Below are 144,179 nucleotides of genomic sequence, written 5' to 3'. Positions count from 1 at the left end.
TCATCTTCTTGTGGCCGAGCAAAATAATGATTTATTATTGAAAAATCATGAGAATCGACCTACTGGATCTGAACCACTTCCAGAAGTGAATGAGGCATACGCCCACCATGCTAGGCGTGAAAAAGGTCGCGATCCACGTGGTCGTGGACGTGATCGTGATTATGGTCAAGAACGTAATTCTAATCTTGGCATTAATCATTCATCAAATAAAAAGGAAAAAGGAAAGGATGAGAAACGTGAAGCAACTAGGGAAGGTTGTTTTCGATGTGGTGGAAGAGGTCATTATGCACGTGATTGTCGTACTCCCAAACACTTGGTTGAGCTTTATCAAGAATCACTAAAGAAGAAAGAGAAAAATCCCGAGACAAATTTTATCTCTGAAAATCAAGTTGACATCATGCACTTGGATGTAGCAGATTTCTTCGCACATCCTGAAGGAAAAATAGATCACTTAATTGGTGATTGTTCTGTGAACATGGAAGAGTGATTTTTTTTTGTAGTATTTATTAATAAATTTCATGTAATGATAGTTGTTTGCATGAATATTAGTATTTTAAATTAGTTTAGTCGTTCATTAGCTTGTTCCTTAATTCTTAATAAAATAATATATATTCTTCAATTTATTTATTTATATGATTCTAATATGATAGAGTTAGTCAAATACTAAACTTTATCACGTGTTTGTATTATATTAGGTCTTTAACTTGATCTAATGTTAAAAACATGCAGTCTGTTATTAACTAGGATTAAATAATGATTTTATTTTATTTTCCTAACAACTCGTTTTTGACTTAGAGGAAACAATAAATTAAGGCTCAATTTCTAATATTTAATCATTAATTTATTCCTTTGAATATATTGTACCCTTTTAACAACACTAATATTTAATATATATTTATTTTGTGTATGTCATTTCATGTGAAGATATGGATAATTCTAAGAACATATTATCGAAATATGAAGATCTTTGTTTGATTGATTCTGGTACAACACATACGATATTCAAAAATAAGAAATATTTTTCCCATTTAAGTATGGGTAAAATAAATGTTACTATAATTTTTGGTAGTACTAATATGATTGAAGGCTTTGGAAGAGCCATTGTAATTTTGCCCAAGGGAACTAAACTCATCATTAATAATGCTATGTTTTCTCTAAAATCTAAGAGAAACTTGTTGAGCTTTAAAGATATCCGTGAAAATGGTTATCATATCCAATCAATGGATGAAATAAATCTTGAATATCTTGGTATCACCAAGTATGTCTCTGGGCAAACATGTGTTATAGAAAAGTTCCATGCTTTATCTTCTGGCTTGTATTGGACAAAAATTAGTGCAATTGAAGCACATTTTATAGTAAATAAGAAGTTTACTGATTCCAATACATTTGTACTTTGGCATGATCGTCTAGGACATCCTGGGTCAATAATGATGAGACGAATTATAGAAAATTCGAATGGACAACAACTAAAAGACCTAAAAGTTCTTTTAAATGGTGAATTTTCTTGTACTGCTTGTTATCAAGGCAAGTTAATTGTGAGACCATCACCAATGAAATTTAAGCTTGAGTCCCCTGCGTTCTTGGAACGTATACATGGGGATATTTGTGGACCTATTCACCCACCTAGTGGGTCATTTAGATATTTTATGGTTCTAATAGATGCGTCTTCTAGATGGTCTCATGTGTGCCTATTGTCATCTCGTAACTTGGCATTTGCAAAATTATTGGCACAAATAATAAGGTTAAGGGCACACTTTCCTGATAATCATATTAAGTCCATTCATCTTGATAATGCTGCAGAGTTTTCATCCCAATCATTTAATGATTATTGCTTAGCGATTGGGATAAGAGTTGAACACTCCGTTGCTCATGTTCATACTCAGAATGGTCTCACTAAATCATTGATTAAACGTTTACAATTAATAGCAAGACCATTGCTTATGAAAACTAAGTTGCCCACTTCTGTGTGGGGACATGCAATTTTACATGCTGCAACACTTATTCGTCTCAGACCGACAAGTTATCATAAGGTTTCTCCATTGCAATTGGTTATGGGTCAAGGACCTAATATATCCCATCTAAGAATTTTTGGAAGTACTGTATATGTGCCTGTGGCACCACCAAACCACACTAAGATGGGCTCTCAAAGAAGGTTAGGAATATATGTTGGGTTTGAGTCACCCTCCATTATTCGCTATCTTGAACCATTGACTGGAGACATGCTTACTGCTAGATTTGTAGATTGTCGGTTTGATGAGACAATTTTCCCAAAATTAGGGGGAGAGAATAGTGAAATAAAATCAGAAATTTTGTGAAAAAATTTATCATTGTCTCATCTTGATCCATATTCTTCTACTTGCGAACAAGAAGTACAAAAGATTATTCATCTGCAGAAAATTTCAAATCAAATGCCAGACGCATTTACATATTTGAAAAGGATTACTAAATCACATATTCCTGCAGAGAATGTCCCAATTCGAATTGATGTCCCTAAAGGACCATCCACTAGTGTCATAGCTAATGAGTCAAAAACACACCTACAGCGTGGTAGACCATTGGGGTCTAAGGATCAAAATCCTAGAAAAAGAAAGATTAAATGTCAAGATGACACTATGAAAGAATCTCATATGGAAGTTCAAAATTTGAATAAGTCTAATATTCATGAAAGAATCAATGAACTTGAAACTCAAAGAAATAATGAACTATCCATAAATTTAAGAGATGTTGAAACTAATATGAATCGATCAGAAATAGTGGTTGATTATGTCTTTGCATATAATGTTGCAACAAATATCATGCAAGATAATGAGGATCATGAACCTCAATCTGTTATAGAATGTCGACAACGAAATGATTGGCCAAAATGGCAAGAAGCAATTCAATCAGAGTTGAATTCACTTGCCAAGCGTGAAGTTTTTGGACCTATAGTTCAAACACCTAATGGTATTAAACATGTTGGTTACAAATGGATTTTTGTGCGAAAAAGAATTGAGAAAAATGAAATACAAAGGTATAAAGCACTCCTTGTGGCACAAGGATTTTCTCAAAGGCCTGGCGTCGACTATGAAAAGACATACTCACCCGTTATGGATGCAATAACATTGTATTATCTCATTAGTTTCACAGTCCATGAGCAACTTGAAATGCATTTGATGGATGTGGTTACAGCCTACCTTTATGGATCAGTTGATAATGAGATATACATGAAAATTTCTGAAGGATTTGCGATGCCTAAATCATGTAATTTAAAATCTCGAGAAATGTATTCAATTAAATTGCAAAGATCATTATATGGTTTGAAGCAATCTGGGCGCATGTGGTATAACCGTCTTAGTGAGTATTTAATTAAGGTAGGTTATACAAATGATGCAATTTGTCCATGTGTTTTTATAAAGAAAACAATATCGGAATTTGTTGTACTTGCTATTTATGTTGATGACATAAATCTTATTGGAACTTCAATAGAGCTTCAAAAGGCAATTGATTATTTAAAGAATGAATTTGAGATGAAAGATCTGGGAAGAACAAAATTATGTCTTGGTTTGCAAATTGAGCATTTGACAAATGGTATTTTTGTTCATCAATCTGCCTACACAGAAAAAGTGTTGAAAAGATTATGTATGGATTAAGCGCATCCATTAAGTACTCCGATGGTTGTTCGTTCACTTGATGTGAATAAGGATCCATTCCGACCTCAAGAAAAGGATGAAGAAATTCTTGGTTCTGAAGTACCATATCTTAGTGCTATTGGTGCACTAATGTATCTTGCTAACACTACAAGGCCTGATATAGCTTTTGTTGTTAACTTGTTAGCAAGGTATAGTTCTGCTCTTACTAGGAGACACTGGAATGGGATCAAACACATTTTGCGATATCTTAAAGGGATAACTGATATGGGCTTATTTTATTCTGTTAATTGTAGCCCAAATCTAGTTGGTTATGCTGATGCAGGATATTTATCTGATCCACACAAAGCTCGATCCCAAACAGGCTATGTGTTTATATATGGGGGGACTGTCATATCTTGGAGATCTAGAAAGCAGTCCATCGTAGCCACTTCATCTAATCATGCTGAAATAATAGTTATTCATGAAACAAGTAGAGAATGTGTGTGGTTAAGGTTTATGATACATCTCATTCGAGAGAAATGTGGTTTGAAATGTGATAAAGTACCCACCACTTTATATGAAGATAATGCAACATGCATAGCACAACTTAAGGGAGGATTCATAAAAGGAGATAGAACAAAGCACATTTCACCGAAGCTTTTCTATACACATGAACTTCAAAAGAATGGTGATATAAATGTGTAACAGATTCGTTCAAGTGACAATGTGGCTGATCTATTTACCAAGTCTCTACCAACTGCAACTTTCAAGAAGATGGTGCACAAGCTTGGAATGCGAAGATTCAAGTCTCTGGATTAATGTTCTCATTAGGGGGAGTGAATACACGCTGTACTCTTTTTCCTTTACGAGGTTTTGTCCCACTGGATTTTCCTTGTAAGGTTTTTAATGAGGCAGTCTAGATGCGTATTAATAGATATGTGTACTCTTTTCCTTTACTAGAGTTTTTCTTTTCTTAAAGTTTTTTTAGTAAGGTTTTTGACGATGCACATCATCTATGAATTAGACATTCAGGGGGAGTGTTATAAAGTATTTGTATTATAGTGAATGTCTATCATGTAGAGTCTTTTTTAGGATATGATTAAAGAGTCCTCCTACTTGGAGACCAAGTTAGATTTCTCCTATAAATAGTGTGCTCCTCTTCATTGTAAATTCATTCATCAAGAGATATAACAAGTCTTCTCTTCTTTTCTCTCTAGCTTCTTCTTCTTATTCTATAGTTTTATAACAAAATGTTATTTGTTAAATTTATTTTTTCTATTTTCATTAAAAAAAAATATTTTCTTCATTTTGTTTTTTAAAAATTCTATATAAAAAATATCTTCCAAAATTTTGACCAAGTGAATATACAAAAACATTTTTGAAAAAAAAAAATTTACGTACCAAACACCCGCCCTTAGTAAAGTGTAAACACAACTAAAAAACTAAAAGGAGAGCAATTAATACAACGCTTATTCTCAAAGCGTTGGTATTCAATGCCGTTGTTGATAAAGCACAAACAGTTTTACTTTGTGCATTATGCTAATGACATTTATGCTTCACTTATTTACATTCAATATTCAGTGTATAGATCAAAAGGTGGTGCTTTACTTTGATAAAAGAGAAATTAATTTGAAATTAAAGAAAAGGAAGCTACTAATTCTTGCTTCTCCATATGAAGACAAAAATAAAATAATTATTAAAAAAAATTGAGAGGACTAATTGTGCTTTAAAGATAACAAGATAAGTAAATTTATCATTCCATTAATTGTTGTTCGTAGAAAATCATTGCCGTAATTGCTGACCTTCCATCTAATTCTTTTGACCATTTAGGATTAAACCTCATTTTTATTTATTTACTTTTAAAAGGAATTATAAATTATCTCGCCTTAGTTTTCTTTTTGTATTTTTGAAGACTCGATTGAGGCTTAAATACGTTTTATGCAAAGATATAATATTTAGTTATTATTTATTACGTATACTATTTCTATAGGACAAAATTAAAAGAGAAAATTATGTGAAGCAGAAGACTTCCAGAGTATATATGATGTAATATAATCATAGTTTTGGTTATTTTTAAATCTTTGGTTACATTTCACACAAATATGTTATTCGATTTTTTGATTATATGAATTTAAATTTGTATAATTTGATTTTTGATTATATATGTATAGTGTATAATTCAGTTTCTAATTGTATAATCTAAAATATATATATGCTTATCATAATTATTTGTATACGATTAATGAAAAAATCATAATAAATTACAATGTTTATATATTGGCTAGTGAAATATACAAACAGAGTTCTCAAAAAATTCTAAATATATAAATACAAAAATTTGTATATATTTATGTTGTTTGTATATTCGTAACTCGTAAATGAAATATACAAACTGCAACCTCCATAACAAACGAAACTATAGCTATGAGGTAGAATTAATAACTATAGAGTCTTATCATGTCTATTATCTTTGATATTTTTTTCTATAACTATAGAATCTTATCATGTCTATTGTCTTTGATATTTTTTTTTTCATATTAAAATCCAACACATTCTAACTTTTTCATAAACCATACAAATTTATTTTATTTATCAGCACAAAAATTAACAAAAATAAAAATATATTTTTAGTTATTCATTCAACTTATGATAAAACATAGAAAATAGTTTTTTTTTTCACCATAAAAGCAGTAAAAGTAAAAAAAACAAAAAATAAATTAGTAATGGACAAAAAGAACAACTGATAAATTTATGGTTAATTGATTGGTTCATCAAATTAGATTTGTTATGAACTAAAAATTATACCTGAGTATAAAATAAATTTGTCTCAATTGTTAGGAAAATATAAGAATACTAAACTATATAAGGAGACAAATGGTGATAGCTAGAAAGTATAAATCTTTTCAAGTGTGTTTCACAAATCACAAGGATGAAAATACTTTTTTTTTTAATAGAATTTTGAAAATATCTATTTACACTCTTTAATCAAATACGACAATTTAACTTGAATGCATATATACATTACATTATGGATAAAGTAAGAGATACATCCACAATTACATGAATTTGTAATAAAATTGAGGTATGTTATAGCTATAACGGTAGAAGTAAACTAAGAGATGCGCGTGGTACTTTTAGCAAATTAGGTGAATGAGGATATATTAGACCTTTTGAGGTAGTTTAAATGTGTTTTGAATTTTTTCTATTTATATATTTGAAAAACGATTTAAAATAATGTCTTTACAAATTAGAAAATGATTAAAAAATATTCTTCTTTCACCAATTATATTTTTTTTTTAAAAAAATATTCTAGAATATATTATCTTATTTATTTGTTTTTTCTTTACCAGCCTTGAATCATTGACATGATGGTTAGGAGTAAACTCCTCAACCAGTCAACCACTTAGACCAAGAAGGCCGGTTCACCTATTATATTGAATTTGCTTTTCATTCACTTATTTGATTTAAAAAAATTATTTTTAATGTATCAGAAATAACTCAAACACGTTCTTATTCCACTTATTGAATCAAATATATCACAAACGCTTGTTTTAATTTAGACTTAAAACTATCACTGAACTAACATCACAATTATAAGACATTTAATTGAATATGTGTTTTTTATTTATTAGTCCGTATATAAGTTAATCTCATAACTCAAACCAATACAAACATCATTTTAAATTAACACAATAAATTGAGAATATCAATTTTATTTTCATGATATTATTTTTCTCTTTTGGAACAAGAAATAATCTATGAGGGTTTAAATTTAATTTCCTATGATGAACGTGTGGAAGAGTGAGTCATATTTCAATATTTGTTGCACCTCAATTTAGTGATGCAACTAATATTTGGTGTCACATATGGTCTTTAAGTCGATCCTAATAATGCTACTGTCGTAATAATATGAATCACAAAATCAGATAAAAAATATATATATTTATGACTTAAAAGTATGTCCTTACTTTTGCTTTAAGTTTTTATCTGGTATATCCCTACAAGGACACCGTAAACCTATGCCAAAGCCAGACTCAGATGCAAGATATTCGATCGTGCACTTGGATATAAATTTAGCTGCACCATTTTGTATGGCTAAATATATTATTTTATTTTTTAAAATGGTACACAAGACGGTGAATTTATACCGTATGAAACTCTCTATGAAATTAGATTTAAGTAATATGCAAACCCCTAAAAATATGAGAAGCTTCCAATGTGAATTCACAATGAAATGATTATATTCTTGTGTTTGAGAGTAACGATTTTTGGAACTTTAAACCTTGCGCAAACGAAGAAGGTAGGTATAACTTCAATATCATGCTAATTTCTCCAACTTTTGGTAAAAGCAACGAATTATAAGTCAAACTTCACTTTAAGAAAAGTAACCAATAAGTCAAAGTTAACGTATAAGGATATTAATTAGACATAATTTTCAATATGTATACAATTTTTCAAAAGCAAACTTCACTTTAAGCTTTGTTGGACTCGAAACAAAGCTTAAAATTGGGGGAAAACTTAGAATATATTTTGACAATAACAAAATAATAACAAATTTGAAGTTAATCTTTTGTTCATTTTCAATTTATTGTGTACAATTTCTGATAACCAACACAGCAGAACAATACAAGAAAGAGATTCATGGAGTACAACCACAATGAAAATTTATAACCCTTCGTGAAGTTATTAGAAAAACATAAATTACTTTATTGAAAAGTCAATGTGCTTAGATGGATAATATAATATATGGATAAAAATAGGATTTATACAATAACATGGTATTGAAAATTATTTTCCCTAAAATCAATAAGTATCATATACCATCATTATATGTGAAAGATGTGATGAATACATTATTGTTTGGAATAACATGTAAGGCAAGTTCCTAGTGTGTGCATGCCTCACGACTAATCCACACAACTGTATAAGTGAAAATAAATTAAAATTATCTACGTAATCTTCCTTCACAAGTCTATGAATTCATTTTACATTTTGGTTATGTTAAGAAAGTCCTCATGTCTCCTCTTCATCACCAAATAATCATAAGATAATTGGTTTCTTTGGGTCCCCTTTTCTTGACTAATAAGATGATAACAAGCCCAAAAAATGTCCTACTTTTATAACTACCTTTATTTTAATAAAAATCAAAATGATTCTATATTTTATTGATGTTATTGGTTTTAATTTGTTTGCTTTTTCTTCCTCTTTGTCAAACGTAAAAAGACATGCAATGGAGTCTTTGTGTTAGGTAACCTGCCTAGAACAATAACCTTGATAAAGCATTCTCAAGTCTCCACAATTTCCCTATAAATACCTCATTTTTCTCATCATCTTGTGTACGCCACGCTTGTTTCTATTTTCAAAGTAATAGGTTCTAATTAAGAAAATTTCTTCCAATAATATGGCTTGTTTTAAGAGTGCCATAGTTTTGTTTTTCCTAGTGACTTTAGTGGGAAGTTCCTCAGCTCAACTCACCACTGGATTTTACTCAAAATCATGTCCTAAGCTCTATCAAACTGTGAAATCTGTGGTGAACTCTGCTATTCAGAAGGAAACCCGAATGGGTGCTTCCCTCCTTCGCCTATTCTTCCACGATTGCTTCGTTAATGTAATCTAATCTATCTTCTTCATTTTCACTCCTTTTTGTTTTTGTTAATATTGTTGTTTTAGAACACAGTATTTTATTATATACGGAAAAAAAAGCTTAATATACTCATCAATTTTATGACTTAAAGTTGATATATCCCTCGGGGAAAACGACATTTTTAGTCCTTGTGTTAAGACTATATTCTTATTTTAGTCCTCATGTTATTTTACTCAGCACTATTAACCTTCAATTATATCAAGTAAGTGATTTTAATCCTTCAACTTACAGATTCATAAAAAATTAACAGAGAGTTCACTGTTAAAAGGGATAGTTTGAGTATTTCCTTTTTAATTCTATCTCTCTTTGAAGAACAAGCTAAGTTTTCCCTGCCTCTATCTAGAAGAACAAACCAATCGATTTGAGCTATAATGCCAACAAAACCAACTTTATAAGCATTAACCCTCCCTCTCACGCCCACGAACGATATTGATCTTTGAAAAAAAAATTCATTTTCTGAAGCAGTAACATTAAAATACCCAAATTACCCCTTTTAGCAGTGCTATAAATGAAGGTTAATAGTGCTAAATTAAATAACACAAGAACTAAAACAAGAAATTAGCCTTAACACAGGGACTAAAAATATCGTTTCCCAATCCCTCATTATAAAAGTTACGTAGTAGAAAAGTTTATCTATCAAAAACAAGATGAGTGTTATATTGTGCACTTTGCATAATTCCAAAATCGTTGGTATTTTATGTTGCCAAGTGTCTTGGGACGACTGATAATGATATTTTTTTTTGTGAGACAGTTCGACAACTTTGTTGGTGAGTTCGTTTACTAGGCATTCAAAGGTTTCCCTGCCCTTTATATATATATAATTAATTTTTTGACTTTTGACAGGGATGCGATGGATCATTGTTCCTGGACGATACATCAACCTTCACAGGAGAAAAGAGGGCACAACCCAATTTCAATTCCGCCAGAGGATTTGAAGTTATTGACAACATCAAATCTGCTGTTGAAAAAGTTTGTCTTGGTGTGGTCTCTTGTGCTGATATTTTAGCTGTTACCGCTCGAGACTCTGTTGTAATTGTAAGTTGTTCATCGACATATTTATTTATGCATTTAATATGAAATATAAACAAAAATTTATTGGATGTTATATTATATAGCTTGGAGGACCTAATTGGGATGTAAAACTGGGAAGAAGAGATGCGAGGACAGCAAGCCAAGGTGCTGCAAATAACAGCATTCCTACCCCAACTTCTAACCTTAACCGTCTCATCTCTAGCTTCACTGCTGTTGGCCTTTCTACAAAGGATATGGTTGCTTTATCTGGTTTGTTTCAATCCTACTCCTACTCTTTCTTTTCTAATTTAATTTGACTGGACACGAAATTAACATTTTGTAATGTAGGAGCTCATACTATTGGACAAGCAAGGTGCACAAGTTTCAGGGGACGCATATACAACGAGACCAAAAACATGGACGCATCACTAGCGAGAACCAGGCAAAATAATTGCCCCAGAGCCTCAGGATCAGGGGATAACAATTTGGCACCTCTTGATTTACAGACCCCTACGCGCTTCGACAATCACTACTTCATAAACCTTGTTAACAAAAAGGGACTGCTCCATTCTGATCAGCAGCTTTTCAATGGAGGATCCGTTGATTCAATTGTGAAATCATACAGTAACAATCCCAGCAGTTTCATCTCTGATTTTGTGACTGCCATGATTAAGATGGGTGATATCCGTCCCCTCACTGGTTCTAATGGAGAGATCAGGAAGAACTGCAGGAGAATCAACTAATTTAATTGTGTTAATTTCAAGTGTGTTTGGAGATTGCTATTTTGAATTTTCAATTTCTACTTGTTTTGTGTCACAGCTTCAAGTGTCACTAAATTGTATCGTATTTGAGTTTTATATATAATAGTATATGAAAATAACTTTCTTTGTTAAAACAAAACGGGGATACTCTTAGTGCCTATGATTATGAAAGAGGTGACATGTTCGATAAATGAATATACCTTATATATACTATCTAATTTTTTGCCGAGAGAGTTTGAATGAAAGACCATGTGAGTTCGCCTGATTGAAAATGGATTAAGCTAACCAATATAAATATGGATAAATAATGAATTGGGCAAAACAATCATAAGTCACTTTAATCTCCTAAAACCAAAAAGCTTAAAACAGTTAACTGAGTTAATTGAAATCTAGTTTTTAAACAATGACTTCTACATAAACTTTGAAACGTATTCCACGACCCCATTCTTGTTAGTTTTCTTTGGGAGAAAATAATGACTATCAAAAGATATTTTATATATATATATATATATATATATATAACTTTCAATTAATAGTAGACAAACACAAATCGGGAATAGAATATTAATTCCAAGTAAACGACTCAACATATTTAACCTTTCATTAATTTAAAAGTATGTTTGAGAAAATGTATCAACTATAGTGTGAATCAACATAAAGATGCTATTAAATGCTAAGTGAAATTTTATGACCGACTCCATGTCAAAAATTTTGAGCGTACAGAACACGGGCCTGAACTCTAGACAATCATTATAAGAGGTATCATATTGGGCTCTACACAACATGAAGATGGCATGGGCTAATTGGCAATGGCACCGAAAAATTTGGAAAAAATTATACAAACTGCTATTCGGGGGTTAATTACGTAACTATAGAAGCAATAAAAAAAATTCAACTGAGAAATGGTCATATATGTAATGTATCAAATATATATATAGAGTCGTCATGGGATAGGCATGTTGGTCGGCCTGGCCTAATCCGGGATTTAGTAGGGTTAAACTAAGATTTTTGGAGCTCATTTAAGAAAAGAGTTTTTTAAGCCAGCCTGCATAAACCTATTGATTTGAGGGGCTTGAGAAATATTGGTAGGGCCGGCCCGTGGGCAGATAAAATTTAAGTAAAAAAATAATATTAAAATTTAAAATTAAAGAGAGTCCAAACGCAAAACAATTAGGTTAATATTTCTATTTAATTATTTATACTTTTACTTGAGAAAACTTAATAATTTTTTTTTGTTTTTTGAAAATGGTAACTTAACATAATAAATATTTTATAAATATAATTTTATTTGTGAATTTGATTAACAAGTAGTAACATTAATATCATGTAATATTGTTTCGTCGATATGTATGATAATATTTTAAAATTAAAATTTATAATTTAAATTAATGATTAAAAATATATATAATTTTTTAAAAAGTGGGCTGGCCCGGCAAGCCTGTAGCCCACGTATTTGTGGGTTGGGCCAATCATTTTGCATCCCACTCAAAAAAGGGCTAGCCCAGCCTGACTGGTAAAATATCAAAGTCTGTATAAGTTAGTCCGGATGGGATAAGCTAACCCATATTGACAGCTCTCTCTTTATTTATATAATGTAAAAATCAAGTGTGTGTATATATATACACACACATATATATGATGTATAACTATGTTTCAGAGATGTGTATTGTATACATTGTTTTGTATAATATTTATACTTTACAATTTGATTTATTTATTTTTCAATACCAATCAATTCAAATCTTCTCTAAACATTCTAATCAGGGTCATTTTGATACTTTCCACTCTTTTGAGCTTCATATTATGTAATTATATTTTAGTCTATGCTTATTGTGATTAAGAAGAATTTAATCGACATAACCCTCCTCATTCACACTTAACACCCACAAATTAAAGTCAATGCGGTCAAACTCCTCTAAAGAAAGAATTTAGGTTTCTTTATATTTAAGTCTTAGTTCAAGAAATTCAAGCGAAGCTAATATCTTCTTTTTAGGTATATGGAATTTCATCAATGGATATTCTTTCACTTATTGAGTCCCCAAGAAAATCTAGTTTTTTAGTTAATGATCTCTACAAAATTAGGGTTCTCAAGTATGACATAATTTTTCATCATGTTTCTGTCATCTTCATGATTAGTTTAATCATCTTCATGATTAGTTTAATCATGTATTTTTATACTACAATTCAACAGTTTTATATTGTATTCTTATGAACTCTCATAGCACAAATATCTTCATGCATTAGAACTATGTAATTTTAGATACATGTTTCAGATTATCTGTTTCCATTTAGATAAATTTTCTACTCATATTTATCAGATTATCAATATTTTTGAGCTACTCAGAATTATCAATTTATCAACATGATTCAGTGCATTCATATTACTATTATTTTCAATTTATCAATGTGTTTTTTATTGAAAGTTTTAATTAGTACCGAACGGGTCTAGGAATGAAGGTTTACCGTCTATTAAGTCTGAGATCTTTAGTAGCTATTACTAAGTCTCAGAAATACGTGTTATCGTAGGCTTATAGGGATCACCCATTAGACTAAGACTTACTCCTTAGTCATTTATGAATATTATCTTAGTGGTACCACATTAGCTCAGAACAATATTTTAACTAATGGGCTATTTCGATGAGGATTATACATGAAATCCATATCTAGATCACATGATTACATGTTATTGATTTATCGGGTTAATAATTTTTTAAAGTTTATCAAAAAAATCATCGAGTTATTGATTCAGTATTATTTTTACAATATTGAGTTACACAATAAATTAAAAACTCATTATGTAGTAATTACTACTTTACCTCAACATAAATATTAAATATCAATCTCAACTGCTTACTAGTTACTGTTTTTGGCCTTTAGCCTTTGTTGGGTATTATTTGTCCAAATTTCTTACCATAAAAAGATTTTCCAATCCTATAAAGACAATATTTTCTTTTTCAAAATCTATTAGGCTAAATGGTCTCCTAAACTACTAAGAATTATAATTTCCTAAAGTAAAAAGGGAAAATTCAAGACATAATTAACAGATCTTCCTCTTGGCTTGAATTCCTTTCTTTAATTGAAATAGTGCCTCTCTACTTTGCTCCCAGCCCTTCAAAGGGCTTACTGAGTACAATCAACACTAAACAAGTCTAGGCAATGCTTAAACTTATTGATCCATACTGTCTTGGTCACCATATCTATTGAATCATAATCTATAAAGACTCTTAACAACTCTTTAAGATACAATATCTCGGATAAAATAATGTTTGAGTACCATATGTTTTTTCATCTCCAAGTTTTGTACCTATATAACTTTTTTCACTGCCTCCGTAAAGAAAAACAAGATATGCCAAGTTACAATCCAACGGGCAACCCCACTGAAAAGAGTAAAAACATAACATGTCAGGAAACTTCACTTATCCATGTCACCTACATATTTCAAATTCATATTTGTTGATTCACTTAACTTTTCTTCTGAAAAAGTCAAGCCCACATCTGCATTATCCTTCAAGTATCTCAAGATCCACTTCATTGCTTGCGAATGTTATTTACTAGGACATGTCATGTATCTACTCACAATATTAACAACATGCAAAGTATCAAGACGAGTGCAAAGCATAACATACACAATGCACTACACTCAAAGATGAAATACTAGATACTTAATGATTGTAGAGACTCTTTTTCAAATATACGTTTTCTAATTCTTCCAGTCAATCTGAAATATTCTCCTAAATTGCCTTACAAAATCCTTGTAACACAAAAGGTAGTCTTATTCTAATCTTATATACATAGACTAAAATTAGAATCCCGCCGAATATATCTATTTCATACTTTGTTAAAATGATGTAGACTTATTAATCCTTGATTATGTTTAGAAATGTTACAATCTAGGGGTACCCTTAGATGTAACACGATGTACATGTCACGCGCCGAACCTACACCCTGGGCGGCATTGGCACTCGGTGACTATTGCTGGCCTCGAGCGAATCCTTGGCCTGACTTACTTAACTCCGTGGAAGACTTAACATAACTTAATATAACAATAAGGAACATTTTCAAGAGAAAATACTCCAAATGTAATAATCCATACAAAATGGCACATGAGTCTCAAAGTTAAAACATCTGAAATGTAAGATAAAAAATACATCAAACTGAACAATCCAACTGACTATCTATCTATGAAGCCTCTAAAACTACTTTGATGAATGTTGGGACAGACCCCACAACATTCTGAAATAGAAAGACTGGAAAGCATAAAAAGAATCCTCCGGAATGCAACGAGGCTCACCACTGACTGGAGCTCAAACTGGATCAACGAAGCGCTACGTGATGATCCTGGTTACCTGCGTCTGCATAATGAAACGATGCAGGCCAACTGACATCAGTACATTAAATGTATGAGTATGCGAGTTGAAAGGTTAAACAACAACTTAAGCTTGATGGGAATAGATGAACTTACCTTGACTCTGCTCAACTCAAGAATTACTCCACTCAATGAATATATATAATGCAATTTAAAACACATGCTATACATATAAGTTTGTAAGACAGTAAAACAACTCAGTTTATCCAAGAAGATATAACAACAAACTCAACTTTACTTATATATGAAAGTAATGTAGTATTGTGGGAGTTTCTCTAATCAAAAACCACCATTATGAGCCTAAGTGGTGATACAACGTTTCACCCACGCTTCCAGAACTGTCTTATACTTCGTCGTAGCATAGAAAATCCTCAACCTAGCGGATCCACTAGCTAACCTCACGTGATCATCTAAAAAGTATGACCCGTCAATACCCATGATGGCTACATGATTTACATGGAGACTTAAGTTAATCTGAACTCTCGTTCCCACATCAATGCTCAATACTACTCCCAAAATATACTTTACCTCATGCTTTTAAAATATTCTCTTTCTTCATGGGTTGAGATAATTTTCTCAACCCTTTTTAGCTTTAAAAAGACCTCTTGGAATCAATTTTTCCCTTTTTATTTCTCAAAACTAGTTTGGAAATCTTAGTTCCTCTTCAACTTAAATATGAAAACATTTATAAACTTTTAGGGAGTACATAGTTCCCTTATAACTTATAAGAAATGAACTCAATTCTTACTCTTTACTTAACTTGAATTTAACTCTTAGAGAATACTTAGAAGTTTTTAAGAAATTAACTCAACTCTTTTACTCTTTGCTCAACTCCTTGCTTGAACCTTAAAACAAAGTAAAAATGTTTGTTTAAGACTCTTGAATGCTTTAGGAACTTACTTTGACTTACTTCTTAACTTTTAGACTTGACTCTTAACTTCTTTGACTTTGATCTTAACTTCCATTGAATTTGATTATGGATTCAAGGATCATGATCTCATGTTTATGGATGATTTCATGATGTTTAGATGTACTTTAGAGTGTTGAAATCGATTAGGAATTATTTCACAAATATAGGGATAAAAGTTTATATTAACTCAAGTACCCATTTAAACCATGTAGTCATCATGGGTGTTAATGGATCATACTCTTTAGATGATCACGTAAGTTAAGCTAGTGGATCTACTAAGTTAAGGAGTTCTATGTGAACGCAAAATATAGGAAAATTTTGGCAGCGTGGCAAGACATTGTATCACCACTTAGGCTCATATTGGTGGTTGTCAGTTAGAGAATTTCCCACATAACTATATTATTTTCATATATAAGTAAAGTTGAGTTGCTATTGTATTTTCTTTAATGAACTAAGTTATTTTACTGTTTTACAAGCTTTATATTTTATATAAATCCATTTATTTTAAATGTCTTTATATACATACATTGAGTTTAGTATCTCTTGAGTTGAGCAGAGCCAATGTAAGTTCATCTTATTCTTATCAAGATTAAGTTATTGTTTATCATTCCAACTTGCATACTCATACATTCAGTGTACTGATGCTATTGACCTGCATCGTCTTATGATGTAGACGCAGGTAACCAGGATCAGTACTCAGTACCACGTTGATCCAATTTGAGCACTCAAAGTCAGTGGTGAGCCTACTTGTATTCTGGAGGATCCTTGTTATTGTTTTCCAGTCTTTTCATTTTCAGAATGTTGTAGGATTTGTCCTGACATTCATCACAGTATGGTTAGAGGCTTCATAGATGGATAGTCAGTCATTTAGTACAGTTGAGTCTCTTTATTTACATATATTTTATTTTGAGACTTCAGTGCATTTTGGCCAAGATAATTAATTTAAGACAATATTCTTGCTTTGTCATTGAAAAATTCTTCTGTTGAGTTAATTAAGACAAACATATGGTTCGCTCAGGTCCAGCAATGGTCATTAGGTGCCGCCACGTACATGGTGTAGGCTCGGAGCGTGAAAAACTTGATATTAGAGCATAGAGTTCAAGAGTCCTAGGGAGTCTATGAAGTCGTGTTTGTAGAGGCTTAGTCATCGGTGTGAAACGCACCACATCTATGATTATGAGGCTACAACATTTAGGAATTTCTCATTTCTTTCATGTTCTTTTCGTGCGTTAGAGTTAATCTCTATAAACTCTCTCTCTAATTTGTGCTTGCGCGTGTTTCAAATCATCATGCCTCCACGAATAGCAGTCAGAGGTCGTCCATCCAGAAGAAATGTAGAGGAGTCGTAGATACCTAATGCACCCGAAGTTCAACCTCAAGGGAAAGTTACCAATGTTGAGTTTCGTGAGGCTATCCAAATACTAAGCCAAACGGTGACTAAACAAGTCGGGAAACAAAGGGGAGATCGACAAGAAGGGGCTGACACTTCGAGGATTCGAGAATTCTTGGGGATAAATCCCCCTATCTTTTTTGGTTCAAGCACAACTGAGAATCCGGAAAACTTTGTGGAAGAGCTAAAGAAGGGTTTTGAGGTGATGCATCTGGTCGATACTGAAAGGGTTGAGCTAGTTGCATATAAACTGAAAAGTGTGGCTTAGACTTGGTTCGACCAGCGGAAAGAGGGTAGAGATGGGGATTCAGCACATTCGAGTTGGGATTATTTTGAAGAGGCTTTCTTGGGACGTTTCCTTACCTAAGAACTAAATAAGGCTAAGGTAAGGGAGTTCCTTACTCTGAAATATGACTCCTTGAGTGTTCATGAGTATGGGCTGAAATTCACCAAATCGTCTCGTTATGCTTCTGAGATGGTTAAAGATATCAGGAGCAGAATGAGTCTATTTTTCGCTGGTTTGGATCGTGCATCTAGTAAAGAGGACAGAGCGGCAATACTGATCGGTTTCATGGAAATATCTCGATTGATGGTTTATGTGAATCAAGTTTAAGAGGAAAAACTGAGGGACATAGAAGAGTAGAGGAACAAGAAAGCCAAGACTAGGAATGAGTCTAGGCAGCAGAAAGACGGTTCGAATCGACCACAATTCGAGAAAAAAAAGGGGGAGGGGGTTGCACCATCATCTGCTAGTGTTCCTATACCCAGAAACCAAGGTGAGCATCATGGCCAGAATTTGCAAAACTATAGAGCTAAGCCAACATAGTCCCAAGGAAACATGGCATAGAGAGGTAGTTTGGCTCCTGCATGTGCTAAGTGTGTTAGAACCCACCACGTAAATATCGTGATGGCCAGACAGTTTGCTTCAAGTATGGTTAAGAGGTTCACTTCATGAGAGAGTGTTCTAAGAACAAGCAAGGTAGTGAAAATCCGAGTAATAGAGCTCAATCTTCATCAGTTGCTCCACTAGATAGGGCTTCACCTAGAGGAGCTACTTTTGGTACTTACAAAGAGGCAAACCGTCTCTATGCAATCACTAGCTGCCAAGATAAAGAGAATTCCCTAGATGTTGTCATAGGTATGATAAAAGTATTTACTTTTGGTGTATATGCTTTGCTAGACCCAGGAGCAAGTTTATCTTCTGTAACTCCTTATGTTGCAAATCAGTTTGAGATTTATCCTGAGAAACTTTGTAAACCTTTATATGTTTCTACCCCTGTTGGAGAGTCTATTTTAGCGGAAAGAGTCTATCGTTATTGTCCTATTTTTATCAATCACAAGAACACCATGATTGATCTAGTAGAGTTAGATATCATAGATTTTCAAGTCATTCTAGGTATGAACTGACTTCATGCATGTTATGCATCAATAGACTGTAGAACTTGAGTTGTCAAGTTTCAAATTCCTGATGAGTCAGTTACAGAGTGGAGTAGTAGTTCAGTAGTGCCTAAGGTAATTTTATTTCGTACCTTAAGGCGAGGAAGTTAGTTTCAAAGGGGTGTATCTATCACTTAGTCCGAGTAAATGACTCAAGTGTTGAGTTACCTTCCCTTCAGTCAGCTTCTATAGTAAAGAGTTTCCACAAGTTTTTCCTGATGATCTACCCGGAGTCCCTCCGAGAGAGAAATAGACTTCGGCATAGATATCATCCCAGATACTCGCCCTATCTCTATTCCGACATATAGAATGGCACCAGCGAGTTAAAGAGTTGAAAAAGTAGTTGAAAAATCTGTTAAAGGTTTTATTCGACCAAGTGTCTCACCTTGGGGCACTCCGGTCTTGTTTGTAAGAAAGAAGGATGGTTCCCTTAAGATGTGTGTGGACTACCGCCAATTGAATAAGGTGACCATCAAGAATAAGTATCTTCTTACAAGGATAGATTATCTTTTTAACCAGTTTCAAGGTGCTTCATACTTTTTGATAATTGATCTCACATCAGGCTACCATCCATTGAAAGTTAGGGAATGTGATATTCCAAAGACAACTTTCAGAACCATATATGGGCATTATGAGTTTTTGGTTGTCTTTTGGGTAGACCAATGCACCAACAACATTAATGTATCTTATGAACATAGTCTTCAAGACTTACTTAGATGTGTTTGTTATCGTCTTCATTGATGACATACTAATCTATTCAGGGAACGAAGAAGATCATACTAGTCACCTAAGAATAGTACTTTAGACTTCGAAAGAAAAGGAGCTATATGTCAAGTTCTCCAAGTGTGAGTATTGGCTTAAATCTATGACATTCTTGGGCCACATAGTTTCTGGTGATGGAAATAGAGTTGATACCCAAAAGATAAAAGTAGTTTAGAGTTGGCCTAGACCCATATCTCCAACCAATATCAGGAGTTTCTTGGGTTTTGTAGGCTACTATAGAAGGTTTGTTGAGGGGTTTTCATCTATCTCGTCTCCCTTGACCAAGTTGACAGAAATGTTTCAATGGTCAGAAGCTTGTGAGAAAAACTTTCAAGAATTGAAAAGAGGTTGACTATTGGTCCAATTTTGACTTTAACGGAGGGTCTCAAGGTTTTGTGGTATACTGATATGCATCAAGAGTTGGTTTGGGCTGTGTATTAATGAAGAAAGGCAAGGTCATAGCCTACACCTCCAAACATTTGAAAGTTCATCAGAAGAACTACCCAACCCATGACTTAGAGTTGGTTGCTGTGGTTTTTGCCTTGAAAATATGGCATCACTATTTGTACGATGTTCATGTGGATATATTCACAAACCACAAGAGCCTAGAATATGTGTTCACCTAGAAAGAGCTTAATCTCATATAAATAAGTTGGTTAGAACTACTCAAGGATTATGAAATGAGTATTTTTTACCACCCAGGTAAGGCTAATGTGGTTGCTGATGCCATAAGCAGGTTATCCATGGGGAGTCCCGTCCATGTTGAGGAAAAAAAGAGGGAGTTAGCTAAAGATTTGCACAGAGTTGCACTCCTAGGAGTCAGACTTATGGATTCCACGGAAGGAGGGATAGTGGTAACTAATGGGGTTGAATCATCACTAGTGTCTGAGGTGAAAGAAAAGCAAAAACAAGACCTCATTTTGCTTGTTTTGAAGGCTAATGGTCATAAGCAAAAGCGTATTGGCTTTTGAACAAGGGGGAGATGGTGTGCTGAAGTAACAAGTTAGATTGTGAGTACTTGGGTGGATGGACTCCAAGAGAGGATCATGGAGGAGGCTCATAGCTCCGGGTATTACATTCGTCCGGGTTCCACTAAGATGTACCACAATTTGAGAGAGGTATATTTGTGGGAAGGTATAAAGAATGACAATGTTGAGTTTGTTGCCAAGTGCCCGAATTTCCAGCAAGTGAAAGTAGAGCACCAAAGACCTGGAGGTTTGCATTAGAAAATAGAACTTCCGATATGGAAGAGGTAGATGATTAATATGGACTTCATCACAGGCTTACCAAGATCTCATAGTCAGCATGATTTTATTCGGGTAATTGTCGATAATATGATAAAATCAACCCACATTTTACCGATAAAGACTACCCATTTGGCCGAGTATTATGCTAAGTTGTATTCAAGAAGTCGTAAGACTTCATTGGGTTTCGATCTGCATTATTTCAGATAGGGGTGCACAATTTACTACTCAGTTGTGGAAGTCTTTCCAAAAAGGTTTGGGTTCGAAGGTGAACTTAAGCACTTCTTTTCATCCTCAGACGGATGTACAAACAGAGCGTACTTATCCAGACCTTAGAAGATATGTTGAGGGATTGTTTAATTGAATTTAAAGGGAATTGGTGTTGACACAAAATTTTGGACCTCAACCGTATGAATTAATTTTCGAGCTCCTTTAATTTCAAACGGTCTAAAATAATTAGTTTTATAGATTTTGAAAAAAAGCAAAATAAAAAGAAAAATATGATACAAAGTTTGCACGATATTTTGAAAATTCTTGTCACTTTTTCTTATAATTTAAGGTAACATATATGTTACATAATTTTTTACGTAATTAGTTTATTTTATAAATGTTTGAAATCATGTCAAAAGAATTTTTAATTTTTAGTAGGTGCTTTATCTAAATAAAATTAGTTTAGTCTAAGTTGTACTTATATTTTGAGCTATTCATTTATATCTAAGTTAATTAATTTATTTTGATAAATTTAAGAAGCTCGCTAAATTAATTTACGTGAATTCGTCCTATTAATCAAATACTTTAAACATTCAATAGACCAATTTTTAGGCGTTTCCCTCACATTTTCAGCAACACCAAAAGCCCAAAACAACTCCTTGTCTTGTGTTTTTTTTTCTTCTCAAATTTGACCCATCCCAGGTTCGATCCTATTCCCTCCCAGCCCAATTCACCCTCCGACCCAACCCAATTCCAGCGATTACACAGAACAGTTCCCCAACGCGTGAGAGAACGACGACCCAAACCCAGAATTCGATCGCGCGTGACACGTCTTCTTCGCTTTCTCAGTCTGGTTGTGCGATTTTCAGAGGAAGGCAGCGTAATTGTGCAGAGAGCAAGACGAGGTGGCGAAATCCCCGTGTCTCTCTCGTCCTAGAGTCGATATTGGACGATTCCGTTGGGAATTAGTACTATGGACAGCTTTCAAACCTGTTCCTCTGAAGAGATTTTGAATTTCAATTCTTGAATTGGACCCCATCCTTTCCCGTTTTCCCACCTAAATCAACCCTAATTTCCATCAATTTAAACCTACTCTTATATTCATTATTGGGGGTCTGGAAAGAGAAAGCAAGAAAAAAAAAACTAATTCATCAATCGATCGAAATACGTAGAAATAAGCTTCAATCGATAAAACTTGGAAGGTTGGCTTGGTATTCTTCTCCTTCATAATGTTCTCTCCATCTTTTCTTCTATTCCGAAATTCTTTTTTAATGTTTGAAAAGCTTTTATTTCGTGTTTGTTGGCTATTAATTGTTGTGTAGTTTATAATACGGCGCGCCTGTTCTTAGTCGTCTCATCATGTTAGTTTCAATATCGAGTTAAAAAACTTTCGTGAATCTGTGCTCAATGGTGTGGCCTCTCTGTTTTGAATCTCTTCTCGTGTTTTGCTGGCTTTAAACCTCAAAGTTCTGTTCATTTTTGCTACTGCTAAAACTGTTTTTTTTTTTCTCTCTTAAGAAATGAGGTGAAAACTTTAAAGCTGAATGATGTGGCGTTAATGCTTTTTTGTTTATCCTCAAAGACATGCCTTAGTGTATGAAAAATGAAAAATATTTTGTTGCTTGCACCCTATCCCTTCTCTTCATGTGAAGTTGGAAAAATGTTGAACTCCCTTTCTGATTTATGCCTAAAGTTTCATAAAAAAAAGTAGCATATTTTATTAATTTTTTCCACAGCTTTGCTCTTGCTCAACAAGCATAACTTTATGCTAATACATATTCCTCTTTTTACTCTGTTTGTCATGTCTGATGTTGCATTTTAATGGCATCAATTATAATGGTCTGCTTCTTTTCTTAATTAGCATTGGCTTCTTTATTATTATATTTGTCTAAGAAAAGATGCCTAAGTCTTATTTAGTTGGATTACTGCCAACTTAATAAGCCAACTATTGCATTCATATCATATTTATTTTATCAAAATGAATTGTTTCAATTGTGCACGAGTTGTTTATTTGGTAAATGTGCAACATTCTCCCTTTACTTTTTTTTTGAGTCTAATTGTCGATGAATGGTTATGTACTTCCATAAATATAATGTGCTCATAGTTGAACATACATGAAATATAGGTTACTGTCTAAGTGTCACACTTGGATACCAACTTTGTAAGCTTTAGTTTGATTCATTTGCTTCTTCTTTAGAGTCACATGTGTCGTTTCAATTTGAACCCCTTGAAGTAGCTTTCTTTAAGTAAAATCTGCTTTCTTTCAAGATATATATCTTGTTTATTATATCATTTCATATGCCAACCCATTTCTATTTTATTGCATGTAAAAAATTCCTTTCGGGTACGGACCTCACTTCATCTATTCGCATCCTCCCATTGAGCCGTAAAGGCTCACACTACCATATACGAGGCGTCCAGCCCACTCTAAACTGGTGTACAGGTCGAAAAGCAGCAAATATATTGCTGGAAAATAATTTGCAGGTCTCCAAAAGCCTAAGAAAGGGCTAATATACTGTAGTATGCACTGATATACAGTCGAAATATGTGATGCACAGTTCTAAAAAATTATACAGGTGCAGGAAATTTGATCTGGGGCATCATACATTCGTTATACAGCCAAAGATATAGGAAACGGGGCTAATATATGAATTGTATAGACTGATATACAACGTTTGTATACAAAAACGGAAATTGATTTTGAAGTCCAAAATCAGCAGCTTAGGCCCAATGTTTCTGGGCAGCAATAGGCCCAGAAGGCCCAAACCTTCCTCTCTCTCACTTTTTTTATATGAATTTATTAATTTGTCTAACTCTCGCTTTATTTGCTAATTGATTTTTAAGGATAACTCAATTAAATTCCCCAAAAATGAACCATATTCTTTATGTTAGTGTATAAATTTTTTTTTTCAATTCTTGTTCAAATATCTTGGTCCAAACCTCTCTTCTTCTTTTCTAATTACATTAAAATGATTCCTTGGGTTTTCGACTAAATTAGTTCCAAATTATAATGAATTAAATAAATTCTAATTAATCTAGTTTGTTAGAATTCTTATCTCTTGTATTTCAAGTCAAATGTTATATTTCTTTTAATCTCTTTCTCTAAAAATAGATAAAATGAAACTAACATGTCATTTATTCAATTATTTTTCTCAAAATTAACCAAATATTATAAATTATTATTTTTATGTTACATCAATTTATTTATTTATTTTTTTCTAAAAAAAAAGAATTAGTCAAATATATTTTAGTCAAATCGTTGGTCAACTGCGAGTTAGCGGGCATTCCGAGGACCTAACACCTTCTCGTAATGTACATTTGAACTTCGAACCATTTTCAATTGATTATTATCTGTTTTAAATCTTTTGAAGAATAACTTTAAGTTTTCTTGATTTTTACTAAAAAATCAAGTGGCGGCTCTCTTAATTCGGAAAATAGATTTCTCTCAAATCATAAGAGTATTGATTTTTTTTAAATTTAATCATTTTTTCATTCAATATATATTCTCATAAAACAATTGAAATGATCACCTCCCTCTCATTGAGTTCGCTTAAACCAATAGCTACCATTTGAGCATCCAAATTGCTTCATACGAAGCCATTTATGAGAGAGATGCAGATCTCATACTGGGTGGTTCGAAGTTGGTGAAGTAAGGTTGATAGGACCAGATATAGTTCACCAAGCCATGGAGAAGGTGAAAGTGATTCAAGAGGGTTTGAAGAGGGCAGAGAGTCGTCAAAAGTCCTATACAGATGTTAGGAGGAAGCCATTGGAGTTTGAGGTGGATGATGGGGCGTATCTAAAAGTTTCACCCATGAAGGGCGTTATGAGGTTTGGTAAGAAAGGGAAACTTAGCCCCGGTATATTGGACCTTACAGAATATCCAAGAGAATTGACAATGTAGCTTATGAGTTGGAGCTACCAGAAGAGTTAGCAGCGGTTCATCCGGTATTTCATATCTCCATGTTGAAGAAGTGCATGGGTGATCCTTCATTGATAGTATCAACTGAATATATTGGAATTAGGGATAGTCTATCATATGAAGAGATCCCAATACAGATTTTAGATCGCCAAGTTGCAAGTTGAGAACAAAGAAAGTTGCTTGAGTCAAGGTCCTTTAGAGGAACCAATTTGTGGGAGAAGTGACTTGGGAAGTTGAAGAAGATATGAAGAAGAGACATCCAAATCTCTTTGAATTCGAAGAGAATGCAGATCAAGGTACTAAGTCTCTTTTAGTACTTTATGAATTATGAATAAGCATGATTGTTATTTTCTTTTGGAATATTGAGTGTTAAAGTTGAAGTTACTATCCTTAGCATAGTGAAAGAAATCTCATTCGAGGATGAATTTTTCTAAGGGGGAGATATTATAACATCTCGTAAATCGTGATAGCCAAGAATAAGCTAAGAAACTAAATATTATCATTTGTGGAAAGAATAAAAAAATCTGGAAAATTTCCTAAGTTAAAAAGTGAGTTTTTGGTCATTTTCAAATGACCATAACTTCTAGCTCAGGATGACTTAGCGTCAGTTCTTTATAGTGCATTTTCGATATCCGATGAGGGAGATATGTCTATCGAATGTTAGGCTGTCATATTGAAGAAGGTCCTAATCTGGATTTTAGTAAGGATAAAGTAGTGTTTTTACACAACTATTTCGTAATTCATTTTAAGAGTTTATTAGAGGTAAAACTAAGCCTTAAGCCAGTTTTAGAAAATATTATTCACGCTTAGGGCTTGGGAGGAAAGAGAAGAGAAGAAGGAGAAGGGGGAAAGACCAAGAATTCATTAAGAACGTCAAGATCGTTGAGTGAAATTCATCGGGGTGATCCAAATTAAGGTATGTGAGATCTATTTTTCTAAGGTTAGGTCACCCACACAACAACTTGTGTAATTTCAACAAATTTTGAGTAGTTTGAATAATGAACATTGAAGTTCTTAAAAAACAACGGTTGAAGTCTTGTTGGTTGAGTTGTGATATGCCTTTAGTTGATTTGAATTCGGATTTCGGGTTGTTTTTAGGGTCTAATCTATTGAGTATTGAGGTTATTACTGATATTAAGTGATTGTGGAAAGATCCATGCAAGTTTAGAAGGTGTAGAGATTTAAAAAGGATAAGAAAAAACAAAAATCTTATCTGATATGAGGCACCGCACCAACCAGAGCCCCTCAGGATAGATGTTGTCTGTCAGGCTCTGGTGCTCCAAGCCTCTTAGAGCGCCACCGACGCTTGGAGACCCCAATTTTGCCCCATCTTTTCGTACTAGTTCCTAAGTGATGTACTTACACATCCTAGTCAATTTCAACACTATAAGGTACATCTAAACATCATGAAATCATCCATAGACATGAAATCATGAACCTTGAATCCATAATCCAATTCAAGAAAAGTTAAGATCAAAATCTAAGATGCTAAGAGTTAAGTCTTAAGGTTGACAAGTAAGTCAAAGTAAAGTTTCTTAAAGTTTCCAAGAGTCTTATTTAAATGTTGTAACTTTATTTCAAAGCTCAAGTTTCAAGTTAAAGAAAGAGTGAAAGTTGAAGTCTTTCCTTCAAAGAAGTATAAGGAATTAAGTATTTCCTAAAGAGTTGATTAAGATAAAAAGTTTTAAGTCAAGCAAAGAGCAAATAGTTGAGTTCATTCTCAAATGATATAAGGGAACAAAGTATTCCCTAGAAAGTTTAAATGTTTTTACATTTAAATAAGAGGAAACTAAGATTTTTCAAAAGAGTTTTGAACAAGAAAATGGAACATTGATTCCAAAAGAGCTTTTAAACATAAGTGTTAAACAATTATCTCAACCCAAATAAAGGAAGTTATTTTATAAGAATGAGCTAAAGTATATTTTGAGAGTAGTATTTAGCACTGATGTAGGGATAAGAGTTCATATTAACTCAAGTACCCATGTAAACCATGTAGCCATCATGGGTGTTAACGGGTCATACTTTTAAGATGATCACGTAAGTTAAGCTAGTGGATTCACTAAGTTAAGGAGTTCTATACGATGACAAAGTACAAGACAGCTCTCGCAGCGTGGCCAAAACGCTGTATCATCACTTAGGCTCATAGTAGTGGTTGTCGGTTAGAAAATCTCCCACATAAATATATTACTTTCATATATAAGTAAAGTTGAGTTACTATTGCATTTTTTCAATAAACTAAGTTGTTTACTATTTTATAAGCTTAATATATATCGCATGTGTTTTAAATTTCTTTATATACATACATTGAGTTGAGTATCTCTTGAGTTGAGCATAGCCAAGGTAAGTTCATCTTATTCTCATCAAGATTAAGTTGTTGTTTAAAATTCCAACTCACATACTCGTACATTCAGTATACTGATGTCAGTTGGCCTACATCGTCTTATGATGCAGACGCAGGTAACCAGGTTCAACACCCAGCGCCTCATTGATCCAGTTTGAGCACTTAGAGTCAGTGGTTAGCCTACTTGTTTTCCATAGGATCCTTGTTATTTCTTTCCAGTTTTTTCATTTTTAGAAAGTTGTGTGGTTTCTCCCCACATTCATCATAGTATGTTTAGAGGCTTCATAGACGGATAGTCAGTCATTTAATTCAGTTGAGTCTCTTTATCTACATATATTTTATTTTGAGACTTTTGTGCCATTTTGGCCAAGATAATTAATTTAAGTTATTTAGGACAATATTCTTGCTTTATCATTGAGAAATTCTTTCGTCCAGACCAAGGGTTTGCTCAAGGCCAACAATGGTCATTAGGTGTCATTCACGTGTAAGGTGTAGACTCGGGGCGTGACACTAGTGTGGAAACACATTTCATAAGTATAAGGGACATCATAATAAGACATAGGCTATAACATGTTAATTAACAATCACAATTTGTGAGTATAAGAAACACCATTATAAGCATATAGATAGTCATTCCAATCTACTTTTAGTATAATAGGAGAGAAAAACCTCATGAGCCACCTGAAGAAGAACTTGTGCCTTGTATAGGTAAAACCCCATAATTTCTTTATACTAAGCAAGTCACTTTAGATCCTCATTCATGTTTACCATCTTTCTAACTCATATTTAGCCTATTTCTCATAGACAAGGAATATTTACTTTTAGTCAACTATATCAACAAAGGCAACCCATGGAAACAATGCAAGTTAACATCCAACATTACAAGTAGCCTTACAATCTAATGCAATTACCATCTAGTTACAACTACAACCACTACACGAATAATCATGATAAAAGAACTTACCATAACTACTATTAAAGCCTACTAGTGCAATGCATAGATAAAGTCTCAGACATTCACCTACACTAAGTAGTACTTCTTAAATACCTGTAGCTTATCCTAAACTTGACCTTGTGAGAATTAGATATGACCGACATAGACCTTATCATGGAATCCAGTGACTCCCACACCGAAAAGGGTTGGTCTACTTGGCTATGGTAGAATCAAACAATCTTATCTTGAGTGAAACCAATAGCTAAGTAATACATGGGGGCACATAGTTTATGGGATAAGGATATTTCTACTAAAAAACCTGGCCTCTACTAACATGGGGGCTTCCATCCCAAGAGATTGTTTCTAGAAACCCGACCTCTACTAGGGTGAGGGATTCCATATCCTATCAATATCAACTCGATACTAAGCATAATTCCCATTGAGTTTATATTAAGTCTTGACTTAACCTTATACTTGAGGAAGAATGTCTAGAAACTAAACCAAAAAAACTCATACTAAAGCTCCTAAATTCAATGGGTGAGACTAGTCTCCAAACCTCGGAATCACCAAATGTGAAAAACCTTTCACATTGTGTGGTATTCATGTCTAAGTGTGAAAGTAAGGATAATAATCCAATCAACACAACGATTAGATTATAATGTATTCACTTTACTCTCAAAGCAATCTAATTGAATGCACACAAGTTTCATACACATAACTAATTCTTGTGGTTTTACCCTTCAAGGGCTATAGATCAGAATCAATCAATCACTCTACAATTAGTACATTAAACATAGGTGGTGACATGATCTAATTAATTAGACTACTACATAAAAATCTCATACTATTCGAATCCCAGACCTCACCCACATCAGGTAGTCACAAATTGGGGACATAGGGGTTCATGGGATCTTGGAGGAAAATCAACATCAAACTATATAAATTTCTTAATTAATACATAAGTCAAGTAATCAATTCACCACATTCATAATTCGAATATAATCTACTATAAAGACTCATATTAATGCTTCAATATCCAAGTTAGGGAAACCTAAAGATCATAGATCCTTAGATAATTCCTAAGGAAAACAGTAGTAATTCGTCATATTGAACATAATATGAGAAAATAAACACATTGAAATCGTTTTGAAAGTGAATCCATGCCATAGATTTAAAATCCTAGGTATTGAAGAAATTTTTTGGAGAATCTTTCAAGGGCTTCATGGAAGTAAAATATTCATAAATCAAAACTATCATACCTTCATTGTATATCCTTCACGAAATTAAGGAGGAAAGATGAGTTCTTGAGCTAGTTCTTCTTTCTTCTTCAATGGAGTTTTTAGAGAGAAGATTGTTCGAGGGAAAGTTAGTTATGATTTGGGTGAGGCGTTGTATCATCACGTAGCTCACAGTGATGATTGTCAGTTACAGAACATCCCCAATAGAGTTAAAAGTGTATTTTTATCATATCATTTATAATGTTGAGTTTAGAGATTAGAAAGTATTTTGTAAAGCTTTAAATAATTTAACTTTTTTATTTCCTTACATTCAGTTTAGTATATATCTATATCTAATGTAATCCTTTCATTCAATTATTTGCTATTCCCTATATTACATACTCGTACATTCAATGTACTGATGACATTCGATCTACATCTTTTAATGATGCAGATACAGGTTCTTAGGATCCTAAATAAGAGTCTGTTGAGATCACTTCATCTGCTCGTCATCTTTTGAGTGAGAGTTTCTTGCTTCTGGAAGACTCCGGTTTTATGAGTTGTTAGTACTAGTTCTCTTGAAGAATCATAGGTCTTGTCCCCACACTCATCTTTATATAGTAGAGGCTTCATAGATAGACAGTTTTGAACAGTCTTTCACTTTTAGATCTTTTATTTAAAAGTTAGACAATTTTGAATAGTCTTTCAATTCAAATATTTTATTTAAAACTTATATTTCATACTTAGTATATTCACTAACTATATCTCTTTTCTAGGCTTAAGAAGACCTAGTTTTCAAAAACAAACCTTAAAGATTGGAAGTAAAGGATGCTTACCTTTCGAGCAACTCCCTCTTCGTCTTTTGAGAAGTAAAAGTCTCTTTTGCAAAAGAAAAAAAAATAAGGGATAAATAATGTAACTAATGACTTAAACTGGTGATTTATTGGTGTTTGGTAAAACGAAAGTAGTATATTTTCATGATCACAACTCACAAGCATCAATAATAAAATGTTGACGGTGACCTGCTATTTCTTAAAGGACATAACAATTATATATATTAAATTAACAAGTTCCATTTGCTCCTGAATATGAACATTTTAATGAAGTGATGTCTTGATATTGACAAGAAACTAACTTCCCTTCAACTTACCAAGCACACTTATATATTCCCATTATGCTCAATCACAATATATATGCTTGAGTAACTTTTATATATATATATATATATATATATATATATATATATAAATGTAAATATCAATCATTAAAACTATTTTGAAAATTAAAAGTAAAACGAAAAAAGTGTTATTATACTATCAACGAGCTTGATAACAATTATCTGCCCCAGTGATCATGCCCTAAGCAATTAGGGCATGATATTTGTCTTCACCTATGGTTTATAACTTGAACCATAACTATTTAAATTATATCTTTATGAAAATTTGATGGTAAGTTCTATGACGCTTTTTGTTCGGTGGTTTGTCTAATTTTCTAGGAATAAATTAAGTTCTTCTTAAACTTAATATTCAGATATTCAATTTTTTTCAAAAATAAAAAATAATCTCTCTTTCTCTCTCTCTATCTATCTATCTATCTATCTATCTATCTATCTATCTCTCTCTCTCTCTATATATATATATAATTTTTAGTATTAACGAAATAATAATTATAGCATATTTACTAATAAACACCCTACTCAATCTTAATTAGTCCTACCTTTCTAATGTGTAAATGTGTCCTTAAATTTGGATTCAGCTCGTATTTATGTTTTTCATCTTTAGGTATACACTAGTAAACACGTAAACTTGAATGAATAGACATATTTGTCTTAAATGATATCCTACATAACAATATTGTATCATATGTGGCATCCTACTTGTATTACGCCACATATGTAGAATAGAAATGTCTACTTATTTAATTTTATATAAATTTAAGTAACTATTTATGTACATCCGAAATTGAATAATATAGATCACGACTGAAGTTAAGTTAAACTGACATATTTCCTTCATATGTCATTGAGGGAGTTTTCCGTGATGATTGAATAAATCCTATATATGAAGTGAATCCTCGTACATGAGCCAGAGAGGGCCACAACTAGTTATGAACAAAAAGGAAATACTCTTGGCCACTTCATTAATTATATTAGTGGGGGTCTTATTATTAGTCAGTTTGTATATATTAAAAAGTAGTAGTATACTCTGGACCAACTTTTTATTGTATTTCTTGCCTTTTAAGCACTCTTTTGTACCCTCCCTACCCCCAAATCTCACACTAATATTTCTTTCGTTCTTCCTCCAATCCAAACACTTCCTTCTTCTCTTCTTTCCCTTTTTTCCTCTCTGCTTAAATCTACTTTAGCTTTAGCTCCGTATACAGATAGTATGCCTGAATGTCAAGAGAAAGGTATTCATCAACCAACAAACACACACAAAAATAAATAAAAAAATGTCCATTTTAATTTCTTGTGCAAGAATGGTTCTCTTTTCCTTTGTTATCATAGATCCAATATGTTTTCTATTAAACATCATTGAATTCGTTTTAACTTTTTTACAATATTTGTGTCAGGGAGCGATATGAGGAGATAGGTAAAAAAATAAAGAGGGAAGCAGATGACTACTCGCAGATGGGAAGAAGATATATGTTGGTGCCTCCAGGAAACACAACGTTAAACACTGTAACGCCTTGTGCTGCTTGTAAGCTTTTGAGACGTCGTTGTGCTCAAGAATGTCCATTTTCTCCCTATTTTTCCCCTCACGAACCTCAAAAGTTTGCTTCTGTTCACAAGGTTTTTGGTGCTAGTAATGTTTCCAAGATGCTAATGGTAAGAAGGTACCACCAATTCATTTTTTTTTTAAAAAAAAGAGATCTTATGTTTATTTAATAATTATTCAGGAAGTACCTGAGAGCCAAAGAGCCGATACAGCTAATAGCTTAGTTTATGAAGCAAATGTACGGTTAAGAGATCCGGTGTACGGGTGCATGGGAGCGATTTCTTCTCTACAACAGCAAGTTCAAGCATTACAAGCGGAGCTGAATGTTATTAGGGCGGAGATAATAAAATACAACACAACTACACTCATTCCGTCATTGCTATCTTCTGGAGCTGTATCCATTGCCACAGTACTTCCACCACCACCACAGCCACAGCCACCAGTAACAATTCTACCTTCAACGATATCTTCTACTCATGATGCAACCATGTACACTCAACCCTCAACAACCACCACTGAATTTAGCAACATATCCAGTGAGAATAATATATCCTATTTTGGCTAAATTTGTTTATTATTCTTATTGCAAAATGAAGAATCAAATTAAGTACAATAAGCAATAAATTGTTTTAATGGCACAATAAGTTTATCATACCCATGTTTATGTTACAATGAATCACTACTATAAAGAAAGAAAAAGATTAAATATATTTCTCCTCATTAATTATCTTTCATAGCATTTTTATTACACTAGGAAATGTGAAGGACAAATTTCTAGTGATAATTGAAACCCCTACCTAGCTATTGTGTGGAAACTACTATTTAATACCACTAGACGGTAAGACTTGACTTCCTCTTCAACATTCATAGAACTATAAATAATTTTCGTTTAATCCCATGATAATCACACAAAGTGAACAGTAACAATTTGTAGTTGTTATTAGAGAGAGATTCTTTTTGACCAGAAATAATTTGATTCGATTCAGATGTACAATATTTATCTGTAAGTTACAATTTTCCTTTTATATAAATCGATTTGAGGAGCAAAAAGGTAGTATCTCAAATGTGTGTAAAATTACTTGATCTTGTTATTAAATGATGTTCATTACTTTTTCTTAGTTTAGAATAATATATTTGCAAATTTAAGATATATAATCATTGATAAAAATTGTATATGTAATGGCGTAGGTACATATATTGAAATCTATTAATTAAGCTTGTTTTGACATTTTAAGGGGCTTTCTCATCTAATCTAAATTGTATGTTGAAGATTTGAAACTGATTAGCAACTGTAACAATGATCATAAGGTGTGTTAATTAATTGAGTTTTAGAAAAGTTAAAAGTAAGGAAATACGAAAATGTAGTTGAATTGTTAGCTGGTCAGTAGTCCTGCCAGCTAATTTTGTCTTTTGTATAATTTAGGTGTTCCTTGGCGTGTGGAGTTCAATATGCATTAAGAGGAAGCCAAAGGCACCCTTTAATAATAATGTAAACAATCTTATAGGGAACTTCACTCCCTTTTGATTTATTTATTAAAATTGCGGGTAGGGGAATTAGGGAGGGGAAACAAATCCTCGTTCAGGTAATCAACCAACTGATGAGTTACTAAGACTTCCGCTCTTCTCTTCAAAAAGAAAGAAAAAAAAAAGTTGTGGTGGGGGAGGCTTCTTCATGAACTAATTAACCATATTACATATGTAATACAAAGACGAAATTGAATGTCTCACTCATGTAAGTCTCTTTCAAGAGTGTATAAAACCAATGCAGAGAATTGATGGAATTTGGTCTAAGGTCATGGTTGCTTAAGATGTTGGCATCTTACTTGTCTTTACATTCATTTCCCCATTGAAAATAATTCTTAATTTATAGCTTTACTTCTCCCAAAGTCTCATCTTTAGTGACTCTTATGAGGCAAGTTGTAGAAGGAAACTGCTTTGAAACATTCCATCACCAATTTTTAAAACAACAAAAGCAAATGGTCAAGTACGCCAAGTTAATCCCCTCCCCACGTGAAGTTATATATATATAGTTTAATTTATTAAGCTACAATTTATATCTAAAATGTATGATCAACCTTAATATCTACTCAAGCTTTTGCAAAAATCTAGTCAAGCATGTTCTCTTATGCAATTTAGTGTTAAAGTAATCATTAAGGGGTTGTTTCGTAGATGAGAATAGTGTTGAATAGGGTGTATTAGTAATACTACAGCAGTACAATGTTGTATTAGTTATGCTAAAATTAAAAATTATTCCACATATAATTTTTAAAAAATACCCTCCGGAACTATGGTTGAAAGAATGTGGAGAAAATTTAAGGCTAGTTGTATATCTTTACTGTGCTAATGCATGCATTACAAGTCCTTGCATTGCTAACACCATATTTAATTTGCCATATACCAAATAGCATAGACATGTTGCTTTTAAGTATATAGAAAGCTAATGCAGATATTATTTTATCCTACCAAGTTGAAACCCTAAATCACTGTAAATATCCTGGAGGACAATAACGAGAAAGCTATGGTTTTATTTTGATAATGTATTCGGTTCATCACTAGTTCTCTTGATAGTTACTTGCAACCGTATCACTATTCTAATCAACTAGGAATAATTAGAATGTAGAATTAATTAGAAGCCTTACGTTCCAGGTAATTGGCATGAAAAAAAATGAAATGATTATTAACAAAAGTTGGACCTCCTAATTTCGACTAATAAGTTATTTATATAAAATCATGACAATTGCATCTCTGAATCTGTAGAAAAAAATAAATAAATTCATTACTCGAACATCGTCTTCTATCTCAATGCTGAAATATTGCTAAACTTTTTTTAGTCTCTTTTCCTTGTAAAATAATTTTCCATTCAGTATTCATCACACACATGCATTTTCTATAATTTGCTAGTAAATTATAATAGTGTGCCAGTATAAAAACAAGCGCAGAAATACAATTAAATTAAGGATAACTTTCACATATAGCAAACAAAAAATTTATATTTGTATGCTATAGCAAACTTTGCATAATTGCGCTCCATAGCAAACATAAAACTGTATAATTTGCTATACATATACAATTGTATAATTCGCTGGCCTAAATTGTATAATTCGTTGGCCTATTTCGCTGCAATTGTATAATTTGTTTTGCATACAGTTGAATCGAATTAAAATGTATGTATATTGCATAATTATAAGTGTATAGTAAGAAGATATATGTTTTTCTCGCTTTATACAAAAAACAGAAACACAATATATACACTTCTGTTGTATAAAGCTAGAGAAAATTGTATTTCACTGCAATTATATAATTCGCAATTGTATAATTCGTTGGCCTTTTTCTCTGCAATATTTGAAGTAAAATGTTTGTAAATTGTATAATTAAGTGTATAACACGAAGATATACATTTTTGCATGTGTATATACAATTTTCTCTCGCTTTATACAAAACAGAAATAGAATTATACACTTCTGTGTATAAAGCGAGAGAGGCGAGCGAGAATGGAGAGTGGCGAGCGAGATTTTTGGAAGAGAGACGGTGGCAAATTTTAGCTAATGTTTGCTATGGAGCACAATTAAATCAAACTCTAGCTATTCCATTTAATTTAGATTATTCGTTTGTTATCATATATAATTTTCCCATAAATTAATCTTAATGTTACAATTGAGTTATACATTATGACTCTCTCTATATATATATGTAAAAATTAAAACCCTATTTTATAAGCCAACAAAGGCCGGACGAACACAACATGAGCTGGTGGTACTAATGGCAACATAAGACACATGACATTATCTGCTTGGCTATTAAAATACATGGAAGGGAAAATTAGGCCAGGCATCTTCTTTGTTGATTTCATAGTTTTTGAGTTCATAATGTGGTTCAATTTTCTTATATGTCCTTTAACTTGGTTTCAAATCACATTTATGTTCTTCAATTTTGAATGTGCACAAATAGACACTTGAATTTGTATAAAGTTGAATAAATAGACACACATGTCCTACATGTCATTTTTTGTTGTACGTGGTGTTCTACGTGTATTGTGTCATATAGGACTCATGTGTTTATTGATTTAAAATTTGAAGTGTCTGTTTGAGCACTATGAAAATTGAAAGTCAAAGTTAAAATTTAAAGCTAAGTTTAGGGTATAATATATGTATTATGCCTTTCTTATTTGGTGAGTTCTTTCTACTTCTTCTTTCCTTAGACTTTTCACTAATATGGAGTAAGAAACACATAGATGCAATAAATTGGTTAGATTCTAGAAAATATGAAGGATGGATTTTGAATTTGACAAAAATGAATGTAATAAATTTCAATTTGCATGTATAATATTTGTATGTGAATCTTCGGCAACTTTAAACCAATTACTTTGCTTCAATTGATTTTTCATTCAATCTTGTGTTCAAAGTTCTGACTGTGCTCTGGTTTTGTAGCTTTCATCATTGCTCGAACGGAATTCTTCTTCTTTCTTTCTTGGTTTCTCAATTTGAGTTGCATGTCAGTATTTACATTATTCTCTATATACTGACTGTATTTGATAGTATTCCTAAATTGTTGTAAAACTTAAAAGAACAAAACAACAATATAATATAAAGAGAAATATAAGATAAGGGGAACAGTATAAAATGCACTTTTTTTCTATCAAGTGTCTTTAACATTATTCGCAACATCACAATTTATAGAATTACATTTAGAAATATCAAAAGGTGTCATAAATATTACATTAAACTTTTAGAAATGCTAATCATTAAGGAGGAAATAAACCTAAGAATTATGATCATCCATTTGGCCATATTATCAACATCACTATCGATAATGGATAAAATTAATCTACGAATTATGGTGATCCATTTGACCACATTATCAACAACATTATTACTCATAAAGTAGATAATTAAACAAGAATTTATGGTCATTGATTTAACCACCAAAATGATTCAACTTTTCCCCTTCTTTAATTGTACATATAGAGAAATTTCTTGAGAAAATATATAAAGTGACAAGTTGTTTCGAACATTTAAAAAGACACATTAACTATGCAGACGTCCTATTGCCCCACAAAATATCGTTGTAAAGAGACAATTTTGACCCCTTTTGTCCTTATGTTTGCATTCACTCAAATGACACGCATGAATGTAAAAAAAAAAAATCAAAAACGAATTAAAAAGTCTCACATATCATCTCCTTCTCCATTATTTTTTTTTTAATTTTTAAAAATGTTAAATTTATTTATATATAATATGCATCCATACAAGACCGGTAGCCTGAAGAATTGAACTCAAAAGAAATACTTGCTAAATTACAAACATAGTTCATATTAGTATAAATTTAAGGAATCCCATAGTGTAAATCAATAATTACATTCTGTCCCGACAAGTTTACTAATTACAAAAAATCCCTTAAAAGTGCTGAGCCGTGATACTTTAGAAAGTTGTGATACATGGTAAATGATACATAGTAACTTAAAATTGTTAAGAAAAAATAGGGGATAAAAATGGACAATTTACAGCTGTTACTAAAACAGCTTAAATTGTGGTAACAGATCATTAATCAGCATTAAATCAGCACTTAATTGGATATTAATTTCATAATTTGAAAATCAAAGATTGTATCAGTTATTTAGAAAACAATTGGAGTTGCCGAAATTTTTTTGTTGTTGCAGTGGGTTTTTGAAGATGAATACTTCGATTTTGATTAGACATTCCGGAATTTGGGTGAACGAATTGCAGTATGAAAATTACAAAATTGATGGAATCGTTGTTGGAGATTCAATTTCGTTTTCTAATCTCAAAGCAGCAATTGCGGCCGAGTTGGACATTGATGTATCAAGGAAAGAAATTGAAATTCGATACATTGTAGAAGGTAACTCCTGTCCGATAAAACTTAAGAACGATATGAGTGTTAAACTATATTTTGAACTGAAAAAAAACGAGCCTGGATTTTCAATATATCCATTATGTATTGACACAATTGAGAAGAATAGTGGTACTGTACATAACTTTGATGGAAGAAGTGGAGAAATAACGTGTGTAGAACGCACAACAAATGATACACAGGCTTTGGCAATAGTTGAAAATAGCTTATTTGAGACACATGAAAATTCAGAAGTTGGAGTTGCAAATGTTATAATAAATTCAGATATTGTTGATGTGAAGACAGGTCAGATATACAAGGATAAAGCAACACTTGTAGATGTGATGACGAAATATAAGATAAAGAACAACTTCAACTGCAAAGTGAAGAGGTCTGATCAACAAAGGTATGACAGTATTTTGATGTTTTAATGTATCATGTGTTGTTTTATAATTTAATTAGTACATGAAACATTACTGTTCTATATGAAAACCTGCAAGTTTCATATGTTATTTTATAATCTAATGTATCATCATTTCAGGAATTTGTTTTTGATACATTGAAATAAGTATTTTGATACTTGAAAGTACTACTACTGATATAGTAAGGACTGTATCATTTTAAACAGTCATATCACAAATAGTGGATAAATTTCATTAAAGTTTGATACTTTTCTTAAAAATTGGTTGATACTTTTTGTGTGATTCATTGTTTGATTAATTTAAACATTATTGTTGAATATATTATATATGATGTATTTGATATGTGTATTAATATGCTTAAAAAATGTACGCAGCTATGTGTTGGTATGCTTTTCAGACAAATGTGGTTGGACTATGAAGGCGTCGTGCAGGAAAAAATCTGATATATTCATTGTTAGAAATTTCAATAGTGAACATACGTGTCCGATGAGGGAGAGGGTATTAACCAAAGTCCAAGCAACAGTGGAATTTGTAAGTGGAGTGACAGCTCCAAAATTGGTCAATTATAAACGAATTTATACACCAAGGGATATAATTGATGATATTAGAGAATATTATGGTGTTGAAATATCTTATCAGCAAGCATGGCGTGCTAAAGAACGTGCACTCTCCATGATTAGAGGAAAATCATCTGCTGGATATAGACGGATGCCGCGATACATACACATGTTAAAAACTGTGTATCCAGATTCTTATATAAGAATGCATAAGACTGAAGAGGATGAATTTATGTATCTGTTCATCGCCTTAAGACCATTCATTAGGGGATTTAAATACTGCAGACCAGTAGTTGTTGTGGATGGTGCACATCTGAGTGGAGCTTACAAAGGGACATTTGTATCAGCAAGCACACTTGATGGCGCAGGTATTTTTTATTTATAGTAATGATGTCTTTTTATATATTAAGTATCAAATAATATAATGTGTGTGTAATCAGGTTGCATATTTCCATTGGCATATGGTGTTGTTGACACCGAAAATGATTGTTCGTGGAAATGGTTTTTTGAACAGTTCAAACATGCATTTGGCGATAGAAAAGATATGTGTGTTGTTTCAGATAGAAATGAGAGTATCATGAAGAGTGTAAGGATTGTGTTCCCCGATGTACCTCATTATGCATGCATCTGGCATCTTTGGAAGAATGTATGTGGAAACTTCAAAAGGAGCAGAAAGGCCATAAGTGATCTATTCTACTCTATGGCCAAGGCATATAGAAAGGAAGATTTTGATAAGTTGATGGCTAAGGTTGATAGAATTGATCACAGGGTTAAGGAGTACCTTGAATATGCAGGTTACGAAAAGTGGTCAAGAGTTCATGCAACAGTAAACAGAGGTAGAATGATGACTTCAAACATTGCAGAATGTATCAATGGTTGTCTTGTTGAAGCACGCCAATTAACTATATTAGAATTCTTGGAAGAGGTTAGAATTCTTTTTGGATCTTGGCATTGCAAAAACAGAGAAGTAGCCTCATACACAAAGGACACATTAGGTAGAAAATTTGAGGAATTGTTGATTATAAACGCAGCTAAAAGTTCAAAAATGGAGGTATGTATCATTATATGATACTTTATATTATATATATCTAATTCTGTGTATCATTATGCTTTTTTTAACATGATTTGGTTTTTAAAAGTTATATATTTAAAATTTTTGATGTACACAGGTTGTTCCATCATCTGAGTTTATTTTCTCGGTTTATGAAAATGGAAGAAGATATATTGTTTGTTTTGAGCGGAAAGTATGTTGTTGTGGTAGATTTCAACTAGATGAGATACCTTGTTCACATGCAATAGCTGTATTGAAAAAAAAGAATGTCACCGATATGAATCCGTATTGCTCTGATTATTACAAGCCTGATGCGTTGACAAAAACATATGAAATTCCAATGGTGCCAATGCCAGATAAGAAAGATTGGTCAGATCCTAAACACGTGGTAGCTGAAACTGTGTATCCACCTAGATACAGAAGATCATCTGGACGACCAAGAAAAAGAAGAAGAAAGAATGCAGATGAAAAGATTTCGGTGAACACAAATTGTTGTGGACAATGTGGACAAGAAGGGCACAACAGAAGAACTTGTACTTTCTACCCAAAAGAGAAGTGAATTTGTCGTAATGTTTCTATGATATAAAGAATAAATTATCACGTAAACATTCAAATGAATTTCAGTTTTAATTACGACTGCAAATTGAACACTTTGTGTTTAGATAAATAAACGTACAAACATGTGGTAATTACATTTGAAGTCGTGCTTATGATTATAAATACTTTCTTATTATTGGTGTTGATAAAAATACTTGTGTCAATATTTGTTTTGAATATATAAATCTTATGCTACAGTAAGATAACATAATGTACATGATACATATGGTTAATCTAGTGTATCATGTACATTTATTGTGTATTTTTTGTACACATTGTTTATATAAAGTATCATGTACTTTTAGTGTGTATCATTGGTTTGCACAATGATACATCTCCATTAGATAAAAAATACAAATATATTGTTAATGTTATTGAGTACTTTAGAATGACTATAAATCATGTATCATGTGAATTTATATAATTTAACTTGTGTAATGCTTTTTTTGATATGCTTTTATTGAAATATACAGTAAATAACTTTCCTTTAAAAAAATAATAGCAATTCATATGAATATGCTATTCAATTTACGTAAGTATCTTGTAAAATTTAAGGATTAGAGTGTAACATATTGTACATTATACATACGGTTTGGCCAATGTATCAGTTATTTTTAGTGTGTTTCTGTTACATATGTATCATTTGGTTTTGGCAGTGTATCATCTAGATTAAATAAAAAATTTAAAAATCTTTATGTCTATGTTTGATTATAAATACTTTGATTATACTTTATTAAATGATTTAAACCTGATTTTGTCAGTATATTTATTATGTCTATTTTTAATTAAAAATTTAAAAATGTTTATGTCTATCATTTGATATTTATATCTTCAATATAAACAAATTTGTTACGTAATGTGAAAAAAATATTCATGGAAATTGACAAAACCAAAAAAATAACATTAAAAAGGATAAAAATAGTTGTTCAATAACATATAAAAATAATAAATATAACATTAAAACATTGTTTTATCATGAAATGCTACGCTATGTGAACTAAATCTTCTTCTGGTGGTGGTGTGACTACGCCCCTGGATTTTGGTGGATCATCATTGTCGCTAACATATCCGCACTTAGCCTTCTCAATTCCATAACTCCACAGCAATGCTCCATATCTTTGACGTAGGTAATCAGGATTAAAATCAGCATAAGATATATTGATTTGGTCACTGATATACTCGGCAAATGCAGTAACATATAACCCACAGTCTCTACAAAAAATACAGAATAAATTAAAAACTTAATGATACATTAAAAAGGGCAACTGAAAAAATTCTTGATACTTACAGGCTATCGCTTTCCTGTGTAGGGATGTCTTGTGCAAATTCTATCATGAAAGGAACTTGAGGCTCCAGAAGTGATCCATTATTGTTGTCTTTATATGCTTGACAATCAGCAAAATTTGTGCGTTCATTTTCTTCAAAAAAACCACTGTCAAGTAGGTATGAAGGAAGCATTTTAGACAACATCTTGATCTCATGAGGAATTGTTTGTTTCCTTGTGCTAATTGATGAGTCAAAAACCCTTATCAACCTGTTTTTCAACTCAACAACAGCCAACACCCAATGGAATTGTTGATCACAGTTAATTGGGATGTAGACCTCATCTACAAGATGCCATGGTAAAGCAGCTGGTATTCCAAACCCTTTGATGATGTTAATTATTGACCTCTCATGTACAGATACAACTGAAGCGCGATCAATATGTTCTTGTGTAGTAAGACTATCATCATCATCGTCCATGTAATATCTATCATAACAGTTTTTTACATGTGACATGAACAAACAGTGGGTTGTTGTGTATCTGTATTGATCCATGCTACAAAGTTTTGATTTTTTACGAAGGTAGTAAAAAATCACATCGATGTGCTATAAACAAAATGAAAACAGAGTAAGAAATTATTTACATCTAAACAATATAAAAAAAAATATAATTATGTGAATATAGTATGATACTTTTGCAAATTAAATAGTATGATACTTATACATAATGTATCATTGCTAATTAAATAGTATGATACTTATAGATAATGTATCATGACGTTATAATATAGTTATGACTGATACATATTTCATAAATAGTTTAATATTTTACCTCATCAGACCAACACTTGTTTGGCTGTGACATGGCATAAAACCAATTCTTGTTCATTGGAAAAGCAACAACAAAGTCCATCATCGTAAATCCAAAAGAAGAAGATCTTGATCTGTATTTATCGTCCGATGGGTTCCTGCATATATGATACTTAAGTTTTCAATGTATCCACATGATACATAACACTCAATTATTTACAGTTTTTATATAACAAAGTATAATGAATTAGTTGTATATAAAATGATTACGCCTAACACTGAGAAAAAAAATGTATAAAACTTACTTATTGTTATGATTTTTTAGAAGCCCCCTCAACAACCAATTCATGTAATCCTCAATCAGTTTCGGTGAAACTTTATCTGCAATGCCACATCCTTCGAACGGGAAACGGAGTCGAGCCATATCCTTCAATTTCTCTTTTCCCTTTTCGCTTGACCCAAGAGAAGTACAATATGGAGATTGAATCCTTCTCGAAGGCATTCTATTTCTATGCGCAGGAGTGACTGCATCAGTTTTAACAGCAATCCCCGTTATTGGAATTTCAGTGGGTAATTGACTGTCGGTCAACAAGTACTGGCTGCTAGTTATATTCTTTGGATCGTAAGAATATAATGGTCTAGCATTGGTAGCATCTTTACCCAAATCTTTGATAAGCGCTTCTATTGCTGCTTGAGTTGATGGCGATATTGTTGTTGAAGTTGAAGAATCCTGTATAATATGATGTAATGATTTTTAGAATAAATTTGTGTGTAATGAAATTGTGTGTCATAAATCAAAATTGAAAAATGTACCGATGAATATGTTGTTGTTTTTTCGGGCAACACATGAGGGATGTTGTGATGAACATTGTCGTCAACGGCTTGGTCCATGATATGTTCATTTAAATCTTGGTGCGACTGATGTGCGTCACCATCCTGAATATGCAGTTTTGAAATAAAAACTGTTAATATAATTTGTGCTGATACGTAACATTGATAACAATCACATGATACATAGTATTGATTAAATATGAATGATACATGACAGAATATAAAATGAGAAAAAAAATGATCATGATACAAAGCATTGACTATATGTGCATGATACACAACATACTCATTGTATCATAAACATTACCTTTGGATCAGTGACTATTGGTTCACCCTCATTTACGGCAACACCAACACCATCCACATCGACATCCCCTGCATCGTCGACGATATGATGCTCACTATTTTTACCAGAAAAACCACCACCATCCTCAGCTACACCACCCATATCATCGAGATCAACCGGTATTTGCTGAGATGTTTGTTTGTCAGACTGATATGTGCTTGTATCAGCCTGAAAATTGATGTTCTCTTTGCTAATAGATTGCATCAGCTGGGAGTGATTTGCTTTTATCAAAATAATCAATTCCTCAAATTTCTTGTCAACCTAAAAATTGTAGATACATTTAGGATAAATAAAAGTTTGTTTAAAAATTACAAAATAATTTACTTACGTAAGTTTTCAAATATCCTTTCAACTCTTCAATATGAGGAATTATATTGTTGACATTCTGTGAATCTGCATATCCATGAACATCAGCAGCCGGGTTCTGAGAAACGTCTGGAACAGAACCATGTACATCAGCAGCCGATTTCGGTGACACTTGTGGAACAGAACCATGTACATCATCAGCATTCGAATGTTGAGGCAGACTTGACATGGAAACATGTACATCATCATCCGGTGTCGGAGACACATTTGATTGATCAGGCTGTTTCTGTTCTGACACCTTCTTTTTTTGAATAATCGATTTTTTTCTTCTTTTTGGCGGTGGTGGAGGAGATGTATCAGACACTCTAGAATATGTCCTCAATAACTGTTCTGGCGGTTTTGTGGAGAAATCATCTAAATCATCTTGCTCGTTTGGTTGTACTAATGGTATTGATGTAGAATGAGCATGTTCAACTTGAGCAATATCAAAAGCTTCAATTTCCTCTGCTGTTGGGACAATGTTTGAACATGCATTCTAAATGTATCACAAACATATAAGATAATTTAACTGTTAGATACAGTAATAATTCATAATGTATCACAAAGACATAAATAACGATATTCCATATACAAAAATAAAATTTTACCTTTTGGAAAATGGTGGACATAAGCATTTCAAACTTTGCCTTTTCAGACACAACTCTCCAATTGCATATTCTTGGGATGACATTGCGTTCTCTCATAGCTATTTCTGAATTTAAATTGGATGCACATTCGTATATCCAAACATTTAGTGCATATGGCATCCCATATAATCGGTACAACTTTTTACTAACGTCAAAATCCTGTCTAAGTGAACCAATTAGTTTGAAAAATGATAGCTGACCCCAAGGAAAATGTTGATATCTACCATCTTCAACCATTAGAAAGTCGACAATAGATATCGCTGTGTTATCAATAGAAGCTAATACAAATGTATGAATAAAGAACAGTATAGACATTTGGAGTGCATCATGATTGCTCTCCCAATTACCCATCTTAAACCTTTGAACTAGTTGATGCTTTGTAACACTATTGACTGCACCAGGGAAATACTTTTTAAAAAGCATACAATTAGTTTGTTCTGGGTATTTGAAATCATTGGTATTTCCTCTGACCTTAAGTCCTGTTAATAATGCAAAATCATCTATACCAAATTTCAGGACACACCCGTTGGAATGTCTAATATGCAACATATTAGGGTTGCTTTGTTCCAATTCTAAAAGCAATAAGCACTTAGTTATTTGGCCCTGAAAATTACATTTAGATATGTCTAAAAAGGGTCCAAAAATTGTATCCTTAAACATTTGGATAACATTATCCCCCACGTATTTTTCAAAGTCCTTTAGGAAATTGTTGTTAAAGTTGACAGCAAACCTTATGGGATGTGTTGGTATCTTTTTAATCTTGTACTTCAGTGGCTGCAATTTGAAAATAAAACCGCAAATTAAAACGATATAGAAATATAACTACTAAATAAAACAACTAATAACTTAATGATACATGGTTTCAGTTTTCAGAATTTCATACTATATGAAAAACATGTGATACATGTCTATAACATGTATCATTGAATTAAATAAAACATTATAACATGTGATACATGTCTAATACATGTATCATAAACAGCGACTAAACAACATACACAAAGAATCTATATGTATCATCAACTATATCTGATTAAGCATTTATTAAACTTAATGAATGATACATTATAACAAGTTTCAAAACATGTATGAGTAAATCAACTAAACAACTAATACCTTATTGATACATGATATCATACAGGAATTCATACTACATGCAGAACATGTGATACATAGCTACTACATGTATCATTACATTTACTAAACAATGTACACACAGATTCAACATGTATCATCAAGCACAGATTATACTTTACTACACTTATTGAATGATACATTATAATAATTTTCAAAAACCTAATGATACATATAAAATATTATGAAACACAACAAATTCACGTATCAGTTGACCATCTAAAACACTATACACCCTTTTTAAAATGTATCAGCAAGCACACTTGATTCCTTAAAAATTTTACTAATTTAAACAACACCATTTTTAAGTACCAATATACTAACCCGAGACAATGTAGGCCTAACAACAGTGTTTGCTGCTTCTTTTTTCCTTTTTGGTTGTATTTTTACAACCTTTGATGTTTCTCCATGGTCTTTGTTTGAATCCTTTTGAAGATTCATAGGATCATGCAAAGACTTTTTCCTATTTTCTTTCCAATTATCATCATCGGAATCATATATCCTTCTATTGATTGACGGATCCATTACTATGAAGTAATAGAACAATTAACAAAAACGAAAAAGAGAAGAATATATGAATTGATGATGGATTAACTATAAAAAGGGTCTGGGTTCTTACGATTCAATATTAGGAAGAAATAGTCGAATATGGATTAAGAATAAAAAGAAGAAAATAGAAAAATCTGTTGGGTTGAGAAGATTCAAATTTATGAAGGGATGAAGACGATTAAGGAAAAAAAAAGAAGCGCAACGTGACTTTGGTAAGAACGGTAGAATGCAGTGGAACCCTGCTTCTATGTTTTTTGAATTTTGAAATTCAAAATTTCAAAATTTGTTCTTTTATTTAAATTTAATTAAATTTAATAATTCAAAATTAAAAAGATGATTAAAAGGTTGAGTGTTTAAATGGAAAAAATTTAAAATTCAAAAACTGATTTAAGAGGTTGAGTGTTTTAATGGAGAAAAAATAGGCATTAAAATTGGTAAATGTGTATTATAGGAGAGAGAGTGTAATGTATCTAAAAGCTTATACTAAAATAAAAAAAATAGGGAATTATGTAATATTTAAAAAAAGTAGGGAAAATTAGAGAATATAAAAATTATAGTTGTGTATTTAAGTTATTTTTACTTCATATTATCCGTTAATATGGGTGGCCAATTCCAAATTGCTCCTTGCTTGTCTGCATTTACAATTTTCAAAACGAATAGAGGAGTCATTGTCCATTCCACAAAATCTAAGTCTTCCGTTAATCCTACTCCCTATGGCTGATCCTCGGTTTACCCAGCCAAAAAATATAAGAAATTTCTAAATTCTCGTTAATTTTCAGCAGTCAAGATTAATTTCTTCTTAGTTCTTCTAAAAAAATTGAGAAATCATGTTATCTTTTGTGCTCATATTTTGAGGAAAAACATTCTTATCAAATATAAATTTTGCACCATATTTGTAATGACGAGAATGGTATGTCCTAGTGTGCGATGTGATGTAATGTTTCAATATGTATATTTTTTTTATATTTCGTGATCAATGACACTAACCTACAATTTGCATGTTTACGAATCGAAGCTAGTAAAGTAACTCAACCAATGGTTGGGGTCGTGCCCCAAGAGAGTGGTAGTGAAAGTAATAGCTACTTAGAATCCTGTTCTAAATAGTGATAGTTTAAGACATTTTTGAGTTAAACAAAACTAAATTCAAATTGTGACACAAAAGTGTCAAATATCAAATAGGGTGTTTTTTTTTACAAGTAATAAAATTAGCAAAAACAAAGGAGAAAAAAAGTATGGGAAAGTTCTTGGGGTGTGACTGCAATATATGTTAAATAGACTAATGGGTACATGCTTTCGATAGGAAAATTTGCAAGACAATGGATACTAGGCTAAGCTTTAGGTGAAAGTAAACTCCCTCTCGAGCAACTTACCCCACATCAAATGGGTTCCTCTCGGACACCAACTCGTCTAAGCTAACCAGCCTACGCTTTACCCACATCATGACCATTCGACAGAGGGTGCTTGGATATGGGACTAGGGTTAACCCTCTTGGGCTGAACTTTATGTTGACCCACTCCTTAGGCAATCAGTCTAGTGGTCTTGATTTTGCGACCTCTCTCTCAGGCAAGCTGAAAACACACGAGTGAATTTGTATTTGCAAATACAAATCGATTAAATTAAACCACACCCACTAGGTGAAATCACCACTAAAATGCATCTAATCCTATCAGCAAGCAACACTCAACAATAATATCAACACATATTTGCTAAATCACACCCCAAGAAGGGGATTTTTAGGCACACGTCAAGCAATAATATATAGTTAAAATGATAAATGAATCAAGTGGGTATAAGAGATTAAACCTTAAAACTAGCAAAGAAAGGTTAATGCAGAAGAACCACTTCCGAAATTGGAAGAAGAAACTTCCCCAAAAACCCTCTCAAAACTTTAGAGAAAAATATACTTAAAAGTGAAACTGGAAAATTATATTGTTTACTCTTTTAATTTCTATATCTAAATAATAAAAGAGTTCAGTATTTATAGACTTCAAGATTTAGTAGTGTTGGATTCATTTCACGTCTTTAGTCGGGAATCACCGAGTGATTCAGCGATTCACTCTTTCTCTAGTTCGCGTTGTTTGTGTCTTGTCTTTATATCCATCCATGCTATAACGTTGAACGGAATAACTTTACTTCGCGGAACTATTCGGCAAAGCACCGACTACTCCTTTTCATTGCCTTTTGATTCACTTCCTTCAGGGCTTACTTGATATAACAGAAGCCGGAACTTTGTTGTACGATGTATCGCCAAATGTGCTTGGTGATGCGCACTTTGCATCTTCATCTCTTTTCTTCCGTTTTGCTTTTATTTTGCGCCTAAGTGTCCATGCTCCTTCCAGATCCTCAAGTACTTGAAACATAGAAGTTTTCATTAGATATCGAGATAAAATATACAATCGAAGACACTATTTGCATTAAAACAAGGTCTAGATGAGTCCAATTTGAGGACTCATTAACACCCTCAACTTAAAATTTTGTTTGTCCTCAAGTAAAACTCAAGTTCATCAGTTTAAACAGGATGTCTCAAATAGTGTTACACGAGACTCAATCATGAATGTACACAACAAGACTCAAACTACTCATTCATAGCTCAATTGTATACTCAAAGATTCAAGTTGAGACACACATTACCAAAGATTTTTTATCTCACAATACTTGTACTAATGCAAGTTCAAGCTTCAATAAAAGTATCGACATGCCCTCGCACAAAGAATGATTTCATTTTCGCACACGTAGATTTATCAACTTAGGATCAGGAATCTGATGCAACGCTCACACTCACAAAAAAGGAACACAATGTATGTTTTCACCCATATGTTTGTCCTTGTTTTCTAATTGACTTTCGGTTCGGTTCACTCAAGATCAAAAAGGTCTTCTAAGGCTTGTAATGAGACTGAGTGCAAAATTATGGTTATTTAGGCTTGGTGATTTTTTCCTCAATAAGATGTGGCTTTCTCAAAACATCCATTTTCTTCCTTCATCAATCCTTAGTCAAGTGCCTTTAAGTCATCATTTTATTTTTCTCCATGTATTGCTTGGAAATCCGATTTCTTTTTATGGTTTTATTCTGCAACCTTCTTTTCATTCTTTTTTTTTCTTTTTCTTCTCTGTTCTTTTTTTTATAATATGGAGGGTTTTCATTTCTTTGAAATACCATTGGTATGCGAGACTTTTCTTACACTTCTTGACTTCTCCTTTCCCTTCTTACCACACCCCAAACTTAGGCTTTTAGCTTAAGTTGGCTATTCAATTATACACATCTCAAGAGGATTATAGGTGATGGATAACAAAAAGTCTGGGTTTCATCAAGTTTTTTCAAAAGAAGAGGTAAGGCTCAAAGGGTGTTCAAGAGAGTTTCACACGTTCACAGGTAGGACACAAAATAGGTATATGTCAAAGTTGGCTTACACTCTTTGAATGTTGCCTAAGATCATCTCAAGAGGACACCTTTCTAAATCAATTAGGCTATCGGACAAATTCTAAGTTTATTCATGGAAGTTTCAAAGTAGGATCATCACACAATGCATCGACACATAAGTCAAATAAGACTACAAACTTTTTCTAGTGTGCAATGGTCATTGCCAAAGAATCAATTCGATAATTGTCTAATCACAACGAGATGCAAAGAGTTCACATATTGTCTATATAACTTCATTCGTTCTTATTGTAACCATACATTCATGTTGTTCGATTAAGAGAATTTTTAATTCATTTGTATTGATCGAAATCGAGACTTAAGTTTGTGCAAGAACAACCACTTTCAACACAAGAGGTGGCAAGGTGGCAAATTTTTCAGAAGGGTTAAAAATATTATAAAATTAGGACCCAAAAGAGAGTCAAAAGCTCAACATTTGCAAAAGAAATTTTAAAACGCAATTTGAATAGACAACCTACGTATAACAGACATATACACAAACTATGATTCATATATAGCACGAAAAGTGTGGGTCTCACCCTACGAAAATCAAAAATTATTTTCCTCAAATATAAACAACAATATCCCAGAGGTCAAATTAAAAAGAGGTAGAGATAGGGCTAGAAAATATCCTGGTTATGTGGCCTTAAGGTTAAGGTACGATAGGGACATTGGGTGCTCAGCCGAGTAATCCATGAAGCTTTTTACTGCTCTTTTTAGCTATCAATGTGTCAATATTCAACCCACGTTCTCGAATGATTTATTAGCCACCTTTTTGTATGTTTCCCTGCATCTTATCCAGTTTATTTCCAATTAGCGACAGTATATTCCATTTTGAGCGATTTGGAGCATCGCCAAATGAATTGTTACTTCGTCGAGTTCTTACAAAACTTCCCAACATATTTGGATTGTTCAAGTGGTTGTATCGTTGGGGTCGCCAGTCTTGTAGGCGATCGTCAAATCTTTTCTGCGTTCGCCGAGTTTTACAGGCTCCAAATTCTGCTGATATTTTTGAGTCAGACAGAGGAATAGAGTTGATTATTGGTCTCTTTAGCAACTCGCTAACCAGGTTTATTGCTTGCCATTTTGAACCTTTTTAGCATTTTCCACACTTCAATCTGCAAAACTAACATACTATTATTTTACCAATACGCAAATTTAATATAAAATGGGGTTTTGGGTTGCCTCCCAAACAACGCCTGAGTTAACATCGTGGCACGACACAAATCAATATTTACTCTTCATCCTCGGAGTCACCCATGGTGTAGTTGGGTGAATCCTAGGTGAATGGTGGGTATATATTGACCTGTCATTAAGTGGTTAATTTGTACATCTTGTAGCTGAATTGTCATGGAATTTGCGGTGGTTGTCTCATTAAGCATCTCGATGTTGTCTTTCATGTCAGTCAACTTCTTATCTTTCTCTTCAAGTTTCTTTTGAATGAATAAAAGGGAATCGTTACTCGATCCAGTCCCTTTCTCTTCTCGTTGGGTGCATTCTCGAAGGAAGAAATTTTTGTCCTTTTCTCTTGCTTGTTCTTCCAACCCCTCTACTCATTGGACATCACTTCTACATGTGTCACTAGTTTATCCCATTCGTATTTCTTTTGAGCCTTTTCGGTTGTTTCTACCATATTGTCAAGTAGGGTTGCAACAACTTTGTAGGGTTGACTCATCATTCCGCCTTCTAAAAGGTGTTCAGCTATTCTTCTATTCTCGGGTTCTAGATCTCTCTAGAAACAATACATGAGTGTTTTATTTGTAATTCCATAGGATGGGCATGTTTGCAAGATTTCTTTGAACCTCATCCATAATTCTGTAATTATCTCTTCCCCTCTTATTTAAACTCAGTAGATTATCCCTGATATTTAATGACTTCAGCAGAGAGTTATCTGTGTGATATCCATAATAGTCATCCATTTTCGTTTCCCTGTTGTAAAAAGAAAATGATCAAAGCAAAACTAAAATTAAGGTTAGTAGACCTACACTACAAAAAACTAAAATTATAAGTAACTACATCTTCACATGACACCATTCCTCGGCAGCGGCGCAATTTTGATACGTCAATATATGTATATTTTTATATTTTGTGATCAACGACACTAACCTATAGTTTGAGTGTCTACGAATCAAAAATATTAAAGTAACTCAACCAGGAGTTGGAGTCGTGTCCCAAGAGAGTGGCTAGTGAAAGTAGTAGCTACTTAGAATCCCGTTCTAAATAGTGATAGTTTAAGACATTTTTGAGATAAACAAAATTAAATTCACATTGTGACACCAAAGTGTAAAATATCAAATAGGGTGTTTTTTTACAAGTAGTAAAATTAGCAAAAACAAAGGAGAAAAAAAGTATGGAAAAAGTTCTTAGGGTGTGACCACAATATATGTTAACATAGACTAAACGGTACATGATTTCGATAGGAAAATTTGCAAGACAATGGTGACTAGGCTAAGCTTTAGGTGAAAGTAAAGTTCCTCTCGGGCAACTTACCCCACATCAAATAGGTTCTTCTCGAACACCCACTTGTTTAAGCTAACTAGCCTACTCTTTACCCACACCGTGACCATTCCATAAATGGTGCTTGGATATGGGACTAGGGTTAACCCGCTTGGGTTGAACCTCATGTCGAACCATTCCTTAGGTCATCAGTCTAGTAGTCTTAGTTTTGCGACCTCCCTCTCGGGCAAACCAAAAATACATGGGTGGATTTATATTTGTAACTAAACTCATTAAATTAAACCATAACCACTAGGTGAATCACCATTAAAATGCATCTAATCCTACTAGCAAGCAAGACCCAATAATAATATCAACACAAATTTGTCAAATGACACCCCAAGAATTGGGGGGGGGGGGGGAGAATTAAGTAGGTATAAAAGATAAAACCTAAAAAGTAGCAAAGAAAGGTAAATAGAGAAGACCCGTTTTCAAAATTGGAAGAATAACTTCTTTCTTTAAGTTTCCCCAAAAACTCTCTCCAAACTTGAGTGTAAACTATAGGGAAAATGCACAAGTACCCCCTCAACCTATGTCCGAAATCCCAAAGACACACTTATACTATACTAAGATCCTATTATCCCCTGAACTTATTTTATAAGTAATTTTTTATCCCTTTTTAGCCTACGTGTCACTAGTTTGAAAAAAAAAGTCAATCATCGTTGGACCCACAAGATAGTGCCACGTAGGTCGAAAAGGGGTAAAAAAATATTAATAAAATAAGTTCAGGGGGGTAATAGGACCTTACTATAGTATAAGTGTGTCTCTGAGATTTAAGGCATAGGTTGAGGGGGTACTTAGGCATTATCCCTAAAATATACTCAAAACTAAACTACAAAATTATATTGTTTACTCTCTTAATTTCTATATCTAAATAATAAAAGAGTTCAGTATTGATAGACTTCAGATTTAGTGCTGGTAGATCCATTCGGCGTCTTTAGTCTTGAATTGACTAGTGATTCGGTGATTCGTCGTCATTTGCCTTGCCTTTATATCCATGCATGTTGTAACATTGGGCATAATAACTCTGCTTCGCGAAACTATCTAGCGAAGTGCCGACTGCTCTTTTTCATCGCCTTTTGATCCACTTCCTTTACGGCTTACTTGCAGTAACAGAAGGCAAAACTCTAATGTACAGCGTACCGCTACCGCCAAGTGTTCTTGGCAATGCGCACTTTGCATCTTCAGCTCTTTTCTTCGATTTTGTCTAAGTGTTCATGCTCCTACCAACTCCTCAGATACCTGAAACTTAAAAGTTCTCATCAAATATCGAGATAAAATACACAATTGAAGACACCGTTTGCATTAAAACAAGGCCTTAGATGAGTCCAATTTGTGGGCTCATGATGATGCAAACATAAAGACTTACTTTCGATGCAAATTTAGTGGTCAGAGCAAAAAATTCTTTTGTCTTCTATCATTTTTACAAGTTTCTAGTATTTATTAAAATTTAGTTCCATGAGATGGGTGAGTCTGGAGTATTATTTCATTATGAAAAAGTGTCACAAATTAAATCCTAGAAAGAATCCAATCCGCAGAACTTAAAGAAGCTCAACTCTTCTCAACAATTGCGGCAAAAATGGACAATTCCAAAAAGTGAAAGATTGCCCACATCCAGAGGTAAATCAACTCCCAAGAAACTGAAATAATCAATTGAATAGGTTTGAAGAAACCCATAAATTGAAAGCAGCAAAGAGCGTTCTTTATAACTCAACTCATAGGGTTCATGCAAAATTATGGACATGAACAACTTAACTCGGGATCTTAATGGAAACTCGGTATTTAGAACTCAATGATACTTCTCATCTTAAAAATATTCAATATATAGGGTTCATGGTGAAACATAGACAAGAACGAATCAACTCAAGAATTTTAATGCATAACATATAGCAATTCAATAATTAGGAATAGAATTTCAAAAAGAAACACGAACTCAAGAACTCACAATCAACATATCTCAAGAAATACTCAAATCTAGGATAGATTTCTTGTTTACTGATTTGAATGTAGGTGTAGGGCGTGACGAAGACGAACTCGTCCAACACTATGATATCCTTACATTCCCAAATGAACAAGGTTCTTGAAGATTCTTGAAGAAGAACTTGATTAGACGCCTTGAAACCCTATCATGAAGGAGAAAAATCAAGAAAATCTTTCTTGAGATTTCTTAAATTAGTTTTTTGAAACTCTATGGTCATGAATTATGATTTTCATGAGCGATTTATAATTTTATGAAAAAATTTTAGTTGGAAAAAATTGAATTATTGGAGAAAGACTTACATCAAAGAAGAATCTTGAAAAAGATTGAAAGAGTCTTGAATGGAGTCTTCTACTTTAATTTTTCCGTAGGTTTTTGCCTTAAGATTTTGAGAGGGAAGAGAATGATGAATTAAGAGATAAAAATCTGACTGTTTTGGATCTCTTATTAGTCAAGAAATTTGTTTAGAATTTTCTTAGACGTAAAAAGACAAAAATGATCCTTTTAATGTTTTCCTGTCGGTTAATTCATCACTTCACTATATCAGGTAACTAAAATGGTCATAACTTTTTACTCAAAATTTGAATTGTTGCAAAATTGATGGTGTTTGAAAGAAGATTCAAATACCTTTAAATGGTTATGATACATGTAACTCTTTATATTCTAAGAGATATGGTCATTTGAAGTTTACTGAAAAAGAATCTTACATCAAAACTTAATAGGTAAAGAAACTTTCAACTCAACTTTGTGCTTGGAATTTCTAGTGACCTTAATTGATGTCCAAAATCATTCCCACACTAAATAATTTACCTTTGCGCATATGATTAATTTAGAAATGACCTGATACGACCTTACATGTAAAAGAAGAATAGTATGGATCTAACTTAGAAACTTTTGGGGTGTTACAGATTCCAACAAAAGCACTTTATATATATTTACTATCGAATACAAGTTACTACTAAAATATGAATTACAAAGTAATAATACATTAACTAAGAAGAGATTAACATAGAAGAAGGTAACTAGAAGTTGATGAGATACAAGAATAGAGAAAGAGGATGAGAGATAACTGACAACTAAGTTCCGATATAATTTGCAAAAACCGTTCTTTCTAATCCCTAGACCTTTTTAACAATGAAAAACTGAGCTTCAGTCCCAAATAAAACCAACCAATATTTTACTCAGCCCAATGATATCAACTGGATCGGCCTTATTTACCACATCTAGCACATATACCCTTAAAAAGCTATCTTGGTTCACAACAGATACTCTATCAAACAATGCAACGTAACATATGCAAACACTCGAATCAAATGTTTAAGATCAAATAATACGACGAGAAAGTTTTACATTTTTGTCTTAGTGGTGAAGAATAAAGTTCTTCTTTAAGAACATATTAGCGACAAAAATATTTTAATAGTAATATAATTTGAGGTGATATTTTAAAAGTAAAAAATAAAAAATTAACCAAATCATACTGATAGCAAAGAAAAATCAATAGAACTGAGATAGTTTTTCTATAAAAAGCTAATTTTTGTTATACATCATAAAATCCAAAAAATATATATATTTTAAGAAAAAAGACTAAACCATTGACACACCTAATGTTTATTCATTTATGACCGGCCTCCGGCGTTAAAAGTGATTGATCATGATGGCAGTACAGTAGTTGCTAGACTAGCATCTTAGTTGATTTAGATCTGAATGAATCAGACATATATGACTGATACAAATAAATGGTTGTGCAACTATACAAAAAATGCACTAAATATGAATTGAGATCTAAACAACAATATATAAGGAAAGAATTTTTGACCAAAATAAGCTATTTTAAAAATCAATTTACATAATTAATACGTTTTAAATTTTTTTTACAAAAATAGTATAAACGTACTTTATGGTAACGTTTTAGGCTTTATTTGATTTAAAAAAAAATTAACGCCGTTAACTTAATAATCGTTACTGACAGTAACGATTTTATGCTAAAACGTGACTTGATCCATCCCTTTCTTTAAACGACGTCACTTTGTTACTGAAAGGCTAAATCTGCTAATTCCTAATTTCCTAAGATATCAAAGGCAAAACCCTTTCACCCTTTCACTGTTAAAAAAAAATTGGAGCCGCCATTGTCACTTTCTAAGCTTTGCATATGTAAAAATTGGCTATCCGGAAGATATCTGAAAGAAATTTTACTTTATCAAGTAATCTAGTTGTTGTTAGAGATGGAGCACATCTGATCTCAAACTTCGCACAAGCATCTATAAGATATTTGTTGGTTTCATCACTTGAGAGATCCTTGGGTATATTCAAGTTTGCAATCTTCTCCACTTCCTCTACCATATCAATCCGTCTGCAGAAGCAACTCAGCAACACATAAGTATCTTAGTGCCTTGTAAACTAAACCAAAACATGACAAAGCAGAAAAGATCCCAAACCTGAAGGGAGGAGTGAAGTCAATTTCAATTGGGTCACTCTCCAACCCTTTCGCATGATACTTGATTATATAGCCACCTGTAAGTTCCTTCACCATCCCTGTTCATGTATGTTCAGTAATATAAAATTAGTTTCATTTTCGATCGATAATTTGTGGTCGAAGAGGAGGTGTGAAAGAACAAAAACACAGGAAGACAATGAATGGATTAAAATTTCATTTCGTGGATAAACGGTAGCGGTAGTTTTCCAAATCAATTTTGGGGATTTCTTGTTATATCGAGTTTCACTATAAATTGTGGCTATCAATCTTCTGGAAAGCTTGGAATCAAGTTAATTTCCTGTATTAGAGCCTTGAGGTATGTTTTTTTTTCCTTACAAACTAGTAGATGGAATGCTTGAATTTTAGAATTTCTATCTTCTCGTATTTATATCGTTTTGGTTATATAGAATAATCACTCAAGTAATTCTAATCTGCATGTTCTGTTTTTATTTTGAATTCATGCATATTGTTGATGCAAAGAGAAACAATTTGGTGACAGTACATTACTTTGATTTGGTTGTTATATTTTGGACTAACAATTATATTAAATTTACTTTAATATGGATTTTTCAGTTTAATAGATACGTATATGACTGGTTATAGTGCATATCGATTGGATCCCGGTCCACTTGAACCATCGGTACTAACTCAACAACTTACCCATAGGTCACGGGATATATGGAATGGAAGTGTTAATATGATTTTAAATACGAGGAGGTGTGATGGAAAATTTTGGGACCTCGTAAAGAAATATCCCATTCATCCACGAGTCTTAGAAATGATTGAGTTATCAGGACTATATGGTGTTTATAGATCAAATCGACCTTCTATTGATCGTAGCTTGATCACTTCACTAGTAGAGAGATGGCGTCCCGAGACTCAATACATTTCACTTTAGAACGGGTGAGGCGACAATCACCTCGCAAGATGTAGAAGTTTTGTATGGCTTACCTGTGAATGGTGATCCAGTACTTGGTGATGAGTCGATAAGGACCATAGGGGATTGGCAAAATATTTGTCAAAGATTGTTAGGTTTTATTCCACGTCCTCAAGACTTCAACCGTAGTAGCCTCAAGGTAACTGCACTTAATGCGCATATGCTCGAGCAACTACAGTTACCTAACTTGACAACACAAGAAATGATCGATCAAATGGCTAGATGTTACATGTTTTGGATGATTGCTGGTATGATGATGGCAGATACATCCGGCAACTATCTAAAGCTTATGTACCTTTCTATGCTCGAGGATCTCAATGTAGTTAGCTCTTATAGTTGGGGTAGTGCGACCTTAGCGTGCTTGTATCGCTTTCTCTGTAAGGCCTCACAGAGTAACCAAAATGAGATAGCTGGCTTTCTACCACTGCTTCAGGTATACTTAATAATTACATCAATTCTTTATAAATATTTCTTCTAGTTTATAATATCATAATTATATATTTATTATTATGTTTAGATTTGGGCATGGGAGAGAGTAACCGTCCTCAGACCTCAGGTTATAGCACAAAGGGACATCGAAAATAATTTTCTTGCTTGTTTACCTAGGGGTCCACGTGCTACTAGATGGTTTGCACATTTTAGTTGGACTGATACCACTAAGCATGTGTTGAAAGTTTTTAGGGATGCACTTGATTCCATGACAGAGGATCAGGTATGATGTTATACTATTTTTCTTTAAAAAAATTATGTGTATATTGTAGTTGAAACTCATGTATTTTTCTTTATGTAGTTTATTTGGGAACCATATTCTGATGACTTAATTGAGAGTCTTCCTGATTATTGTCGAATTGGACGAGACATATGGCGTGTAAGAGCTCCAATTTTTTGTTGGGATATCGTTGAGGTTCACTTGCCTGATCGAGTTATGAGACAATTTGGATTAAAACAAACGATACCAACTCCATTTCTATTTGACGCCACACATTTTCACCATGATCGTAGGGGCAGATGAAATACAAATTGGAAGTTGGAGCATGCACAATGGTTGCCTCTTTGGAACCAACGACTTCAATATGTTTGTGATGCTCTGGTCAATCGTGAACCACTTCGATATGACGACCCTTACTTTATTTGGTTTAGACGCATTACTCGTCTTGTTATTGGTAATCCTACTCAGCGTCCTCAACAACAAGAAGGTTATGTGCCCAATTCAACGGCATATGAAACAATGGTATGTATTAGATTTAGTGTGTTTGTGATTTATCTTTTGAGTATAATATTGCTTCTTCTCGAAAAATGTTACTTAGAAAATTGTTACCTATGTTTCTTCTTAAAAAATATAAAATAAGTGCTTTAGTTTGATCTTTGTTTGAGCATCTGTTAGAAAAAAGAATGGAAAATGTTTGTAAGAAAAAAAGTTGATCTTTGTGTAGGTGCGTCATATTCATTCCATGGTTGATAGAGCAAAAGCCCTTGGTGATCAGCCATCAACGGAGGATTTATACATATTTCGTGCAATGGTCCGAAATGAAGGAGAAAAGTGCTTGACATATGTGCACGAGGCTGCTAGGATTAATGTACAAGCCGATTATAGAAGAGATGAGGTACATGATGATCATTTACATCATCCGGTTCATAGGCGAGGAAAAGGTGGTGTTGCCGGTAGGAGGACTCGTGCTGTTGAGAAAGGACGAGCACCTATTGAAATGGATGAATCAGTCTCCGAAGATGATCACACAACTTGTGATTTTGGTTCCATTTCAAGGGGCCAAACTCAAGAATTCACTCCCGGGGCATCAGGTATGACATATCAACCAACAAATACTGATATTGTTCCATACACGGCATCACAAATATTAAGGAATTCTAGTCTTTTGTCACTTGAGAATGTATTTGGTGGTTCTCGACCTCAACATTTTGAGAATGCCCCCAACTTTAATTCATCACCTGGGCTGCCAATGTCCATTAAGACCCCTGGTGTTGTTAATCATTTAGAGGACTCCAACGATGAAGTGGAGAATGCAAACGAATGTGGTGAACCATCAGTGAAGGAGAAGCGTGGGATTTTTCCTAAGCGTTGTGGGACTGGTACTATTAACATCTTTATTTTATTTTTTTGACATAAATGCTCCTCTGTTTAGTCGATCAACTGAAAATTATTCTTATTTGTCAGGGAGTCACTATCTTTACCAGCATGGCAAAAAAAATAAGCAACGACAAACAAAGAACTGTAATTGAGAGGTTTCAGGTATCCAAATTTGGTACTCCTTCTTCTTCTTTGTCTAGTCTTAGGTAAAATTGGGTATGATATTTTCTGTGTTGGAACAGAACAAGTTTGATTATTGTTTGATTCTAATATTAGCTACTAATTCTTCCCCCGACCCACTTGTGAGGATCAAACTGAGTATATTATTGTTTGCTTCTAATATTAGCTACTAATTCTTCCTTTTTCGGGGTAATCAAGCTATTCAGAATTGACACTTAGGCAGATGTAGTTCAGTAAATCTTACATTTCAGTTCAACATAACCATATGATGGGCAGATAGTAACGTTAGAATCATATTTAATTATTGCATTACTAGTGACTCGAAATAAATCAAGTTTCCAGACATGTGCAGTAATTGGCTAAGTGACCAGATTAAAAATTAATTATGGCAGTGATCTCGAGCAATAAATGTATCCCAAAGATCTACCTGGGATGCAAGTCCTTTAGCAGCAAGCTCCTGCGTAGTTGTCTGCACAACACCCTGTTGCTTTGGTCCGCATGGTATCCAGGTACCATTAGAAGTCTGAGTAAAGAATACAGCATCTTGTGTCTTACGTACGGGTTCAAATAGCACATCCTTAACCTATCCAAGAAGAGAAAGTATATAAATATATTAGGAGAATAAAGAGGAACTGCCCCCTTTTTTCTTTCAGTGTTAGAAAATTCAAGTGGATTGGTGTAGGAGTTGTTCTAGCAAATTTTTGCTTTTTGTGTGCTAGCAAATATAAGTTTTAGAACCATTGTACTTCATGCTTTTTTTCATATACAGTCCTTGCTAGCTGTTCAATAGATCCTTAATGAACCATCCATACTGCTGCTGTACTCGACGTGCTAGCTTGTGCCACTGAGTTTGTGCTTTCAGTATAGATTGAGATTCTTGGTGAATATAACTCATCAAAGTTTTCTTAATCATTTTTTCTTAGGTTGATGCAGCTTGTTGATATTCTGGATAACCCTTGGTGAATAGTAGAGATTTTTTGTGAAGAATGAAGCTACTAGTCATTATTTTGTAAAGCAACATGTTCTATGAATACATGAATGTTTCAATTATTTTCTATTTAGTTTGTGTTTTTCAAGTATTCCTTAATGTAACTTCAAGTTTGTGAAGCAGTAGCCATTGTGAAGCAGTAGCCATTGTGGCTTTTATACATCAAAGTTTACATATTATTTATCCCATTTGAAGATCCTGTTGCTTCTTGTTATTCTTTTCCACTTCAGAAAGTGTGGTTAAAAGATAATGCCTGAAATATTAATATAGCATCTCTTATTGAGCAACTATCTCAGGTACCACAATGCTTTAATGGGTCGTTTGGATTAGAAGCAAGTTATAGGGGAATTAGAAATGCATGGATGGCAATGTAGAGATTGTAATGTAGGGATTGAAATGCAAGGTTAAGGTTATAATACAAGAGCTGTAGTGGAAGGATTATTTACTCAATGGATGTTAGATTTGTTATACTAAAGTGCATATTAAAAAATATTTTTTAAATTCTTTTGACAAAATAAATATTGGATAACACGTGAAGGGTTATTTTTGTCATCTCGTAATTTTACTCCATATTATACTATCCCCGCATTCTTATCTTGCATAAAATAATATATCGATACCCGCAAAAATTGTACTATAAATATCCTAAATTTTATGTGGAAAGAAAGAATGAAACAAAACATTATACTAACACTAAGTATAAGTGGAGATCACAATTAATAATTTTCCTTTATTAGCAATCTAGAAAAATGCACATTACATTAGATAACATAAAGAAAATTAACACCATTAGACATTGACCCACAATTATTCACTTAAATTTAATTACGATTGGGACATTGACGCCTATCATGTCCTGTCTGTCTGCATAATCCACAAGCTCGCTCATACACTGTAGAACTACGATCCATTTCATTATGTATTCTAGTTGTCCTTGGCCGATTAGGACGACGATAGAATTCATTACTTGTCATTGTAAAACTTGGAGATGGCCAATATGACTCATGACCAATTGGTGAGAATGACCCAGAATATGTTGCAACATAATTCTCTATTGTGAAATGCTCGCTAACAAAATTTCTAGCTAGCCCTCCCATTCTATCAGTTACCTTCATGACATGTGAACACGGGAAGTGCAGATTAACCCATTTTCCACAATCACATTTTCTTTCATTTAGTGAAACACAATGAGGATTACCACCAGTACCATCAACTTGTATAGATCTAACCTCGTATACTCCTGTGGGTATATTCCAATCAAAAACAAAGTGCCTCTTTGAACTTTCATAATTCTTCTCCCACTTTATTTTGAACCTCCCGGTCCATAATTCATTTTGCTCTGCAAGTTGGTGTGCTATTTGAGACCTACGGGTATACCGTTCAATAGTTTACTCCAATGAAAGTCTAATCATAGCAGTGACAGGCAAACCTCGTGCTTTTTTCAACACTCCATTGAATGACTCTGAAAGATTTGTTGTCAACACTCCCCATCTTTTTCCATCATCATGGCTAACAGTCCATTTATCCAAGGGAATTTCCATGAGGTATGCATATGCTTCGATATTTTCTTCTTTAATTTGCCACATCATGGACTCAAACTTCCTTACTTGATGGGCTGAAGCAGCCCTCCACATCAATCTGCTAAGGTCCTTGTTTGGAAATTTAGATTGAAAGTCTCTCTTAAGATGTCTTATGCAAAATCGATGGAAGACTCGAGGCTCTTGAAATCGCCGCAACTCCTGCAAACTAGTCAAGATTCCTTTTGCCCTATCAGATATAACACATACATTTTGTCTACTTTTTATCACATGTGCACTCAAATTTCTAAAAAACCATTTCCATGCCTCTTTTGATTCTTTGTCTACAATAGCAAACGCTAAAGGGAGAATGTTATCATTTCCATCAATTCCAACAGCAATTAATAATTTGATCTCATATTTTCCATAAATATGAGTTCCATCTACTGAAATAACTGGGCTACATGTTTGGAATCCATCAATGCATGGCTTGAAAGCCCAAAATACAAATTTAAAAGTTTTTACCTCCGATGAACTCATAGACTCTTCGTGTTTCCATTCCACAATTGTTCCATGGTTAAAGTGTTGAAAAGCTGCAAAAAATTTAGGTAGGTCACTAAATGATTTCTCAAAGTCACCATATACCAATTCAAATGCGCGTTGACGTCCAAGCCATGCTTTCCTATATGTCACTTGGTGACCAAAATTTTCATGAACCTTTGAAATGACATCTACCACCAAGAACTTAGGATTTTTTCTAATTTGATTTAGAAGTAGTGATGCAATCAAATTGGTATTTAGGTTGGCGTGACCGCTAGAAAGCCCCTCAGTCTCACATCTATGGTTTTCAACATATTTTCCTATCTTCCAAAGTTTATCTCCAACTTGTCGTCCTCGAAGAAACCACATGCAACCCAATAAATTATAAAACTAACATCTCACAACCCATAGACTTTTGGTAGATGTTACCACCTTGAACTCCTTATTTTTGTGCAAACTCCAAATCGTTACAGCCATTTTCAACTTTTCTTTACTACTAAAAAGCATACCTTTTTTAAAATCTTTTTTTGCTTGCTCAGACCAAACGGAACAACATTCCATCTCAGATTCACATGTAGACATAAAAATGTCTTCCTCATTCTCTAATGTCCTGAAATAGGGTATGTCATGAGACACACCCTGATCATGATTATGAAGATTTACACCATTTTGAGAAAAACCTCTAATATCATCGATATCTTCATCAGGTTCACTTTCATCACCATATTTCGGAGGTTCATCTTCCTCCGAACTTTCATCACTAATTTCAGCATTTACATCATTATATAGATCAACGTTGATATCAATATCTCTGTAAAAAAATATTAGTCAAATTCTAGCAAAATTCTAAATATACAAGCTTGTTTTAAAAGCGATAATAAATATTCTAAAATATTATTTCTTCTATTTATAAGAGATAATTTGTGTATACTTACAATAAAAATTATCTTATTAAATTGTTAGACTAAAATTTAATAAAATAAAGATTTGTTGTTTACCTAGCCTCATATTCCATGTGACTATTATCAATATGCATTTGACTACTTGAGCCTTCACCAAATGATCGATGATCATGCATCAACAATTGTTGAAATGATGGTTGAACAATCGGTTCTACAAAATGAGGTTGATTGATCGTGGTAAGGCCATAATTTTGAGCCAACAAATTCATGTGATAACCATGATGACCACTAACTTGAAATGCAACATTTTGGCCTGTCGATACAGTCTTTACATACATCTCCAAAACATTTATATCAATCTTATCCGCAAATTTTTGAGGTATGAAAAGAAATTGTAACAAAGATTGGTCATTCTCAATTTTAAACTAAATGAACCTTGTATTGTTACCTTGAATTGAACATGGATATTTTCCAGCAATATCCATATGAATATTTTCACTATATGTTCCCATTTTCTCATGTAACAATCCAACCAATTCAACATAGGTAGTTGAAGTCGACATGCTAATAATCGTTCTAGCACATTCAGTATACCTAAATCCGTTCATATCCGTAATTATTTCTCCACCCCAATACAAAGCAACCATCACATTATGTTCAAAATTCGTCATCTTAATCCTACACATAAAGATTAAATATTTTTTAAAACAATATTATTAAATTAGAAAGATAATTTTAAAGCTATAAAGAAAACATAACAAAGGATAAACTTTACTTATTTAATTCATACCTGATGAAATTTTCTGAATATTATTTTTAAAATGGACCATACAAGGAAAATTTTTGCTGAATTATATTTGAACATGAAAAAAATTACAACAACATTGATTTATAGACACTTTGGTCAGTTTGAAAAATGGAGGAATATGACTTTAACAGAGTGTTGTAATTGATAGCAATGTTTTTAAGGTAAAACGTTACTATGAGTAACGTTTTATAGCTAAATATATTCTAAATTTGCAGAAGTCGAAGGCCGTGATTGGATTCTTAAGAAACAACACTCAAAGTAACATTTTAAGTGTAAAACGTTACTCATAGTAACGTTTTACAGTTGAATGATTTGACTCCGCCTTTGCAGGATTGGAGTCAGTGGCCCGTGATTGGATTCTCCAAAAACGTACTCTTGAGTAACGTTTTATACCTAAAACGTTACTCACAGTTACGTTTATGCGTTTAACGTCGCCAACCCGTTAACTTTTTGTCCGTTGAATTTTTATAATGAAAATATCCTAAAACGTTATCATAAAGTACGTTTATACTAGTTTTGTGAAAAAAGTTAAAAACATATTATTTTGGTGAATTGGTTTTAAAAATAGCTCATTTTGGTCAAAACTTCTAAGATTTAAATCCATATTAAATAAAAACAAATACGACTATGGATTAAAAAGTTGATATTTCAACTAGGCAAACTCATAACCAGTTCCTCGAAAATAGTATCAAATATCTTAAAGATCTATCCAACAAAGAAGGGCTTTGAAATATTTTGGTTCCCATGACACTATTATCTAAAATTTAAATTTGGGGAATTTCAAAACACTTCACAGTTTGCATAATTTGGAAACAATATAAAACTGAGGTACAAGATGAACACCTTGGAGAAAGAAATGAAGTTATTTCAAGTAACTTTTGGTCCAAATTATAGTGCACGTGGGGTCACAAAACTACATATTTTATGTAAATATTTTCAAAAACATATCTAATGCTCCAAAACATTTTGAATGGTGCACTTATAGTTAGAATGATAAGTTACTTATGCAAAGAAATCGATATCAAATCGTACATGCAGGACCACTTAGGCTGCATTTACATAATTAAAAACATTGACATAAATATGAATATCAGTAATTTGGAGTTTTGCATGATCTTTCAATAATTCAAGTAGGCCCTAAATTGAATAAGTTTGTATTGTTATCGAACTCTATTATTCTGGTCTACCTAGCTAAATGGACCACCTTTAATTTACTTGCCAAAAAATGAAGAACAAAATTCCTTTTTGCCTCAAGTAGGCTGCCCTTCTTCCTACATCTTACATCTACATTTATAATTTATCATTAGAATGACAATGGGGCAGTGTGCGTGTGAGGAGTGGTGTAGGTTTAGACATATACGGGAATGGGCAGGTAGGGTTAGGAATTTCCTCTTCTGAAATAGGCAATTGTTTTGTGTTTGATGATATGTTTCGCTCAAGTCGAAAAGATAAACATCTACCCGGTATACCAGCAATTCTTCTATGCGGATACCCCTTTTTTACTCTCAGGGGTGCATAGGGCGGATCGTTCCAGTTCGATTTATCAATTTTTTATTTTTAAATATGTTAAATCAATAATCAAACTGATAAGATATTTTTATCAGTTTTTGGTTATCCTTAACGGTTCGATTTTGATTTAACCAAAAAGAAAATGCTGATAAAATATTTATATGGCTTCTCCAACAATTAGACAACAAGATTAATAATGTAACTTGACAAATGCTCATAACATAGAATAATAATAAGTAACATGAAAAGAATTATACAAACGTAACATAAAGAAAAATTAAGAACTATAGGGTTCTTACTTTAGGTTTTGACATTAAAATCGTGAACTCAAAGTAATTGTAAGTGTGAAATGAAAGCTAAATTGCAATGATAGTAACTTCCAAGGCATTGAAATTATGAATGGACTATGGGTAAAGTAGTACATTACTATAGTACGTTTGAATGTGTTATTGATTAACCCAATAGCCCAATTATTAAAAATAAATATCGAACCGATAAGTCGATAATTTTTTTCGTAAATTCATTAACCTAATAACTCAATACCAATAAATTAATATCACTTTTTTCTATTTGATATATCGATCGGTTTAATTTTTATACACCGCTATATTTCACCTATTTGCACCATGTCAAAATTGAATAGAAATATATCTATATATACATCTTAATTAAGTAGAACAGAATAAATGTAAAAATGCAATATAAAAAGAGACATAACACATAAATATATCCTTTAATTCTATCTCATTTTATAATTATGCTCTTCAATTTTGATTATGCATAGCTAGACAAAGATTGAAAAAAGAAAAAATCACTCATGTCTTAAGTGGAATCCTACATGATGATTTGTGTCTTACGTGGTGGCCTGTGTGCAGTGTATATTATGTCACATAGGGCTCATGTGTTTACTTGTTCAACTTATATGAATTTAAGTGTCTACATGTATAATCAAAATTCGAGGATATAAATATTAAATAAGGTCGAGTTAAATGTATTACTGAGGTACAAGATGTACACCTAGAAGAAAGTATTGAAATTATCAAATCTATGATAATCTTCAAGGGGTAAACTTTGGTCCAAATCTTGGTTCACGTGGGATCAAAAGAATTACAAAACTTTTTTCATATATATGATCTAAAATTATTTGCTAAAAACACATCTGTTCCAAATTCCTATACAGTTGAGTGAGTGAAGAAGAACAATATTTATTAAGGATCTATTGCATATCATCATGATATTTTTTATTTTTAGATATATAATATATTATTGTGATTCTTTTGGTTCAAAAAAAATAAAATACAGTTGAGTGATGCACTGAGTTAAATAATAAGTTACATACGCAAATAAATTGATATCAATTCCACTTATATCAACAAAATATATCAGTGTATTATTCGTATTCTTCACTTGGCCTACTAAAAAAATCTGAATACTGCAACCAGTATCCTATATTTGTATACATTACATGCAGAACCACTTAATTAAAAACATTGACATCATAAATATGAATATCAATAATTTTTTAGTTTTGCACCATTTTTCAATAATTCAACTAGGACCTAAATTGAATATGTTTTGTATTTTATCAAGGGATAATGCTCAAATACCCCTCAACTTATGCCCGAAATCTCAGAGATACACTTATACTATACTAAGGTCCTATTACCCCTGAACTTATTTTATTAATAATATTTTACCCCTTTTTAGCTTACGTGACACTATTTTGTGGGCCCAACGATGGTTGACTTTTTTTTTTAACTAGTGCCACGTAGGCTAAAAAGGGTAGAAAATTACATATAAAATAAGTTCGGGGATAATAGAACCTTAATATAGTATAAGTGTGTCTCTGGGATTTCGGGCATAGGTTGAGGATCTTGAGTATTTTCCCTTTTATCAAACTCTATTATTAATCTCTCTCTACCGCCATTACTTCCCAACAAAATTCTATACATGTACCATCATGATTAATTGAATTTGTTAATTATATTCAAATTTGACGATTTTCATCTAGAAAATATGGCAAAAATCCTCTTCCTATCTGTACATGGTAAAAGTAAAATTGAATATAAGAAAATTGACATTACCAGTTGAGAGAAGAGAAAAAAGAGAAAAAGCATGATCCCGAAATTATTAGTAGCAAAATACTGATGTACAAGATGAACACCATGTTTTCAGATAAAAATGATTTAATTACCAACGAAAGTTGAAAATGCCTTCTTCACATTCTTAGAATTGAGTCGAAAACGCTTTGAATTCCTCATTCTGCTTCCAAAACAGAGTGTTGAAGTTGGTGAAGAAGGGATCTGGATCTGATCAATTTCTGATCTGGAACGGTAATTTCTTCTGTTTGAATTATAATTCATCGATGAAACCGAAGGAGAGGTAGTGATTACCTTTGTGGTGGGAATGATTTTAGGGAAAATTGAAAAGAAGAATTTATTAGATTTTGATTGTTTAGGCAATGGAGCATTCGTTTGATAGGAAGGTGGAGGAGTGAGAGGAGGAAGAGAAATATCAGAGAATTTGTGTTTAGGAGTACCTGGTTGAGATTCCCATACAAATGGAATTGAACCAGAAGATCCACCACAGTAATAATACCTAAAAGAAGACTCACCAACTCCTCCTCCTTTAGCACTAGTTTCCTTAGACAAAAGCCTTGAGAAGAACTTGTCATCTTGTTTGATTAGTAGAAAATCTGCAGAATGATGATGAGATCTACTATTATTATCACCACTCACCATTTTTATGTTTCTGCTTCTCTACTTGAAGATCTGAAGTAGAGGAAGGGCAAAGGGAAATAATAAAAGATTTGAAGCTAAGATCTCTGTTGTGATATTTATTTATTTTTCTATTTCCAATCTAGTCTATTTTTAATTAATTAAAAGGGGGGTCTTAAAATTGGTGTTGAATTTAATGCATAGTTAGTGTAAACTGATTTAAAGGAGACCATGCACAGAAATGAGGGGCATTTTGTATTTTAGGAATTTGTCTTTCAGTGGGATTATTGACTGTATGTAAGGAATAGGGTTTTGATCTGCCCTCAACTTTATCATTTAGAGCTGATATACCCCTTGTTATAAAGGTAGCTCATATATACTCCTTCTACTTGTAAACAAATGATCGCATATATCCTTTTTCTCTGACGGAAATGAAAAAATAATAATTTTAATCTAAATTTTTATTATTTTTTTCTAAAAAATATAATCTCATATGAGCAAATTTAATCCTTGTCAAACATATTTCTTTTTTGACTTTTTTTTTGTTTCAATGACTAATTTATAATTATTATTTTGACAATCAAATTTATTTATGTTTCACTAATATTCTTGTAAAGCTTATTGTAAATGATCAAATTTTTTCTTCGAATACGAAATTAAATTACAATACACACAAAAAAAATAGTTTACTTTTTTATTCTTTAAACTAAGGAATGAAAGAAAAAACAAAATAAGAATAAGAAATTCAAATAATTATAATAAAAGAAGTTAAAAAATAATTTATGTATGAAAAAAATTAAAATATACCTTGAACTTTGATAGAAGAATCATATATACCCCTAAATAATTTTTTTTTAAAAATTAGAAGTAATAAATATAAATTTAAACCTAATTTTTAAAATCCGTTAAATGAAGGATATATGTGAGTCATTTTGTAACGGCAAGGGTATATGTGAGCCGTTTGTATAACGGTAAGGGTATATATGAGCCACTTTTATAACGAGGGGTATATCAATTCCAAATGACAAAGTTGAGGGGTATTTATTATTGACTTGACCTCTTTAGCATATTTTTATTTTATTAGCTAATTTTAGGCTTTCTCATACCTTTTTTATTCTAAATTAATCGTTATTTTTTAATTAATAAATTAATCAATTTTACTATATTTTGTTATTATTCATATCAATACACATAAAAATTAGTTATATATAAAGTAGAGGAATCGCTAGTCTTGAAAATTATTCGTAGTCCAATGACCTATTAGTGGTAGGCGTAAAGTGAAAAAAAATAATTAAATTTATTTTGACGAAGTAAGTAGTTAAATAATATGAGATAATATTTTTAATAAGATGTTCATATAATATGGGGCAAAAAGAGTATTTACTAGAAATTTATTTCATTATATAAATTTTTAAAAAATTATTATTATGTCAAGAAATTTATTTATTATATTTATTTTGTTAATTAATTATGATTTAAAATTCAACACTATTTTGTATACTTATTTAATAATTATTTGTCTTGATTTATTTTAAATTGTATAAGTAAAATGTTTTTTTTTTGTTTTCTGAATATATTATATATACATGAGCCAACTAATATAAAATTGAGAGAGTACAAGAAAAGAAAAGAAAAAGATTTTTTCAAACACCAACTAATGTGAGGTCAGTTAATTTAAACATTTTGCGGTCATTTAAGAATGATATTTTGTGTGTTAGCTAGCGCATTATACTACTTTCAGTAAAATGAGATTTAATGCAGTTGGCAGGTAATTATAATTATTAGTAAACCATTTTATTATTTTCTTTAAAAAAGAAATAAACCAATTTCTTTATGTACCTCAAAGAATATTCTAAGCCATTGATTAGATAGATTTTCCCTTTGGTTTTCCACTGGTTAGCTTCGTATTTATACTATTGAAATTTGATTAAATTTAAATTTATGTAAAATAAATTTATTGAAGAATAATCACTCTCTAACAAAAGTAATTTCGAATTTTTAAATTGATACTTATTAATTAGATTGATGATGTCGATCATCCGATGTGAACTTAATTAAAATTGAATTAAGAAAGAAGTAAATTGGGTGGGAAGATGGATGTATTAAATGGGAAATGGAAGTGGTCCATGACTATTTATGGTAAAGTTGTTCCCATGGTTGATGAGAAGACAAAAGCTTACATCGTTTGGTTATGTGACTTTTATCCAAGTTAATAATTATATTACTCTCCAATTATAAATTCCAAAATGCAACGAATTGGACGTATACCTACCAGTCTAATAATTTTAAACTTTTTATATTAAGTGTAATGATTTTTTTAACCAAGCGAATATAATTGATATTAGTCTTTGGAAAAATTATTTAATTATGCAAATATTTATATTTAAGTTCAATTATATTGTCGAAAGTAAGGTATATCTTTCAATATATTTTAGGAAAAAATATTTAATTATGCATATTCCTATCATAAATATTATTTCACTCAATACTTTTGAAATAATTATACAATGTCTTACTAAAATTTTAAGTTTAATACATCGATTCATTAAATCCAAGTAAAATATATTATGAAATACATATAAAAAGGAAGGAGGGCAAGCGAGAGAAGTGAGAGACAATGGAGATATGAGAAAGGTGAGTGAAAAAGTTAGTGTACATGTGAACCAAAATAGATATATTCATACATATTTTGAAATGTATATAGATACAAAACGATAGAGGCGAGCAAGAGAGTCAGTGTGTCACAAATACATACAAATCATGTTTGCATAATATGTTTCTAAAACAAATTCTACTTAATTGGATCCGCATATAATCAAATTATACAATTTGGTGAAGTCAATATGGCACGGAATATAATTTCAAAAACTAAAGTAAAATCATAAACTGATAAAATTTGTGCTTTTTTTTGCTCTATATTCATGAGTTCAAAAGAAAGTTTTTCTTTTTTTAGTCCGAATTTGATGTTTTTTAACCAAATTATATTGAAACATCTCTTAGATTAAATTTATTTCACAATATCTATTCATTAATGAGACACTAAAAAACTTGCTTTTTGTACTATTGTATGACTATGAATCAATCAGACATGACAAAAGAAAATAAATAATTCGAAGAAATTGAGTATTTAAATTGTGAGAAACATGAAAAATCAAATGAATATACATTTCTTAACAAAAGTCATAGTGAGATGATTATCATTCCTACATTTTAATCTAAAGATCTGGATATTGATCATTTCATTTTATATTTTCCTTACGTGAGACAAATTCAAAATTATTAAAATTTCGATATGAATACTAAACACTAAATAATATATATATATATATATATATATATATATATATATATATATATATATATATATATATATATAAAATCCATATATATGGGGCCTTTCCTTTCTCTCATCCAAATTCCAAGAGTCTTACCTCAAATAGCATATTATAGTACTGAAAATTGAGTAATTATAATAATATAATATAATAATTTATTTAGTGTAACCTTAAGAGTGAAATCTAGATAAGATGATATTTATGCCATCTTAATATTTATATTTACTGAATAAGTCCAAATCTTACACCCAATTCTACAAACTTTTCATCAAGAAACTAATGCCAAATTTGACTTCAATAGGATACCAAAAATTTGATATCAAGAAATTTTAAAGCGTATGCCATTGTTCGATATATTGCTTCACTAACTAATAATTAACATAATCAAATTCCAAATAATGATTATCTCTACTTTTAGAAAAAAGGTTAGGAAAGAATCAAGAGGATAATATTAAAAAGTTACCCTTTAAAAATCTTTCTTGATAGATATGCTAACTCGAGCAATTTTACTTATATTGGACAAGAAGGAGCATGCATTAGTATATTCTTTCCATCACTAATTAATTGGTAACTTTTTCTTTTATATGTATGTTAAAAATAATAAATGAGAATATAATTTTATTAATTTTCTTTCATAAAAAATATATTGAGAATTTAACAAACAGATTTTGATATTTTCAATTGTAAACGTAATATAAGGAGATTTTAATAAATATTATTTTAATTCTATAAGATAATCAATTAATACAGAATGATTATTTTTAGTAATATAAATATATAATGGAGGTAGAGTTTTAAATTTGAACTCATAAAATTAAAATTTGAGTAGGGCAATTGATTTAGTTTAATCTTTTTATACATTTATAATAATAAAAAGGAGTCCTCGATCAATACGGGATTCACACTTCGATGCATTTGTAAATCCATATGCACCGACCAAAAGAATAATTCGGGTTCTCCCTTCTTTTATTTCTCGGATTTTTATATTAAAGTTTGATTATTTTGAATTTTTCAATTGAAGGAAATGTTTTTGTCAATAACTTTTTATTTAAATTTAAATTTGAGATTTTTAATTTAGGAAAGAATTTTTGTATCCGAGAAATTGAAAAGCAGCCCCGCGTATCGTATCCATCAATGGTCCCTCTTCTTTGTCTCCCTAGAAGAAAAATAGCCCCGCTCTCTAGTCGAGTTTTTTTTTTCCGCTCAATTTAATTAAAAATAAAAAAAACTTATCATAATTTTGATGGATCGCTCTTGTTATTGTTACAAATATTAATACTAATACTAAAAAGAGTTGTTAAAAAGAGGCATATAATGAGCAATTATTGTGTAGCTATCAACCACCAGCTTTAATTATAAATAGGCCTCTTCTTTCTAGTTGAGGAAGTTCAAGCCATAAATTTAGCATGCTCTCTATATTCAGTTTACACGTACTACCCTTAAAGTAACACGTGCTACATAAGCAAATTTATGGCTTTGGATGTTAAACAACTTTCCTAGAAAGGAACTAGAAACCCCATAAAAAGTCTTCGAAAACAGAAGATATCATTGATTTTTAAATATGTTTTTTAGAACAGTTTGATGGGTAAAATAGTCCACTAAAAATGAAAAAGGAAAACAGTTGAAAATAGAACAAAAAGAACATCACTTGGAGAACCATGACCATCAATATTTCCGTCTTCAAAGGCCATGACTATGTAGTGCTGCGCTTAAATGCACGTGCAAGTGTACGTGGTAGCATAAGAGTATAATTTTTTTTTTGTAAATGAATTATCGTACCCAAGAAATTTATAATCAAATTATATTAACCAACTTAATTTCACAACTTAACAAAAAGTATCTTTAGAAGAGTGGGATTGTTGTTTACTATTACTAGGACAAATTTAATAAATAAAGTAACCAATGAGAACAACTTAAATTTGATGTTTTAAACAAGTAAAAGACAATTCTAGGGCTGCAACATCCATCGGGTCTCATCTATCACATCTCAGGTAATGAACTCATCAAGGTTAACAAGTTGCTGATTACAAGGTCGATTTTATGATCATGTTCTCCAGGCCTGTAATCACCTACTCCAATTAGCTGTCTAACCACATTGCTGAGCGGGATAGACAGTACTAATTGGCGAGCATTTATATTATATCATGTTCCGTAACCAAGCTAGGTGTTCAACCGGGTGTCAATCCTAAACACGAATCTGATCAAGTAATATGCAAGAAAGATCAAGACTTTGGTATTCTTTGGTCTATCTCAGTACTTATAAGAACACAAAAGTAACTTCAAACGATATATAACCAATAATTAATTCAAAGTCATTGATGCTCCACAATCATTCATAGCTACAACCAGGACGTTTAGCCACACATAATATTCAAGGACTCTAATATAATATTGTTCATGCAATTCCCAATTAAAGAAAGAGTTAGAGAATTGAAACCTATGACAAAGTGCAAAAAACCCATACAAATAACCCTACAGCCCTATTTATACAAGTTTAGGAAAAATAATTTCAATTCTAGCCCATGTAGAAATCCTAATTAAACCAACTTTGATTCAACACGCGGGTAAGAGTTGGGGTGGCACGCCAGCAGTCCGCCCCAAAAGTTCTTTAGTGTTCAGCAGTTCGCCTCGTTTAGTGCGCCAGTCAATTCGCGAAGTAGGTTAGCCGTTGGCACCTTTCGCCAAACAACAGTCTTCTTTCTTCCTTACGGCTCTCCATTCACATTTTAAAGTTCCTACACAACCTAATCATACATCTTATTGCACATTCATAACAAGTTACACAAAACATAATTAATAGCTTCAAGATTATTCTTAAACTCAAGACACAGTGTAGGCAATTCTTAGTAAATTGGCATACAAATATTCCTATGATCATGTAACATGATATATAGTGATAACTACGTAAGTTTTTATACTTATTTGGAATTTGTATCGATGGTCGGGGTCAAAATCTTAGGGTTGAAGTGGGGTTGTGTTAGCTCAGTATGAGTTCATCACGATTAAGAAATCAGGTCCTTTGACTATATATGTAATAAAAGTATTTAAGCAATGATTTGGTTGGTCATTTTTTGTTTTTTCATAGAAATTACCGTTTTGTACTCCCGATATTGACCATGAGTCTTCTATGATTGATTTTGAAAAGTTGATTCTAAAGTTTGGATTAAAAGTTGAAATTTGGTAAGTTTTGAGTTTGAAGGGCTAAGTTATTAAGAGAATGATTTCTGTGTATTTTGGAGTTTTGAGTGTCGGAATGGAATTCCGTCAATCCCGTTAGTCTCGAAATGTGAAATCTAATTTTTGAAATTATTGGTTTCAAATTATGAGTCTTTTGAGGAATTAAGGTCCTAAGTTGTGAAATTATGGAATTTTAGCCTTTGGATTGACTTTGGCCAATATTTTTGGGCTTCGGATGCTCGGGTCGGAATTCTAAGAGTTACGTCGGGGTGATTTTAGACCTAGGTGAGGCCTTGGTTAATTTTTTAGGGGTTCCGACCTTTTAGTCTTTTTAGGCGTTGAATTGATTTTTATGGTTTTCACAAATGTCGGGTCAAGGAGACCTCATGTTTTGACGGTTTCATTGAGTCCATAACGTCAAGTATAATAGATATGAAAATGTGTTTTCTTTGTACGGGGTTTTGAACGAATTCCGAAGGTCCTTTCGATGTTTTGAATTTTAGTATGCGTCCACCAACTACAAAGGGACTAGGTCTTTTACACAGTAATAATTTACAAAATTAAATGCAGAAGGTAAATAAGAGACACAATACTTTTACGTGGAAACCTCCTTGAACAAGGGAATAAAACCATGACCTATTTCACATGATTTTTCAAATTGTTTTCACTATTCTTCTCAAGCAAAACCGAAACACAATCTACAATACAACAATGAGATTAACCTCCAAATCTCACACTAAGTAATACAACTATTACTTAAACGAGCCTAATTAATGCCTCTGTTGCCCACCACACTAATCCTCAACGATTAATATAGACTTAAGACATAAAGTTACCCCTAACTATGTCCTTACAAAGATTTACACAAGTTTGAAATGTTTCCAACACAAGTGAAACCAATCCTACAAGTTAAAGCACAAATACAAACAATTAAAATAACAATATATAGGATCAGAAAGCAAATCGTCAATCTCTGAGGTCTTTTGTTTTTCTGTTGAAGCTTGAATTTTCTCTCTATTGAATGAATGAATTATATGTTGTTTGTCATGTTGAATATATCAACCACAAGGAAGTATTAACAATTAGACAAACAACCTCGTCCATTCTGATTGATGCGGTACACTGACGACCTCACCAACCTCTGACGCGACAGCTTTCCAGTTGTATAGCACATAGACTTTGACGATTACACCTACATTTGTGAGGATCATCAAAACATCTAGAACCAATAATACTTATCACTATGTTAAGTAATTAATCTTGTAACATCAGCTAAGCTTGCCCGGGGATATCTCTAGAGGACATGTCTAACTCAGACTATTTTATTCTTTTATTTATCTAACATATTCAATCTTTTGCAAATTATTCCATTATTTGCTTACTATTTTATTTTACTAGATCAGAGAACATTTCGTATCCTTTAAACTTCACACATAAATTCAGGTCTACCTTTTTAGGGTAAAACAACTCCCAACCACAATAAACTTGGTTATGATTTTAAAATTATAACCCCATAAGTATAATATCGTTTACTTCATTCATTTTTCTTTACTTGTCAATCTAGCTACCAATCACCTTTTTTAGGTTAAAGAATGAATTTCAAGAAAATACACGGACAAACATGAAAATTAAATTAGTCACATACCGATTTCCATGGAGTAGATTTAGAGTAGGTATTGTTTTATTTATTTTAGAAGGAAAACATTATAAAGTATAAGTGTGGGGTTGAGTAAGAAAGTGTAGACGCAAGACAAAAGCGTGTCTTGCTGCGGCTTTAAGGGTTTGATACACATGCAAATACCCTAAAATCACATGACTCACTTCACTTCACACATGCTCTTTTTTCCATCTCTGTACAAACATTTAACTTCTTGTTGCCATTGGCTTCTATCACTATTAATTACTGACCACTCCAATAATAAAAATAGTATGTACAAGTTTCTTCTTAAATTTTTGTACACCCAACAACCTTATCAATGAGAGTATTTGTCTAAATTATCTCTTTTAAGGTTGGTTTAGTATGGATGAAAATACTTTTCGATTTTTTTTTTTCATGTTTTGTTGGATAAAACTTATGGAAAATATCTTTTCTAGAAAAATAAGGTCCTTGGAAATGAGAAAGATGACTTCTTGATGGAGGAAATAGGAAAAATAAGTTATATAAGTAACGTTTTATTTTTATTATATCCCCACCCCTCCGACGCCCCCAACATGTATCCATCCCTTGACGACCATCCCACCCACCCCCGAGACCCCCCAACTTATATCCTCCCACTCCTATAGCTTTATACTAAATTACATATAAATGTTCTTGATATTATATTTACTTATTTACTGAACACTAGAAAATAAAGTATGAAACCAACTTATTTCTCTAAAAATAGTTTTTAAGAAAGCATTTTTCATGAACAATATTCTCCTTTTATGCAAAACACACTCTCGTATATTTCATTCAATAAATACCCCACCAACTACAAGAGTACCTTCTTAGTTTTAAAATGTAGAAAGCTTTCAAACAACTACTAATATTTAAGACTAATATTTGACAAATTGACTTAGTCAGTGGGAAGTTAATACCTCTTGAATTGAAAGAGATGTCTAAGGGTATATTATAATAAAAGGGTTTATGAAGCATGTTCAGCAGCACATATTATTATTATATTGTTATTTTTGAACCTTACATAAGTTAATAGGGTTTGGTTTTATTTCTTTCAGCTGATGCTGATTTCTAACTAATTGATTGACTCCATAATTAAATATGGTTCCTCAGCCAAACAAAGTTCCCATATTGTACACTAGCTAGCTACTACGTGTGGAAAATAGCTATTCTTGGGGGACCTTTTTCATTTTTCTTGATTGTTTTGATGGGTTATATAATTTTTAATATTATTCATGTGTCCCATTTATTAATTTATGGGTGGTGGTTGAGGCCATTTTCAAATATTTCATATCATAATGTCTTACTACAGAAGCAAAGCATCACCATAGGTGAAGAATTTCCTTCTTGTCTCTATTCCATAAAAGATAGAATACTATACTAAAAACAGTTTTTAGTAATAATAAATATACATATTAACAAAGAATGTTAAAGTCTTTATTGATATTAGTCAATGAACAACTTCTCTATTCTATAAGACAGGACTAGCAAAAAGAGCTAAATATATACATTAACTATAAATGTTAAAGTCTTTACCAGTATTAGTTAATTTTCATTGGATCTAAAGTCTCTATTTGCATTAGGACATCTAAAAAGAATGTTAGCTAGTTTCCTTTAAAAATATATATTTAATAACAATTAAGCTATTCTTATTAAGTAATTGCCGCTAAAATTCATTTTTGATATTGTAGAAATAAGATCGCATACCATGTTAGGATCATTCCGGATGTATATCTATATATATATAAACAGAAATATGTAGAACACATAAATGAACTACCTGATTAGACCAACTATTAAATTCCATGGTGATGGTGATTATTGATTGCACCTACTATTGTTACATGTATTTTAATTTGGGAGCAGAAGCTAAGGCAGACACTACTAATTGATCTATGTAGTCATGATTAATTGGCTCCAATAATTTAAATATGCATTTAAGATTTTATTCCCAAATAACTCTAATTATTTTTTAATTATTAGAGTCAAATAAGATGGTCTACAAATAAAATATTGGAGAGAGGGAAAACAGATATAGAAAAAGACTTGAAACTTCTAAAATCAAGTAAACGGTTGGTTGGATAGTTTCTGGAGAGGTACACTGACAAAGCACGATTACATTAATATAAAATGTTTCTTTCATTTTAAATTCCTCTAGATCTATCTAAATATGTGGTTTTAAAAAAGGTCCATCAAAAGGTCATTTAAACACAATCCAAAATATTTTAAGACATTCGAATTTTTTTGGAATTGGTTGGTTAGTTAGTCTCAGTTTGTTAGTTAACGATATGATTAGTTTAGAAGGTTAATTAATCAGTGTGTAAGATAGCAGATTAGGAACCTAAAAATCTCAAACAAAGAAAGAGAAGAAACTTACCCGACAATCTTTGTGGTCGTTTGGGGGTGGGGGTGGGGGGTTAATTCCTTCACCCAACCTTATATTTTATCCGTAGTTTATTCATAAATTTTGAGGGAAAATTTTAAAAAATAGCAAACTATTAATTCGAATTTAACGTTATATTCACAATTTCATTTTATTGTAACGCATAGCAAACAATTGTCATTTGCCTCTCTCCCCAGTGAATCTCGCTCTCTACTTTCATGTCTCTCTCGCCTCTCTCACTTTATGCAAACACAATTATATAAATTATGTTTGTGCTTGTATAAAGCGAGAGAAAAATGCATATATAAATATCTTTTTGTTGAAGTCTCTCCCCAGAGAATCTCGCTCGTCACTCTCCCAGATCTCGCTTGTCTCTCTCACTTTATACAAACACAAATCTATACATTGCGTTTGTGTTTGTATAAAACAAGAGAAAATTATATATACAAATACAAATAAATATAATTTCGTCCTATACAAATCTTTCTCTGCCCAATTTCTTTTTGTATTCTCTATTTCTCGCTTTATACAAACATATATTAAACAATTGATTCTTCTGTATATGTATACCGAAATATACATATTAATAGCGTTATCAAATATACAGTTTGTTATGGAGCGCAATTATACAAGTTATAGATATAATATACAAATATAATTTTATATTTGTTAAACCTAAATTTTACTCCAAATTTAATGGGTTAAATATGGATACGAGCCCAAATATTATCCATATTTTAATAAAGGGAAATTTTTCAAAATGTTAATATTTTAGCATTTAAAAGGGCTCATTAGCAACACTTTCAATATTTAGTAAAAATGTCATATTTTAGTTTGTTATGTATCTTATTAATGTTTTTATTATTTGTTTTTATTTAAAAAATATAATTATTTAATAACAAAAGGGAGAAAATTAAGGGAGAAAATATTTCAAAAAAAAGTAAGCATCCTTAATTTTCTCATCAGTTACATTTTCAAATAAAATTTAATTTTTTTTTCTCTCCAAAATTTTTACCTTTTTAAGATTATATTCATTCCACAATATATTCTATTTATATTTATTATAGTTTTTTATAATTTATATTCATTCCAATAAATATGTCAAATTTATCTATATCGTCTTTAAGAAATGTATTTGCATTTTTATATATTTTTTTCCCTATATAGTTATTTTATTCTTCAAAATTCTTGTATGTATTCATTTCAATATGTATTTCATTTATATTTCTTTTTATTTTGAATTTTGTATAATAATATATAAAATACAAAAAATTAGTATGATGAAAAAGTGAATGAAATATAAAATTAAAAAGAAATAATTGAATATTTGGTGTACTCATTCTTAAATAAAATACATAACTAGTTGACATACCTTTAGAATAAATACAAATTAAAAAAAATGTCAAATTCAGAAACAATGCAACACAATTTTTGAATGAATACAACTATTAATTGTAAAAATATATACTGACTAAAGCAGTATAAAATTCAATATATAAACCAAATTTATGAATACAAAAAATAATAAAACTATGAAATACAAAAATAAATACTAACTGTGGTACATTGACATAACTATCACAAAAAAAAACAGAATACAAAATAAATAAATAAATGAAATACGATTCCAAATCTATGGATACAAAATACAATAAAACAATGAAATATAAAAATATATACTGACTAAAACAACAACAAAATTCAATATACACTTCCAAATTTATGAATACAAAAAACATCAAAACTATGAAATATACACAATCAAACTCATATAATGTGTTACATTGACATAACTAACACACACAAAAAATAGAACACAAAATACAATAAATATATAAAATACAAAACTAAATACTAACTATAACATAATAAAAATTTCATATATACTTCCAAACGCATTGTAACATGAATTTTTTTGAATCTTAAAAATTACTAAACAAATTAAATTAAACATGCAAGACACAGACAATGCAAAAAAAAAAAAACTCTTCTCCAACAAATTGGTCTTCTTCAACTTCATGGTTATTAATTTGTGTGGGATTTTGCACATCGACAGATTCAGACATTTTTCCCCGTCGTATATCCTCCTTAGATTTAGAAGCGGAACCTATATTGTGTTTAATTCTTGAGTGAAAAAAAATAAATGATGAAAAATCGGAAGAACTTTGATTATTTTGTCCAATACCTCTAGTAACTCTCTTGAAAACATCCATTGAAGAGAGAATTATTTAGTCTTAAATCCTAAAAAATGTTTTAAGAACAACAACAAAATAAAAAAAATACTAAAATCAGTAAGTAAATAAATAAAGAATCTGAAAAAAAAATAATAATATCCAAATCAATGTTAATCTTCAAATCAAATTTTGCAACAAAATTAAATGAGAATAATAGAAAATATTAATATATTGAATCGAAAATCTGTGGAATTGATTTGGAAGAATGTTAGATAGAGAAATTGAAAAGAAGAATAAGAAAAGAGAGAAAAATATGGGGATTTGATAGGAAGAAAATAAGAGAGAGAAATTAATAAGCTTAAGAAAAGAGAGAGAAAAATTAAAATGACATTAATATCTTTCCAATTACATGAAAATGTGTAATATATGAAAGAGAAAAAAAAGTGTAAATAATGAGAGAAAATATTAATAATATCAGAACAATTATTTATTTTTAAAATTATGACATTTTTGACATGTTTACTAATATTATTAAAGTATGGATATTATGACTAAATAAGTTAATTTTTTTTACTAGTTAGCTAAATTTTCCTTTAATAAATAGTGGGTACAAACCCAAAGCTTATTTTGTTTGTTCTTTTTGCTTCGTTCTTTTTAATTAAAATCATTTTTCCTTTTTTTAAAAAAAACTTTTTCATATATCAATATTGTAAAAAAACCAAATTACAGAAATCACATACTTTTAAGACAAAGTTACAATTTATCCCTTAAAAGTTTATAATTACATAATTCCCTTAAACGAATCTAATAATATAAACGCTGATAAATTAAAAAGAGAGTCGGATACATTAATGGCCAAAAAATTAAAGCACTGATACATTAAAAAGAGGGTTAGATAGATGCGATGATACATTAAAAAGAGGTCCGGATACATTAATGGAGGGTCTGAATACATTAATGGCCAAAAAATCAAAGCGTTGATACATTAAAGAGAGGATTGGATACATGCGCTGATACATTAAAAAGAGGGTCAGATACGTTAATAGAGCGTTGGCTATATTAATGACATTTTTGACTTGAGAGAAAAATGAGAAATTTTGGAGATTTATAAACTTATAGAGGATAATGGTAATAAATAACTAAAAGTTGGATTTCTCTAATTATTCCTTGTAAAAATGAGGTAAAACAAGTATATATGATGGACAAAATAATTATGTAGGGTATATGTAATGTACCAATATTTTATAAGTAGTTATGTACATGGGCAGAGCCACATGGGTTTCAGGGGGTTCACCGAGACCCCTCGATAGATTTTTTGTATTTTTGTAAATATAGATTTTGAACCTCCTCAATAAATAAGAGAAACTAATGGCGCGGTGAAAATTCCTCTTGAAATTAGGTTGTACATCAATGGTTTGAATCCCTGTGAAAGCATTTTATCTTTTTCTTTTTTAGTTTCAGTTTTTTTTTTCAATTTTTTAATTTTCAGTTCTGTTTTCAAGTTCTTAACTTTAAAAAACAAGCTAAAAATGTGATTTTAAACTCAAAAGAATTCAAGGTTCTCATTTCTAAAGACTTATTTACACGTTTATACTTTTATTTTTTGAACCCCCTAAGCAAAAATTCTGGATTTGTCACTGGTTATGTAGTATATATGCAATGTATTGTATTGTATAAATAGTGTATAAATGTGTATCGATATTGTAATGGAATACAAACATGTATATTATGTAGTGTTGATGTAATATGTCGATATTGTATAAATAGTTACATAATGTATCAAAGTTGTATAAATGATGTATGATCGTGTATCGACATTATATAAACTATAATGTAATGTATCGATATCAATATTTATTTGTCTATCATGCACAGAGGTAGACCCACACTATATATGGAGGGGTGCACGTGCGCTCGCTAACTTTCAAAAAAAATCATATGTACGTGTATATTTATTTTGAAAACTATAAAAATTAGGGCATAGTTAACATTGCAACCATAGAAAGCATAGAAGTGCCCTTGTGCTATTGGTAGAAGCTAGAGATACTATCCTTGGGACTAGGGGACTAGCTAGCGTTCAAATTTAACTAAAACCTTTCTTTATTGTTTTTATTTTATGTTTAACTTAGAACTCATGTTTAAGATATGTTTATATTGGTGCATCCAAAGTCTTCAAATCATGAGTTTGCCTCTGATCATGTATTCTCCCCTTGATAAATAGAATTTTAAAAAAAAATGACATAAATTTTCATTTTATTCACGAAAGAAGTGAAACAATTAGAAAAGGAAAAAAGATTTTAAAAGGGAACCAAAAATTTAGATTACAAAAAAGTTTTTTAACAGCACGAAAAAAAAAAAGAAATAAAAGATTTTAAAAAATGGTCATGCAAATCAATATTTATTTAAACTATCATGCATTTTCACCTTAATAAATAAAAAAATAAAGAAAAATAGTAAAACGACATAAATGTTCATTTCTTCCACAAAGTGACATAATTAGAGAAGAAGAAAAATAAAAATGTAATGAAAAGCATTTTCAATTTTCAAAACCTACCATGGCCAATTTGGCCGCCGGTCAACCAATTCAAAAAGTTGATCAAGCCTCTTCATCCCAATCACCCTTAGCCAAGTTTCCTCCTTTACCAAATCAGAAAACCTTTGACAAAACAAATCCGTTAAATTATAAAGCGTTACTTAAAAATAAAGACTCTAATGTTACAATGCCCATTGAAATGAAATCTGGTGAATTTGCGGATGAGGAACCATTGGTGCGATGGACAGAAGGGGAAGTGACAAGAATGAACATTATTGGCTTCAGCAGTTGGAAAGGTTGTTCAACTTAATATGGCTACTATTAATAAAACTAGGCCAAGTTGTGATAGAGTGAAAACTAAAATTAATCTTTTGGCTAAATACCCAAAGCAAGTCATCATGGAGATTGGTGATGAACAAACTCGAGGGGTAAGAAAAGATTAAGTGTAGATCAAGTATGATTATGTCCTAGCTATTGTACCGAATGTAAAATGCAAGGGCATTGTCACGATGAATGCATAATTTTACACCCGAAACTAACTAAAAATGTGTTTGTAAAATGAAGGAGAAGAATAAAACAACAAAGAGATTGCACAAAGGAAAGGCAAACAACTTCAAGTTGAAAAGAGCATGTTGTTAAGAGTTTCCCCACTAAATTTTTATCAAGTGGTAGGAGACCTAAAGCATGGAATGTAGTGAATATAATAGAGTTAAATCAAAGCCTAAGGAGAACTGGAAAAAAAAACAAATTCAAACGGATAACGATTTTGAGGCATTAAACGAGGAAGCAGAGGCTTAAAATAATATGGAGAGGCAATCAAATGCTAATGAGGTTTAAGAATCAAAAAAGAGCAAAGTAGTTCAGGTTAAGGTGGTGTAGAATGAGATGGATAGACCAGTTAATGTTATGATGAAAAACAAATAAGAAATTAGAAAATCAAGATCAGGTAGCCTAGTCAACATTATATTGAAGAGCATCAACAACGCAAAATGGGGTGATAGAAGAAAAAGAGAAGAAGGGACATTTTATTCAGAAGACATTAAAATGGACGTCGAAAACCAAGAGTTAAGCAAGGATATTACTTCTTGTTCTGGTAATGACAATTTTAGTAGTAAAGAATTTGATGAAGTGAACATCAATACAGAAAATCTGAAGAATGCTGATGAGAAAAATGGTGCAAATGTAGCAAAAATTAGTCTTGATTGTTCTAGCTAGTGAAACTAAGCCATTAACTTTATACCCCGCTGCAGGTTTGAAGGATGTGAGAGAGTTATCAGGGGAGGAGTTGCATTACAATAACTCCATATCTCCAAATAAGGTACACAAGATTAACCCTATACAAATACAGAGTGATAAGATTGGTGTTGAAGATAAAGATACTAAGAAAAATGATATGCAAAGGGCACTTGATGAAGGAGAAAGGCAAGCTGATATTTCTCCTTAATCTAATTATAAAGGGGTAAAAAAGAGGAACAACAAGGATATGGGGATAGAAAAATCACAATCTTCCATAATTCTAACAAGAATTTTGGCTAAATCAAATCAACTAGTTGATGAAGTCTTCTTTTTCTTTTTTTGAAATATTAAATCAATGAAGACACATCAAGCCTTTCATAGGCTTCAAGTGTTACACAAGCATCATAAATTATATATTATTGAATTAATGGATCCTTTACAACATGCAAAGCATATTAAGAAGTAAAAAAAAATTGGTTTAAATATTCCAAGACCAAATATCAATGGGAAGATCTGATAATTTGTTGCTCATGATACTCAAGTGGAGGTAATAGAAGATAAACCCCAACCAATGACTTTGAAATTGTTTCTTCAAGATCCTAGTATAGAGGTTATGGTGACTCTAGTCTATGCAAAGTGTGATGCTAATCAAAGATTAGAACTTTGGGATGAGATGAACCAACTGACAAATAATATTTCATGCCCATAAATAGTGGGAGGAGACTTTACTCTGATGATGAATGGGAAGGAAAAGATTGGAGGTTTGCCCGTACAACACCAGGAAGTAGAAGATTTTGCCTTTTGCATGAATTCATGTTAACTAGAGGAGATCAATTTTAAAAGGGAGCTCATTCACATGGTGGAATGGAAGGGCTGGAGAAGACTGTTTTTTGAAAGATTGGACAGAATGCTTGTCAATCAGCAATTACAAGCACAATTTGGATGCACAGAAGTGAAACACCTAGCTAGAACTGGATCTAATCATGCCCCTATGCTATGCTCGTTTGACGCTCAGGCCCAAAATTTTATCAAACCATTTAGGTTCTCACATTTTTGGACTGAACATGCTGTTTTTTTTAGAAGTGATTAGACATAACTAGTTTGCAGAAGAGGGATCAAACCCTTACATTACCTTTAAGAACAAGTTAAAGAGTCTTAACAAAAGTGAAGTATATGGTGATACTTTTAAACAATTTATCATCGGGGAAGAGATTGTTAGATTAAAAGAGGATCCAAGTCATAATAACAATAGAAGATTCTTCAACAAAGTCAGACAGAATTAAAAAGATACTTACACTTTGAAGAAGAGTACTAGAGACAGAAAGCAGGCATTGATTGATTTGTGAAAGGAGTTAGAGATACATTTGAGTCATTTATTTGTTGCATAGAAGGTTTGATTGAGTTCAACTTCGTCTTTGACATTGATTCTGCAGCGTCTGGTAAAAGCTTAGAGACTTCTAAAATTGAAATTGAACCAAGAAATCAGCTCAATTTTGCATTTAGAAATAGGATTCAAGTCAGATTTAAATCAGTGACTAAGATAATTTCAGAAAGTGTTACCTCCACGATTTCCGCGAAGCTCTTGGTAGATGGAAACATTTCTATTTCAGTCCCCTGTTTTATTTTATTTTTTGTCTTCTCTAGTAAGCTTTTTTTTAGCTTTTCTTTTACATGATTAGGCTAAAGAGGAGGTGGGCTTTGGGCCTTAACCCATCAGCTTTTTGTTTGTTTTAATTAGCTAACCAAACCTATACTATTTAATTACTTATCATAGGTAACATTATACATTAATTACATGAGCTGATTTTGAGTTTGTAGAATTAGTCACTTTTGTATATGTATAATTCGCCACGATATACAAATAAATATGTATAATATACAATTGTTCAACCTATATACATATAAAATTCACCTCTCTCGCTCGCTTCTCTCCTCCCTCTCTCAATCTCTCTCCCCTCTCTACTCCCTCTCCCAATCTCGCTTGTCATATATACAAATGCATATGTATAATATACAATTATATATACATAAAATTCACCTCTCTCCCACTGTCTGCCCTATATCGCTCATCTCTCTCCTCCCTCCCTCGATATCTCTCACCTCTCTCCTCCCTCTCCTAGTATCCTCGCCTCTCTCCTCCCTTTTCCAGTCTCTCTTGTCATATATACCAATACATATATATAATATACAATTATCTAATTAATATACACATACAATTCATCTTTCTTCCACTCTTTTCCCCCCTCTCTCTCCTCTCTCTCCCAGCCTCGCTCGCCTATCTCCTCAATATAACATGTAGCTACAAATTATATTTATCAAACTATAGCTATGAAGAGTAATTAATTATTTTTAAATAGCTATATGTGAAAGATTCCCATTTTAGGAATTCTGAGCAATAAATTTGAGCCCTTTGACACATTTTGACCCAAAAATAACAAAAAGTTCCTCTTTGGGGTATTTTAAGCCCAAAACCCGAGTGTATCTCTCTCTTTTCAAAGAAAAAAGGGATTAAAAAAAGAAAAAAATTCATAAATAGCTGCATGAAACATAATGGGCTTCTTTAATTAGAGTTTGTCTATTTAGGCAACATAACAATAGTTTAAATAGCTAAAATAAAGGGAAAATTTTAGATATGGCAAACAGATTTAATGAAATAACGCTATATGAGTATAGTTTATGTAATTACATTCCATGGGTATAATTTAGTTTGCTATAGAGCATTTAATTTATATATTACGTTTTTTTTGTTTATAATTTATACAATATTCTTCTTAATAAATGGATACATGAGTACTAAATAAGGTAACAAAAAATTTACATAATCCCATGATTCAAGCTAATCCTTTTAAATCAAATACTTTTTCAAAAAGAGTTCTATAACAACATAAATATCATAACAACTGGTATTCGCACACCACTGAAGCAAATATAAAATGAAAAATTCTTGGTTCATCAATATCCTTGTATATTCTTCTTTCAAGGAAACTTTATGTTTTAAACGGTGAAAAAGAATAGAATTGATTTGTACAGTATATAATTAAAATTTTCAAAATCGCAAATATGTATTTTTGTTCATACAAATATAAACGGATTGTATATTAACAATTCTATTCTAATTGTTGGTTAGAAAAATCGAATGATATATTTGTACGTATGGATTGTATATGTATACCGCTGCATGTGGGGGACATGTTTTGGTGGCTGTTTGCAAATGAAAATAATTCCCTATAAAAATGATTAAAAAAAATATATGTCAATATGTATATTTATACAAATTAATTACTATTTTCAATTATATACTTTACACATATATACTATTTCTACAAATAAGAACTATTTATGATTGTATATAACAATAAATTCTATTTGTATATGATTATATGTACATGAATGTAGTACCTAAATATACAAAAGTATACATATTATACCTCAATTTTTTTGTATATAACTATCAAAACATAAACTCTATATGTATATCATCATATGCATATAAATATAGTACCTAAATATACATATACCTCTTTTTTTTTTTTTTTGTATATAACTATCAAAATATACAAATCTCTATGTGCAAATTTATTTTATACAATTACCTAATATTCTCGAGATTTGTGAATATATACCCAAAAAAATACATATACCTCAAGAAATTTTGTATATAACTATCAAAATATACAAATCGCTACATACAACATTATTTTACGCAATCAAGAAGATCTGATGAATCATACACAACCTTGTCAGATTTTTCTTGATTGATTACTATTAGATTCACTAGATTTCTTGATTGATTAAAATTGTGTTTCAAGCCACTACCTCGTGATCCTAATATTCTTCGAATCCGTCAATTTCAGATTCACTCTCCTCTGAATCACTGTTTATTGCTTTTCTCTTTGTTCCTTCTTCGACAATTTTAATGCCGCTAGTTATGGAATAACTTTTTGAACTGCCATTGTTTTTTCTTCTTCTTGGATCTCAATTCTTCCATTGATTGTTCATCTTGAACTTGTTTGGATAGACCCCAAAATCTTGAGTTAAACCCATCGAAAACGAGGGTAATTTGTCAACAAAATTGACATGCAATGGCATACCTCAGGTAGTTCTCATAGATGAAGATGATTCATCCATTCTGATTTTGAAGAACTTATAATCTAATAAGAATGAACATTATTTTAACCAAAAAATATGGAAAAATTAAAAAGCACAATACATATACAATTGTTGAAGAAGGAAAAAAAATAAAAAAATTGATTCACGGCTAGATTTTGGTGGTTACCTGTCAAAGTTGAAATCAATACCTGGAGAAAGTGAAATTTTTGCCAATTTGATTTTCAAAATCGAAGAGAATGAATGATTATAGGAGAAAGAGGTAGAATAGGAATAGGAGAGATAAAAATTGATTTGTATAAAATTATATAGAAAATCAATTTTTTTTTACGTTGCTATAAAAAGAGGTGGTGGGTTCCATTAATTATGAAAAAAACTACAATTATAGAAAGTAAATAAATTAAACTATACCCTTATTATATAATTATTTAGGGATGTTTGTCATTCCATGTATTTTTTCCTAAAATAAATTCCATTTGAATATTTAAGTTGTTTTTAATTAATTATACAAAATGGTGTTAAAATTTAGTTAGCTAAATATATGACAATTTCTGGTATAATTATGGAAAATGATCCCTTAATTAAAGGTTATTGGATCTAATTAGAATACCTTACCAAATAAGTCTTCTTCTTCGAGTAAAATCTCTCAATAAAATCAAAATTCAAAATTTTAGATTCTCCCTCCTAATTGTGTATATCCAAATCAATTTCGATTTCAAATTGAACGTCTCATATTTCACTATATCAATTTGAATTGTATAGTTATGAATTAATAATAAAATATTAATTTTAAGCGTATGAACTTGTATATAAAGTAGTTGATTGATTTGTACAATTCGATTATAAGTACTTCACAATTATGATGAAATTCATAGTGGTTTGTGCATAGTAATTGTATATGTGTATAATTAGTATATATATGCAGATTCAGTTTGTTTTTTATATTTATGTACTTATATATGTTTCTAAACGTATTGTATATTATATACTATATATACAATTTGTTGTATATTTTAAGACATCAAATATATATATTTGAATAATATTTGTATTAACTTATATCAATACGTATATTTGAATAATATTCGTATTTGACTTATATCAGTATATATATGTCATGGATTGATTTGTATATCAGAAAATTTCTATATTTAATTGTGTATAATTGTTGACGTATACATTTGTGTCTTGTTATTATGCAATATGTACAACTAAGACATATAATACAATACAATTCAGTGCCTATATACAAACAACATATTCAACTTAAATATATATTTACAAATAACGTAAAAGGAAGAAATAAAAACACCTGAACATCTTTATCCTATCGTTTGTTATTGATTATGTAGCATATACGATTAAAAAGTACAACCAATTTATCATTTCATATACAATTTAAATTATACATATTGTTATATTATTATTAATTATATTTAATTATTTTATTATTATTATTATTTATTGTATTATTATATATTATTATTATTATTTATTATTATTATATATTATTGTTATTATTTATTTTTTATTATTATTATTATTATTATTATTGTTATTATTATTATTTATTATAATTATTTATTATTATTATTATTATATTATTATTATTATTATTAATATCATTATTATTATCATTAATTTTAATATTATTTTATTATTATATATTATTATTATTATTATTAATAATATTTATTTATTATTATCACTATTATTATCATTATTATTTATAAGCAATTTGTGATAATAAAGAAATATGTGAATGATAGCAAAATATAATTACTTATGGATGTAAAATATAAATTAATTTTGTTTCATTTTTTTAAGTATATAAACCTTAAATTAATCAACTTTTATCATGTTAACAACTTTAAGGGTATTTCAGACATTTTGATTAAAAAAAGTATTTACCAACACTTATTTGCCAAACACATTAATTACTTATTTTTTTAACTTCAGCACTTTTATCCAAACACATAACTACTTATTTTAAAAATAAGTTTCAATACTTTCAAAATCACTTTTTAAAGTTATTCTTTAAACTCATCCAAACGAGCTCTAAATAAATAACTCACATTTTTGTTGACTAAAAAGAAAATGACACTGCAATTTATATGAAAATTGTATGAACTTGGACTAATATTTTAAGATATGATTTTTTTAATTATATTGTTATAAAATTAATTTATGCAATTTATTATATAATTTTTGAATATCTAACTTTTTTATTTAAAATATCAAATTAATATAATTTAATTAATTTTAAAAATTAATAAAATTAACTTTTAAAAAACGCACCATAATAACTAAAAAACTGGAGGGAATAGTTATAAGTACTCTGTAGAAAAGTTATGGCTATCTTCTTTTTGATTCAGAATAAACAATCATGGGTTAGACTAGGTCAAATTGGATTATACCGATTCATGTGGGCGACTCACGATTCAAAACATACAAATACTAATAGAAACTTTGGGATTGAATAATATAATTTATGCTCATATCTTTTATGATTTTTTTTTTAAAAAAATTACTTGTTATAGATTGAATCTGAGAGGTTAAAAAATCATTTATTGTAGACGTACGGAGGGATTATAAAATAGAAAAAAGATATTCAACGAAAATTCTTGTGAAAATGAGATTCCATTGCTTGAGAAAGTAGAGAATTGGATTTAGCAAGTATGAGAGTGAGGTAAAAAGTTGATAAAATTTTAATTAAAAAGAATGTTTAAAGGCCCTCTAATTGCGGAAAATTTTGTTTGGCAATCAATTGCGTGCCCATCAATAATGCATGGAAGGTGGAATAGCAAAGTGAAATTCCGTGTGTCCTCTGCTTTTTGTTTCTGCTTTAATGAGTAATGCTTTTTCTCTGTCTACACTTTTTTCTCTTTAGTCAATTCAATCTTTGCTAGTGTCGACTGATGAACCGATCCCGTTTATGGAAGAATAGTAAATATTTTTTATTTTCATTTTAACTACGAGACTTTGAATTGAGTTTTTTCACATATAAAGTTATATTTATTAGGAAGTATGTTACTTTGAGACTTGTCAACGTGAATTTCAAATTTAATCAAATTCCAATATGAATATCAGACACGAAATAATTTTTGCTATAGAAAAATGCCTTCTAAAAGCGGGAGAGAATAGCTTTACGAGCATGGCAAGACCAAAATATATCGCATTTATTTCTCTCTACCTACCTCCTTTAAAGAATCCTACCTCCACATAAATGAACAAATAATATAAACGTGAAGTGATAAAGGACCTTAAAGGAACCTACATTTGACCCAAGGTCCTTTTCCCTCTTTTCTATTTGGTATTTAGTATTCATATTGAAATTTTACTAAATTTAAACTTGTACGGACAATTCCTACATTGATGGGTAGAGCGCTCTCTAACTCTCATATCCAAGACAACTCAAACATGAGACATATGATAAAGAATGAAGGAGTATTTAATACTATGTTATAATCATTACGCATAATACATAAATATGCCCTTTAATTTGGCTTCAAATCACATTTATGTCTTTTGATTTTGGGTGTGCACAAGTATACACTTAAACTTATATAGAGTTGAACAAATAAACATACATGTCCTACACATGTCATTTTTTATCCTACGTGGTGTCCTACGTGTATTGTATCATGTAGGACTCATGTATTTATTTGTTCAACTTTATACAAATTTAAGTGTCTACTTGTGCATGTCCAAAATTGGAGGACATAATCACATAAACATAAAATGAGGCAAAGTTTAAAAACACATTTATGTATTATGTCTAATCATTATCTGTAACCTAAGGCCTACTCCCATTCTTCCTTTCAAACATGGCCATATCATATAGGGATTATAGAAAAAGACCATATTGATCATCATAAGTGTTCTATTCTAGGTGTTTTGATAATTCTCACAAATGAAGGGACCTGATCCCTGTCTAAGTTTTCTTGTCCAGATCTATAATGGGGTACAACTGTAACGCTGTCAGGTTGGTGAGTCGTCAGTGTACTACACCAATCAGAATGGACAAGGGTGTTTGTCCAACGGATAATAACTCTTTATGTTTGATATTTTCGACATGACAAATATCATATTAAATACATTCATTCAAAGAAGAAAGTCAGCGAACAAGCTTTTCAATAATTCATAAAGATATTTGCAATGAACCTGGTCCCTGCAAGACTGCGTATGTGAAAGGACGACAATACAACTGTCAGAAAAGTTGTCACTTCTGATGTGGTAAGTGCACGTCCTTCCAGAAAAGCAGGTTCTCAGCCAATGGGCAGTCCCAAGGAGTTTGTATGTGTTTCATATAATCTTTTCACCAAGACATAAACTCAAGATTTGGCAAACTAAATTTGGATTTTCTCTTCTCTGAAAATTCATAAGATTACAAAGCGAAAGCCATCTTTAAGGAAGAACTCTCTCAACTCAATAAACGGACATGATAGAGTGAAGGAGAGTTCATTGGTCATATGAATAACACTTACTGTTTATAGCCATACCAAAGAATGATTGTACACTCACGTGAGAAGTTATGCAAGTTGTATGTCATCATCAAAACGGTGAAAATTGATAAGTGTTTATGCTCTTAGATGTTTTGATGATCTTCTCACAAATACAGGACTTGGTCCTCTGCAGAGTATGAAACTCGTCCAGGCTTCATAGTGCTGCACAACTGCAAAAGTTGTGTGTGTCAAGAAAGTTGGTGAAGCAACAGAATATTTCATCAATCAGGGACGACTAGGTTGTTTGTTTGATGGATAATAACTTTTCTTGGTATATATCAAACAAACAACAAAAAAAACTCACTCATTCATTCAAAGAGAAAAATTTCAAGCTTCAAAAACAGCAAGGGAACTGATCGAAGTGCAATTATTGCTTTCTGTATTTGTTGTATTCAGCGTGCTTGTAATCGTTCTTAAATTGTAGGATTTGTTTCAACTGTGAAATAAACATTTCAAATCTGGGTGAATCATTGTAAGGGTTAGGTTGAGGGTAACTTAGGTTTTTACTCTAAGTCTATATTTAATCGGATAGGATTAGTATAGAGAGCAGTGTTGTATCTGTACAAGCTCAGCTAAGTGATAGGGAGTATTACTTAGTGGGGAGATTAGCAGGCTAATCTCTTGTTGAGAACAGGTCGTGGTTTTCCTCCCTTGAGCAAGGAGATTTCCAGGTAAAGTTGCTTGTCAATTTTTACGTTTCTGCATTTGTTCTGAACTGTCTGACTTTACTGTATTGAGAACTGGTCCCATCAATATAAGTGGACGCATAAATTCCAACAATAAGCATGAGAAAATAATTCTTATATACATACTTCTACTAGTTTTTCTAATCTTAACAGACAAAGAGAAACGAATTCAGAGTCTTAATTCAAAAAATAGGCTCGCGCGAAGTGTAAATAATTTATTTTCTTAGTAATAAAATTATTAAATTGATGATACAAATATATGTTCCGTAGATAATAGATTTATGAGATTTACGTCAACGTCTCAAAGTTTACGCATTGTTAATTCGCTGCTAAAATGTCTCGCCTCATACATCACCTTTTAAAACATATATATTATATTCTTTTATGTTGTTTTGATGAATTGGTTATATAAGCTATTGTAAACGAATTTCTTTCCAACTTGAGTAGCTCATGAATATAAATATTGATAAAGTAGATTGTTTCAAGACATATTATGAAGGCATAATACATAAATAAGATTATCAACTTAACTTCAATTGATATTTACGTTCTTCAATTTTGATTATGCACAAGCAAATAATTACATTTATACAAAAATTGAACAAATAGACACACTTATCATATGATGCATCCTACATGTATTATGCCATGTAGGATGTATGTCTACTTGTTCAATCTGATACAAATTTAAGTGTCTACTTGTACACATTTAAAGTTGAAAGACATAGATGTCAATAAAAGCCAAGTTAAAAGACATATTTATGTGTTGTGTCTTTTATGAATAAGTGGATGTATTAATTAATCTCAACAATAACCATTTCTCACATAAATAAGAAAAAAAGGCCGAACTCATAAATAAATTCCTAAACTTGTTGGGTTTTTCTCCTCATGTACCTCAACTACGTCATTTTCCTATTGAATCATTAAACCACCTATATTTTGTTCCTTTTAAACATCGTTAGTTGATTTTGATCGATTTTTCTATTGTAAATTCCTTCGATTGTGTTTGTATTGTATTTTTTTTATTAAAGAATGAAGACAAACTATGTTAGTCTCATTTGTTTTCTGATGTATTCAAATGACTTGAAATAAAATATAATTATTCTCGAATATTTTTACTATTTCTGAAACAAGATATGTATCCTTTATTAATACCCCTCAAAAAATTGATTCCACATCTGCCAACGGTGTTTGTTTAAAAGGAACAAATTATATGCAGTTTAATGATTCAATAGGAAAATGATATAGTTAAGATATCTGAGAAAAAAACTAAACAAATTTAGAAATCTGTTTATGGATTTAGCCATAAAGAAAATAGAGATATTATGGATCTTTCTTGTGGTCCGTAGTATACCATTATATAGAAGAAAGAAGCGAAAGTGGGGAAAAAAAGAAGAAGAAAAAACTCCTTTTCTTTAACTTTTGACAGTAATTTCGTAATGAGAGATGATGTACTAACGAGCACTTTCCCCTTTATTTCTTTACATTTTTTCATGTGCACTCACACATTGATAAATTCTCATGATCTCACTGAACACGTTTGGGTTATTTTGGTTTGTGCTCTGTAAACTTATTACTTTGCTTCATGGTCCCAATTTTCACCATCCGACATCATCATCCCCATCACTACCCGTAAATATAATCATTAATTAACATCTCAAATTCACTCCAAATATCATTACATTTCTCCATTCTATTTTGTGTAAACCAGTCATCGTCAACTACCGTTATTCTATTTTAATGACAATTATTTAAAACCATTAGTGAACTATTGATTTCGTTTTAAAAATTTAACAGTCACATAAAAATATATTATGTCTAAACCATTAACACCCCTGTCTCAATTCACTTCTATTTCAGCCCGCTAGGGAAAAAAAAATGATACTGTACCTTTTATTTATAGTTGTTAATAAATATAGTACTAACAATTTCTCCATTTATATATATTCATAGTTACATAAATATTGACTTATTTTATATATATTATATGTCTAGTCAAAAAGTAATGTTGTAATCAAAATTGTAGGTGCGTCACAACTCACAACTGTGTGAGTATATATAATGCAGAGGAAGAGTGCACCCTGCTGCTGTGGTACTCAGTATATTGATTGAATAGTACAGTACAAGTGCTATGGCTGAAACTAAGAAAATAATCAATCCAAGAGTGGAAATTGATACATCTCCGCCTTTCGAGTCAGTTAAAGAAGCTGTCGATCATTTTGGGGGCAGTGGCCCTTGGATTCCCCATCACTTGCTCCGTTTACCACCTCCCGACGTAAGCCTAAATCCTACCATTCATTTCTACAAGTTTACAGCTTTATAGTATCTCAAGTCATATCTACAACATTCAAACCATAAATCTTTGTTGATGTGACAAACAATCACCCTAATCTATAGCAGCTTATTTGGTATATTTTGATTTTCTCTTTTTTTTTTTTTTTTTTTGGTTCACTATAAGAAGAATGTGCATATATATGATTAGAATTTAGAAATACTCTTAATGATGTCATCACTTCTTTTGGGGGCTCAAGAGAACAGCTTAGATTTCGCCTAATTCTTGATTTTCGGTGAGTTATGTTTCATATGAATGTGCGTACGTTGCAAACGCCTACTCAGGCAGGAGTAATTTTCTCATATTTGCCTAATAGAGATGGCAATTGGGACAGGGCGATGCCTCCTTAAACAACTACTTGTCTATACTGCTTAAGTTACTACGACGACTACTACTATTTTGTGTACATCATCCTATTTTTTGCTCTGCTATTCCATTCTAAGTGATTAACATGAAAAATGAAATCCAAAAAGTAGTAATAATCTTTTTGGTACCAAATTTACATACAATAATAATCTGTATTAGCCGGCTGAGATACTGGTATAGTGTTCGGGCCAGATGCTTGGCTTGCTCATAATCTGTCATCTTCTGGATGATAATTATCGGTGCTTTATAGTTTTATGTACATATCGTAAAAGCAGTTCACATTTTATTCTATTTAATGATAATATGTAATTAGAAACTAGCCTTTTGGTGTTGATCATTGATAATGTTGGCAGAATGATTCTGAAGTTGTAGACGTGGGGAAAATGGAGGAGCAAGCAGTAAAATTTGAGAAAGATTTGATTGTGAAGGAACAAGAAGCCCTCAATGTCTTGAGAGAAGTGGAAGAAGCTAAAAGATTTGTAGAAGGATTGAAAGTAAATTTGATGCAAGAAGTTTCTGAGTTTGTGTCCAGTCCCGGTGTACATCCGGAGAACCAAATTCCAAATCTTAATGAGCTGTCAGCAGAAAACTTAAGTCTATGCCCTCTTCAGTCCCCAGGGCATGTACTAATGGAATTAAACCGAGCAAAATTAGACCTTAACAAGATGTCGACAGACCTTACTGTGATTAGATCTTCTGTTGAGACTCTGAATAAGAAAATGAAGAAAGAAAAGGTAATTCTTGACAGAAGCAGTCAGATGAAATCCCTTGATTCAGCAGCAGGGTTCTCCATTGAGGAAAAAAACACTATGAACAACGAGCTCCTGCAGTTGAGCTTTGAAGCAGACCAATTCAAGAAAATGGCAGAAGCTTCAAGGTATGAGGTGATGAAAGCGATGTCAGAGATTGAACGAACAAAGGCGAGTATTAGAATGGCTGAAATGAGATTACATGCAGCCAAAAAGATGGAAGAAGCAGCTAAAGCTGTGGAAGCAATTGCTTTTGCGGAACGAAAGGCTTTACTAAATGGAAAGAAGTCTTCAACTGTTGTTCAGCACACAACTGAGGGCATCACAATTTCATATGAAGAATATTATGCTCTTGCCCGAAAAGCACAGCAAGCTGAAGAGCTATGCAAAACAAAATTTGTAGACACAAACACTATGCACAGAACTAATGAAGCAAACCAATCTGAGGTGTCTATTACAAAGAAGATGGAGGAGACTACCAAAGAAATTAGACACAACCGGAGTACTCTAGAAGAGGCTTTGGACAACGAAGATGGTACTCAAAGAAGTCGTCTTATTGAACAAGATGGTTTCTACAGGGAGAGATCAGAACACACTCAATTGCATTACTCGGGGCATAATACCTCAGTCAAATCTAAGTTCAGAAACCCTCAGTCATCTCTCACTAGTCATGGGAACCCTCGGCTAGCTGATGACAACGAAGCAGACAATGTCAATGACAAGTCAGTCCCAGTCTTTCGATCATCAATATCAATTGGAGACATACTAAGTAGGAAGCTGATTTTGCGAGATGATCATATTGTCGTGGGTAAGCATATGGAAAGCCACACCGAAAGAAAGCACGTGTCGTTTAGCCAAATGTTGAGGGAACAGAGTGGGATCATATTGAATCCCACAAAAGCTATGAAAGAAGGGGATGTACACAAGCAGTTTATTACACATAAGAAGAAGTTTGGTTTCATCCAAGTACCACTTCCCAGACAGAATAAGAAAAAGACACAGCCTTTGAACATGAGATGATCTGCCCTTCCTCTTACATCAGTCTTATACTTGTTTACTCGGCTTGCACATCTTTTCGATTTTTTTTTGCAGTGTGTATTATCTGTTGTGTTTGTGATTTGTGATTACTGAGCGTTGCCGTTTTCTCTTCATGATTGGTGTAAAGCTCCTCTTGAAGCTAACGATCTTGTGCATTTTTATGGAAAAAACATTGAGACAGAAAATGTACTATACCATCCTCATCATGTTACATCATTTTGTTTAGGGATGATGCATAAGTATCCTTGGCCTATAATCAAAATCTCAGTGAATAACCTAATCTTAATAAAGATCCTATTACCCTGGACTCATTTTATTTGTATTTTTGTGCACCTTGTGCTGACACATGTAATTAATTTATGTAATACTCCATCATTGCTAATTAATACTTTATATATATATATATATTAGAGTCATTCGATATGGAAGAATAGAGATAGGAAAAATATCTAGAAAAATATCTATACCAAAGCCTATTTTTCTCTTAGGAGGGACTTCAGGAAGATCATCCAGAAAGACCTTTGCAAACTCACTCACAACTGGAACTTACTGAATATATAGTGTGTCAACACTAGAGTCATTAACTCGGACTAGGTGATAGATTCACCCCTTCAAAACAAACTTTCTCACCTTAAGGTACGAAATAAAACGACCCTTAGGCATTGTTGAATTTTCCTTAAAGTACGAAATAAAACTAACTTTTTCGCCTTATGTTTTGCAAAAGACTCGAAATAACTCTCAAATCAAAGTGGAGTAAAGGTATCCTTTGAAAGAACTCAGACGGGCTAAACGATAGAGAATAGGTTGGGACAGGCGACCCCTGGTGCAGAGGCGGCGCTCTAGCCCTTGCCTAGAAAATGCCGACGAATTTCTTTCTCGTTTTCTAATCCTAACTAGCCTAGAATCGAATGGTTTCTTTTGCACTCACTTAGATTCAAATACCCGACATATGTAAACGAGAATCTACTCAAAACAACCTTCAAATATTAATACTCATCTCAAGAATTCATCAAAACCCCAACAAATCAAGAGTACGAATGAAATTTCAAGAAAACTCATCAAGAACTCAAATCCTTCAAACTCGAGAATGAAATTGCATTAAAATAGCATGATTGACGTGTGGTTTAACGATCCAACACTATGAGAACTCACATACTTGTTAGGATCAAACTCTTGGAGAAACAACCCTTGATCCGCAAGAAATCTCGATGAACACTTCGTATATTTTCTCCTTTTTTTCTCTTCTTGAACTTTCTTGTAAAACCATAAGCGTATTTTAGGGATAATGAAAATTGAATCAAATCATATTTGACCCTAAAATATTACTAATTTTGTTTTAATTTAATTTGATAAGGAAAATACTAAAATACCCCTCATATTTCGGGTAACTTTCCTTACTGGACAGACTGACTTCAAATGGGCATATCTTCATCATACGAGCTCGAAATGCAGCAAACTCGATGGAGTTGGATAGAGGATTCCCAAAACCTTTCATCTGATATCTTATGGTCCACCTGACTCATCATGTACTGAAAGTTATGATCGTTTGAAGTTGACTCAAAACTCACAACTCAAGCATGATTGCAATATTTTAGATTTTGGTATTTCCAATTTAGTTCTTTCTAATTTTAGCTCTTTCAAATACCAAGGAGTTACAAAAATAAACTCATATAAATTATAAAATTACTTTTAAGGCTCCAAACTTTAATACTTTATTATATCATACAATGGACTACTTCATTAATAGCATATCTACATATAATATATTAATATATGAGCGCACAAAATATAAATTACTAACATTGCAATTTCCAATAGTCGATAATCATTGTATTGAGCTTTTTTTAGTAGCGACTCTAACTTTTGTTTGCTTTGTTAATTAATTGCTTAAATTGATCTCACCAACAGGGCCGGAGCTGTGAATTGGATACCCTTCACCGAAAAATTGCATGATACATATATAAGTCAAATATTGCTTTTTTTTTTTATCAAATTTGAGATGAAGCTCGTTTATTTAATCATAAATATAAAAAATACATGTATATCTGGCCCAACTTTAAAAAAGAATGTTAGCCCAAATATATCAATACCCTTTGTATTTCTTACCCTAGTTTTAACATTTTCCCTATTTGTTTCTGAATCCTCCTCTTTCATATTCTTCTCTATGCCGCCTTCATGATTCTCCGTTGTCTCCTTTAGATTATCAACATTCAACCATAGTGGTGTACCACTACACATCTTTAACAGCTTCAGTAAGTACTTCTCCTCCTTATCTTCTTCATCTATTATGTTTCTAATCTCTTATCATGGTTAAGTATATTTTGATTTATAGAGCTAACATTGTTGCTAGTTGTGGAGCCAAATGTGTTGCTCTCGATCTTCCTATCTATGACAATAGACGATGTGCTTTGGATGTATAGTCCTCGACTTTTGGGATTTCCTCTTTTGAAAGCTCATAAGTTAAAGCAGGTAACTCTTTATTTCTCACCGATTTATAGCATTGGTATTGAACAAAACTTGAGGTGTACACATAAAATCTTATGAGACTCACCACATCGTGATTAATGTAAATGTTATCTATACTGATTGTTTATGTCCTTTATCTTTCTTGTTTTGATTCTCAAACTTGCAATTTGTGTTTTGTTCATGTTTAGAACTCTTCTGCAATTAGCTAGTAGTTGTTCAAACTTCTTGTATTCTTACCTCCGACTTACTATAAGCACTATTAACAATGACATCTACTAGCTGATTTCCTTCCCTATATAAATGCTGAACTTTGAAGTTATTTTGTTCCACAATTTGTCTTGCTTCTTCCACAATGTCTAGCATCTCTCGTGATATTTTTCATTCCCTAAGTATCATGTTCATGATTCCTAGTGATCTGTTTCTAGAATAACTTTCTTGATCTTGTTTTTTATGTAGTAAATTATCCCTCTTAGTATTAATATTGATATATTAAGTATTTTGAACACCCTAAACAATAACAATGAGTCATAGCTTAGTGGAAAAAGTGTGTCCATTGTACACACAATACCCAAGTTCGAATCACTCCATCTATGTTTTGTATATTTTGTTTTGATGTAGTATGTTGTAAACAGTTAACAATTTGTTGTATATAGACTGGTAACTTAGTTGCAATAGTTTTTTGTATATTTTGTTTAATGTGGTCTGATGTAAAACGCTTAATTAAATGAAAAACGAAATACTTTGTTATATATAGAGTGGTAGCTTAGTGGTAATAGTGTGAAGAAGGTTGTTTGCCATTGAGGTTCATTTCCCCATGGCTACATTTTTTCTATGTTGGCTTTATTTTGGACACCCTTCATGAATTTTCCGCCAATGCCACTGCTCACCAGTATAATTGTGCTAATTCCAATACTTTTTATCACTAGTTTAGACTAAGGTTATGAATGATTCATTCCTAACCCTTTGCCTTCCTAGAAGGGGGAGAACTCGAAACACCCGAACTTTTCAACATGGTGTTAGAGGTGGCGAACATTATAATTATGTTAAAATCTTTCTATCTCCAAAACGAATCAGGCCACATGTGAGAAATGTATGAGTTGCAAATATTATTAAGTAAATAATTAAAATATGTGTTGTTTAAAGTCAAACATAATTTTAAATAACATTGTCATATGCTTTAACTAGGGGTGACAACCGGCCCATATTAATAAAATGAGCCCCTTTTGATTATATTTAATGGCTTTGAATCACTCATATTTTAATTGGTCAAATATTAGCTTCAAACTATTTAAAGAGTCTCTACAAATTGGTCAAATTTGGTTCAATATGGGTATCCATTTAATCCATATTAAATCCACTCAAAATTCTTAATTGTGCTAAAAAATAATTAATGTTATTTTTTTAAAATTCAATTAATAGTAAACTTAATTGAAAAATAGATTTTTTTGGTGGAAGGGGGGGGGGGTCAATCTTTTCTTTTTCTTTTTTTTTGCAAAAACGGATTTTTTTTTGAAAAAAAATTAGGGGTAGGTAGGTGGAAGGGGGTGGGGGGAGAGGGTAAATTTCTATTTTTTTAAAAACAATTATTTGTGTTTATGAAAAAAAATTAGGGGTAGGTTGGTGGAGGGGGGGTACTCAAGGGAGGGGGTAATTGTTTTTGTTGCAAAAATAGATTCTTTTTATTTTGTAAAAATAAAATAAACTAGGGGTAAGCTGGTGGAAGGTGGAGGGGTGGTGCCTAGGGAGGTGGTCAAACTTTTTTTTTTTTTGAAAAAATTGATTTTTTTATTTTTGGAAAATGAAATTTTTAGGGGGTAGGGGGGTGCCCGGGGAGAGGGTAATTTATTTTTTTTAAAAAAAACAAATTTTGTTATGTTTTTGGAAAACAAATTTTTTTAGGGGTAGGTTAGTGAATGGTGAGGGAGGGGGAGGGGGACGGGTGCCCCGGGGTGGGATTATGTGAGGAGGGGTACATATATGTTTTTGAAAAATAAATTTACTTAAATGAGTTAGAACCATTTTTCCCAAATCATATTTGACCAAATTCATATTTGTCCATATTATATTTAGATGGATTGTAATCCAAACCATTTTTTCTCGAATCATATTCAACTTATGCAAATCAATCCAATCCAACCAGTTATCACTCCTATCTTCAACAATTTCAAAGAAAACATTAAGTTTTAATTAAGAAGTAAGAATTTAGATTGAATAAATCTCATGAGAAAATAAATTAAAGATGTTAATATACATAAAACTAGAAATCATAATTCCATAAAAGCCCTTTGTGAACCAACACTATTGGTGGGAAGTGAAAAAATTCAAATATTAACTTTTTCTCTACCTATCACACTATAAATAATTTCCTTCTCTAAGTCTTTTATTTCACCAAATCCCTATTCCTCTCTTTCATTTTCTTTCTTTATTTTTTTCCTATTTTTAATGGTCACCTCTCTTGCTAAGAATGTCCCCACTCCTCCTCTTCCCACTCTCCATCCACAATCTCCCCCTCCCTCTTCCCTTGCCCCTTCTCCTCATCGCGTTCGCGAGAAGGCTACATCATCTACTGACGCTGAGATCTTAGGGATTTATGGGAGTAGTGCCCCCATCCACTTAGTCAATGATCCTCCTAGAAAAAGGGGAATCGTGTCGAATGGTGGGGAACTAACATCTGTGGTTCGAGCCAAAAGGCCTGATACTGAATGTGTTGCACATGCATTTGTGCTTGTGCCTCAACCTACACTTATACCAACACCAATACTAGAAACACCAGAGCTGTCAAAGAGAATGAGAAGTTGCTATGTATGTGAAATTGTGTTTTATACACTAACATCATTAATCATTGAAATGCATTTTCATCCGTAAGTGAATTCGTATGTTCCTGACTAGGACATAGATTTTGGCTGGTCATCACGTTCACAATCATTTGAACCACTTTCACTTGATGAAAACTCCAACGATCTCAATGATAATGCGTCCGCTATTGTTGCTGATCCAAAAGCTCCAACATTGGTCATTTTTGTCCGAACCACGGGTATTATTTCCCCAACATTCATCATGTATAGGGGAAGTTGATGAATGCATGAGAAGGAAAATTTGTGGTTCAGGCAAAAGTACTCTATGTTTGAGCTTTTGGAGTAGCAGAAGCGATGGACGTATTAGCATTGAGATCGCTGAAGTTTTTAAGCAGGTGTAAGTGGTTCAAATGGTGGTGAACATTACGACTAGTCAGAATTTCTGGCCCGGTCAGGAAAATACGAACTCACTTTCGGATGAGATTGAATGTGAATGGTCAACAAGTCAGCGTATCAAACACAATTTCACATTAAAAAATAGTTTCTCATTCTCATTGACAGCATTGGAGAAGGGGGTCAATTTTATTTTATTTTTTAAAAATATAGAACTTTTTATTTTTGAAAAACAAAAATTTTGAGGGGGTAGAGGGTGCCCGGGGAGGTGGTAAAATTTTTTCTTTTAAAAAAAATAATATATATTTTTTGTTTTTGGGAAACAAAACTTTTGTAGGGGTAGGTCTGTGAATGATGGGGGAGGGGCGCCCCGGGGTGGGGTTATGTGGGGAGGGGTACATTTATGTTTTGAAAAACAAGTTTACTTAATTGAGTTAGAACCATTTTCCCCAAAACAATAATTGATCAAATCCATATTTGTCCATATTATATTTGGATGGATTGTAACCCAAACCATTTTTTTCTTCAACCATATTCAATCCGTGCAAATCAATCTAATCCAACCGTTTGTCACCCCAGATTCAACATTTTTAAAGAAAACATAAAGTTTTAATTAGGAAGTAAGAATATAAATTGAACAAATCTCATGAGAAAATAAATTAAAGATGTGGTCAATATATATACATAAAACTAGACATGATAATTCCATAAAAGCCCTTTGCGAACCAACACTATTGGTGGGAAGTGAAAAAATAAAAAATTAACTTCTTCTCTACCTTTCACACTATATATAATATCCTTCTCTACAACTTTTATTTCATCAAATCCCCATTTCTCTCTTTCATTTGCATTCTCTATTTTATTTTTCTCTTTAAATGACCAACTCTCATGTTAAGAATGTCTCCCCTCCTCCTCTTCCAACTCCCCATCCCCAATCCCCCCCTCCCTCTTCCCCTGCCCCTTTTATTCATCGTGTTCGTCAGAAGGCTACTCCAACTACTGACAAAAGATATTAGGGGTTTATAGGAGTAGCGCCCCCATCCACTTAGTTAATGATTTTCTTAAGAAAAAGGAGAAACACATAGAATTTTGGGGAAGTAACATTTGTGGGTTTGGGCAAAAAGGCCCAATATTGAATGTGTTGCACCTGCATTTGCGCTTGTGCCTCAACCTGCACATATACCAACACCAATACTACAATCATCAGTGTTGTCAAAGAGAACGAAAATCTCTATGTATGTGAAATTGTGTTTTATACACAAACATCGTTAATTATTCACATGCATTCTCATCCGGAAGTGAGTTAATATGTTCCTGACTGGGACATAGATTCGGGCTGCTCCTCACGTTCACAATCTTTTGAACCACTTACACTTGATGAAAACTCTAACGATCTCAATGATGATGTGTCCGCTGTTGTTGCTGCTCCAAAAGCTTCAACATTGTCTTTCCCCAACATTTATCATGTATAGGGGAAGTTGATGAATGCATAAAGGAAAATTTGTTGTTCAGGCAAAAATACTCTATGTTTGAGTTTCTGGAGTAGCAGCAGCGACGAACGTATTAGCATTGAGATCGCTGAAGTTTTCATCAGGTGTAATTGGTTCATATGGTGGTGAACATGAAGACCAGTCAGAATCTCCGGTCCAGTCAGGAAAATACGAACTCACTTTCGGATGAGATTGCATGTGAATGATCAACGATGTCAGCGTATCAAACACAATTTCACATTAAAAAATAGTTTCTCATTCTCTTTGACAGCATTGGAGGAGGGGGTCAATTTTATAATTTTTTTAAAAATAGAATTTTTTATTTTTGGAAAACAAAAATTTTTGAGGGGGTAGGGGATGCCCGGGGAGGAGGTAAACTTTTTTTTAAAAAAAAAAATCTTTTTTAATTTTCAAAAACAACATTTTTTTCGGGGTAGGTTTGTGAAGGGTGGGAGGAGGGGCGCCCCGGGGGTGGGGTTATGTTAGAATGGGTACATTTATGTTTTGAAAAATAATTTTACTTAATTGAGTTAGGACCATTTTCCCCAAATCATATTTGACCAAATTCATGTTTGTCCATATTATATTGGGATAGATTGTAACCCAAATCATTTTTTTCTCCAACCATATTTAATCCGTGCAATTCAATCTAATCCAACCGTTTGTCACCCTTAGATTCATCATTTTCAAAGAAAACATAAAGCTTTAATTAGGAAGTATGAATTTAAAGTAAACAAATCTCATGAGAAAATAAATTAAAGACGTGATCAATTTATATACATAAAACTAGACATGATAATAAAAGCTCTTTGCCAACCAATACTATTGGTGGGAAGTGAAAAAATAAAAAATTAACTTTTTCTCTACCTTTCCACTATATATCATATCCTTCTGTAAAACATTCATTTCACCAAATCCCTTTTTCTCTCTTTCGTTTGCTTTCTCTATTTTATTTTTCTTTTTAAATGACCAACTCTCATGCTAAGAATGTCCCCCTCCTCCTCTTCCCACTCCACACCCTCATTTATCTCTTTAGTTTTATGTATATATGTTGACCTTATCTTTAATTTATTTTTTGATGTGATTTTTTTAATTTAAATTTTTACTTCCTAATTAAAGCTTTATATGTTTCATGAAAATATTGAAGCGTGTGACAATGTCATTTATTCATCGTGTTCGCCAGAAGACTACTCCAACTACTGACAAAAGATATTAGGGGTTTATAGGAGTAGCGCCCCCATCCACTTAGTCAATGATTTTCTTAAGAAAAAGGAGAAACACATAGAATTTTGGGGAAGTAACATTTGTGGGTTTGGGAAAAAAGGCCCAGTATTGAATGTGTTGCACCTGCATTTGCGTTTGTGCCTCAACCTGCACATATACCAACATCAATACTACAATCATCAGTGTTGTCAAAGAGAATGAAAATCTCTATGTATGTGAAATTGTGTTTTATACACAAACATCGTTAATTATTCACATGTATTCTCATCCGGAAGTGAGTTAATATGTTCCTGACTGGGACATAGATTCGGGTTGTTCATCACGTTCACAATCTTTTGAACCACTTACACTTGATGAAAACTCTAACGATCTCAATGATGATGTGTCCGTTGTTGTTGCTGCTCCAAAAGCTTCAATATTGGTCATTTTTACCCGAACCACATGTATTCTTTCCCCAACATTTATCATGTATAGGGGAAGTTGATGAATGCATAAAGGAATTGTTGTTCAGGCGAAAATACTCTATGTTTGAGTTTCTGGAGTAGCAGCTGCGACGAACGTATTAGCATTGAGATCGTTGAAGTTTTCATCAGGTGTAATTGGTTCATATGGTGGTGAACATGAAGACCAGTCAGAATCTACGGTCCAGTCAGGAAAATACGAACTCACTTTCGGATGAGATTGCATGTGAATGATCAACGATGTCAGCGTATCAAACACAATTTCACATTAAAAAATAGTTTCTCATTCTCTTTGACAGCATTGGAGGAGGGGGTCAATTTTATAATTTTTTTAAAAATAGAACTTTTTATTTTTGGAAAACAAAAATTTTTGAGGGGGTAAGGGATGCCCGGGGAGGAGGTAAACTTTTTTTTTAAAAAAAATATCTTTTTTATTTTTCGGAAACAACATTTTTTCGGGGTAGGTTTGTGAAGCGTGGGAGGAGGGGCGCCCCGGGGGTGGGGTTATGTTAGAATGGGTACATTTATGTTTTGAAAAATAATTTTACTTAATTGAGTTAGGACCATTTTCCCCAAATCATATTTGACCAAATTCATATTTGTCCATATTATATTCGAATGGATTGTAACTCAAATCATTTTTTTCTCCAACCATATTTAATCCGTGCAATTCAATCTAATCCAACCGTTTGTCACCCTTAGATTCATCATTTTCAAAGAAAACATAAAGTTTTAATTAGGAAGTAAGAATTTAAAGTAAACAAATCTCATGAGAAAATAAATTAAAGACGTGGTCAATTTATATACATAAAACTAGACATGATAATAAAAGCCCTTTGCCAACCAATACTATTGGTGGGAAATGAAAAAAATAAAAAATTAATTTTTTCTCTACCTTTCCACTATATATCATATCCTTTTGTAAAACATTTATTTCACCAAATCCCCTTTTCTCTCTTTCGTTTGCTCTATTTTATTTTTCTCTTTAAATGATCAACTCTCATGCTAAGAATGTCCCCCTCCTCCTCTTCCCACTCCCCACCCTCATTTCTCTCTTTAGTTTTATGTATATATGTTGACCTTATCTTTAATTTATTTTTTGATGTGATTTTTTTAATTTAAATTTTTACTTTCTAATTAAAGTTTTATATGTTTCATGAAAATATTGAAGCGTGTGACAATGTCATTTATATTATGTTTGACTGATTAAACACCACATATTTTTAATTAGTTACATAATCATATTTTCAACTCGCATATTTTTATCATGTATTTGGATTTGTTTTTGAGATAGAAAGATTTCAACATAGTTATAAATTGCACTATCTTATTTAAATGCTTAATATATTAGGGAAGATACGTTTTATTTATTTATTTAAGGGATAATGCACAAGTACCCCCTCAACCTATGCCCGAAATCTCAGAGACACACTTATACTATACTAAGGTCCTATTATCCCCCTGAACTTATTTTATTAATATTTTTCTACCCCTTTTCGGCCTACGTAGCACTATCTTGTGGGCCCAATGTTGGTTGACTTTTTTTTCAAGTTAGTGCCACGTAGGACAAAAAGGGGTAGAAAATTACTTCTAAAATAAATTCGGGGGGGGGGGGGGGGGGGAATATGACCTTAGTATAGTATAAGTGTGTCTCTGGAATTTCGAGCATAGGTTGAGGGGGTAATTGTGCATTTTTTCTTTATTTAATTATATCTTCAACGTAATCTATCTTTTCATCTCGGCCTAATTTCCTATTATGGGTGAAATACTTGGAAATAATTGGTGGGGGCGAGACTCGAAATTAGGATTAGAACTGTCTATAATGATCAATGTTGAAGTATGTAACCATCTTATTTGAAATATTTTAGTCATAGAGAAACACATGACTTACAGTTTCTTACCATCTGACCTTATTTTTTATCATGGCCGACCCAAACACATGAAAATTCCTTTTTAATGAAGAGCGACAGTTCAACTCGATCCCTAGATTAGTACAATATGTTTTGATACAATAATGGAGTTAGGGGTGTACATGACCAGGCTGGTTTGGGTTTTTCAAGTATCAAACCAAACCATTTGTGTTGGATTTTTGAATTTATTAACCAAACCAAACCAATAAAACTCGTGTTTTTCAACTTTGAGTTTTTTCGGGTAAAAATTTTAAAATTATATATGTAATGCCGGGTTGGTTTGGTCTCGGGTTTTTTTTTTAAGTTGAAACCAACCCAAACCAAATATAGTAGGAATTTTTTTTCAACACCAAATCAAGTCAAAAAAACAAATCACTAGTCGAGTTTAATTCGATTTACGATTTGATTTGATTTTCGATTCGATTTCGTACACCCCTAGTTAAAGTGGAAGACCATACGATTTAAAATTATATATACATTAGAGTGAAACTGAAATATATTTTCAATATACACTCACCTCTCAACCTAAATTCTTTCTTATGGCAAAACACTTGAAAATCATTGATGAAGGGAAGACATTTTTTTTGGTTTGGCCACAGGGGTCATCTTATTTATTTGTGTTAAAAGAAAATATATATTTTTATATATATAAAAAAGGGGTTCGTCATTACTTTAAATATAAGATCAAAAAATTTATAATAACAATAATTAAGCGATATATTTAATTTTTTTATTTTTTTAGTTCATTTATTAAAACGGAAAATCTTTTTAAAAAATTATCTTAAACTTTGACAATGATGATTTCTAGATTCTTGACTTGAAGTTGGAGACTTAGAGTTCTTTTTATGGAAAATAAGATCTCAAAGTATTGAGACGCACTAACCTCTTATCAGATTACTTTTACCGGTGAGTATAGGTAAGAATATCATATCATAAATCATAATATAAAGATTTGTTAGTCTCAACCAAAAACATTGGTAATGAGAATTATTGCGTTTTTGCAACTTTTATAATGTCAAAGATATGGAATATATATGTTCCATGTTAAAGGCCTTTTAGTTGTCCTTTCCATCAAGTGCATATTTTATGGTCATCATTATTTTTAACCACAATCTTATTTTGCTGCCCATATTCATGTTTCTTAAATTTAACTTATAATTATGAGATTCGTCAATTCATTCGCAACAAGGATGAATTGAGTGGATGATAGCACCTATTTGGTCAAAATTAAAATATGGGTAATTCAAATAAACCAATTTGAAAAGTTGGTTAATTTAGGTCCCATTTGATTAGCTTTAAAAAATGATTTTTCTAAGGACTACATAATTTGGTCATAAAACTCAAAATAACTATATGTTCATATCCCAATAAAGTAATTCAAGAAATAATCATTCTCTCTAAAAAAATAATTGAGGTCTATACCCCCACACCCCACCCCTACCCCTTCATTAAGGCTAATAATTTTCGCTTAAAATCAGTATCATATATTGTATTGATATCATTTAAGGCTGATAATATCGCCTCGACTTAATCAATATATTTATGAATGACTGACCTAAGCACATTGCTTCTTCATTGGAAGTTTCTTCAAAATATTAGTCAGGTTCCATCCTATAGTATACCTCAAAAATATAAATGACCATTTCATGTGCGCTATTATATGAATGACCATTTCATGTGCACTATTATATTGAACATTATTTTCATATAGAGATCTATTACTCATTGGCCCACGACCAAGTTATAAAATATACCGTTCACCTCGATGATATCTCCATGATATGTGCACTAAATATTCATTACAATAGGGCTTAAGTCATAGAAAGTCACTTAAAGTTGTCTCATATTTCATTTAAACACCTCATTGAACACAACATGAGATTTGTACCTATTAAATCCATTTTGCTGGCATGGATAAGTGTGTGTAATACACACAATGGAGGAGCGTGAATAGACATCTTTTAGAAAGAAAAAAAAGATTTTACATCTTCTTCTTCTTTGTTTAAACCGTAGCTCCCATCACAATTTTACCATTGCAAAATTTTACACCTTCTCTTTCTTTCTCAATTGCTTTTTCTTCTCACCATCTCTTTTTACCCACCAAATCGATTATAACTATTCACAAGTCTACAATCATCAAACGATGGTTTAGCACGGTCGCTTTTATTGACTTATACTTATTTTAAAATATTTTTGAATATATTATTTTTAGGTCATGAGTTGCTTGCATTTTTATTGTTGAAATTTTATTTGGTTTCAAATCACATGGATAACTGTATTCTCGACTTTGACATTTGAAGACATAATTGTCTTCGTCTCTCAAGTTTCTCCCACCTAATAATTGTCTATAAGTGTTACTTTAAATTAATAAAGTTATTTATATTTTTAAACAAGGTGCGTCACAGCATCCTTGAATTTTTAATGTCTCAAAAAAGATGTGTAACCTCATTCTTAATCAAAACAAATATTTATTAATATGCCTAAAATTCATCTACTCATTGAAATAAATATCTTTCCTTCATACATAAAACAAAATTATATAAATAAATCTAAATGTTGAGGATACAATATATAATTTTGCACTATTTTTATATCTTTCATTTTATATGTTAATATTTTATATTATTATTACTCTTAAAGTTAATTTCACTTCTTACTACAACAATACAATAATAATTTGTTAAAATAAATATTATTTTTGTGCGATAACATATAACAAAAATAATTTGTTTTATTTATTTATTCATTCATTAGTCTAGCTATACCTACTTTATCATTATTATTTAAATCAAGACAAGAAAAAATGTTATGATCCATTTATTTTAAGAGATCACAACTAACATTTTTTTCAAAACTCAATGTACTAACTCTAAATTCTTAATTATTTTTTTATATTCAATGAGATTCTATTTGACATTAACTAGAAACTTATTCAAAGCTTCAAAATTGTACAACAATAAATAACAACATATATATTAAATTTTACATTTTATTCCGGTTGAATTATGAATGAAACAAAAGTATTTATATAAAAAATCCATAAGATTATATCACATTCCATAGATAAATTAAAAGTTAAGTTAAAGTTGAATACCGCAAACTTCTTGATTGAACCTCGATTAAAACACCCACAATTTTTATTTTTATTTTTTGGGTTCTTGAAAGGAAATAAGAATGTTTTTTTATTGTTTGATGTCTTTTTCTTTTTTCTGAATTTTCTTTTTTTGTTTTCTGATCTTCTCCTCTCTTGCTGAATTTTCTTCCATGTGTTTTTGCTGAATTTTTTTCTTCTTCCTTTTTTTTTGTATGTATATATATAGTGTGTAAGAGTTTATGTGGGTGCGAGGGTGAATGGAGAGGATCATGGGAGAGTGTGGGAAGTGATAGTGGGGTTGTGGGTAGATGTGATAATAATGGATAATATTCTTATAAATTAAATATATCAATATATTAATAATAAATATTAAATATCTGGAACCAATTAAAATATAATTAAGAAACACTGGTTTATTTATTACATTTAAATTATAAGAAGATATATTTTTGTGACTCTTCATTAGTTTTTTAACAATTTAAATAAAACTTACCTTAAAAAAAGATTCTATTTTTGTTGTTTCTGAATCTATAAAAATAACTTCACAAAAATAAGACAAAATTAAAATATCTAACTCAAACATATAAGGAATATTCAAAGAATAAAAAATAGTATAAAATCTTATGTTCGATCAAAAATTACGTATCTACACTTTAAATATTTAATGTTCTTACCATATGTGTGTTTTTCGGTGGGGATGAGCTTAAAGAAATAAGAGAAGGGGAAGGAGGTTTTTTTTATCTTTCTAAGAATATATTTTTTCTTATTGATTCAATTTTTAATAGTTATTTGGCCCAATACCACATGACTTCTTTTGATTAGTTACTATGACACGTCATTAGCGTGTGTATAACACACACTTTTATTTTGATTGATTATCTATAAAGTGTTTGATAATTAAATTTTTTGAATAGTGCAAATGATTAATTGAAACAAACCTAAGATAAAGTGTTCAAATAAAATATATGGACAACTTTAAGTGTCTATCTATGAGTTAAGCCTTACGATAGACTCAACCTTCATTGTTTTCGATGTCAAAAAATTGCATAAGGTTGCATCGGTCACAAGGACAACACTTATTAACCATGACTTTGAAATGGATCAAGTGACATTGCATGATTGACAAATCCTTTAACACCTTCAACGAATTCATTTTTCATGTCCCCATGAGTTTATTAGTTCTATCACACAATTACAAACGACGATCCATTTATAAAAATATAGATATTCGTTATAAATTAAATCACATTTAAATTTAGATTAGTTTATATGTATTGATGAGTAAATTTTATTATTTAATAAAGTGTATTTTATCATTTAATACTTAATTAATTAAATTTAATGATTTAATGGTTATATTGTACACTGAATATTTGATAGTAATTAATTATTAAAATTATATAAAAACACTAAATTAATGGATAAAGTATTTAATTTCAATTTAATTCTTGACAATATTATTCACTTCTAAGTGTTAGTTTAGATGGATGACTAATAAGAAAGTATAAATTAGTGAAGGCAGGAATTATAATATAGTGGAGATATTTTAAAGGTGATATTAGATTAAATTTTGACTTAAATTTTATATTTATTTTTAAAAATTCTAAAAGTTTAAATTTTCAGAGTTAGGAGTTAAAAGGACTATAAAATTTATCAAAAATTTCAGAGTCATTATATTTATTTTAAACCAAAAGGGCTATTGTTAAAGTGATTTTCCTTTGACACAAAAAACACCGATTACTCCATTAAAATTAAAAATTATTGCCCGAGCAACGATTTTCTCCAAAAAAAAATTCTTTTCTCCCCCTAATATCGCTGCTATGGCAGCATTTTCATAGTTTTTTTTTTAAAAAAAATTCTCATGAAAATCGTTGCTTTGACAGTTTGTTATAAAATTAAATTGAAATCGCTAACCTAGCAACATTTTTTTTCTTTTTTTTTTTGCATTCGCTGCGTTGGCAGCCTGAAAATTATTTTTTTATTTGGAGGGGGAATATCGCTGCCTAGTCAAAGATTTTTTTATTTTTAATAAAAGGCAATTTTCAAAAAAAAATAAGAAAAGAAAAAAATCATGGAAAAATGCTACAAGGTAACGATTTCTTATAAAAAAAAATAAACGTTTTTTTAAAAAAAAAAATTAAGTAAAAGATTTTTTTTAAAAAGATGCCAAAGTAGCAATTACATGAAAAAAATTAAAAAAATCTGTGAAAATGTTACTACCATAGCAGCGATATTAGTGGAATAATTTTAATAGTGTAAACTGCATTCATATATATCAAAGGTAAATTCTTTGACATTTAGCGATTTTGTCATTTTAATTTTTTTTAAAAAATGAGATGCCCTTAGAATTATTGACAATTTTTTTTTTTGTTTTGACTTTGGATTCATTTTTATCGAATCACTTGATTGACAATATTTTTTGTTTTGACTTCGGACTCCTTTTTATCGATTTACTCAAAATTTGTCAAATGTATAACGGAAAAAGGTCAAAAATATTCTTGAATTATATTTTGGCTTAAATATATCCTTCCCGTCAAACTATAGGATTAAAAATACCATTCTCATTAACGGAATCTGTAAAACGTCACTTGTATGTCACGTGGATGCCACATGACATGCCACATAAGTTAATAGGATTCCACTCATGTCATGTAGACTAATAAACTAACCCCTAATTTCCTCCAATTTTCTCCATTTTTCTTAGAATTTAGAAACGATTTCACTGAAGAACATAGAACTTCTTCTCCCTCGCAAGGAGAAATATAACCACATCAAAAACTTTTACATTTGTTATAATAAACGAGAATAAGCTTTAGTACACACTCATTATTTAGCACAATAACAAGACTAGCTGAAAAAGTTACACTTGCTAAAATGCAAAAATTATCGTTTTTGTTCTCAGAGTTTTGATGTTGCTAATTAACTTTTTTAAATCCAGAAGGATTCTTGGGTATGGAAGCCACAAATGCAACTTTCTGAATTCTCTTATATGGAGCAACCTACACAAACTAACGCGATAAATTTGATCATCATTACAAATTTCATAACGAGAAATTGATGTGTTTTAGATGCCCCCCTATTACATCACACATACCAAACAAAGGAAATGGGGAAATGAATTTTATGTTCTTCAGTGAAATTATTTTTAAATTCTAAGGGAAATGTAAAAAATTGGAGGAAATTAGAGGTAAGTTTATTAGTCTACTTAGCATAAGTGGAATTCCTATTGGCTTATGTGACATGCCATGTGGCATCAAAGTGGGTTTTAACAGATTCTAATGAGAATGGTATTTTTGAGTATATAGTTTGACGAAAAAAGTATATTTGAATCGAAATATAGGTCAAGATATATTTGAGCTATTTCGGATATTTTAGGAATATTTTTAACCCTTTTCCAAACGTATAAATTCAAATTTGCTATTCCAAAAACATGAACAATCATCTTCCTATATATAAACACGAATTCCTAAATTCACAAACAAGTTTGAACGAATTTAAGAACAAATTAAACATGACGAAAAATTACTAAGTTTCATGATTCAAAAACACAAGAAACATAAGAATTCAACCAATTACTAAATCTAACAATGGTAACAACAATATTGACAATATTAAAATCTTACAATGAAATGTAACAATTCTTATAATAATAATAAGGGTAATACTACGCCCAAAATCTCAGAGAAATACTTATACTATACTAAGGTCCTATTACCCCCAAAACTTATTTTATAAATAATTTTCTATCCCTTTTCGTCCTACATGATATTATCTTGTGCGTCCAACGTTTGTTGACATTTTTTTTAAACTAATGTCACGTAGGCCAAAAAGAGATAAAATTATTTATAAAATAAGTTCAGGGGAGTAATATGACCTTAATATAATATAAGTGTGTCTCTGAAATTTCATGCAGAGGTTGAGGGGGTACTTATGCATTTTCCCTAATAATAACATTAAGGGATAATGCACAAGTACCCCTCAACTTATGCCTGAAATCTCAGAGACACACTTATACTATACTAAGGTCTTATTACCTCCCTGAACTTATTTTATTAATAATTTTTTACCCCTTTTCGGCCTACGTGGCACTATCTTGTGGGCCTAACGCTGATTGACTTTTTCTTTCAAGCTAGTGTCATATAGGCCCAAAAAGGGTAGAAAATTACTTATAAAATAAGTTCAGGGGGTAATAGGACCTTAGTATAGTATAAGTGTGTCTCTGAAATTTCAGACATAGGTTGAGGGATACTTGTGCATTTTCTCTAACATTAACAATGTAATAATTTAATAAATATACTAATTTTATAATCTAACAAAAACATGCATGAACAATTAGGGGTGTCTTTGGTATGAAGAAAAATGTTCTTCATGGAAAATATTTTTCCGAAAAACAAGTAGGTATTTGACTTATTTTCTCATATTTGGTTCGTTAGTAGAAAATATTTTAGTTTTTTATTTTTGAATGAATTTTTTTTTTGAGAAATATCTTTTATTTTTTACTAGAGTAGAAAATAATTTTTGAAGTTAATTTTTTCCAAAAAAAATACTAACTTAAATTTTTTTTTGTGGTGTGGGTTCGAGGGTAGGGATGAAAGAATTTAATGAATTTTGAAGTTGAAAATATTTTTGAAAACATAAACTTAATTTCTTTTAGAGGTTGGGGGTGGGTTGGGGGCTGGTAGGATTTGGTAGGTATGGAGAAGTCATTTTTCTTAAATTTGAGAAAAATGAGTTACTTCCAAAACATTTGATCCAACCAAACACCGAAAAATGTTTTCTTTCTTACCAAACACATCCTAAATTGAAAATTTTAAAATCCCTAACATAACATGCATGAACAATTAAATGTATTGGACGTTGTAGGATGTATTCGAATTTCCACGAATTTAGAGGATTTTTTAATGCAAGCAGAATTTTGTGTAAAAGTGTTAGTATTAATTAATAATTTCTCCGTTTAAAAAGAATGATTTTTTTTTAAAAAAATTTGCTTCTAACAGAATAATCTCTTTTTTTTTGGTAACAACTTTTCACGTGACATATTTTGGACAACAAAATTAATAGACAATTTTTATACATTTGACATAATTTAAATTTAAAATCACATAATAAAAAGTTTTCTTTATTTTCTTAAACTTCGAGTGTATCGGAAACACCACATGCTGCTGATCGTGCAGATTCACTTTGACGTGTCATTTCCTTATAGGATCCCACTTTGATTCATCGCGGGAAATGTTTGCCCTTTTTCTAGAAGGCGCTTCACTTAACTTTTCTTTGAGCCCCGCCCGCGCAGCTTAACCAAAACATTCCATTGTCCCGCTAAAATATGCCCTCAGTGACCACCTTATCCTGCAACCCTTTAATTACTTCTTAATTCTTAAGCAAATTATCCTAAACATTAGGCGCATGTTAGTTTAATTTGGATCCTTATAATAGCCATTAATGGCGATTCCAATTGTCCTGTAGAATCTAAGTTAATAATAGTTACAGAGAGAGACCCATTATTCAATGATGTACCAAGCTAGAACAAGGAAAAGGGTTTTTGGTATCCAAATACATCGTGGTCCTGATGGCAGTGCTTTTCAAAAATGGTACAATACTACTTTTTTTTCCCTCTTTCTGATGAATAATTTATGTAGGTTTTTTCGATTGTGTAATGTGGGTGTATTTGCAGTGAAACATGTGGAGTCTCAGTGGCTATTGCGTTGGCTGACATGCATGAATGTGAACCCAGAAAAAATGTAAAGAAATTGAAATGCCAACCCAGGAGCAGAACCATTGTTAAGGGGAAGAGGCTTATTCACCAACCCAGATCGGCTTTTCGAATTTTCATGTTTGTTGCCTCTTATCTTTCTCTTTAGATACTTATTTGAATGTATGAGTTTAGATAGGCTTGTTTAGTATAGGCATAATGTATAAACAATGTCCCTTAACTTGCTCAAATACACATTTAAATTTATATAAACGTGTCCTACTATGACATGATACAAATAAATTGTCATTTAGCACGGGTATATTTCACGCAAATTGCCATGTAGGACATGTATATTTTACGCAAATTGTCATATAGGAGCGTGTGTTTATTTGTGCTAATTGTACACATGTTTAAGTACACACCCAATTTAAGGGATATAGATGTTCAATTTAAATGGTATGTTTATGTATTTTGCCTTCAACATATTCAATGTGTGTGCCAAATACGTTAAAGAATAACCATGTTGCGGATATCTATTTAATTTGTTTAGTATGTTACTATTATGTGTGTAAAGAAAAAATGTCGTCTTAAGTGTCATGGCCTCACGCGTTTGGTGTTGCAGGGAGGATTTTGTGAAGAAAAACATTGACGGAAATGAGTTTGAAGTTGATAACAGAGGTTTCGAGACGTGGAAAAACATGACACGTAAGGTACCAGTTTGTTTGGTACTTTTAGTTGTTTATTTGAGCTTTTGGCAATATTTTTTTTTATCAAACAATGCTAGCTAATCATGTTTCATCACCCATTAGTTCATTGAAGTGTTTATTAATGTAATTGAACTGAAAAAATTTCAGGAGAAGATTTTGTACTTCATGAAAGCCGAGATAATTAATCTTGCACATGTGAAACTTTTGCACAAAGAGGAGAATGATATGCTATGGAGGGTAATCTGCATGTTGCATTTCTTTGTTCCGCTACTACTGCTTATTCCTTGAATGATCATTAATTGTCACTTTAGATATTGTGCTCGTAAATGGACTCTGCTGGCTGGTGATGCATTTCCTTGTTCCATATTGTATGACGTCCTTTTCCGAATTTCCTATAGTAATTTCAATTTTCTATTCAATTCAAAATTCAAATTGAAGTATGATACTTTTCTGATATCTGATAATTCTATATCGGGAACCACAGGGCTAAATGTCATTTGAAGATTCCCAAATTTCAGCCTTAATTGAACTTCCTGAGTTTTCTGAAATGAAGAATTCGTTCTGTTAAGAAGTTGATGGTTTTTCTGTTTCAAAGCTTGGAAAACATGATGAAGTTACAGTCTTGCTAATCCAGTAACAAGATTCTCTAGCAGAGGACATAGATTCCTTAATGACATTATATACAATACTGATCATGTATGGATAAAAATAGTCCGGATTCCAGAATTGTTTTTTCATACTCATTATCTGCAAATACTATTAGTCTCTCGAGCAAACATACTGGACTCTCTTAAGAATAAACATTTGCCTTAGATGACCATCTAAGCGAACAGTTCTGCGTATAGATTTCCACACAGAAACTAGATTACCAAGTCCTATATCTACTGAAGACATCAGGAGCTTAATGCTACTTCAATTGTGGAAGTTTTATACCTAAAGCTCATAATGCTCTTTTTGTATTTATTTGCTCTCTTATATTACCTTTGCTTGCAAATTTTTAAAAGCATTATACTGTGATCTGTTTGATAAACTACAAGTTCCTTGTGGATAATGCTTCTATCTTTCTGATTCCCTGTTTAGATGCTTAACTATAAATTACAGGTTTCCGGATACTGTAAATGACATAACATCTTATATCTATTGATTCTATTAGGATATTTATATATGGCTTTAACATTTGAAATGTTTCTTATCTGACATGCTTGATGAGTAATAAGTTATCATTTGCAACAACGCATTTGGTCCCTTCCATTCAAATGCTTAACTTTCAAGTACAAGTTTTAGAATACTGTAAATGACATTTGCAACTATAGGTGGATGACGAGGCAGATTCAGCTGATGTTGGCAAGTATGATGAGGTTTGTTCCTTTGCTTCTTGATTCCTCTAACTTTAGTGATTTAACTGAGTGCTTTACCAATTTGAATCTCAACCTGAATTGTTGTCTTTTTGTTACAAGAACTATGAAAACTATGATCATTATGATTCTGAATCTTCTTGGGATTTGATTGATTTTGGCCTGAAGTAGACAAGAGGTTTGACACCAGTGAGAGGGTAATGATTCTGTTTCTCACTTATTTTTGTGTGCTTGTATTTGGATATAGACTATATAATAGGCTCCTAATACTGCAACACAACTCTTCCTCTCTTTTTATTCTTTGAAACAGGAGGGTTTGTTCCCTTGAAGGGCTGGTGTAAAATCTTGAGGATTGAACATCATTTTGATTTTTGGAGGGGTTCCATGCTTTGGACTAACGGAACATTTATGTCAGTGGCTGGCATCTGTTTTTGTGCAGAAGCCTTGTCGATTCCTACCTTATTTAAGGCAAGTCAGGTTGGTTGGCTACTGCGCGTAGTATTTGTTACTATAGGAGTTAAGATATTGAACCTCGTAAACAATCCCACTCGATAATCTTCAGTGATGCATTTCTTGAGATCAGCCAGGAGCCTTGTGTAGGATGGTTTTTTGTGAAGTTTCTTGTTTGATTTGTAGGCTTCCTACTTGTGGAATAGGGCCTTTGTGTACAGTCTCAATGAAATGAGAAGTGCTGATTTTTGCCCAGCTATTTATGGGGATAGTTTAATATTTATCCTCTTTGAGTTTTAAGTTAAAAAACTAATTCTACCGTTATACATTTGATTAAATATGCCTCTAAGCCTTGAGGGGTAGTGAACATAAATAAATATACCTGACTATTTGTCTAACCCGGCTCATTAAAATAACCCATTAATCTTCTTGATAAACCATTGAATGAAGCCTTGACCTAAGGATAAGCCTCATTTCTAGGAAGTCCGCAAGCTAGCTTAATAAGGTAGTTCACTTTTGTTTGTTCAAGGCACCTTCGTATGAAACTTGTGTTGCTATTGGCACGTCCCCTAGGGGAAGAGATTAACAAATCTATAGTTGCGAGTCTATTTTCATTTGTGCGAGTTGTGTAGCAATTTCTTTGTTTCATTCAATCTGTTTTGCTTGATTGGTTAAAGAGTCTTGGAGGAGACTCTTTGGCCCCGTAGTTAATCCTTTCTTTTGAAAATCCATGGGTTTTTTGTTTTGGTTGACCATGCACTTTTGCTTCGCGTAATGTCATATGTATGATAGAGGTAATATGGTGATATCTTAAATATGATCGGTGAAATGAAAGATCACAAAATGAATTTGACTCATCTCCTTTGTTGCAAAGTTGAGTTCTTCCCAAATGGTCATTTGATATCCTTATTCTCTCATGTGATTATTTTTACTTTTAAGTGATAACTAGATTTGTACCGGCGCATTACGCGGATATTTCAAACGCGATTAAATAAAAAGTAATTTATGAAATATATTTAGAATATGACTTTTTTTGTTATAATGTTATTCTTATAGTTATGATTAACTACATTTTTTATGTCATGATTTGATGTTAAGCAATTTTAAAGGTTTCTTTCTTATAGAAAATCAAATTTCAACTCTCCACATCAAATATTTAATACTATAAAACTAAAACAAAACACAAATTTAAATGTTTTATAAATGCATAATTCAAAATCACATATTTCAAAAATATTATTTAATCTTCAAGTCAAATTATTAGTGTGAAATTTTATTAAATTTTAATTATTAATGATTATTTAATATTTAATAACAATATAAAAAAGAATCTATTTTTAAGATAAAAAGAAGTGAATTAGTCCTAGTTGTATGAATAAATTTATTTTATATGCATTTTATAGTAATTGTATTTTTCTCTCCTATTACATATATAAATAGATAATAATAAATTTTCTCCCTCTTATAATAAGGATGGATGATTAAAAATATTAAAAATAAATTAATTTTGATTTATATTTAATTCCTTTCAAAATTAATATATTTACATAATACTATGTAACATTCATATTCATAGACCATTATTGAGTAATCCACTTATATGTTGTTTGAACCTTTAGTTTTTTTAAATAAAATATTTTTATTTTTTTTTAATTATTTAATATTAAAAAATATTATTAATTTTTCATGTAAATTATTTAAAGTGGAGATAAATGAATTATTATGTGCCTATAGTTTAGGAGAAGAAATTGTACACGTGTAGGAGTAATCAATTTTTTTTCTGAAAAAATAGTTATTAATCAATTACCTTAACTTTTGAAATTATCATAATTTTTAAAATTAATTATAATAATAATTGGAGGTAAATTAATTAATGATAATCTAAATATTAATAGGAATATCATTAAAAAAAATAACATTACACAACTCACATGTTTTAAGTTTTTATCTTTTAATTAACTCATAATTTACATAAATAAAAGAAAAAAAACTAACAATCCACTTACAAAAAGGACATATACGACCACCTATATAACTTTTATGATATACAAAAATATTTAATTTCAAAATTGAATGTTAAAGCTGAACAAATTTAATGTTATGTGGATGAGAAAGTTAATAGTAGTGTGGTATTTATCTTTTGATTCTTTTCCTTTTAGTTTGCATGAATATTATTTTAAAAGGAATAATGCCCAAGTACTCCTCAATTTATGTTCGAAATCTCAGAGACACACTTATACTATATTAAAGTCCTATTACCCCTGAACTTATTTAATTAATATTTTTTTATCCATTTTTAGCCTACGTGGCACTATCCTGTGGGCCATTGACTTTTTTTTTCAAACTAGTGCCACGTAAGCTAAAAAGGGATAGAAAATTACTTATAAAATAAGTTTAGGAGGTAATAGGACCTTAATATAGTATAAATGTGTCTCTAAGATTTCGGACGTTGAGGGGATATTTGTGCATTTCCCTTTAAAAACTCAAACTTATCTCTTAGCAAAATCTGATGGAAATTTCGTTGTAACTACTTTGAATTTTTTAATATTTGACAAATTTATATATTTATAATAAATTTTGAACTTGCAACTTTCACATTTAAAACAAATTAACAGTTTATATCTAACATTTTTCTTCTTCATATTGATTGCATTATTAAGAAATTTAATAAAAACGTTGATTATTTATTTTGAAATTAATACAAAAAACTTAAATTTTAAATTGAAAAAACCTAACTACAACAAATTAAATTATTTTAAAATTATTGATGAAAATGTACATACAAATTCTTATATGTAATCTTTAGTTAAATTCCACATAAATGTATCATAAGTTAACACTAATTTCATTTTATATATTATACAAATAATCTAATACTAAAATATATTATTTATAATGTAGCGTTAATAAATGATAGTGTGCTATCATTTTATTAACAGTAAAGTTTTTCTTAATTTTATAAGTTACCTTTATTAGTCATAAAAAATGAAGTTAAATAGACATATTATCAAATGCAAATTTGGATAGAATAATTAACTACTTAATAATAATTTAAATACTAAAATCTAAATTGAATAATAGTAATTCTAAATTGTAGATGAAGAAATATATGTGCAATTTTTTTAAAAAAAGAGAAAAAGAGAACTAAACATCAATCTAAATTCGCTGGTATGCATCACATTTTGTTTTGGAAAGAAAATACCCATCCTAATTTGAAATATAGGAAGTTATACTTTTTAAAATACTTTGCATTAAAATATAATTTAAATTTTACCTACGACATTATTTTTTGTTTAACATATTTTTGCAAAATTCTAGAAAAGAAATTAGCAAAAACAAAGAGTAGTTTTTGTCATTTGGATAGAATTCATTGTGTTTGTAATTATTAGAAATTTATCTATAGCATTATTTCTTGTTCAACATTTCAGATTAAAATGGTACTATCATTTTTTTTTAAAAAAAAATTAGGATATCCATTATGAATCTTTGTTGATGAAAAGATCTTCCTATCTAATATAAAATCTCAAAAGTATGAATTGTAATCTACATCCAAGATCAATTCTATTATTTTCACTCTTATTTCTTCTACACTAAAATTTAAAAAGAGAATTAAAGAAATCAACCACTAAAAGAAAATATGATTTGCATCCCTAAAAAAATAATCTCGAATAACACATGTACCAAAAATATTATCAAACTCTACACATTTAACAAATGAATATTACTTTGCTTGTTTTTTCATATCAAAATAACTATGAATCTTTTTGTTCTATATTACTTTCACCTCTCCTATTATATATATGCAAATCTTTTACAGTTTTTGCAAAAACACATATTGAATTATAGTATATATATAAACACCAAATATACAATTTATGTCAAATGTGCTTGTATTTGATCCGCAAGTTCACCCCAATGTTGTTGGCAATGTATATTTACTGTATAAATAGAATGTCAATTATTTAGAGTAATTACACAGTAATTCATCTGGTAAACACAAAGTTTATATAGTGTTTCTCTAAAATGTTTAATTACGAACTTTTCAAGTGGAGCATGTGTACGATCGCCTTGTAATAAAATTAAAAAATTGTTTTATGATAATTTTTATTTATGCATATAAAAACTATATGAGTATTACCTTTTCGTCCTGTAAAATCATCTCCAAAGAGTAAGGTATTTCTAATTTAAATTTTTCAAGAACTATCCACAATCAAATAACACGAACTTTCAAGTTTCATTACATTGATTTGGATATAATTTCTGATACGGATAAGGCCTAAAATATCTTTAAAGTATTGAAAATGGTACAAAATTATTCTTCATCCACTTATTGGCTCCAAAATGTCCTTCCCACCCACCTATTGGCTCCAAAATACTCTTGTCATCCACCTTTGGGTTCAAAATTGACTTTAAATATTTTTTTAAATATTGGGCGTTCAACTATTAATTATAATTTTAATTTATTAATATAATTTAAAAACCAATCCACTACCCACTCATTACTAACTAAACATCACTCAATTAATAATTCAATTATAATATCAAAATCGTCATAAACACTACTAAAACACGATGAAATTATATATTACTGAAAATGACATTCAAAATTATTCGAGTCCGAATTGAAGCCCCAATTAAATTTAGGTTGAGCCGCTTATTTAGGAGGACACTTTCTATCAAAATTGAATTAGAAATTTATGATTAAAGGTAAAGAAATAATACATCCCGAATTAATTCATGCACTTTTTTTAAATATAATTTTATAAATATTTATGATTTATTTTAAAACCATTAATATATTATTTTGAAAAAAAGTTACCTATGAAGTAACATCACATAATTGAGACGTGAGAATAATTAAGATGAACATAGTCAGACTTTTAAGTTTATCGGTGATTTTTATGTAGCCACTTGGATGTATGATAATTACTTCTATATTTTTTAAATAAACTCAATTGGCAGTAGCTTGCATTAATAATGTGACGGGTCCATTAATTTAGAGGGATTTAATTAGTAATGGGTGGGTAGTGGATTGATTTATAAATTACACTAATAAGTTAAATTATAACAAATAGTTGAGTGCCACGTATTTTAAAAAATATTTAAATAGTTTAAATATAAAACCGTTAAATAAGTGGTCAATTTTGAACCAAAAGGTGGATGAAAAAAGGTATTTTGGACCCAATAAGTGGGTGGGAAGGGCATTTTGGAGCCAATAGGCGGATGAAGGATAATTTTGTACAATTTTCAATACTTTGAGGGTATTTTAGGCCCTTATCCGTATCAGAAATTATATCCAAATCAATGCAATGAAACTTGAAAGTTTGTGTTATTTGATTGTGGATAGTTCCTGAAAAATTCAAATTAGAAATACCTTACTCTTTGGAGATGATTTTACAGGACGAATCATTAAGTCAAACCGAATCGACAAACCAAATCAAATCTAGAAAAAAATTCGACTTGTGATTTAGTTTGATTGGTTTGGCGATTAAAAAAAACCCGACCACTCTTGGTTTAGTTTGGTATTAGAAAAAAAAGAATCAAACCCAACTCAAATCAAACCGACACATATATATACATAATTTATTTATTTACAGATAAAAAATATTATTTACATATAATCTACTTTGTTATATTTTTAGTTAGTTTATAATTTTTAATTTTATCTATCTTATTTCAAATTTGGGCTTGTAAAATTTTGTAAATATTATATTGTCACGACCCAAATCGGGCCGCGACTGGCACCCACACTTACCCTTTTATGTGAGCGAACCAACCAATCTAAACTTTAACATTTCAATATAATATCAACAGAAAGTAATGCGGAAGACTTAAACTCATTAATAAAAACCAATTCAATAACTTCTAAAAACTCAACAACTATTATTATCCCCAAAATCTGGAAGTCATCATCACAAGAACATCTACTTCAAATTACTAAATCTAAGAGTATCTAAGAAGCTAAAATACATAAACAGCTAGTCCATGCCGGAACTTTAAGGCATCAAGACATGAAGAGGAGGATCCAGTCCAAGCTAGAAGCATTAGCTCACCTGATATCCGGAGTAATGAAGACTGGCTAGAGTTGCGGTTGAGTTGAAGACGACGGTACGTTTGCTGCACTCCACAATTTACAAAGAAAACAAATACAAGTAGGGGTCAGTACAAACACAAGTACTGAGTAGGTATCATCGGCCAACTCAAAATAGAAAACAGTATATATCAGATAACATCATAAAATCAACTAATATCCTTAGCATGCAGCATTTACAATTACCATAACCCTTGGTTACAACACCAAGCACATCAATGAGGACTCACGCCTCCTCATCATACTCATTTGGGAATTAGGTTCATTAGATTGAGTATATTAACATCTTTTAAGATTCATTATCTTTATTCCTCTCGTGTCGGTACGTGACACTCCGCTCCTCATATACTATCCTGGTGTCGGAACGTGACACTCTGATCCTCATTCTACCCTGGTGTCGGAACGTGACACCTGATCCATATTCTATCCTGGTACCGGAACGTGGCACCCGATTCATATACTATCCTGTTGTCGGAACGTGACACTCCGATCCTCATATACTATCCTGGTACCGGAACGTGGCACCCGATCCATATACTATCCTGGTGTCGGAACGTGACACTCCGATCCTCATATACTATCCTGGTACCGGAACGTGGCACCCGATCCCCTAATCTCACTACTTTCGTTCATCAAGCCTTCTTTTACACTAAGGCATCATCATTAACAAAGTAGATTAGGGTTTCTCAAGATTTAGGATTCAATAGCTTTATCATGCTTATTTTATCACAATTACATAATCACATTCATGCAAGCATACAATTAAGCATATAGAAGGGTTTACAATACTACCCATACATATCATTCGCTATTAAGAGTTTACTATGAATAGTATAAAAAACCATAACCTACCTCCACCGAAGATTCGTGATCAAGCAAGCAATTTCCCCAAAGCTTTGTTATCCTCTTCGTTCCTCTCTCTCTTGATCGATTCTCCCTCTCTTTCTGTTCTTTTCTTTTTCTTATTCAAACCCTCTTTCTTTTACCCTAATTAACATATAATTAAGTATAAAAGATGACAAAATAACCCACTAATTAATTTAAGGTTATCTCCTTTAACCTTCAAGAAATTGGATTATTAATATTCAACCACCAACTTTATAATTATAAGCAGGAATAGTCCAAAACGTCCCTTAAAACATTTAAAGAAATCCGACCCAGTCTGGGATTAAGCAGCCTGTGACGGGCCGTCGTGCCTGCGACGGTCCGTCCTGCTGCTCCGTCACAGAGTTCAGAGACTCAATTCTCTGAAGAGTCTGTGACGGTCCGTCACGCCTGTGACGGTTCGTCCTGCCATTCCGTTACGAAGTTCAGAGAGTCGATTTCAGTACCCAAATTTCAGAATTCTAAGTGTTTTGGAACGAGACCCCCTCGACGGTCCGTCGTGCCCATGACGGTCCGTCGTGGGTTCCATCGTCTCCGCCAGTTTTTCCAGAAATAAAATCTGCTGCTCAAAACGACTAAACAGGTCGTTACATATATATATAAAATTTTATTTTATTTATAGCTAAAAAATATTATTTATAATCTACTTTGTTAGTATATTTTAAGTTAGTTTATAGTTTTCAATGTTTATCTATTTTATTTCAAATTGGGACTTGTAAAAATTGTAAATATTTATTTTGTGTTAAGATATGAAGTTATAATTATATTGTTATAGTTTTTCAAATTTGAAATTAACAATTTATTTTGTAAATATTTTTTGTATTCAGTTTGCATCTAGCATTTAATCTTATTAGTTTAGCATAATGAACATTGATATTTCAAAAAATATATTTTGTACTTATGTGAATTTGATAGTCTTTTCAAAAATTTCTATTCACTTAATATATTTTAAGTTTAGTTTATCACACACGTAAGTGAAATTATCGTTTTTTTAAATGCGGTATAGTTGTAAAAAACTGAAAAAATTAAAAAACCAAAAAATCCGAGAGAACCGACTTAAATCGAAACCGAAAAAATCGACTTTATATAGTTTGATTTAATTTTTAAATTTGATAAATCAATATAATTGATTTAGATTTTTTTAAATAAAAGATTAAACCGAACCAACCTATTTACATCCTATACAGTGTTATGTATATTGTAGAATATCAGTGAACAATGTAATATGTAAATTTGTAAATTTATCAATGAAAGATGTGCATAAATAAAGCGTGAATTTAAAGATGAAGTCATAATGTAGTTAAATTTCCTTAATTAATGGATAGTTATTGAGGAGTTATAAAACTACTCATTAGTAATTATCTGTAAAAATGTATTTTGTATTATAATATGTATTTATTTAATTAAAATTTTTAATTGTTGTGGTATTGACTAATAATTTATATTTGCTTATTTAAAATCTAGAGTAACGAATGTTGGATTTTTTTAAGGTAAAATTGTATATAATAGCAAATTAATAAATTTAATTGTGCTCCATAACAAATGTTTGCAAAAAATTGTCAGGCGCCTCTCTCCCAAATATCTCGCTCGCCACTCTCCTCCAATTTCTCGCTCGCTTCCTCACTTTTTATACAAACACAAGTGTATAAAAATTGTTTCTAATTGTATAAAGCAGAGAAAATTGTATAAATACATATATTTTTGTTCCCCTCTCTCCCCTCTTTCAGATCTCGCTTGCCACTATCCCAAATCTCGCTCGCCACCCTCGCCTTTCTCACTTATACAAATAGAAGCGAAATGTATAATTGCGTTTCTGTTTGTATAAAGCGTGAGAAAATTATATATATATATGCAAATACATATATTTTTGTCCTATACACTTATAATTATACAATAAAAATACTCCCCTGCCCAGTTTCTTTTGCCTTTCTCTCTTTCTCGTTTTATACAATTTTGAAATTGTATCTAATTTCTCTCTTTTTCGTTTTATACAATTCAGTTCAATTATATATTCCTTGTTAAGTCTCTTTTGTCTTTCTCTCTTTCTCATTTTATACAAATTCAAATTGTATGTAATTGTTCAATACACTTATAATAATACAATTCGTTTTATACACTTCGTTTTTATACAGTTCTCTGCTCAAGTGTCTTTCCTTTTTTTTGTTTTATACACTTCGTTTTATATAATTTGCTTCAACTGTATATGTATAGCGCATTATACAGTTTCTATATTTGCTATGGAGCGCAATTATGCAAAGTTTGTTATAACATACAAATATGAATTTTTTATTTGCTATATGTGAAAATTGCCCCTTTTTTTTTAATTTATTATTATTAAAAATTTGGAACTCGTTTGTTATTTTTTGGTGTAAGTTTTTTCTCTCTTTTTTTTAGAATATATAGATTATTATTATTATTATTATTATTATATAGATTATTGCTATTATTACTATTATCAACACTTGTTTGAAAAGAGAATGGTAACATTTTTATTTTTAAAAAAACTAACAATTTTAATTGGCAAAAAAAACTGTAACTTTTCATTTTAAAAAAACAATTTTATTTTATTTTATTAAAATATTGAATTAATTCTATTGAATCCCGAATATACTTCAAGACGAATAAGAAATCTTTTCTCTTCTCCTACTTTATTCGTCTTCTAATTTCATATAGTTTCATAACAAAATTAAATTTATAACTTTTTTTTATTTTTTATTTTTCATTTTTCATTTTAATATATTATTACCTAAATTATATATATATATATATATATATATATATATATATAAATCAAATGAATAATCAATATGAAATGCTCAATAATAATTTAGATCAATCTTATGAATTTTTTTAAATTTTAGTCATGACATATTTTCGAGTCAAAGAGCTCAATAAAGAGGTGTAGTTTAACTTTAATAATTATTGTGAATGTAATTTAAAATGAACGAATATTTGAAACACAAACTCATTAATTGTCTTGCTATCTAACAAAAAAAGATATGTTATTACGTAACTTTAAAGTTAGAATAATGTATAATTATTTTGATAATAATCTACACATGTTTAGTACCTTTATCATCACCACCATCCTTGTAACTTTATTTTCCAATTTAATTTGATCTAATCAAAATTTTAGATGAAAGAAATACTTAAACATCAAAGTAAACTTTTCTCTGGATGGATTGGTATTTCATGTGAACTTTTTCATTGGACTCCAAAAGCTTTAACACGGAGAAAATGAGAGAGTAAATAACACTACATGATTTTGTTGACTTTTTCCATTTTGTCTCAATCAGATTTGGGACATTTTTTGGCCTTAAGCTTTTCTTTCATTGTTTGCTTCTATTTAGATGAATTTTGTTAGAAAAAATGTTTTTCATGAATAATATTATTCAAAAGTATAGCATATACCAATTCTTTCTATCCAACAAAAGTTATCCATAGGGGTGTACATGATTGAGTTGTTTCGGGGTTTTCATCATATAAAATAAATATTGTAAAGTCATAATGAAAATAATTATAATTTAAAAGTATCAATTATCATGTTAAAATAAATTTAATAAGTATTAGTTACATTACTAAATATTTAAGGAGAATCAAAATTAGATTATCTATTTTAATCATCTAAAGTAATGTAAAACTAAAGAACAAATATTTAATATTATTGTCATTCTTAATGTTGAATTGATTTTCTTTTTTGCACTAGTATTAATTTGATTTTGATTAAAGCTTTATTATAATTATCAACATATATGAACTATAAATTTTATTGGACCATTTCGAATTCTAAGTTTTAAACTTGAAATAATATATTATAGGGAAAATGCACAAGCACCCCCTCAACCTATGCCCGAAATCCCAAAGACACACTTATACTATACTAAGGTCCTATTACCCCCCTGAACTTATTTTATAAGTAATTTTCTACCCCTTTTTAGCTTACGTGGCACTAGTTTGAAAAAAAAAGTCAAACATCGTTGGGCCCACAAGATAGTGCCACGTAGGCTAAAAAGGGGTAAAAAATTATTAATAAAATAAGTTCAGGGGTGTAATAGGACCTTAGTATAGTATAAGTGTGTCTCTGAGATTTCGGGCATAGGTTGAGGGGGTACTTGGGCATTATCCCTATATTATAAGATAAAACTATGAAATAGTATAAAAGATATTTAAAAATTATATCAAAGTAAATATTTTTATGTATAAAATAATTTTTAAAATAACATATATAATGTCGGGTTGGTTTGGTTTGAGATTATTTTTTTTAGTTAAAACCAAACCAACGCAACCCAAATATAATCGGATTTTTTTCCGAATACCAAATCAAGTCAAACCAAACCACTAATTCAGATTTTTTTCGAATTGACTTGATTTGCGAATTAAATTGATTTTTGGTTCAATTTTATACACCCCTAATTATCTATTATCAATTTAACATTGAAATTAAGAAACAACAAATGATAAAAATAATTTTCCCTCATTAAAGGAGTATATAATAATGATTTTCTTTTTAAATTTGTTAAACAAAATGTTTCCTACATTTTAATGGGCAATTACACTTCGATAATTGATTTAAAAAGGGGCTGGCCAACCATTTTTTTTGGAGCAACTTAACAAAATTACTATATTTATAGGGTTATTAAAATTTAATAAATATAAACATGTTATTTTAAAAAAATCACTACAATTTATATCTTTTTCTAGTTATATTTTTTTATTTTTTGTATTTTTATTTGTTATTTATACACTAATATAATTTTAATTACAATGAACTATAATAAAAAAATATATTAATTGTGTACTGTTAGCATACAAATACCTTGAATTCAAATTGATATCTTTATTAATAAAACTTTAAGTATTAATAAATTAAGAATACAAATATTTATAACAATTTCATGTATTAATATATCAAACACGGTAAAGTATGACAATTAAGATATGAACACAACAATTTGAAAAATGATTACATTGTTTTTATATAAAAGTTGGAAACAAGAAAAATGAAAAATAATAGAATGTATAGATATCAAAGTGTGTAAGTATTTGACTATAAAAATTGTTAAATCAACAAACACCAATTTTTTTGAGCAGATTTCTGTAATACTTGAGGCTTGGTGTTAAAAGTATTTATTTATAAAAATATATAATTTTACTGTATTCAATTATAATTATATTGCCTAATCAATCTTTAAATTGGATAAACTACTTATTTATCCAGACATACTTACATTGACAAATCAACATTTCAACTTATGTTGATATTATGATAAAATATCCGTGTATATAAGTATTCTACTGTATGCATATTGACAATCAAACCTCAATCTTCTTCTCATGATCTTCATGTACTAGTTTTTTTTTATATAAAAACATGAGAAGCTGATCACATAAAATGTGCATAGACATAATGAATTATGTTTGTAATTATAACTTTCTTATTTAGTATTTAATAATTATTTACATAAAATCAAATTTGCTATTTATTGTATAGTTATATCCATATAATATAAAAATAAATAAATTACAGTAATTATAGTTTTTCCTTTTAGGTTGAAATATAAATAAAAATAAAATGCTAATGGATAAGTGAAAGGAGTAGGCCCAATGTTGAACCACGGAGCAACAACCATCTTCGTTATAATTAGGAAGAGCTTCTCTCAAATTAATTAAAGATAAAAATGGAGGCCACTCGCAGTTGCTCTCAGGCTCACCTCCCTTTACAATCCATCTCTTTCCCTCCTCAATTCTACAAAAAGTTCCAATTCACGGTTTGTTCATTCAATTTAAATTTTCATTCACAGTTTTCGTTTTTATTTCTTTATTTATTTCAATATTCTTACCAGAAATCGAAGCCTTCCAACTCTCATCCACGCTTGGTGATTGCAAAGGCCTTGGGGACCGGCGATAATGGTGACTTTGAACATTTTACAGCTACACCTAACAAGATTTTTATGGAAGAGGTAAGTATTTTAGTGAACTTTTCAGCACCTATATTTTCTATCTGTTGCATCCATTTCTCTATCCATATTTATGAAGCAGAACTTCAGCTAAAATGATCAATTTTAAACTAAAATTTACATATTTTTTTTGGAAGTTTGTTTATTGTTGAATGGTTGAGACATATGAGTAACAACTGGGAGGCCTCAAATTGAGTCCTATTTATATGACTTATTGTTAACCGTGTGCTTTAGCCTCGCTACTTGGTACCTAACCTCATTGGATGTGACATGTTGCCCACTGAATACTTGATATTGGCCTAGGCGCTATCATAAGTTTAATAAATATCAAGTTTTTTTTTTTTTTTTTTGAGGCATGGGTAACTTTGTATTCAATAAACTCATCATACTAGAAATGATGAGCAAGAATCTTCACCTACCAAAAGTATGGGAATTCCTCCAAGAGGACCGCAAAAATAGAAGAACTTTACAAGTTACCTATGAAGTCATTTAGTGCTACTATATCCCAACTCTTGTTTACACCAAAAACATAGTAGAGTTATCTTCTGAATGTTGATACCTTTCCTTCCGTAGTGTCCATCAGATGCATGCATGAATCATCATCTACCAATTTTCCTTTGACCATCTATTACCAATTCCTTTCCAACTGTTAAGCAACTACACAGTGAACTTCGGCATCACCCAACTGACCCCAAGAATATTGGAGAACATGTCCCATAGCTTTGTGGCTGTTTTGCAGTGCAGGAACACATGAATGACAGGATAGTTGCTCTCTGCATCTTGATCACACATAAAACATCTTGAACAGATCTGTATTCCTTTTTCTTGAAGCACTTCATGGGTTAGACATGATGTCCTAATTGGCAACCATACAAAACAAGGGACTTTGGGGGGTTTGTGACCTTCCAGATTTCTTCCAAGCCAGAAGCCTGTAGTGGACTGACTATTCTTCTTCTTTCAGTAGCAAGATTTAACTGTAAAAATTCCTTTGTTGTGGAGCATCTAGACAGGTTTGTCGGCTCCTAGGAGACAGAGTCAACAATTGAAGGATTCTTGCAATCTATGATACTTCCCAGTCATTTGTAGCTCTCTTGAAAACCAAATTTATCCTTGGGGAGTCCAAACTTGTGACACTGAAGCATTTCTTTGTGAAGATAGGACATATAACTGAGGAAACAGAGTTCTCAGATTGTTTTCCTCTATCCAGAGTTCATTCCAGAAATCTATTCTTACCCCAAACAGGACAACCAAAAGTACCCCAAACCTCCTTAGTAGACCATTGGCTTAGCAAACCATATTTCTCAGGAATAAATCTTCTCCATAGAGCTATGTCATCTGTGCGAAATCTCCAGAGCCACTTGACCACTTTTGTAGTCGGGACTCATTTTGGATGCTAAGGATTTTTTATCCCTAACCGCCTTGATTCCTTCTGAGTGTGAGGGTATCCCATTTAATTAGTTGTACCCTCTTTTCTCCTTACTTCCTTGCCACAAGAAGGATTTCCTTAACTTGTTCATCTTCTTTATACTCTTGGGATTTGTGAGCAAGCTCATCATATAAATAGGGTTGGCGTCCATTACTGATTCGATGGGTGTCAACCTGCCTCCTAACGATTGATATTGTTTCTTCCACCTAGATAGTTTTATGCCACTTCTCTCCAAGACTTCATTTCATACCACATGCTCTTTGTTTTGGCTCCCAAAGGTAAACCAAGATATTTCATTGGAAGAGGATCAATCTGGCATCCAAGAGTATCCGCTAGTAATTTGCAAGTTGTCTACCTGATTGAGAGGGTGGATAAAAATCTTATGCCAATTAACATGCATTCTGGAAATGCCTTAAAAAATAGTTAGGGTGTCTCTAAGGTGTCTCATCTGAGATACATTTGCATCACAAAAAACTAGTGAGTCATTAACATATGATAGGTGAGTAACTTCCATAGCAGTAGACCTGTTAGGTGAAGCATAAAAACCCTCAATCCACCCATTCCTCTTTGCCATTCTGATCATGTGGGTTAAACCCTCCATGGCTAAAATGAAAAGGAAATGAGACATGGGATCTTCCTGTCTGGAGCTCCTTTGTGACTGGAAAAAACCTTCATTGCTACCATTTATGATGAGGGAGAACTTCACAGGGGATGTATAATAATTGATCCAGTTAATCCATTTGGTACCAAAATCTATATCCTTCGCCCTTTGGAACTTTGAGGAGGTAGGACTAGGACTAGTTAACATTATCATAAGTGCACAAATTTCTGGAGTCTTCTGTCCGACCATAGAATCCACCAACTCATTGGCTAGCAGAATTGCATCCATAATTTGTCTACCCTTCAGAAAAGCCATTTGATGTTCATCTACTTGCTTTCCCATGATAGTTTTTAACCTTTCAGTGATAAGTTTGGAGATGATCTTGTAGACTCCTCCTATCCGATTAATTTGCCTGAGATTCGTCAGCTCTCCTGCTACTACCTTCTTTGCTATAAGTGCTATGAAAGTGGCATTTAATGACTTCTCAAAAACTCCCTTTTGATGATTGTTCTGAATGGTATGCATTAAGACTCCTTGAGAATGCCCCAACAGTCTTTGACGAATCTTACCATCAACAGTGAAGCCATTAGGTCCGGGTGCTTTGTCACCATCACATTGCTTTACAACTTGGAGCACTTCTAATTCCGAGAATGGTGAGAAAAAGTTCTGAGTGATTTTAGGGGGATGGAGTAGTGCCCTGTTTCAACCAAAGTTCCGCTCTAGGCCCTGCTATTCCATTGTACCATAAAAACACTAACTTATTGTATTTATAGTTTAAAAATTTTAGAAAAATGTTTGAAGAACACTTCTGAGTTCCAGATAGTGATTTTTGTTGCTAAAAAAGGGACTGACAGCATATTTGTTTGTGTTTATTGGATTTTGTAGGCAATTGGTGCTGAATACGGAGAAGGTTTCGAGACATTTAGACCCAATGGACTGCTCAAAGTTGATGTGGTAAGACCAGAAGTTTAGATTTTGTAACAGGGTTTATGAATCTTTGCACCTTTTGTTTCTACAGGGCAACATATCTGTACTCAAGGAGTTTTTTTTTTTTTTTTCATTTAGGATTTTTTAAATGATAGACTGCAAGAGGGTTTCCTGCGAAGAATCCGTTATGCGATGAAGCCTGATGAAGCTTATGGCCTGATTTTCTCTTGGGATAATGTGGTGGTAAGACCTCAATGATCTGGTCTAATTCTAAGAGAGGTTTTCCTGATTTGTGAACTGTTACTTGATCTGTGTTCAACTGTATAAATGAACATGGTCTCTGAAGCTTGGCTGGCAGTTTGTTATGTCCATATAAAAGGAAGTAATCTTTTGTAGTTGGTTTGCCCTGTGTTTGTGCATCTTGTTCCCGTATATAATTGCATGCTAATGAGGAATTCTTGAAGGGTGCTGGTTTTGTTACATTCAGGTCTAACGTCTGAATCTTTGATGACCTTGCCTTACAAACTCAAAGCCTTCATTTGTGCATCTTTTTTCTTGCTCTCCAATTTGGTCTTATATGGGATACCTTTCTTAAATAAATAAGGTGTCAAAGACAGATTAAGGAACTTCACTCTGTGTCTCTCTTCCCAAGTGTGTGTGTCTCTGTGTGTGTGTGTGCGCGCGCATATATATGTCAAGGAACTTTCGTCTAAATACAACATGAATTGGAATAAACCGTAATAGAAGTACAAGATCCCCAAATTATGGCGTTTCATCACTCACCCTAGGAATTGATGCTTTAAGATAGCAACAACAAAAACGTCCAGTTTCAAACAAGTTGAAGCTTCATTATATGACTACTAAAGAGGAGAGGTGGCTTGTTTCGTATTAGGTGCATGGATTGGAACTTAGACAAAAGGCAACAAAAACTTGGGGTTCATGTTAAGAAAGAAGATCTTCATAGAAGAGAAAAGAGAATTATATGGATACGTGCAATGTATATCTTAAATCACATATCTGTATATTGATATATTTTTTTTTGGGGGTGGTGGGGTGGGGGGGAGATAAGATTAATGATTGATTTCCTTTAAACATGTTGCTGAAGATAATTGTAGACCAAAGATGTGGTAGATATTAATGTTTCCATAATGAAGCTGGCAGCAATTGTGTTGCTGAGTTCTTTCTTCTACTTGAGTGGAAGTCAAACACTCAATTCTTTGTTGATAATGCACTTCCACATCATACATCTCAGGCAGATTCTCGAGCTCTGATGTTGGATGCCTGGAATCAACTTGCCTCTGAAGAAGGTGAGTGACTTGCCGATTTTTGTGGCTCTGAGTAATTGAACTTCTTCACTTGAGCTGCATGCAAATATCAATATTATTTCAGCTGTACAGCATTAGCCAATCTGAGGGATTGAATTACCTATGTTGCTCGGACTCTTCTAAAATGTCGATGGGTGCATGTTGGATCCTCCCAAAGTAGTACATTTTGGAGGATCCCACAGGGGTGCGGCAGCATTTTCAGAATCATACATTTGTTTCCTATTGGTCATACAGTAAAATTATTTGCTCTTCATATATAATTGAAACAACTGGAGTGCCAGGGACATGTCATCTGTACATAATCTTGGATCTTATTGGTATTTTTTAGTATCTCCATATATATTTGAGACAGTGAGAGTGGTAACTGTAATATTTTTCAACTTTTAGTGAGAATCATTAATCTGGCTCTATCAATCCAAATATACATATATCAGAGATCAGGGTGATAATTGGCTTTAACTGAATGGAATTCTCAATCTTAGGGGAAGGGACTCTGGGATCTAGAAATAAAGAGTGATTAATCTACCTCATTCTCCCCCAAAAGATAATTGATGAGTATTCGATGATGAGCTGTCTCGATGTTCATCCCGTGGAAAATGAACCCTTGTTAGAAACTTATGGTCTGCAATCATACAAGCAGCACAATCTCAAAGACCCGTAGGTTTGCAATTTTAAATAATTGGGAAGTTGTGATGTAAAACTAATCTTTGCAGTTTATGAGAGATAAGAACTAGCTAAAGACTGATCTTCTAACCTATAAAACAATGACTACTTTCCAGTTTGTAGATGCTCAATACTGATGCTTTTAGTTTTGATGACTACTTTCCTCAGTTTGTAAATGTTCATTACTGATGCTTTTATTTTGTTAAGTAGGGTTCTTTTGGTTGGGAACAAGTTACCAAGGATAAACTATCCCAGGATTAGCTATCTTGGGATAACTTATCCCACCATGTATATGGGATAACTTATCTCATCAGTCATCACAATGGTATAAATGGTGGGATAAGTTATCCCAAACATGGCAACCAAACAAGACACCAAAATCTTATCCCTGGACTATCTTCTTATCGCTGGACTATTTATTTTTATCCCTCACACCAAACGACCCCTTAAGTTATTTATAGTTTGGTTTGTGCAGGATTAGAGCTTCCTGAAGATGATAGTGTGCAGCGGCTGTTACTTTATGCAACTGCTGACCATATTCTGCATAAGGTTAAGATTAAATGATCATACAAGTCACGACTACCTATTTTATTTGAACAATGAGTGTGGATAAGTGTCCTTCCTTAATTTTTGTCCAAGTCTGTGGCCTATCAATCTTTCTCTCTTTTGTTAGATAAATAATTGTTAAATCCCCTCTGAGATATTTGCGTCTATATGCGTATGAGTCAGTGTACATGTCCTGTTGATTGGAGAAATAGTGGACTATCAGGTTTGAGTTTGCTTTTAGGAATCGTTGGGAGGTAAATTACAACAATTCTCTATAGAAAATCACCGAGATAAAATAGCATTGATTAAAAATAAAAAGGTCTCGCTTACTTGGGAGATCATTTTCTAGTTTTGTAGATCCTTTCTTATGTAATCAATGTCTTAATAAAATGTCTATATCTGAGAAATCTTATGCAATTACAGGCGCTGGCAGGGGAGAAGAATGAAGCTGATCAAGATAGATTGAAGACGAGACTTTCCCATCTCTATCAGGACAAGCTTCTCAAAGTAAAGCATTTTTGCAACATGAGATTTTTTGTTATTCATGAACTCAAAAACATCACTACAGTTCTCCTTTTAGATTTCAGAGCCAATTGAAGGGTTAAAAGAATGGCTGGATGCTGTATCAACTGCTCGTATCCCTTGCGCTGTTGTGTCAAGTTTTGATCGCAGAAATATGGTTGAAGCCTTAGAGCGCATGGGACTCATGAAGTACTTCCAGGTAGTTAATTACATTCTCTTAGAGTTAATATCTACAATGTGGTTGGCTATTATCAGGTGCATGACCGTCATGCTGTTGACGCAGGCAATTGTGACGGAGGAGGACGGAATGGAGTCTATAGCACATAGATTTCTTTCTGCAGCTGTGAAGGTAAGGCTGAAGTGTATTTTGACTGTTGGACTAGTGCATTTCTAACACGTCAAGAATACTAAATCATAGTAAACAACTGTCTCATTTGGATTCTTTGGGGATGGGGGCTGCTTTTAGCACATTTTATTTCTTACTTGCATATGAGGGAGAATAATATCTAGAAATGTGGTGCGTGTACCAAAATGCTTAATTTTCTCTTTTAAAAAGGTGTGTCAGTTCCAATTTTTTGTTTATACTTACATCTGCATGGAATACTAAATCCTAGCAATATTGACCTGCTACACCACTCAAATGATAGATTAACTATATACATTATCTACACTTTCCTCTATGCTTTTTAAGCGCGGACAAAAACATAACTTTGAACTCTATTGGTTTTGTTGGATCTTACCTATTGCAAAAACTAAATTCTGCAGCTGGACAGGAAGCCATCAAAGTGTGTGGTATTTGAAGACGATCCTAGGGGCATAACTGCTGCTCACAACTGTACAATGATGGCTGTGGCACTTATTGGTGCTCACCCAGCGTATGTATCACTGTTTTTCTGGTTTTACCCCTTATTGTTGAAGCTCTTGATTTGAACTGTCTTATTGTATCATGTTTGGACACGAAATGTCTTTGCTGCCAAAAAGGAGTCCCAGACCCTTCCTCCCTCTAAAGAGGTTGGTGGGTGGGTTTAGGACTAGGTGCTTACTTCAATATCTGTGTGAAGTGTTGATATATTGATACAAGTTCTGGATTTTCTTGCTATTTTAATTTTCTTCAAATGCAGAAAGTGTGTCACTGATTCTGCTTGCAAATTTTTATTTAGGAGTTTGAAACTTGCAGGTACGATTTAGGGCAAGCTGACCTAGCTGTAGGTAGCTTCAGTGAGCTTTCTGTGATAAATCTCAGGAGATTATATGCACATAAAGGCTCCAACTTTATGGACCTAGAGAAGCAAATAGCGGAAAAAGCACCGCGCAGAAGGAAGCTCACAATTGACACCATTTTCTGAACCAGTTTGGTACAACAGTCTACCACCTCCTTTTCCTACTTGTAAATGCCCTTTTAGTGTTAGAATCTGTAGGTCTTGCCGTCCTTTGCCTTCTTTCATTCTTGAGATAAATAGAGCTGGCAGAAGATGATTTCCCTTGGGGTAATCTGAAACTCAGGTGTCCTTTTCTTGTCTTCTTTTCTCTCTCTCTTTTGGGGTTTCTGCTTGTTCGTGTTATCAAGCCGTTATTCAAACTGATATCTACCAGCACTGGTGGTGGAATTATGATCCATGTCGCAACTAAATAGTTGCTTTTAGGTGCATGCAATATTGTAACTTTTGCCAATTATATATAATATATGAAAAGATTGAACTTATCTTCTTCTACATTTCAGTTTTGAATGACATTATTGATTTTTCGACTTGTGCTTCGGGGTTATGTTCCTATTTGTGATTTTCTGATGACAAAAACTCTAGCGTCTCGGCATTGGCAGTTTGATACTTGTAAACTTTTTAGTTTTCAGTATTAGTTTGAATTTCTTTTTCAATGCAAAGAGACTAAAGTTTGAAGTTTTTCCTTGGAGAAATATTTGTGAGGCAGAAAGTTTTTATTTTTTACACTTGCCCTTTTAATTTTTTACTCTTTTAGAAGTTCCCTTTGTTCAATTTTTCTTGTGTGAATAGTCTCAAGGTTGATTTTTTTCTTATATATACGTTTTTATACTCTCTTTTATCTCAATGTAGTTTGACTTGACAAGAAATTTAAGAAAGAAAGAACGATTTTTGAAATTTATGGTCTAAAATAAGTGGTAGATGTTTGTCTGGTTATAGATCATTTTATTAACGGTAAAATAAATATTTTTTAATTTAAATTATTATTAGAATGATAAACTTGTAAGAAAAATAGAGTATTTAGTAGAGATATTATGAAAAGGTAGACTAAGACCTCATTTGTTTACTTAATGGAGATTTGAATCTTAATCATTCAGATTTAGTCCATTAAGTGCGCTTGATTTTTATTTAGATTCAGCTTATTAAGTTATTTTTTTTCCAAAAAAGTGTTTTAATGGACTTGAAAGGTCTGAACGGATCAAATTTGCAGGAGAGCCTTAACGCCATTCAACCTAATTTAATAAGTTATAAAATAATATTGTATTGGCTCTCTTGATCTTTGCCGGACTTTTGCTCTCTTGACTACAAACTTTCTTCTTCTCTTTTCTCAATCAAACACCAATTTTTTTCCGTTGAACTGGTAAGTGTTCATATGATAAGTATTTTTTTCATATTAATAATTTTCGTGGGGTTTATTGATGTTTGACAAAAACACTTGGTGCAATAATATTTTCAGTGTATTGATGTTCATCAACGTTTTTGAGTGAAAAGAAATACTATTCACTAATTTTCTTGGGGTGTATCGGTGTTTGTGATGAATACTTGTTGCAATAATATTTTTAGTGTATTGATGTTCATCAAGATTTTTGAGTGAAAAAAAATTATTCATAATTAAAAATAATAACTATATATACATATTTGAGGTCTCTTATTAAAATTGTCTCAAGCCAATAATTTTATTGAGACTCTTTGATCATCAAATTTTTTTGTGAGATAACAGTAATGAATTATTGTTGTTGAACTAGTTGGTGACCAAAATAATAGAGTTTACTAATTCTCCATCCCAATCTTCACTTTTAGTTGGGAAAAAAAATGGAGATGAAAGAAACTTATTCGTCTAAATTGAAAATTGATGAGAAGATGATTACTGCTATGAAATTATTGATTAAAAATTAGTCATCTACATTTGAAGAAAATATGAAAAAATTAGAGGACTTGGATGGGAAGAGTCATTATCAGTGGCGGATCCAAGATTTTCGTTCAGGAAGTTCGAAAAAGAATAATATAAGCGTGTAAATAAGTCTTTCGAAATAAGGCCCAATAATTTTTTTTGGGTTTAAAACCACATTTTTGGCACGTTTTAAAAATAAAAAAATGCTTGAAAATACAGAACTGATTCTTTAAACCTTGAAACTATAAAAGAAAATAAATAAATGTTGTTGCAATAATTCGAACCTGGGGATATTCAAGGGTCTTACCATTGAGTCATCTATTTTTACTTGTTATTGAGGGGGTTCAAAAAATATGCATCTACAGATATATAGAAAATTTACCTTATACAAATC

At 31.6% G+C, this 144,179-nt stretch overlaps 11 protein-coding genes, 2 long non-coding RNA genes and 1 other non-coding gene across 23 annotated transcripts in view; 10 read left to right on the top strand and 4 right to left on the bottom strand.

Moving 5' to 3' along the window:
- LOC138349363 (uncharacterized) overlaps positions 1-487 on the top strand; it is a 726-nt gene extending 239 nt beyond the window's left edge. Inside the window, exon 1 of the mRNA XM_069299687.1 lies at positions 1-487. This exon is cut by the window's left edge and continues 239 nt beyond it. Coding sequence (XP_069155788.1) covers positions 1-487 — 487 coding nt within the window.
- Positions 488-8,854: 8,367 nt separating this feature from the next.
- Positions 8,855-11,163, top strand: LOC101261825 (peroxidase P7). Its single transcript, XM_004240835.5, has 4 exons — positions 8,855-9,216; positions 10,096-10,287; positions 10,368-10,533; positions 10,612-11,163. The coding sequence occupies exons 1-4, from the start codon at positions 9,010-9,012 to the stop codon at positions 11,004-11,006; spliced, it is 960 nt and encodes a 319-aa protein (XP_004240883.1). The 5' UTR covers positions 8,855-9,009; the 3' UTR covers positions 11,007-11,163.
- A 20,685-nt stretch (positions 11,164-31,848) lies between these two features.
- LOC101261527 (LOB domain-containing protein 15) lies at positions 31,849-33,118 on the top strand. Its single transcript, XM_004240834.5, has 3 exons — positions 31,849-32,166; positions 32,329-32,584; positions 32,656-33,118. Exons 1-3 carry the CDS (start codon positions 32,153-32,155, stop codon positions 33,037-33,039), a joined length of 654 nt encoding a protein of 217 aa, XP_004240882.1. The 5' UTR covers positions 31,849-32,152; the 3' UTR covers positions 33,040-33,118.
- A 4,997-nt stretch (positions 33,119-38,115) lies between these two features.
- LOC101257777 (uncharacterized) lies at positions 38,116-40,910 on the top strand. The gene is made up of 5 exons (XM_026031464.2): positions 38,116-38,330; positions 38,628-38,727; positions 39,118-39,668; positions 39,741-40,351; positions 40,470-40,910. Exons 1-5 carry the CDS (start codon positions 38,144-38,146, stop codon positions 40,908-40,910), a joined length of 1,890 nt encoding a protein of 629 aa, XP_025887249.2. The 5' UTR covers positions 38,116-38,143.
- A 1,860-nt stretch (positions 40,911-42,770) lies between these two features.
- On the bottom strand, positions 42,771-43,787 carry LOC138349047 (uncharacterized). The gene is made up of 3 exons (XR_011221577.1): positions 43,327-43,787; positions 43,044-43,179; positions 42,771-42,817 (listed from the first exon to the last, which is right to left on the bottom strand). It is a non-coding gene; the product is annotated as an uncharacterized lncRNA (long non-coding RNA).
- A 351-nt stretch (positions 43,788-44,138) lies between these two features.
- Positions 44,139-49,245, bottom strand: LOC138349362 (uncharacterized). The gene is made up of 5 exons (XM_069299686.1): positions 49,080-49,245; positions 46,649-46,851; positions 45,152-45,964; positions 44,527-45,039; positions 44,139-44,459 (listed from the first exon to the last, which is right to left on the bottom strand). The coding sequence occupies exons 1-5, from the start codon at positions 49,243-49,245 to the stop codon at positions 44,139-44,141; spliced, it is 2,016 nt and encodes a 671-aa protein (XP_069155787.1).
- An 8,558-nt stretch (positions 49,246-57,803) lies between these two features.
- On the top strand, positions 57,804-61,560 carry LOC104647947 (uncharacterized). The gene is made up of 6 exons (XM_069299179.1): positions 57,804-58,605; positions 58,690-58,884; positions 58,963-59,403; positions 59,606-60,260; positions 60,346-60,420; positions 61,362-61,560. The coding sequence occupies exons 3-5, from the start codon at positions 59,401-59,403 to the stop codon at positions 60,408-60,410; spliced, it is 723 nt and encodes a 240-aa protein (XP_069155280.1). The 5' UTR covers positions 57,804-58,605; positions 58,690-58,884; positions 58,963-59,400; the 3' UTR covers positions 60,411-60,420; positions 61,362-61,560.
- On the top strand, positions 58,333-59,184 carry LOC138349361 (serine/threonine-protein phosphatase 7 long form homolog). The gene is made up of 3 exons (XM_069299685.1): positions 58,333-58,605; positions 58,690-58,884; positions 58,963-59,184. Exons 1-3 carry the CDS (start codon positions 58,333-58,335, stop codon positions 59,182-59,184), a joined length of 690 nt encoding a protein of 229 aa, XP_069155786.1.
- A 7,328-nt stretch (positions 61,561-68,888) lies between the features above and the next one.
- On the bottom strand, positions 68,889-69,443 carry LOC104647946 (uncharacterized). The gene has a single exon (XM_010323845.4). It carries the CDS (start codon positions 69,441-69,443, stop codon positions 68,889-68,891), a length of 555 nt encoding a protein of 184 aa, XP_010322147.1.
- Positions 69,444-81,399: 11,956 nt separating this feature from the next.
- LOC101261124 (uncharacterized) lies at positions 81,400-87,585 on the bottom strand. 4 transcript variants are annotated; one of them, XR_741952.4, is made up of 5 exons: positions 87,475-87,585; positions 87,210-87,371; positions 84,700-84,801; positions 82,157-82,212; positions 81,672-82,078 (listed from the first exon to the last, which is right to left on the bottom strand). It is a non-coding gene; the product is annotated as an uncharacterized lncRNA (long non-coding RNA). The 4 variants fall into 4 exon arrangements; XR_741954.4 differs by lacking the exon at positions 82,157-82,212 and having other exon boundaries at positions 81,400-82,078; XR_003247189.2 differs by lacking the exons at positions 81,672-82,078; positions 82,157-82,212 and adding an exon at positions 84,068-84,354.
- Positions 87,586-96,754: 9,169 nt separating this feature from the next.
- LOC101260824 (WEB family protein At2g38370-like) lies at positions 96,755-99,882 on the top strand. The gene is made up of 2 exons (XM_004240833.5): positions 96,755-97,487; positions 98,264-99,882. Exons 1-2 carry the CDS (start codon positions 97,344-97,346, stop codon positions 99,677-99,679), a joined length of 1,560 nt encoding a protein of 519 aa, XP_004240881.1. The 5' UTR covers positions 96,755-97,343; the 3' UTR covers positions 99,680-99,882.
- Positions 99,883-101,740: 1,858 nt separating this feature from the next.
- LOC101260539 (high mobility group B protein 7) lies at positions 101,741-122,132 on the top strand. 6 transcript variants are annotated; one of them, XM_004240832.5, is made up of 9 exons: positions 101,741-101,949; positions 102,048-102,166; positions 119,012-119,118; positions 119,202-119,360; positions 119,845-119,932; positions 120,077-120,166; positions 121,243-121,287; positions 121,387-121,481; positions 121,595-122,132. In XM_004240832.5, exons 2-8 carry the CDS (start codon positions 102,086-102,088, stop codon positions 121,453-121,455), a joined length of 639 nt encoding a protein of 212 aa, XP_004240880.1. In that variant the 5' UTR covers positions 101,741-101,949; positions 102,048-102,085; the 3' UTR covers positions 121,456-121,481; positions 121,595-122,132. The 6 variants fall into 6 exon arrangements, with proteins under 6 accessions (XP_004240880.1, XP_010322145.1, XP_010322146.1 ...); XM_010323843.4 differs by having other exon boundaries at positions 101,783-101,949; positions 119,018-119,118; XM_010323844.4 differs by having other exon boundaries at positions 101,787-101,949; positions 102,030-102,166; positions 118,994-119,118.
- Positions 122,133-123,943: 1,811 nt separating this feature from the next.
- On the top strand, positions 123,944-124,187 carry MIR7981d (microRNA MIR7981d). Its single transcript, NR_161780.1, has one exon. It is a non-coding gene; the product is annotated as a microRNA MIR7981d (primary transcript).
- Positions 124,188-134,104: 9,917 nt separating this feature from the next.
- Positions 134,105-142,379, top strand: LOC101260235 (uncharacterized). Of its 2 annotated transcripts, none has more exons than XR_741950.4 (11): positions 134,105-134,478; positions 134,554-134,670; positions 137,580-137,648; positions 137,760-137,864; positions 138,874-138,928; positions 140,085-140,158; positions 140,579-140,662; positions 140,736-140,876; positions 140,961-141,026; positions 141,451-141,552; positions 141,855-142,379. XR_741950.4 is itself a non-coding variant. In XM_004240831.5 (11 exons), the coding sequence occupies exons 1-11, from the start codon at positions 134,389-134,391 to the stop codon at positions 142,021-142,023; spliced, it is 1,080 nt and encodes a 359-aa protein (XP_004240879.1). In that variant the 5' UTR covers positions 134,105-134,388; the 3' UTR covers positions 142,024-142,379. The 2 variants fall into 2 exon arrangements, 1 of the variants encoding a protein (XP_004240879.1); XM_004240831.5 differs by having other exon boundaries at positions 141,443-141,552.
- The last annotated feature ends 1,800 nt before the right edge of the window (positions 142,380-144,179 follow it).

Source organism: Solanum lycopersicum, chromosome 6 (assembly GCF_036512215.1).
Source record: "Solanum lycopersicum chromosome 6, SLM_r2.1".
Lineage (NCBI taxonomy): Eukaryota > Viridiplantae > Streptophyta > Magnoliopsida > Solanales > Solanaceae > Solanum > Solanum lycopersicum.
This window is presented reverse-complemented; position numbering and strand designations above follow the sequence as displayed.

Coding starts and splice junctions, on each gene's coding strand:
- LOC101261825 (XM_004240835.5), top strand. CDS start 9,010: ATGGCTTGTTTTAAGAGTGCCATAGTTTTGTTTTTCCTAGTGACTTTA. Junction 9,217..10,095: donor TCCACGATTGCTTCGTTAAT/GTAATCTAATCT, acceptor GACTTTTGACAG/GGATGCGATGGATCATTGTT. Junction 10,534..10,611: donor GGATATGGTTGCTTTATCTG/GTTTGTTTCAAT, acceptor TTTGTAATGTAG/GAGCTCATACTATTGGACAA.
- LOC101261527 (XM_004240834.5), top strand. Junction 32,585..32,655: donor ATGTTTCCAAGATGCTAATG/GTAAGAAGGTAC, acceptor ATAATTATTCAG/GAAGTACCTGAGAGCCAAAG.
- LOC101257777 (XM_026031464.2), top strand. CDS start 38,144: ATGAATACTTCGATTTTGATTAGACATTCCGGAATTTGGGTGAACGAA. Junction 38,728..39,117: donor AAGAGGTCTGATCAACAAAG/GTATGACAGTAT, acceptor AAATGTACGCAG/CTATGTGTTGGTATGCTTTT. Junction 40,352..40,469: donor CTAAAAGTTCAAAAATGGAG/GTATGTATCATT, acceptor TGATGTACACAG/GTTGTTCCATCATCTGAGTT.
- LOC138349362 (XM_069299686.1), bottom strand. CDS start 49,245: ATGAAAACTTCTATGTTTCAAGTACTTGAGGATCTGGAAGGAGCATGG. Junction 46,852..49,079: donor TCCGGCTTCTGTTATATCAA/GTAAGCCCTGAA, acceptor ATTACTTCATAG/TAATGGATCCGTCAATCAAT. Junction 44,460..44,526: donor AAGGATATTTGAAAACTTAC/GTAAGTAAATTA, acceptor TACAATTTTTAG/GTTGACAAGAAATTTGAGGA.
- LOC138349361 (XM_069299685.1), top strand. CDS start 58,333: ATGCTCGAGCAACTACAGTTACCTAACTTGACAACACAAGAAATGATC. Junction 58,606..58,689: donor GCTTTCTACCACTGCTTCAG/GTATACTTAATA, acceptor TATTATGTTTAG/ATTTGGGCATGGGAGAGAGT. Junction 58,885..58,962: donor ATTCCATGACAGAGGATCAG/GTATGATGTTAT, acceptor TTCTTTATGTAG/TTTATTTGGGAACCATATTC.
- LOC104647947 (XM_069299179.1), top strand. Junction 60,261..60,345: donor TCCTAAGCGTTGTGGGACTG/GTACTATTAACA, acceptor CTTATTTGTCAG/GGAGTCACTATCTTTACCAG.
- LOC104647946 (XM_010323845.4), bottom strand. CDS start 69,443: ATGGTGAGTGGTGATAATAATAGTAGATCTCATCATCATTCTGCAGAT.
- LOC101260824 (XM_004240833.5), top strand. CDS start 97,344: ATGGCTGAAACTAAGAAAATAATCAATCCAAGAGTGGAAATTGATACA. Junction 97,488..98,263: donor TCCGTTTACCACCTCCCGAC/GTAAGCCTAAAT, acceptor TAATGTTGGCAG/AATGATTCTGAAGTTGTAGA.
- LOC101260539 (XM_004240832.5), top strand. CDS start 102,086: ATGACAATAGACGATGTGCTTTGGATGTATAGTCCTCGACTTTTGGGA. Junction 119,119..119,201: donor GGCAGTGCTTTTCAAAAATG/GTACAATACTAC, acceptor GTGTATTTGCAG/TGAAACATGTGGAGTCTCAG. Junction 119,361..119,844: donor TCGGCTTTTCGAATTTTCAT/GTTTGTTGCCTC, acceptor TTGGTGTTGCAG/GGAGGATTTTGTGAAGAAAA.
- LOC101260235 (XM_004240831.5), top strand. CDS start 134,389: ATGGAGGCCACTCGCAGTTGCTCTCAGGCTCACCTCCCTTTACAATCC. Junction 140,159..140,578: donor CTGACCATATTCTGCATAAG/GTTAAGATTAAA, acceptor ATGCAATTACAG/GCGCTGGCAGGGGAGAAGAA. Junction 141,553..141,854: donor CTTATTGGTGCTCACCCAGC/GTATGTATCACT, acceptor TGAAACTTGCAG/GTACGATTTAGGGCAAGCTG.